Genomic DNA, 136,614 nt, shown 5'->3' with positions numbered 1-136,614 from the left:
CAAATACCTGGATTAGCTACACTGTTTCCCCTAAAATAAGACCTAGCATGATTGTCGGCGTTGGCTGCAATATAAGCCTGACCGCCCCAAATAAGCCCTACCCTGTTTCCCGGAAAAGAAGCCCTACCCTGAAAATAAGACCTACAAGGACTTTAATTAGAGCTTATTTGAGGGGTAGGGCTTATATTGCAGCCATCACCGACAATCACGCTAGGTCTTATTTTAGGGGAAACAGGGTAGGTATATCTGCTCCCCCCTCCCCCCTGAAAGGTGCCAAATGTGATACCGGAGGGGGGGAGGATTCCAAAAAGCAGAAGTTCCATCTTTGGGTGGAACTCCGCTTTAAGTAGTTTTATTTTGTTTTACCCATATATAGAAGGATAGCAACAGATGATGTCATACAGCAAGTTGCAATATCAACAGTGAACAACTCAAAGAAACATAATGAAACACAAGTAAGCTGGTGAGTACCTGCAGAATGTGACCATGACAGTAGTAATGTATTAAATAGGAGGTGTTCTGCACATTATAATGATTAGTTGACAAATAACAAAGAGACAGATTTAGGCAGATAACTTAATGCCGTGCACACACGATCAAACAATCCGGTGGAAAAGTCCGGCGGACTCAAGTCCACCGGACAATCCGCCCGTGTGTAGGCTCCGGCTGACTTTTTTTACCCAAAAGTCTGGCGGACAAAGATTGTAGCTTTGCACATCAATCTGTCTGCCGGACTCGCATTTTGGCGGACAATCCGGCCATGTGTGTGCTAGTCCGGCAGACAATACAGCCATGTGTGTGCTAGTCCGCCGTACTTTTGAAATGAACGGACTTTTCCCGCCTGGAGCGCGGCTCCAGGTAGCCGGGACCAGCGAAGAAGGCGTCGCTGGTCCCGTCACCTGGTATGGACTTAAAGGGGAATCCCTACGCTGGGGGTCCCCCCAGAGTCCATATCAGAACCTTATCCAAGCACGCTACCCGGCCGGTCAGGAAAGGGGGTGGGGATGAGCGAGCGCCCCCCCACCTCCTGAGCCGTACCAGGCCGCGTGCCCTCAACATGGGGGGGTGCCTTGGGGAAGGGGGGGCCACGCGGCCCCCCACCCCAAAGCACCTTGTTCCCATGTTGATGAGGACAAGGGCCAATTCCCGACAACCCTGGCCGTTGGTTGTCGGGGTCTGCAGGCGGGGAGCTTATCGGAATCCATGAGCCCCATTAATAAGGGGGCCCCCGGATCCCAGCCCCCACCCTATGTGAATGAGTATGGGGTACAATGTACCCCTACCCATTCACCTGTGAAAACAATTTAAAAAAACACAACACACAAGGGTTATAATAGTTTATTGCACAGCTCTGGGGGTCTTCTTCCATCTTCAGGGGTCTCCTCGCTCCAGGTAGCCGGGACCAGCGAAGAAGCCTGAGCTCCTGAGCCGTACCAGGCCGCGTGCCCTTAACATGGGGGGTGCCTTGGGGAAGGGGGGGCCGCTCGCTCGTCCCCACCCCCTTTCCCGGCCGGCCGGGTAGCGTGCTCGGATAAGGGTCTGATATGGACTCTGGGGGGGACCCCCACGCCATTTTTTCAGTGTAGGGATTCCCCTTTAAGTCCATACCAGGTGACGGGGCCAGCGACGCCTTCTTCGCTGGTCCCGGCTACCTGGAGCCGCGCTCAGAATGAACGGACTTTCCTCCATGTGGAGTCCGTTCATTTCAAAAGTATGGCAGATAGTCCAGCAATACGGCGGATAGTCCGCCGCAAAAGTGCCGTTTGTGGACAGGTAGCTCATTTGGAAAGTCCGACGGACAGTCCGGCGGTTTGTCCGCCAGACTAATGCCGCGTACACACATAGCCGACTATCCGCCGGACTTTACGAACGGGCTACTTGCCCACACACGGCACTTTTTTAGCGGACTAATACGGCGTACTAAGTCTGCCGGACTATCCGCCGTACTTTTGAAATGAACGGACTCAACCACACACACGGAGGAAAGTCCGCTCATTTTGAGCACTTCTCCAGGTAGGCGGGGCCCGCGAAGGAGACGGCGCGGCCCCCCCTTCCCCAAGGCACCCCCCCATGTTGAGGGCACGCAGCCTGGTACGGCTCGGGGGGGGGGCTCGCTCGTCCCCCCCTTTCCTGGTCGGCTAGGTAGCGTGCTCGGACAAAGGTCTGATGTGGACCTTGGGGGGGACCCCACGCCAATTTTTTCAGCGTTGGGGTTCCCCTTTAAGTCCATACCAGACGGGGCCAGCGAAGGAAGCGTCGCTGGCCCCTTCTACCTGGAGACGCGCTCAAAATGAGAGGACTTTTCTCCGCGCGGGAAAAGTCCGCTCATTTCAAAAGTACGGCGGACTGGCATACCAACGGCCGGATTGTCCGCCGAAATGCAAGTCCGGCGGGAAGATTGGAGTGCAAAACTACTTTCTAAGTCCGCCGTACTTTCGGGTAAAAAAAGTCCGCCGGAGGCTACACACGAGGGGATTGTCCGGCGGACTTGAGTTTGCCAGACTTTTATACCCGATTGTTTGATCGTGTATACGCGGCATAAGTTTGCCGGATAGTCTGATACGTGTGTACGCGGCATAACAGGGATAGATAAATCCAATCTCTAGTCCAATGTCAACCCAGAAGGGAGTGATATAACATCAAAGGGTTATCATGTTAGGACAGGGCTTCTGGGGCCAGGAAAACAAGGGGTTCCATTTAGAATTTAGTTTTCGTCCAAAAAATACATTTATTTAGTTTCTCCCGAAATTTGTTTTTATTTATTTTGTTTCATTAAAGAATACATTCGTCTGAAAATCCGAAATAATTAAGGTGGAATCTGTTATTGAAGGCTTATGGTGTCTGTCGAATGTTCTAAGAAGATTCAACGGAGCAGCTAAACTGTACGACGCTGCAATCATACATTTCCGGTCGAATGTTCCGCCTACAAGCTATAGTAGAATTCTAATGTTGTATGACACTAGTAATAATTATATGTATTAAATATTATTACTAGTTAACCAACATTAGAATTCTTCTATAGCCTATGGGCGGAGCATTTGACCATAAATGTCCGTTTGTGGCAACTGCTTCATCGAATCTTCATGTCGAATCTTTTCTCTCTATGTCGAATAATCTTGGATTAATAGAATTAGGTTAGGCACATTCAACCTTTTTTTGCTATTGTCTCTATAATGTTTAATCTTTTCTCTCTATGTCGAATCTTTTCTCTCTATGTCGAATCTTTTCTCTCTATGTTGAATCTTTTCTCTCTATGTCGAATCTTCCTCTCTATGTGAAATCTTTTCTCTCTATGTCAAATCTTTACTCTCTGTGTCAAATCTTTTCTCTCTATGTCGAATCTTTTCTCTCTATGTCGAATCTTCCTCTCGATGTGAAATCTTTTCTCTGTATGTCGAATCTTCCTCTCGATGTGAAATCTTTTCTCTCTGTGTCAAATCTTTTCTCTCTATGTCAAATCTTTTCTCTCTATGTTGAATCTTTTCTCTCTATGTGAAATCTTTTCTCTCTATGTGAAATCTTTTCTCTCTATGTCGAATCTTTTCTCTCTATGTCGAATCTTTTCTCTCTATGTCGAATCTTTTCTCTCTATGTCGAATCTTCCTCTCTATGTGAAATCTTTTCTCTTTATGTCGAAACTTTTCTCTGTATGTCAAATCTTTTCTCTCTATGTCAAATTTTTCTCTCTATGTCAAATTTTTCTCTCTATGTTGAATCTTTTCTCTTTATGTAGAATCTTTTCTATGTCAAATCTTTTCTATGTCAAATCTTTTCTCTCTATGTTGAATCTTTTCTCTTTATGTCAAATATTTTCTCTCTATGTCAAATATTTTCTCTCTTTGTTGAATAATCTTGGACTAATAGACCTAAGGTTAGGCACATTCGACCACAGGTTCGATGGACACAGATCGTTATTGTCAGCGTCATCTCCTATCTATATCGAACTGTTGTCGCAAAGAAAACAAAAATAAAGCATTTGTTTATGTCGAATCTTTTGGTTTTTGGATTCTGCACGTTCGTTATCGATAACGAAAATATCCGAAATTCGGACGAAAACGAATGCACATGTCTGGTGAACATTGTTTTAGAGATGGGCTTTGGTAAACATCTATTGTAGTAGCAATCTATTGTATAGTAGCAATGGTCATATAGAATATTTATAACTTCAGAAAGTGAGGAAGGAAGTGGGCATTTCCACTTTCTGGCAATGACTAAATGAGTTGCTATGAAGATATGTATTATGACCGTTTGAAGCTGAGGAGGCCATAAAGTGGTTTCCATACCCAGTAGGATTGTCTGAGGACTGGGAGTGAATGGAATATGAGTTATAGAAGTGATGGAGTGACACATGACCAAACATTGGTGAGGCATTCCAACCAGGTAAGGAATAATGTCCCAATGTGTCCACAGTTCCTCCAGCAGACAGGAGAGGAAAGTTGGTTTAGATGTGTTAGCTTGCATCAGGAAAGGTACCAGTTATGGAAAAGAATCTCAATGTAATGTGGGGTGGGATGCTTTTCAGGTAGTATTAAGAGCTGTGATGCCATTGTGAGGAAGTAGAAGAGAGCCGAGTCACTTGTTCCCAGTGGTGTGTCAATGATATTTTGCTGTGAGGTGGAGGCTCAGTTAGAAGCTTGTAAATAAAGGAGATCCCTTTACAATGAGGATTGGAGTGATCACAGAATTTCACCGGAGTAGAGGGATGATCAGAAAGATGTAAGAAAGAGAAGGGCGAAATCGTAGATACATATGCAAATTTCTATATTTCCATCTGAGACGTATATATTGAGATGTTGAAATTAGCTTAAAGTAATTGTAAAGCTTCTTTTTTTTTTTTTATTAAACTAACAAATAGGTTATACTTACCTGCTCTGTGTAGTAGTTTTGCACATAGCAGCCCCGGTCCTCCTGTTCTCAGGTCTCGTTAGTACTCCTGGGTCCCCCCCACCACCAAGTACCTCCATAGCAAGCAGCACAAAGAGTGGGAACTGGCTCTAGCCCTCACTCCTTCATCACTGGCTCTGATTGACAGGAAGCCAATGGATTCCACTGCAATATATGAGCAATGACAGTTTGTTCAGTTTGGAGCCAAGTAGTTTGGTGTGAAGTTTTTCCACCAGAGCTTAGTTTGGTTAAGAATGGTCACTTTTGTAATAGGCTGAGAAGTCAGGAGCTCCCTATCCCGGGAATGATACCAAAGTACATGTACTTGTAATGGCGGTGATCTTTTTATCGTGTCTGCGACATTGTGGCGGACAGATCGGACACATTTGACACTTTTTTGAAACCATTGACATTCAGACAGCGATCAGTGCTATAAATAGCCACTGATTACTGTATAAATGTCACTGGCAGGGAAGGGGTTGACACTAGGGGGCGATCAAAGGGGTTAACTATGTTCCCTCAGTGTGTGTCCTAAATATGGCGGGGATGGGACTGACTAGGGGAGGAGACCAATTTGCGTTCCTATATACTAGGAACACACAATCAGTCTCCTCTCCCCTGACAGGACATGGATCTGTGTGTTTACACACCCAGATCACGTTCCTGCTCTGTCATGAGCGATCGCGTGTGCCCGGCGGACATCGGGCCGCCGGGCACATGGCATCAGCTCCTTGGTGATGCGATGGGCACCCCCTATGCCAGCAGAAAGCCAAGGACGTCATATGACGCCCGCCCCGGATGAGAGAGCCACCTTGCGGACGTCATATGACAATACGCGGGATGGGAAGTGGTTAAGGGAAACCCTGGCAAGACACTCTGGGGTTGATTTACTGAAGGCAAATAGACTTTGCACTTCGCATATAAATGAGGTAAACCATCACTTTGAAAAGAATACCCAATCATGTGCAAAGAAAATTAAGAAAAAAAACAGCATTTTTGCTTGCATGTGATTCTTTGCAATGTGAAGCCAATCCTCATTTGCTAAGCTTTGGAGCAACTGCTCTTGCATGGTGCAACTGCACTTTGCAAAGTGCAAATTCCATTTGCCTTTAGTAAATAAACCCTGATGTTCTTCAGAATAATGTAATAATAAATAAAAAAAATAGGAGCAGAAATTAAGAGTAATGCCGCGTACACACGATTGGAATTTCCGACAACAAATGTTCTATGGGAGCTTGTTGTCGGAAATTCTGACCGTGTGTAGGCTCCATCCGACATTTTCTGTCGGAATTTCCAACAACAAAAATTTGAGAGCTGCATCTCAAATTTTCTGACAACAAAATCTGTTGTCATAAATTCCGAGCGTGTGTAGACAATTCCAACGCACAAAATTCCATGCATGCTCTGAATCAATTACGAGATGGAAGCGTTCGGTCTGGTAAAACTAGCATTTGTAATGGAGATAGGAGTCTATTTAGTAGGGAGCACAATCTGGTCCAGGACTCCGAGAGATCAGGAACAGCAGCAGATGACATATATTTCCCAAGGCTGTGGTCTGACAACAGCCTGCGTCTTTTTCCAGAGCAGACCGAACCCAGGCCATCACTCTCAAGACTTCCTTGCACGCTTCCTTCCACGCTTGCTTCTGGGCTGTGGCTCTGGTGTTGGAGTTGTGGCAGGAGGTGGAAGAGGTGGTGGAGGAGGAGGATGGTCCAACTCACAGAGGTGGATTTTGCTTGTGAGTTCGCCCCTCAACCCTTATTTAGGGCCAGATAGATCACTTCCTCACAAATGAGGCATTGGCCCACCTCCATTTCCGGCATTTTGCTGGCTACTATGCAGGCATAGGCCGCTTGAATATTGGGGGTGGTTCTGAGGGCCACAGAAGCCTCCTGAATCAAAGAAAGTGCTGACTCCTCCACATTTCTCCCATCCCTGGTACTTTGTGTTTGAAGGCAGAGGAGAGGAACCTGCGATTCCATCAGGCTACTGGGCACGGCCACCTCCTGGCTGCACTTACCCCGCCTACTCCTGGCTGAGACTTTCCACGGCCTCCTTCTGGCTGAGACTTTCTGGCGCATGAAAATGAGACATAGTTTTCGTTTTTTGGTCATCAATCACACACAATTTCGAGCTCATGACTGTTGCAAATTGAATGTTAACAAATAAAAAAGACTATCATTCTGACCCCAGCATTTTTCATTCTTGTCCCAATCATCTACTATTGTCAATTGATATGTAAACCACTTTGTTAATTCTGAAATTAGTGATCAATACTAACATCTAGTTAACATCATTAAATTTTTGGACAAGAAATATGTAGAACAATGCTATACCTGGCTTAAGCTGAGCTCCTCCACATCTTCCTGGGTGGAAGGCCCAAGTTGTACGTCGAAAGCCTCATCTGATGTGGAAGGAAGAGTGGAAGGAAGGGTGGAAGGAAGGGTTGAGAGTGATGGCCTGATTTCACTTTGGTCTGACAAAAACCGCAGTCTGTCATAGTACCAGAGCCTGGGGACATAAATGTCATCTGCTGCTGCTCCTGATCTCATGGAATCCTGGACCTTTTTGTACTCCCTATTATATGTGCTCCTCAAACCACCAATTTTGCCCTTCAAATAGGAGATAGTTGCTGTGGGAATCACCGGCTTCATTAATTCCAGCAACTGATCCAGCGCTGCCTTCCTCTTTACTTTATTATTATAAAAAGGGTGTTTCACCTGCCACAGACAGGGCAGCTCCCTATATTTATCAATGAAGTTGGGGAGAAGTCATGATCATTGAATCTATCCATTTTATATGCAAGACACAACACAAGACAAATCCTAATGTCAGGCTAAATTCTCCTAATCTTGTCCCAATAGAGGCCTCAATCTATAAGCAGAATAGGCCACTGGTGCCCCAAGTTAAAATGGTACCTTCGGTAGCACGATCAGCACTTACGCTACTCCATCCCCCGTTCACAGATTGTACGCATGTGTTTTACGCTTTATATACACTGCGCATGTGTGAAACTCCGCCCGCCCCTGACCTTCTTTCTAGTATATCCCCCGCCCCTTCTCTTTCCGAGCAGTGGGAGAGCACATGGCGAAGAAAGAGCACGTGCATGCAGAGGAGAGCAGCAACGAGGAGGACAATGAAAACCCGGAGTCACAAACGTCCCGATCCAGGAGATTTAAGACCTCAAATATGTCCTTTGTGGAGATGGTGGACATCTTGAAGTGGACCGACTATGATGGGAAGCATGGACCTTACCCAAAACCAAATTTGAGAAAGGCCAAGATCATGGCTAAAGTTGCGAAAAGTTGCGAAAAGTTACAGGTTCGTGGGCACAGTAATCGTTCATAGTAAACATTGTTTGTTTGCTCACTAATAAGTTTTTGGCAGATGCAGGTTAACTACATTTGTTCAGGCCTATTTGTCTTAAAAGAAGTTTGTTGTCTAGATGGGTTTATAACTAGAATGAAATGCAAACTTCATTCAATGTAAGGAGAGGACACTCAGCAGCTGTTTACACATCTGGACTCAGAACAAACTTTTTAGGGTGTCCCACACAGGTGCTCCAGTGGATACTAGGGGTGTCTCCATGTGTGAAACTGGCACAAAACAGGTACGTATTCCAGCTTTAGAAGAGAAAAAAATAATGTCTTCAGCTTGGAACTCTACCAAAAAAGAAAATTTTATGACACTTCCAAGCAATGTTTCATATTCCTAATTCTGCCCATAAATATCTGTGTGCTAAGTATACCTATTTTTTAATTCACATAGGGGAGAAAAGACTTGGGACATCAGAGGACACCAGGGACCCCCAACCTCATAAAGAAGTGGAAGTCACCACACCACAACCTCAGGATGTGGAGGAAGGAGAGGTTTATGAATTGGGCGAAAAAGTGACCACAACAGATGAGTGTCTGAGACCAAAGCTTCAGGTAATAGATGGATGCCTGCATATTTATAATACATGGTATGTTTTATTTTTATTTTTAGGTGATGTGGATGTTGTGGAAGAAGCATCTCATTTCACCAGTGCAAGTGCACACATCCTCATTGGGGAGATCATGGTGTGCAATCGTGATTTAGAACTGATAAAGGAAAACATCAATGATGTTAATAATAAAAAAAAAGAACATCACTGATGTTTTAGGCAGAATCTAATACACACAAAAATTGTACTGGTTTGTTGTGTATATTTTTCATTTAAATCAAGTTTTAAAGTATTTTAAAAGCCAAATTTTGAAGATGCACGTGGTGTGTCAACATGTGCTATCTGCCATTACGGGATATCAATGTACGCGTTTTGTGGGTGCAACCCCTTCCTCGCAACTCAAGTAGATAAGAGGAAGGGGTTGCACCCCAAAACACGTCCATTGATCTCCCACGATGGAAGCTAGCACATGTTGACATTAAGGCATTGGGTCAGGAGGGAAGTTTACATTTTGACTTGCAATTTTTGTGCATCTTCAAAATTTGGCTTTAACAGGGGTGACATCACCCCATCTGATGAAGGCAATATCAACACAGTTTGGACATACTAATGTCTGATATTGTCTTCACTTTGTCAAAGTTAAACTTTGTAAGTTCCTGAGCTGTGTATGTTTTATGGTTTTATGGTTTTAAACATGCCTGTTTAACACAAAAAAGGCTATTTGTACTGTCAAACCTAAAAATATTATACAACAAATATGTTGATTTGTTCAAAAACCCTTTTCTAACGCACATGTGAATGTGCATTGAGTAAAATATTTTATACTCAACAATGTGTGGCTTCTTCTTCCAATGCTCAATATCAGGTTTTGGAGTAATTTAGTGTTTACAGTGACAATGGGGGTTATTTACTAAAGGCAAATCCACTTTGCACTACAAGTGCACTTTCAGCGCACTTTCAGTGCACTTGTAGTGCAAAGTGGATTTGCCTTTAGTAAATAATCCTCACAGTGCTCTAACATTTGCCACAATCAGGCCATTTTCGGGATTCAAAACAATGAATAATTCATGGTGTTTTTATTTCATTTATTTTTTTTTTTTTTTTTTTAGCATTAATGCATTACATACACTAAAACAAAAACAAGGTGTAGCAGACCCACAACATAATAGTCACCTCATGTATCAGATAAATTATGTTTGCACTATTGAAGAAAAGGGCCAAAAATAAAAGCCCATTGGTGAATCTAGGAGACAGCTAAACGAAACACAAGCAGTAAATCAAATGAAATATTATTTCAGTTTAAAAAAAAATATTTAAAACATGTTGCTCAAACATTTCCTGGCATATCAATGCCCCCCCAAGCGCAAAGTATTCCAGATATTTTTGATGGACTTCACGGACGCTTTGGGGGGGGGGGCAAGCCAGGACGGCCAGCCTTTAAGTGCCGTCAGCTTTGACTGATCTGGCAATCTGGCCTCAGGCCCAACATAGTTCGAAGCATTTCTCCTTAGAAAGTTGTGCATAATGCAGCATGCAAGTACGATATGGTTTATTTTGTATTCCGCCATGTAAATTGGCATCAGGAATAGGCGGAACCAGCTGGCCTTTATGCCGAAAGCATTCTCCACCACTTTTCTAGCTCTGGCCAGCCAGTAGTTAAAAACCCTGTGGTCCAGGGTGAGCGTCCTCATGGGGAATGGCCGCATCAGTTGTTCACCAAGCCCAAATACTTCATCAATGACAAAGACGAACGGTAGACCACCCACGTTGACTTCTGCAGGTGGCAATCCCAAGCCACCACTCTGGAGCCATCTGTAGAACTCTGTCTGAGCAATGACTCCACCATCTGACATCCGGCCATCCCCACGTCCACATAGAGAAACTCATATGTCGCCGACACCACCACCAACATCACAATACTATTAAACCCTTATAGTTGTAATAGTATGACCCAGAGTTGGGGGGTGGCACCATGTGGACGTGTTTTCCATCAATTGCTCCTCCGCAGTTGGGAAAGTCCCACCGCTGGGAAAAATGGGATGCCACAGCCTGTCATTCCTGTGGCGTTGAAAGAAACTGTGGAGTGAAACAAGAAAAAAATGAATTACCGTATATACTCGAGTATAGGCCGACCCGAATATAAGCCGAGGCCCCCAATTTACCCCAAAAAAACTGGGAAACCTATTGACTCGTGTATAAGCCGAGGGTGAGACATGCCTGTCCATCCCTGTGTGTCTGTCCATCCCTGTGTGTGTGTCCGTCCATCCCTGTGTGTGTATCCGCCCATCCCTGTGTGTGTGTCCATCCATCCATCCCTGTGTGTGTGTCCATCCATCCATCCCTGTGTGTGTGTCCATCCATCCATCCCTGTGTGTGTGTCCATCCATCCATCCCTGTGTGTGTGTCCATCCATCCATCCATCCCTGTGTGTGTGTCCATCCATCCATCCATCCCTGTGTGTGTGTCCATCCATTCATCCATCCCTGTGTGTGTGTCCGTGCAGCCTTGTGTGTCCAGCCTACCTGTGTCCCGAGCCTCCGTCCCGAGCCTCCATCGTCCCGTGCCTCCTCCGTCCCGTGCCTCCGTCGTCCCGTGCTGAGCCTCCGTCCTTCAGCCATGCCAGGATCGCCGCTCTTCGTCGGCGCCGCGGCGGCCATTCCTCTGTTTAAAAGCCGCGCCTCCGTCTGTGATAGGCGGAACACTGAATTTCCCAGCAGTCTGTGTTCCGCCTATCACGGACATCCTCTCATCCTCGTCCGTAGTATGAGGATGAGCGGATGTCCGTGATAGGCGGACCACTGACTGCTGGGAAATTGAGTGTTCCGCCTATCACAGACGGAGGCGCGGCTTTTGAATAGCAGAATGTCTGCCGTCTGTCTGCTCGACACGCTGATCGGGCAGGCAGACGGCGATGACTCGAGTATAAGCCGAGGGGGGCACTTTCAGCCTCAAAAAAGAGGCTGAAAATCTCGGCTTATACTCGAGTATATACGGTAGGGCTTTTGCACATAACATTGCAAGCAGATTAGACACAAACATTCTTGGACAAGATCAGTATAACAATTATTTTAAGGAGTATTTAAAGACAAAAATATAAGGTCCACTTATCAGATTCCTAACCCCCCTCTGATGGCCCATTTAAATTTTTTAGGGGGGGGGGGGGTGTAGATGTTTTGGACAGGTAACTCTCTCCACTTCATTGAGAGCTGAATGCATACATGTGTATTACTTTGGCCAGCTCCTCCTTACTTACACTATTGGCAGCCCACTGAACGGGTAAGAACTAGTGTCATAATACAAAAATATGAATGCACACTGTACAAATTGAAGCACAATTTTACATTCTGCAATTACCTATCAAGATAATAGGAGAACTAAACTTTAAACAGTACCATTTGAAAGTATTGAGGCAGGCCCTTGCACTACATGCTTTGGTGAATTCATCCATAAATCTGACCACAAAAGAGGTAGGTATAGAGAGTACGGGTTTGGCAAAGTCAGCAGATAGAGGATTGGTATCGGTTGACTTAGCGGTTGGGGGGAGGGAGGGTTCTAAATGAGTTTGGGACCCCAAAGAAAAGCCTTTTGCACTCTGAATTTAATGTCTGAATTTAAGGACAACAATAAAATTTGTACACATTTTAGGGGGTGTTTAGGGTAAAGCACTACAATGGAGCTGACAAAATACATTGCTAAGTGACTAGGCTAGGTGTGTATGGGCCCAGGATAGCATGCTGGGGAGGTTAGTAAAGGCAAATACGCATGAAGGACAAAAGGGGAACTTTAAAAACTTCCAGCATGCATGAGAACAAAGAGGACATTCACAGCATATTACAGCATATTACAATCATGGTAATTAGGGAATGTTGAAAGAAATACAATACATTAGCAAACATTAAATACATAGAATGTGATGTTAAAGGATAAATCTTACCTTAATATAGTCCTTCTGCAGGACCTGAATGATGGCAGAACAGGTCTCTAGAATAACTATCCCAGAGAGCCCAGGGGGAGATGCCTGTCGAGAACTTGATGTCCTGCAGACTTCTCCCCGCCGCCAAGTACCGCAAGGTGGCGAAGAGCCTCTGCTCGGGAGTGATGGCTTGCTGCATGCAGGTGTCCTGCTTCGTAATATAAGGGGACAGCAAAGCCAACAAATGGTTAAAAACGGACTCCGTCATCCGGAGATATTTCCTGAAATCATCAGGATTATTCTCCTGGATCTCCCGCAACAAAGGCATGTGCGAGAATTGGTTACGCTGGAGTAACCAATTCTTTGTGCATGAACTCCTCCTCGCCCTGTTCATGGACTGGGCTTGGGTCAAAATAAGAACCCCAACACCAAGCCCCCGCACAGCACGAACGCTATGTCGAGTGTGTACCCGCAACATGGCTATAAAACGATCGGATGGTCAGAACGAACTAACAGAACGCACTGAAAATCAGAAAGGCCTGAGAAGAGTGATCTGAAAATTTAGAAACGAGCGGACAAGAACGCACTGAAAAACAGATACGAACTATAAAAGAACGCACTGAAAAACAGATACGAACTGACTACACGCACTGAAAAACAGATACAAACCCACAAACACAAACTGAAGAGCTGTAACGATCTGAAAAGCACAAGGCTGAAAAGCGCGAATCGTCTCTCACCAAACTTTTACTAACCTGAGATAAACATGAGATTAGCAAAAGGAGCTCAAAGGGTGGCGCACTGGTTATAGAACTTCCTTTTTCTAGTCCCGTCGTACGTGTTGTACATCACCGTGTTCTTGCCGATCAGGATTTCCAAAAACATTTGTGCGATCGTGTGTATGCAAGACAAGTTTCAGCCAACATACGTCGGAAATAAATCCATGGTTTGGTTGTCGGAAATTCCGATTGTCTGTACGTGGCATAAGAAAACAAAAAAATAATGAGAACAGGGCGGCATAGTGGTGTAGTGGGTAGCACTCTCGCCTAGCAATAAAAAGAGGGTCGCTGGTTCAAATCACAACCACGACTCTACCTGCCCGGAGTTTGCATGTTCTCCCTGTGCCTATGTGGGCTTACTCCGGTTTCCTCCCACATTCCAGAGACACGCTGGTAGGTTAATTGGCTTTTGTCTACATCGGCCCTAGTATATGAATGCGAGTTAGATACTGTGACAGACCTAGCCGGCACACATGCTTTTTGAGAGGACTGAATGCGAGCCTTATGCCGATCGATTATGGGCCCTGGATTTTAAGGGGCACAGGGTAAATGAGAACCCCACTATAATCTGTGCTGGTCAGATTCAATGCTGTAGATATGTATATATGATGTGTGTTGTCTCATGCTGTTGGGACACACACTGTCAGATGCTAATGTCATTAACTCCCGCCACCTGTATGTTGTGTAAATGAGTCTAGTCTGGCTTGTAAGGACATTCCAAACGTTGTTGTTTGTGCTAATTAACCCTTTGTTTATATTTATAGTAATGTTTATTGAGCTAGGAGCCGAAAAGTCTTATCCCTTCAGTCAAACTAGTCTGAGTGTTGATTAGATAATTAGCTCATGCTAATTAGGTTAGGTTTTAGTCACTCCGCTGTATATATATTTTGTGTGAGATCTCAAATAAAAGTCATTCCTGATGTCCTCCTAAGCCCTTGTACACACGGTCGGAGAATCCGTCGGAATGTGTCCTATCGGACCGTGTTGTCGGATAATCCGACTGTGTGTGGTATGCATCGGACTGTTCCCGTCGGAATATCCGTCGGACCAAATTTTCCAACTTGCTGGAAATATTTTCCGACAAACTGGTCCGATAGGACATACTCCGATCATGTGTAGAGAATTCCGATCGGACAAAGTGCCACGCATGCTCAGATCAAATTCCTACATCAAACCTATTGGCTACTAGCCTGAACGTAGTCCTGTCGTAACGAAATTACGTCATCACGTTCTGAAAGATCGGATTTTTCGACAACTTTGTCCGACCGTGTGTATACAACAGTTTCCGACGGACAAAATCCGACGGATTTGGTTGTCGGAATCTTCGACCGTGTGTACAAGGGCTAAGACTGGTGTCATTTAGTTATTGGGGGTTCCTATAGCCAGATCCATTGGACTCGTGTTCCAGGACTTAGGAAGCGGTATATAGAGGGAAGCACTCAATCGGAGTGTGGGATCAGTTCCGTCACAGATACCTTAGATTGTAAGCTCCTTGAGAGTATGGACTGATGTGAATGTACAATGTACATGTAAAGTGCTGCATAAATTGACAGTGCTATATAAGTACCATAAATAATAATAATGAGAATGAAAATATATGATTCTAGGTTTAGCTCTGTGAAACACTTTTTGGGAGATAAATTGTTTATTGTACAGTATATACAACATTATAGATCAGATCAAAATGAGGGAAAAATGAGGAGGAAAGAGGGACAAGGGGACTTTGTTCCAAATCAGGGACAGTCCCTCCAAATCAGGGACAGTTGGAAGGTATGCTTATTGCTTTAATTACTTTAATCTTTGTACAGGCAATAAGGAAGAACAGTAAGAAAATTGCTGTAAATACTCTCAGTTGAAAATTAGCAGAATGTTTTTTTGCTCGGCGTTATATAGACAAAAAAAACTAAGAACATTCATTGCAGGCAGAAGAAGGACATAATTGCGGGAGGTAGACATGGACATGGACGAGCTCAAACGTGTCATTAATAATTTTAGCTTTGATAGCTTTAAAAACGGCAACCAGGGCTTCAACCAAATCCTCATCCAGCTGTTCGGGTTGCTGGGCCATGGAAAGTCCTCATTCATTAACACCTGTATATACGTCTGGCAAGATGGCGAATACCAGAACTGGGCAAAGGCAAATGAAGGACATGGAGGCACGACAACAGAGCGAATTCCACATAAAATCACAAGTAACATCACGTTGGTGGATAATCGAGGATTGCCGGTATTGGACGGCTATTGGAGTGGAGAGATCTTTGCTCAGCTCGGTGAGTGCGAATTGATCAAAAAGTAAAAAATTTTTATGCAATTGAAGTGTAACATTGGAACAGAAGATGGGGGCAATTATCTGATCATCGATAGCAGAAGCCAGTTCGCTTTCTGTAAAGTTCTAAAGGGGTTGCTGGTAAAAATGCAGAATGGTTGCTGAGACAAAAAGTATGCTTTAATAAATTACATTTTAATGTATCATATTAATCAGCATTACCTAAACATTTGCTTCAGTTATTAAAAACAACGCTCGGACCTCCTATATTTTGTAAAAAGTTATTCCACATGTAAATCTAATGCCGCGTACACACGACCGGACTTTTCTACATCAAAGGTCCGACGGAACGATTCGGGCGGACCATTCGATCGTGTGTGGGCTGCAGCGGACTTTTGATTTGCAAAAATCCGACAGACTTTAGAAATGGAACATGTTTCAAATTTTTCTGCCGGAACTCCGCCGGACCCAGTTCCTACCGAGAAATCCGCTCGTGTGTATGTTAGTCCGAAGGAAAAAAACCGACGCGAGGGCAGCTATTGGCTACTGGCTATGAACTTCCTTATTTTAGTCCGGTCGTACATCATCACGTTCAAATCCATCTGACTTTGGTGTGATTGTGTGTGGCCATGTCCGTTCATTCGGAAAGTCCATCAGAACTCCGTCAGAACTCCGCCGAAAGTCAGTCGGACTTAGTCCCTCGAAAAGTCCGGTCATGTGTACGCGACATTAGCCCTTGTACACACGATTTTGTCCGAAACTGGTGTTGCATACACACGGTCGGACAAAGTTGTCGGAAAATCCGATCGTTCGTAACGTGATGACGTTATTTCGTTACGACGGGACTACGTTCAGGCTAGTAGCCAATAGCTTTGGTCTAGGAATTTGATCTGAGCATGCGTGGCACTTTGTCCGATCAAAATTCTCTACAAACGATCGGACAAAGTCCGATCGGATTATGTTGTCGGAAAATTTTATAGCCCAGCTCTAAAACTTTGTCGGTCGGATATTCTGACGGAAACAGTCCTATGGAGCCCACACACACGGTCGGGTTATCCGTTAACACGGTCCGATCGGACATTTTCGTGTGTACAAGGGCTAATATAGCTTTAGGTATAACGGATTGTGTGTGCACATTTGGCTTGTGTTTGACGCCCGTTTGAGATTATTCGGAAATTCATTGGTGGGCATTTCAGACTTGCAATATCGGTCCACACAGGTCCTTTTGGTATCTTCTGTTCTACTGCAATACTTTTGGGGATGAGCTCAAAGTTACATCTGAAGGTTTAGCACTTTTTTTTTTTGTGAATGAGCAAGCCTTGCTCATTCTTATATGAGGAAATGGTGTCAGGAAGCCCTCTTGTTGTTAAAGGTAGCTTCCAGATTCCGATAAGCCCCCTGTCCAAGATCCCCGACAGCCAGTAAGCGAGGGTTGTGGGGAAGAGATCCTGGACTTTTAGCTTTCTGTATGTTTGTTATATAATTCACAGTGCAGTGTTGGATTTTATGACATTGTATATATGCTTTTATATGTATTGACAGACACACAAACTCAACCAGCACCTTATTTTTTATTTATTTTTATTTTTTTCCCACCACTGGGGTGATTTCATCACAATAAAAGGGCAGCTGGTTATTTGTTTTTATTCCCTACCCCAAGGCGCCATTTTTTTTGGCTCATATATAAACTAATTGCCATAGACGCACTCCTAAACCTTGTGGACGGCCTTCCCAGAAGAGTTAAAGTTGTTATAGCTGCAAAGGGCGGGCCAACTCAATATTGAACCCTGCAGACGAAGACCGCCATTGTGCCAAATGTGTGTGTAAAGGCAGGCATCCCAATACTTTTGGTAATAAAGTGTATATACAGTATATACACACACATGTGTGCTTGAGTTTTGGGGTGCACATTCTAGAGCAGTGATGGGGAACCTTGGCGCCCCAGATGTTTTGGACCAACATTTTCCATGATGCTCATGCACTGTGCAGTGTAGTTGAGCATCATGGGAAATGTAGTGTCGAGGTTCGCCATCACTGCCCTAATGCAATAGGCTGGGCACACCTTTTACCTCTGCGCTTGTTGTAAACTGTTGGTGTATTACTTCAATACAAGTTTTTATATTGCACCTGACTCATTGTAAATCATTGCCGCCACACCACGCTCCACGCCACCTACACACTCACCACCATCGCGCTGCATCGAGAGCATTCCGGGAAATAAATTGCCACACCTCATATATTACATTTTTTGGTTTAATACTGCTTTAACCACTTGCCGCCCGCCCTATAACAAAAGCACGGCGGCATAGTGGTTTTAATATCCTGACCGGACGTCATATGATTTTAAGCCGCTACGCGCCGATCGTTGTTGCGGGGTGCCAGTCTGACACCCTGCAACTACGATCTCGATGGAGACTCTTTATCACGTGATCAGCCGTGTCCAAACTCGGCTGATCACAGTGTAAATAGGAAGAGCCGGTGATCTTTTCCTCACTCGTGTCTGTCAGACGCGAGTAGAGGAGAGCCGATCGGCTGCTCCTCTGACAGGGGGGGTCTGTGCTGATCGATTATCAGCACAGCCCCCCTGAGGATGCCCACACTGGACTGCCAGGGATGCCACCAGACCACCAGGGGATGCCCAGCACAAGGCATGCCACCCTAGACCACCAGGGATGCCAGCCAGTGCCCATAATGAATGCCAATCAGTGCCCATAATGGATGCCAATCAGTGCCCACAATGGGCAACACTGATTGGCATGCACTATTGTTTGGCACTGATTGGCATCCATCCCTCCAATACTTTAAATTACAATGCCACCTATCGGTGCCCATCCATGCCGCTTATCAGTGCCCATCCTAGCCGCCTATCAGTGCCCATCCATGCCGCCTATCCATGCCCATCTGTGCCGCCTATCCATGCTGCCCATCCATGCCAAACCGTGCCACCTATCCATGACAATCCATGCCACCTATCAGTGTCTACCTGTGTCGCATATCAGAGCCACCTATCAGTGCCGCCTATCAGTGGCACTTCATTGGTGCCACCTCATTGGTGCCACCTTATCAGTGCCCGTCACTGCAGCCCCGTCAGTGCCCATCAGTGAAGGAGAAAACTTACTTATTTACAAAGTTTTATAACTGAAACAAAAAAAAACATGTTTTTTTTCAAGATTTTCGGTATTTTTTTATTTGTTTAGCAGAAAATAAAAATCCCAGAGGCGATCAAATACCACCAAAAGAAAGCTCTATTTGTGGGAACAAAATGATAAAAATTTAGTTTGGGTACAGCGTAGCATGACCGCGTAATTGTCATTCAAAGTGCGACAGCGCTGAAAGCTCAAAATTGGTCTGGGCAGGAAGGTGTATAAGTGCCCCCCGGTATTAAAGTGGTTAATGTCAGTTTGGCTTTCCTTCCAAAATTTAGATTAGATATTTTGAATAGGAGTTGTTCATAAATAAACAAGAAAAAGAAACTGCGCTAAGGTGAGCAACAAATGATGTACTAGTTGGTCGTAAAGGGGACCCAGTTCAGCTGCAGCTTAACTGTATCACATAACTACAGAAAAAAAACACATAGAAAAATAAAAAAGCTGCGCTAAACCATAAATAACACAAAATGTAAAAGGTTAGAACCTGCCGTGCATATACTTTTGCAACAATGGGACAATGTCGGTTAAGCCTATTACACCCTATCCCACGGGAAAAAAATGTGTTTAGTTTTGTTTCGTTTTAATTCATTAATTCATTAATTTCGTTTAGTTATATTCGTTAACTTCCTTAAATTCGTTTTTGGATTTCGTTTAGTTTTCTACCGAATTCAAAAAATCGGCCACATTCGAAAATATTTCAACCAAATTCGAAAATATTTCTACCGGTTTCTAAATTATTTCAACCGCATTCGAAAATATTTTGTGACCCGAGTTTAGGGCCATGTATCTCGGGGTCACTTGGTGCTAGAAACTCCAAATTTGAATATGTTGTAGTGCTAAGACTATTGTGTTTGTATACCAAATTTGGGGTTTCTAGCTATAAGTGACCCCAAGATATGTGGCCCCAAAGTCGGGTCGCAAAATGTCATTCTCTGCTGCAGAAAAGTGCTTGACATTTTGTGACCCGAATTTGGGGCCACATATCTCGGGGTCACTTGGTGCTAGAAACTCCAAATTTGGATATGTTGTAGTGCTAAGACGATTGTGTTTGTATACCAAATTCTCTGCTGCAGAAAAGTACTTGACATATTGCCTATATCTATTGGACTATAAGATTTAATTTGAATTGACCTTTTGTTTCTCTTAAATCTTTAAAGAATTTCCGAATTCATTCAAATTCATTCGTTAGATTTCTTTTGTATTCGTTGGTATTCGTTATTTTTTTATTCGGACATTCGGATGCAAAATTCGGCCGAATTTCGATTAGTTACGAAACGAATTGCACAAGCCTAGTGAAAATAGGAAATTCAAGATGAATCATAAACAGTGATCCAAATGAAACAATAATAACATTATAACAATAACGAGCACCCGGTGTATTAATAAAAATATATAAATCGTGAAAAAATAAAGAAAAAAAGTCCTTTCAAATAAAATGAAGTGTAGACAAATGAAGAAGGTGAGCAACAGATTATGTACTAGTTGGTCGTAAAGGGACCCAGTTCAGCTGCGGCCTAACTGTATCACATAACTACAGAAAAAAAACACATAGAAAAATAAAAAAGCTGCGCTAAACCATAAATATAACACAAAATGTAAAAGGTTAGAACCTGCCGTGCATATACTTTTGCAACAATGTGACAATGTTGGTTAAGCCTATTACACCCTATCCCACGGGAAAAAAATTTGTTTAGTTTTGTTTCGTTTTAATTCATGAATTCATTAATTTTGTTTAGTTATATTCGTTAACTTCCTTAAATTCGTTTTCGGATTTCGTTTAGTTTTCTACCGAATTCAAAAAATCGGCCACATTCGAAAATATTTCAACCAAATTCGAAAATATTTCTACCGGATTCGAAATTATTTCAACCACATTCGAAAATATTTTGTGACCCGAGTTTAGGGCCATGTATCTCGGGGTCACTTGGTGCTAGAAACTCCAAATTTGGATATGTTGTAGTGCTAGTACTATTGTGTTTGCATACCAAATTTGGGGTTTCTAGTTATAAGTGACACCGAGATATGTGGCCCCAAAGTCGGGTCACAAAACGTCATTCTCTGCTGCAGAAAAGTACTTGACATATTGCCTATATCTATTGGACTATAATATTTACTTTGAACTGACCTTTTGTTTCATTAGATCTTTAAAGAATTTCCGAATTCATTCGAATTCATTCGTTAGATTTCTTTTGTATTTGTTGGTATTCGTTATTTTTTTATTCGGACATTCGGATGCAAAATTCGGCTGAATTTCGATTCGTTACGAAACGAATTCCACAAGCCTAGTGAAAATAGGAAATTCAAGATGAATCATAAACAGTGATCCAAATGAAACAATAATAACATTATAACAATAACGAACACCCGGTGTATTAATAAAAATATATAAATCGTGAAAAAATACAGAAAAAAGTCCTTTCAAATAAAATGAAGTGTAGACAAATGAAGAAATGAAATCTTGTGAATAGTGCTTGATCCACCACCATATATCCAGATTCACAAATTCATGACCCCCCCCCCCACTACAGAGGGTCACATAGAGCGTGTAGGTATACAATTGTCCCCCACTTCGAAAAAAGGATCCTGGCTGCTCTCCTCACTCCACTGTTTTCATAAACCAGATTACTGAATACACTTCCTCAAACCATCTCCCGTATACTTAAACATCTCGAAGATATACGCCAATCACATGGAAAAGAGATAAAGCTCCAATAGTATAAAACCCTTTATTAAAGGGATCCAAATATAAAATAAAATGCACTTACAATGTACAAGAAAAGGCTCAGCCTTAAAGAGGAAGTAAACCCTGATGGGTGTTACTTCCTCTTTCATTCCCTGCAAAGGTAAAGCATAATGGACTACTATGCAGCGCATCGCATCGCATCGCATAGTAGTCCATTATGTGTCACTTACCTGACACAGGAGCCAGCGAAGTCACCGCTGTCCCTTGTAGTCCGCCGCATCCATCTTCACGGTGGGGTCTCGCAGCTCCGCCGCTGTCATTCGGCGAAGCCGCGATGACGTCACTCCCGCGCATGCGCACGGGAGCCGAGACGCGCAGCATCTTCGTTATCGAGGATGCTACACTCAGTGCGCCTGCGCGCCGCTGTCTACGGTGCATGTGCCGTAGACAGCGGTACCTGTCTTCGGGCAAATATCTCCTAAACCGCGTAGGTTTGGGAGATATTTCTTGGACCTACAGGTAAGCCTTAATCTAGGCTTACCTGTAGGTCAAAGTGGTTTGTAAGGGTTTACAACCACTTTAAGTCCGCTGCGCCGGCCGGACGCACACGGACAAACCCGTCCTTCCTGGATATACACTCCTTCACACGAGGTGACGTTAGCGCGTCGCTCAGCCCTATGCGTTTCGTAAAAAAAAAAATTACATCATCCAGGGGCACCCTGGTTGTTCATAGTCAGTAATTAAGAATCTTCTTCCTTCCAGGTAATCTGCTTCCACTGGGGAGAAAAGTGGAACTTGACAAGGGCTTCGGACTTGTTGACAGAATTGTTAGGTCAGAGAAATTAGTGAAAACCTCAGATTTCATTGTCCCCGTCTACGTACACAGGTAAGTAAGAGACCCTTCCTTAACTTTTAAAGTTCTGACTTGAATGCAATAAAAATAAGACAATTATTGCACTTCTGAGCCTCTAATGTGGCTGCAAAATTACATTTTACTTCTTGGCTGGACATTAACCACTTTCAGACCGGACCAATTTGCTGGTCGAAGACCAGACCACTTTTTGCGATTCGGCACTGCGTCGCTTTAACTGACAATTGCGCGGTCGTGCGACGTGGCTCCCAAACAAAATTGATGTCGTTTTTTTCCCACAAATAGAGCTTTCTTTTGGTGGTATTTGATCACCTCTGCGTTTTTTATTTTTTGCGCTATAAACAAAAATAGAGCGACAATTATGAAAAAAATGCATTATTTTTTACTTTTTGTTATAATAAATATCCCCCAAAAATATATAAAAAAACATTTTTTTCCCTCAGTTTAGGCCGATACGTATTCTTCTACATATTTTTGGCAAAAAAAAAACGCAATAAGCAATTATTGATTGCTTTGCGCAAAAGTTATAGCGTTTACAAAATAGGGATAGTTTTATGGCATTTTTATTAATAATTTTTTATTATTTTTTTTTTTACTAGTAATGGTGGCGATCAGCGATTTTTATTGTGACTGCGACATTATGGTGAACACATCGGACATTTTTGACACATTTTTGGGACCATTGTCATTTATACAGCAATCACTTCTATATAAATGCAGTGATTCCTGTGTAAATGACACTGGCAGTGAAGGGGTTAACCAGTGGGTGGCAGTGTAGGGGTTAAGTGTTCCTAGGGGTGTGTTACTAACTGTGGGGGGCTGGGCTTTCATTTAGTGAACACTGATCTCTGCTCCAATCACATAGAGCAGAAATCAGTGTCACTAGTTGCTAGGCAGAATGGAGAAATGCTGTTTACACGGCATTTCGTCCATTCAGCCGTCCCGTGAGATGATCGCGGGTATTGCGGCTTCACTGCCTGGTTCCCTACTGCGCATGCGCGAGTCATGCTGCGCATCTTTACTGGTCCCCGTTGTGTCCTGGGAACTGTGTGTTTCCCATCACACAACGGGGGGGTGGGGCATCTGCAGTTAGCTGCGGCTAGCTTGTCCCAGCAAGTGGGTGCAGATACCTGGATTATACAGGTATCTGCACCCCCCTCCCCCCTGAAAGGTGCCAATTGTGATACTGGAGGGGGGAGGGTTGCAATGAGCGGACCTTCCACTTTAGGGTAGATGTCTGCTTTAATACTGATCGAAACCTCCTGTGGATCCCGTGATGTACACAAGAATCTGGGCTGTCCTTGGTCTCTCTCTCTCCTCATTGGCTGAGACAGCAGTGAGCCAATGAGGAGCGAGTGGGGTAGGGTTGCCACCTGTCCAGGATTCACCCGGACAGTTTGGGTTTTGAAACATGTGTCCAGATTTCAGTCCGCCTGAAATCCAGACACATTATTCAGACAAGGCTGTGGCTCCCCAAGTAACCAAGATAGTCATACACAAATCTGTTGCTGCTGCGGGCGGCTGTTTGGGGGCAGGTTGGCATCACTAAAGGGTGGGGTGATGATATCAGCAAGAGCAATTTGGCCACAAACACTGGCACGCTCTGGGCGCTACATTACTACTCCCCTTGGGGCACCCAAATGTGTCCCAGGTCTTTTATGTGGCACTATGTGTCTTATGGATGCACTAAGCAGGGCTTAGGCACAAGTATGCACCAGTGCCGCCATAGCAAGCAGCTTGCTATTGAGGACACTGGTCATGGAGGGGGGGGGCCAGGAGTGCTGGCAGGGGACCCGAGGAGAGGAGGATCAGGTTTGCTCTGTGCAAAAGCACTACACAAGTGCTGTAGATAATTTTAGATTAACATGAGTTTAACTTGAACATTGGCTGTTTGCCCATTTGCCGAACAGCAAACTATTTTGGATGTTCGCGGCAAATTTGTAAGGCGCGGAGCACTCTTTAAAAGTCTATGGGAGAAATCAAAAGTGCTAATTTTGGAGGTTAATATGCATGGTATTGTCATAAAAAGTGTTTGGGGACCCGGGTAATGCCCCAAGGGGACATGTATCAATGTAAAAAAAGTTTTAAAAATGGCAATTTTTTTCGGCAGTGATTTTAATAATGCTTAAAGTGAAACAATAAAAGTGTAATATTCCTTTAAATTTTGTACCTGGGGGGTGTCTATAGTATGCCTGTGAAGGGGCGCATATTTTCCGTGCTTAGAACAGTCTAAGAGCAAAATGACATTTCTAAAGGAAAAAAAGTAATTTAAAAGTACTGTTTTCTAGCGGCTATAAAGAATTGTTGATCCGACAATACATATAAAAGTTCACTGATAAAAACGGCATGGGATTCCCCCACAGGGGAACCCCAAACCAAAATGAAAAAAAAAAAAAATACGTGGGAGTCCCCCCAAGTTCCATACCAGGCCCTTCAGGTCTGGTATGGATATTAAAGATAACCCCGCACCAACATTTTAAAAAAATGGCGTGGGGGTCCCCCTCAAAATCCATACCAGACCCTTCAGGCATCTGGAAGCGTCACACAGCGGAAGACTCCCACTGAGGCGGATCATGTGGAGGACGAAGTGGAGAAGAAGACGGAGGAGGATGCCAGACGAGAAGACCGGAGAAAGAAACAGGGGAAGAAGAAGATGGAGGAAGAAGAAGAACACCGAAGGAAGATCAGAAGAAAGAAGATGGAAGAAGAAGTGGGGAAAGAAGAAAAAAATTAAAAAAAGGAATTAATAAAGGAAAAAGAAAGGTAAAAACCATCTCTTCTCCTGAAGGGCCTGGTATGGATTTTGAGGGGGACCCCCACGCCATTTTTTTTTTTGGTAATTTTGGTCCAGGGTTCCACTGTGGGGAAATCCCATGCCATTTTTATCAACAAACTTTTATGTGTATTGACGGACCGACAATTCTGTATAGCCATTAGCGATAGCACTAGTACTTTTAAATGACTTTTTTTCCTTTAGAAATTTAATTTTGCACTTGGACTGTTCTATATAAAGATGGCCTAGGCTAGAAGAAAAATGGCAAGACCCTGAAACTGAGCTGCAGCACGGTGGCCAAAAGCAGTTAAACAGGACAGGTTTCACTCAGAACAGGCCTCGCCATGGTCGACCAAAGAAGTTGAGGTCACGTGCTCAGCGTCATATCCAGAGGTTGTCTTTGAGAAATAGACGTAGGAGTGCTGCCAGCATTACTGCAGAGGTTGGATGGTTGGGTGGGGTCAGCCTGTCAGTGCTCAGACCATACGCCACACACTGCATCAAACTGGCCTGCATGGCTGTCATCCCAGAATCCCTTCACCTTCTAAAGATTATACATAAGAAAGCCCACAAACAGTTTGCTGAAGACACGCAGACTAAGGACATGGATTACTGGAACCATGTCGTGTGGCCTGACGAGATCAAGATAAACATATTTGGGTCAGATGGTGACAAGCGTGTGTGGGGGCAACCAGGTGAGGATTACAAAGACAAGTGTGTCTTGTCTACAGTCAGGCATGGTGGTGGGAGTGTCATGGTCTGGGGCTGCATGAGTGCTGCCGGCACTGGGGGGCTACAGATCATTGAGGGGACCATGAATGCCAACATGTACTGTGACATACTGAAGCAGAGCATGATCCCCTCCCCTAAAGGTGATGGACTGGCCAAGCATGTCTCCAGACCTAAACCCTATTGATCATCTGTTGGTCATCCTCAAACGAAAGGTGGAGGAGCGCAAGGTCTCCAACATCCACCAGCTCTGTGATGTCATCATGGAGGAGGGGAAGAGGACTCCAGTGGTGACCTGTGAGGCTCTGGTGACCTCCCTGCCCAAGAGGGTTAAGGCAGTTCTGGAAAATAATGGCGGCCACACAAAATATTGACACTTTGGGCCCAATTTGGACATTTTCACTTAGAGGTGTACTGACTTTTGCTGCCAGCGGTTTAGACATTAATGGCTGTGTGTTGAGTTATTTTGAGGGGACGGGAAATTTACACTGTTATACAAGCTGTACACTCACTACTTTACATTGTAGACAAGTGTCATTTCTTCAGTGTTGTCACATGCAAAATCTATGTTTTGGGAGATTTTACATTTTTCCACAAAACAACAATTAATTCAAGTTCGTTTATCCGTGCTATTTTGAAGACAAGTGATCACAACTATATACTAATACATATATATACAATTCTCTTCTTCTTTAATGGGATAATAATGAAGCCGCTTTGCTGGTGATACTGATGGAGTTATTGCAAATGAAGTTTCAAAGACTTTTTTTTCTAGTGATATCAAGAATAATATTATTATGCTTTTTTTAAAAAAAATTTGGGCAAATTACCACAACACCATTATCTCGTAGTTTTTAAGAACAAAGTCCACCCCAATGCACCTTGTCCCCATGTTGATGAGGACAAGGGCCTCTTCCCGACAACCCTGGCCGTTGGTTGTTGGGGCCTGCGGGCGGGGGGGCTTATCAGAATCCAGGATCCCCCTTTAATAAGGGGTCCCCAGATACCAGCCCCCCACCCTTTGTGAATGAGTATGGGGTACAATGTACCCCTACCCATTCACCTGGTGAAAAAAATTTAAATAAAACACAACACAAGGTTTTAAAATAATTTATTGCACAGCTCCGGGGGTCCTCTCGCCAGACTCCCCCGCTATTTTCTGCTAGCTCTTTTACTAGCGGAGGAGCCTGGCTTTCTTCTTCGTCGTCTGGGAGTCTTCTTCCGATGGCCCCCCCTTCCCCAAAGTACCCCCCTATGTTGAGGGCACGTGGACTGGTACAGCTCAGGAGGAGGGGGGCTGTTCGCTCGTCCCCACCCCCTTTTCTGACCGGCCGGGCTGCGTGCTCGGATATGGGTCTGATATGGACTTTGGGGGGACCCCCACACCGTTTTTTTGGCGTAGAGCTTCCCCTTTAAGTCCATACCAGGTGACAGGGTTTAGCCACGTGTCAATCTCGCCCATGGAGGCGGCGACATTGACCTCCTGCGCTAGTCCCGTCTACCTGGAGCCGCGTTCAAAATGAACGGACTTTTCTCCGCGTGAGCAAGCCCGTTCATTTCAAAAGTCCGGCGGACAATTTTTGAGTTAAAACTTCTTTCTAAGTCCGCCAGACTTTTGGGGGAAAAAAATCCGCCCCCACACGGGCGGATTGTCCAGCGGAATCTGGTCCGCCGGATAGTCTGATCGTGTGTACGCAGCATCAGACTTCTCAATAAGGATGGGTCGAACACCCCCCCCCCACACACACACCCCCCCCCCCCCAGTTCGGTTCGCACCAGAACTTGTGAGCAGGCAAAAAATTTGTTTGAACACGCGAACACCGTTAAAGTCTATGGGACACGAACATGAAAAATAAAAAGTGCTAATTTTAAAGGCTAATATGCAAGTTATTGCCATAAAAAGGGTTTGGGGACCCGGGTCCTGCCCCAGGGGACATGGGTCAATACAAAACATATTTTTAAAAATGGCCGTTTTTTTCGGGAGCAGTGATTTTTTTAATCCTTAAAGTGAAACAATAGAACTGAAATATTCCTTTAAATATCGTGCCTGGGGGGTGTCTATAGCGTGCCTGTACAGTGGCACATTTTTCTCGTGTTTAGAACAGTACCACAGCAAAATTAAATTTCTAAACTAAAAATTGTCACTTAAAACTGATCGCGGCTGTAATAAATTGTCAGGTCTCGGCATTGTAGAAAAATAAAGGCCCTTTGGGTCTGGTATGAATATTAAGGGGAACCCCAAACCAAAATTTAAAAAAAAAATTACGTGGAGGGCCCCCTAAAATATATACCAAGCCCTTCAGGTCTGGTATGGATTTTAAGGGGAACCCCGCAGCAAAATTTTTTAAAAAAATAGCGTATTCATACCAGACCCTTATCTGAGCGCACACAACCTGGCAGGCCACAGGAAAAGAGGGGGGGACGAGAGAGTGACCCGCCTGAACCGTGCCAGGCCACATGCCCTCCCAGTATAAAGAGTCCAGTTGGTCTGTAGTGCAAGGGCATGTTGATAGGAGGACAAAACAAAGTGATAGTTATATTAGCTCATCAGCAGTGGCGGCTGGTGCTCCAGCCAGGGTGGTACTTACAGGTTCGGGGCTCTCAATCGGCACCTATTCAGAGTACTGGGCGATCGCTCTGGGATCTTCCTGTACATCCTCCCTCTGCCTGGCCAATACGATCACTTCTCCTCTCAGCCAGTCACACTCCTCTCACTTCCTAATTGGCCGGGAGGAGAATCGGGAAGAACTTCATGCACACTGCCCTGCACCCCGAGCCCTCCCTTTTTTAAGCCAATTAGAGCCTCGAGCTCTAATCACATGTTTCAAAAAATAAATAAAAACAATGGAATCCATGTGTCCGGCACCCTGCATCTTCTCCTTCATTGTCCAATCACTGCCTGGAGGAGGGACAAGACCTATAAATATTAAAGAACAGCATTGAAGAAAAATGAGGCTCCCCGTCTGAAATATTATGTGGTGTGTGGCAGAGCTGTGCAAATCTCTGACTGGGTGGACAGAAATGTAAATCCCTGGTAATACATCTCCCATATATGTATTTTATTAGTGCATTTAGCTGGGTGGCTAGAATTTGCTTTTCAGACTTTATTATAGATTATGGCCCCTTTAACCCCTGTAACCTAATTTTATATCTTGTCTATTCAGCTTTAGAAAATAATATCTTCACCCCTTGTGTTTAGTGTGAAGTATAACATGCCAGCCGAGGAAGCTAAAGAATTGAAGAGAATTCTTCATACAGCCAGAGACCTGACTGGTAAGTTCCGACTTTCTTTCTCTGAAATAAAATTTTTAACAAAATGTTACAAATGTCTTCTAGATAGGTGCTAGGGGTAGGTACATTTAATGTTGGCTCACTGTAGGTAAGTAATGTTTTGCAATGCAATCTTCATTGCAAAACATTAAGTGGAGTCCACTTAATGTCACCATTTCATGGGCACACACAAATTTAAGGTTTGTCATGTTGGGTATCTATTTACTTGGTGCAACCTTGTCTTTTATATTTTACCAAAATGTGAGTAATCTAATGCATTTGTTTGCCCTAAGATTCACTTTAGTGTGTTTTTTACTGATATTTTGAGTTTCCTAGACCTATGCGGTAATATTGTGTGACATAAACAATTGGAACTAGGGGGATGTGGCGACTGCCGACTGGTATGGTTGCATGAGTAAGTAGCTCCTCCGCTCACCCACGGATCCAGTGATCTCCCCCGCGGATCGGCACAGGCCTGACCACCTCTAATACCATCCAGCATGTCGTGCCAGCTGAGAGAAGAACCAAAGCTAAAGAAACTCTCAGGTTTCTTGACGCTGATCCGAAAAGGGCTTCAACAAAATAGTGGCAGGAGTCATTCGCCCGCATTTCAAGGAAGGCCACTGTCACATACCTGCTGTTGGAGCCCAGAATGCAGGGAGCAGCCTCTCGTAAGCCTCTGGCTCGAGAACCCCTGGTAGAGGAGACAGGGACTCAAGAGTTCAGAGGGCACAAGTGCCTGATAGATGGCAGGTGTGGGACTGGTCCGGACCTCTGAAGTAGCAGTAGAGAGGCAGGCAGGAACAGCAAGCTGGAACTGGTGACCGGAACACCGCAGACCACTGGGAGGAGTTCTGTAGTGCAGCAGGAGTGCAGGATCTGCAGGCTGCAGAGAGGTGCACAGAAACTTGGCAGGAACACTGGAACAGCGGAAGTATGGAGATGCCTGAGCTTGGCAGGAACTCTGAAACAGCTGACAGCGAGGAGGTGTCCTGTAGTACGGCTGGAGGCTGGAACAGCAGGTAGCAGGAAGGTACTCAGAGGTAAGGCAGGAACACAGGCAGGGGTCAGACAGGCCGGATCAATACTAGCGGGCAGAGCAGCTACCACACAGAGGCAGAAGGGTAGTCGAGGTACAGGCCGGGTCGGTAACAGACGGGCAGCAATCCATCAAAAGGAAGAGGCAGAAGCGTAGTCAGGCAGGCCGGGGTCGGAGGCAGGCAGCAAACAGACGTCGTCAGGAGCAGGCCGAGTAGACAGGAATCAAGTCAACTGGTAACAGGTAGCAGGATCACAGGAAACGCTGTAGACTGGACAGCAAGGAGGCACAGTGACATATTCCCTTAAATAGCCTTCTGGGCGCCAAAAACAGTCACATGGCGCGTCTGCGTGCACCCACGTGTGTCCGCGTGCACCCGTTCATGTCATAGCACACCCGCGTGCGCTCGTTCGCACCATCGCGCAACCGCGTGCGCCCATTTGCACTAACGCGCAGCCTTGTGTACCAGTTAGCTCTTAGGATAGGGATTCTGCGGGCAGGTCTTCCATATACCGCTGGATTATCGGGACGTCCTTGACAGCCACATTCATTTTCCCTCACATAGCCGCAGATACAGCCAAACCAATGGAAAATGACGGAAAATCGGCTCCTGCATCTCCCAGCAAAAGCATCCCTGTCAACTCCAAGCCACAGAGGGAATTCCAGGCAGAGGAGACTGCTGAACCTTGCATGGAGGTAGGTGACCAGCAGGATAATGCTTGCAAACCTGATCCAATTGACTCTTTCCCCACAATAGGACAGCCAACGTCAGACATCATAATGAAGGACATGCTATTGTCCCTTCTCCCTCCAAGCAGACATGCTTGCCTGCATTCAAACATGAAAGGCTGACATACAAGACCTAGAGGGCAGAGTAAACAACCTGAAAGACTCTATGGGGGCATATATGGAGCCCTATAATGAAATGGTGGACACACACCTCTCAGGACATTGTCTGGCTGAAGTCAAAAGTAGCACACCTGGAGGATTGCTCCAGGCGCAACAATTTAAAATGCAGAGGCATTCCAGAGTTGGTATCACCTGCCAAGCTATTTCAAGCTGTAGCACCATCCCTAACTCCGGGTGACCTTACCATAGACCATATTCACAGGATCCCCAAACCATCCTTCTTCCCCCAAGAAGTACTCAGAGATGTTCTCCTGAGGATGCACTATTATCAGTTGAAGGAATCTATTCTGGCAGTGGTCTGCAAAAAAGACCACCTTCCTGAATGAGCTGCGATCAGTCAAGTCTTGCCATACCTTTCTGCTCACACTCTACAGAGGCGCAAAAATCTACTCTCCATCACCAAAGCCCTGAGGAACCATGAAGTTGGGTATCAATTGATGTACCCCGCCACAATCAAGATCGGTTCAATCTCAATTATTAACACGCTCGATGAAGGGCTCAGTCTACTGCATGACTTTGACATCATCCCAGCTGACCCGCTGAGCGTACAATCCTCACGCTCTGTGTCCAAGTTTTCTACAGAATGGAATCAGTACCTGGATAGACGTATAACAGTAAAAAATGACTGTTGGAACACATCAACCTAAGTGCTATCAACACCGCTTAGGCCGTTTCCTTGGAGAAGTAAGTGTACTCTTACCAGCTTCTTAGCAAGTTCTTCCCCACATACTGCAGTTGACTCTTTTTTTAACCTTTTTTTACTGTTCCTTTTCCTCTCTTTGCCTCTTCCCTTCTCGACCCACTTACACATAGCTCCCTTCGGACTGCTATGGCGGTTGTTCTACGCCAATCTTCTCTCATTCCACATTCCCCAAGGCCCTGCAAATTCACAATTTCTATTTTATATTCATTTGCTATCATCTTTCCTGAGTTTCCAAGAGCCATTGGCCATCCGTTGCAAGGACTGGATGATTTGCATTGATATCAACACTTACTACTATCCCAATGTCCCTGAAACTATTATCCATGAATGCCCACGGGCTAAATCACCCTGTCAAAAGATTCTTGTGACAGACCTAGCCAGGGCAGTGGCTTTTGGAGGGGACTGACTGCCTACCGATCATGGGCCCTGATATTTAGGGGGACTGTGCTCTTTGTGAGCTGTATGCCTGGGGACACTTGAGGTGGTCTTACTTTGGATTCAAGTCCATGTCCCCCCAAGATACACAGACTCTGGGAACCCTGTATATGCCATATTAGAAATCGTGACTGATTCACTACTCACACAGTAGATTAGATTATATATATCAAGTCACTTTGATTGGATTACTGTGGAATTTTTTGACGTTATTTTTTCTTGGACTTTATTTGTGTTTTTATGTTTTTTTTTTTGAATGGTTCTTCAATGGACTTTATTGCATGATGATCATAAAAAAGTTTTACAAACACGTTTTTGCACTAAAAGCATGTAAGCACTTTTGATTGCACATAGCTGTGAAACACAGAGTACCGTATATATTTTTTCAATATTTAGCTAGTCTTTTTCAATATTTTTTCAATATTTTTCTGGTTGTATTTTTCACTTGTAATTTGCAAAGTAATAACCATACAGCAGTTTGGGTAGCACTAGCACTCTAAGAAAGTTATTTATTCTAGCACTGGTATTTTATATGTTATACGCATTGAATTAGCTGTTACAGGAGAGCGCCACAGCTGCATATAAGCAGGAACTGAGATTAATGGTTTTGTTAAATCTCTTTTCTATATCCAACCATAGTGATTCTGTAGAGGGGTTAAACCAATGTTTCAAATGATCCAGGTGGACTGCGATGAGTAGACATGTGCAAAAGGAAAAAATTCGTTTAGTTTCATTTCGTTTATATTCGTTAACTTCCTTAAATTCGTTTTCAGATTTCGTTTAGTTTTCTACCGAATTCGAAAAATCAGCCACATTCGAAAATATTTCAACCAAATTCAAAAATATTTCTACCGGATTCGAAATGATTTCAACATAATTCGACCTTATTTCAACCACATTCGAAAATATTTTGTGACCCGAATTTAGGGCCATGTATCTCGGGGTCACTTGGTGCTAGAAACATCCAAATTTGGATATGTTGTAGTACTAGTACTATTGTGTTTGCATACCAAATTTGGGGTTTCTATCTATAAGGGACCCCGAGATATGTGGCCCCAAAATCGGGTCGCAAAAAGTCATTCTCTGCTCTAATAACTAATAACATTTTGCGACCTGAGTTTGGGGCCACATGTCTCGGGGTCACTTATAGGTAGAAACCCCAAATTTGGTATGAAAACACAATCGTACTAGCACTACAACATATCCAAATTTGGAGTTTCTAGCACCAAGTAACCCCGAGATACATGGCCCTAAAGTCGGGTCATAAAATATTTTCAAATGAGGTTGAAATAATGTTGAAATAATTTCGAATGCGGTTGAAATAATTTCGAATCATGTCGAATTCATTCGAATTCATTCGTTATATTTCTTTCGTATTCGTTGTAATTTGTTATTTTTTTATTCGGATGCATCCGAATGTCCGAAAGATGCAAAATTCGGCCGAATTTCGATTCGTTACGAAACGAATTGCACAAGCCTAGCGATGAGATAGTCTTGTATATCTACCATTCCCATACCGCCTTTTGATATGTGTTTTGTCAAGGACGTATGGGAGAAAAGCACCCTCTTTCCCTTCCAAATAAAGCTTTTTAGTTGCAATGTGAGGGGTTTTTTTGTATAGTTGTTTAACCAGGATATGTATAAGATTTGGGGAAGAATCTGAATTTTATAAGCTGCCAGCCTGCCTACTAATGACAATTCTACTTGGGGCTAGTTCCTTCAGTTGTGCCTCAATATTGGCTATTACTGGTTTGGAGTTAGCTTCCTCTAGGATAGAGTAGGCGACTATGATACCAAGGAATGAAATACTTGATTCGGCCCATGTGTACAGCAGTTCCTCTTTCAATTTAGCTATGATAGGTTTGAGGATACTGAGGTCCATTACTAGAGATTTAGAATGATTGACTTAGTAATAGGATAAATTGCTAAATTGTGTTAGAATTTTGTGAGCTTGTGGGAGTGAGATATGGGGGGTTTGTCAGCATTAAGATGATGTCATCTGCAAAGAGATTAATAACGTGAGGTCTTTCCCTAAAGAGGAAGCCAGTTATAAATGAGTGGGATCAGATTTTCTCTGCCAGTGGTTCTATCATCAAGTTGAAGATCGATGGGGAGAGCAGACACCCCTGTCTTGTACCAGTATCTCCAAGGGGCACTGGCCCCTCCCTCCTGCCCAGTGCCCCCAGAGCAAGCAACTACTGCCTCCCTCATTAAGGTCCCAGCTGTGGAATAGCTGGCAGGGGGGGGGGGGGGGGGCATATTTTTAAACCTTCTGGAGACAAGGATATGGTTTGGAGAATTCACAGGAGAGTACCTGGTGGAAGCTGAAGGGTACATTGCATTGTGAGCATTACCCACTCCCTTTACTGAAGATTGTCCAGTGGGTACTGGAAGGAGGAATCCAGCTATCCTGTGACATTGTGAGTACAGATCTAAGCTTTAGGGCCTAGTGGCTGAGTACTGGTATTCTTTGGGTGAGAATGATAGTGGTGATTCTGGCTGAGGCAACTCTCTCAAGGACCCAGTCTGGCTAACTTTTTTTTTACACGTGGTTTAAAGACTGTTAAGGATTGTGTCCAGTTCTTATGTAGTGTTTCCAGATTATCCCATACTGAGCTGCAGCGGTTATCCAGCGATAAATAAAAAAGCCATCCCCTAGACTGTTTATTGAGCCAGAGTGTATGGACTGTTGCTCCAATGCTCTGTGCCTGGCTGCCTCTGCACTGCTTTGGGAAAGAACCCGTTAAACTACAGCATCCCCTATGGAGGTAACACTACATAGGTAACAAGCAAGTCCAAGTCCATTGACCTCCTTCAAGACCACCATAAACAAAATTAAGAAGATTGTAGCATCTTTCAACGCACTAGGGCAGTGATGGTGAACCTTGGCACCCCAGATGTTTTGGAACTACATTTCTCATGATGCTCAACTACACTGCAGAGTGCATGAGTATCATGGGGAATGTAGTTCCAAAACATCTGGGGTGCCAAGGTTCACCATCACTGCACTAGGGGAATTAAGATATCCTCTTTAACCAGCTGAGCTCTGTTTTCACAGTCTTTCTACATGGGTTACATTTTTGTAGTATGGGGTTAGGACAGATTTGTTTATTTATTTTTTTGTTTCTCCACTAAAGATGAGTCCAACCAAGTGTCCTTAATCACTTTCCAGCTAACTAGTCACTGGTCAAACCTACAGCCTGTGAGACCCGGAACAGCCCAAAGCAATCAACAGCTGCTCTAATGCCGCGTACACATGGTGGAATTGTATGACGTACTTAGTCCGTCATACAATCCGGCGGACAATCCGGCGTACTTTCTACCGAACGGACTTGGCCACACACGGATACACAAACAGTCCGCCGAAAGCTTGCGCGATGACGTACAGCACGTACGACGGGACTAGAAATAGGAAGTCCAAGACACAGCAAAGCCCTGTAAATCCTTTCTGGGCATGCGCCATTCTTAGTCCGTCGGACTAGCATACTGACGACCGTATTGTCCGCTGAAACCAAAGTACGACGGAAAGATTGTTGTGCAAACCGAAATTCTTAGTACTCCGGACTGCACGCTGAAAAAGTCCACTGAAGCCCACACACGAGCGGATTGTCCGTTGAAATGTGTTTCAATGGACTAAGTACGTCATACAATTCGACCGTGTGTACGCGGCATTAGGATTACATAGGGGACAGAAAGAACTAAATTTACCAAACATCTTAGTAGCCTATCTAGGAGGGTTGATCTATCACAACAAACTGCCTATAGTGTTTTGTATGGTTAAAGCGGGAGTCCGCCGTTTTTTTTTTTTTTTTAAAAGCCAGCAGCTGCAGTATTTGTAGCTGCTGGCTTTTAAAAAAAAAAAAAATAATGACACTTACCCGCCCAGTGCGCCCGCGATGTCGGCACCCAAATCCGATCTCTCGATCGTCTCTCGGGTGCTGCCGCCGCCATCTTGGGTATGGGAATCAGGAAGTGGAGCCTTTCGGCTTAATTTCCCGGTTTCCTACTGCGCATGCGCGAGTCGCACTGCGCAATAAGGATGGTCCCCGCTGTCTCTGGGATCCGTGTGTTTCCCAGCAGGCAGCGGGGGACCTTCGGAAAGGGGCATAGATTCTGCGGAAAGGGGCGTACCTTCTGCAGAATCTACGCCAGAAGTGGGTGCAGATACCTGTACTGTACAGGTACCTGCACCCCCCTCCCCCCTGAAAGGTGCCAATTGTGGCGCCGGAGGGGGGGGAGGGTTCCAATGAGCGGAAGGTCCACTTTAGGGTGGACCTCCGCTTTAAAAGGACAAATAGCACACCTCCCAACTTTTTGACATGGGAATTAGGGACACCGATCAGCAAAAGTATTCAGGTATAGGACACACCCCTTGTCATGCCCCCTTAAAGGAGAATTGTACAAAAAAAAAACAAGATTGTTTTTTTTTTACCACTAATTTTCCTTTATATTGGCTTTTGGAATTTAAAATGCAGCAATTTAGAAATCAGATGAAAGGTTTAGTGCTGGAAAACACTTTTTGAAAGGATAAAAAAGTGCATTTTATATACAACTATATGGATCAGACCAACATGAGGGACAAATGAGGAGGATTGAGGGACAGAGGGACATTGATCCAAATCAGGGACAGTCCTTCAAAATTAGGGACAGTTGGGAGCTGTGCAAATAGGTGTCTTGTAGTGATGAGTAAAATTTGGACTTTTATTGATATGTTGGCAAAAAAATCAGTACATTTCAACAACATTTTGCCATTTAGGTAAACTGCATTGAAATCTATGGGGAAGGCTAAAATTAAAGTGATACTAAAGGTTTGATTTTTCTGCTTAAAAATCACAAACATGTTATACTTACCTGCCCTGTGCAGTGGTTTTGCACAGAGCCGCCCAGATCCTTCTCTTTTTCGGGTCCCTCACCGGCTCTCCTAGCCCCTCCCTCCAACCGAGTACCCCCACAGCAAGCAGCTTGCTATGGGGGCACCTGTGTCCATTTTGACATGTAGCCACAGACAAAACTTGCCCCCTCTCTCTCTCCTGATTGGCTCACTTGCTTTGATTGGCAGCAGCAGGAGCTCCCACTGCTGTCTCAGCCAATGAGGATGGAGAGTCCAGGACAGCCGGGCCACTTGTACAATATTGCTAGAAAGAGATAGGACTTAGGTGAGTATTAATGGGGGCTGAGGGGGGAGCTGCACACAGAAGAGTTTTATCTTAATGCATAGAATGTATTATGATAAAACACCTTTTGACTTTACAAGTTACAACCACTTTAACACCCCTTTCACACCAGGGCGTTTTGCAGGCGCTATAGCGTTAGAAATAGCGCCTGCAATCCACCCTAAAGAAGCTGCACCATAGTGCGTAGTGTGAAAGCCCCGAGGGCTTTCACACTACAGCGGTGCGCTGGCAGGACGTCAGAAAAAGTCCTTTTTTGGAGCGGTGAAGGAGCGGTGTGTTTACCGCTCCTCCACCGCTGCTCCCCATTGAAATCAATGGGGCAGCGCTGTAATACTGCCGGTAAAATGACGAGATTGCGGCGTATTGCCGGCGGTTTTAACCCTTTGCGGCTGCTAGTGGGGGGTAAAAGCTCCCCGCTAGCTGCCGAAATGCACCGCAAATCCGCAGCAAATCCGGCGGTAAAACACCACTAAAAATACCAGTGTTTTACCGCCGACGCAATGGGCAGTGTGGTGTGAAAGGGGTCCTAGTGTTTTCATGGGCTTTGAATGGCTCCTCATGGTTAGAGCAGCTCCTCTCAAGTAATTTCTTAGGCAACTTTCACCTAAGCGGTCTGCATGGTGTCATTTGGTCAACCTAAAATGTTACTACAAAATCAATTTCTGTGAAATCACCACTCTCCCTAGTGTATAACAAAGACATGCTGTATATTGGAGTTGCATGGCAAAGTTCTACCATGGAACTCAAAAATGGCAGCGCTCCATTTTCTGAGCGGTAGACTCAGATTCCTAAACTTTCCAGCAAAGCCTTTTTTCAGACAAGTTGCTATTATATTAATGGACTGGGGGACATAGTAGTTAGGATTGCAACCAACCACGAAAACTATTTCTGTTTTGAGAATCCTTGCTTACATCAATATCAGGATGTACAAGAAAATATTTGAACTCTTCTATATTTGAAGTAACTCCTTTCTCTTCTCCTTCCAGGGATCTATCCCATTGTGGTCCTCACCCACAAGACCTATGGGAACCTAACTAGTGTTGAGTCCTCATTCAGGGACATGGGCATAGAAAGAATTTTTGCATTTGAAAATTACACCCAAGAAGACCACTTTAAAACCAGAGGAAGACACGAGGAAGTGCTGAAGTTCCTACAGGAAGTCGTTAAAGATGCTCAGTTCCGTGTAGAACATCAGACACGGAATCCAGTGAAGGAGATGCATGACCGCAAACAGTTTGTCCTCAATTACGTTCACCAGCGAGAGAAGAAGGCGGAGCAAGAAAGTCTGGAGAGAAAGAAAGCCTTTGAAAAAGCAATCAAGGAAAAAGAAATAAAAAGACAAGAGGAAGAGTTAGAAAGAGAGAGACGGAGGAGAAAAGAAGCTGAAGAAGCTGAGCTGAGGAAACGGAGAGAAAAGCTTGAGAGGCAGAGAGCAGCTGACCAAGCCAGATATGAAATGGGTATCCGGGAACAACAGGCAGCCAATGCCAAAAAAGGCAAGAAATTTTTGGGATTATTTGGTAAGAGGAAGTAAAAATCATAAACAGAATTACATACAAACATAGAAAAATGTTTGTGCTATATCTGTAAGCATTAGGGTGAAGTCCTCAAGTACTGAGCAGTACAGTCTGGAGCACTGTTCTCCACCTTCACCAAATCTTCTACACCTCCACAGAATCTTCTTCACCTCCACAGAATCTTCTTCACCTCCACAGAATCTTCTTCACCTCCACAGAATCTTCTTCACCTCCACAGAATCTTCTTCACCTCCACAGAATCTTCTCCACTTCTATGGAACCTTCTACACCTCCACAGAATCTTCTCCACTTCCATGGAATCTTCTTCACCTCCACAGAATCTTCTCCACTTCTATGGAACCTTCTACACCTCCATGGAATCTTCTTCACCTCCACAGAATCTTCTCCACTTCTATGGAACCTTCTACACCTCCACAGAATCTCCTCCACTTCCATGGAATCTTCTTCACCTCCACAGAATCTTCTCCACTTCCATGGAATCTTCTTCACCTCCACAGAATCTTCTCCACTTCTATGGAACCTTCTTCACCTCCACAGAATCTTCTCCACCTCCACAGAATCTTCTCCACTTCCATGGAATCTTCTACACCTCCACAGAATCTTCTCCACTTCTATGGAACCTTCTACACCTCCACAGAATCTTCTCCACTTCCATGGAATCTTCTTCACCTCCACAGAATCTTCTCCACTTCTATGGAACCTTCTACACCTCCACAGAATCTTCTCCACTTCCATGGAATCTGCTTCACCTCCACAGAATCTTCTCCACTTCTATGGAATCTTCTACACCTCAACCACTTCTATGGAACCTTCTACACCTCCACAGAATCTTCTCCACTTCCATGGAATCTTCTTCACCTCCACAGAATCTTCTCCACTTCTATGGAACCTTCTACACCTCCATGGAATCTTCTTCACCTCCACAGAATCTTCTCCACTTCTATGGAACCTTCTTCACCTCCACAGAATCTTCTCCACCTCCACAGAATCTTCTCCACTTCCATGGAATCTTCTACACCTCCACAGAATCTTCTCTACTTCTATGGAACCTTCTACACCTCCACAGAATCTTCTCCACTTCCATGGAATCTTCTTCACCTCCACAGAATCTTCTCCACTTCTATGGAACCTTCTACACCGCCACAGAATCTTCTCCACTTCCATGGAATCTTCTTCACCTCCACAGAATCTTCTCCACTTCTATGGAACCTTCTACACCTCCACAGAATCTTCTCCACTTCTATGGAACCTTCTTCACCTCCACAGAATCTTCTACACCTCCACAGAATCTTCTTCACCTCCAGGGAATCTTCTTCACTTCCATGGATTCTTCTACACCTCCACAGAACCATGAAAATACAGAAAAAAACACTCCTATGGCCACATTCGTATGAAGGTTTAAAAAAGGGGGGACAAAAGTAGCCCACAGGTCGTACTTTAAGGGCACAATGAACAGTGGAGAATGTAACAAAATGATTCAACATTATTTCAATATTTATTCATAAAAGTAAATGGTACAAAAAAAGACTTATAGAATTAAAAAAAATATATATAAATAAAATACATGACAAAAAGGAACATGTATAGTATGCTGAGCCCGTGTGCGTCAATGTGTTTCGATGTCTAGCTTCGTCAGGACACACTTGGGAAATGTTGGAGAGAAAGAGGTCTCACTATCTAGAATGAAACACATAGATAAGAGTTCATGAAGTAATAATACATGTATTAAAAATGGATCATCATCGCATCTGAACGACATGTATGGCACACAAAAGAAGATACCTTGCAAAGAAGGGGGTCCGTGAAAGATAGTCTCACCAAAAACTTCAAAAATTCACATCCACTAGTATTGTAAATATTCTAGATATTCATAGGAGCCTGGTAAAACAATTCGTATAATATCACCAGTCAGTAAAGCCAGAAAGACCTTGTGAGCATCCAAAAATAAAGAATATAGTCTATATATGCTAGAATAAGGAAATACTTACTGGCTCAAAGATGCCATTTAACAAGCTCCATTATTCATATTATTAGCTAAAGAGCCATAGAAGGATGATGCAGAGAATATGGGGAGGAAAGGGAGGGTGGGGGAGGGGGTAGTGGTATGACTTTAAATAATTGATTCAAAGGCCGATACATATTTGAATTTATATTTACACCCCTTCAGTCAGATCCATATACATGACTATTAGAGCAGGGAGAGTCAGGCTGCGATCAAACAAAAAAACAGATGTAATGTCAAATAGGGTTTAAATAAACTAGGGCTGTTACTGATTAACATTTTCATGTTCGATTAATCAATTTTTTTTTTTACTTTCAATAATTTTTATTTAACAGAAGTGCGTGAGATTACACAAGATTACACAAAAAGAAGGTTACATTCGCAAAATATCTGAGCCATTACAGTGTATGTTAACAATGTGGCGGAATGTCAGATAGAATAAGTGAGACATAGTACAATGTTTCTAAAATATATATTCCATCCAATAAAATAGAAAAAGAAGAAGGAGGACATCACCTTACTCCTTGTACCCCAATTGGGAACACGCTGTACACAGGAGCAAGGGAGTACTCCCATGATAAGGGTATTAAAGAAGTCAAACTCTGTTTCATCGTCAATATATTCAAAATAAACTAAGAGTAATGCAAAGTACCGTAATGTTATCTAACATGAAACAGTAACCGTAAAACCTATAGGAAAATGATGGAGAAGAGAAGTCCATAAGATATGGACTAATAGCGATCCGCTAACTATCATATAGATAAAATATTTAGGAAGGGAGGAAGGGGTTAGGGCTGGTGAGAATAAGAAGAAGGAAAAAAAAAAAAAGGAGGGGGGGGGATGAAAGGCGGAACAGGTACATGTAGGCGTGTGTGAAATTCTTCTCATATTAGACGAGATGAATGTTCAAGGAGGCCCGGACATAAAAGATTTGTACCAGTCTAACCAGGGAGTCCAACGGATAATGGATTTAGATATTAGACCTTCCGAAGAGGCATACATACGTTCCTATACGCCATGTAAATGTGTTGTTCGTATAACTTCAGAACGTGAGGGAGGGTCAGGGGATTTCCAATTACGTGTAATGGTCAAACGTGCTGCTAGGCACAAATGTGTAACAATATATTGGAGATGGTGAGGATAGTTGTCAATACCAATATTTAGGAGCGCCAATGCTGGGTTAGGCGGGGAGACAATGTGAGTGAGAGATGATATGATTACAAATATGTCTGTCCAAAACTGGGTTAGTTTTGGGCAAGACCAAAGAGTGTGATATAGGTTGCCAGGGAGGCCACATAGTCTCCAACAGGTAGGGGCAGTTGTTGGACTATATCTATGAATCTGTAATGGAGTGATATACCATCTAAGGTTTATCTTGTATGTGAGGTCCCAGAGATTCGCCGATTTCGTAGCCAGAAATATGGCCCGTAAGGCAGTTTGCCATTGTTGTGAAGAAAATGAGGAACCCAGTTCGGTTTCCCATTTTAGTAGAGGGGGTAATTTCTCAAAAGTATCTTTGCCATCTAGTAATGCATAAAAAAGGGATATCCCCTTGATGGGCGATGAGGAATTAGAGAAATATGTCCATGCCACTTTCGGAATAATACGACGGAGGGAAGGGGTTTGAACTAGACAATGTGATATTCTGATATAAGTATAATATTCTTTGGGTGGGAGCGAGTATTTATTTTGCAGGGAAGTAAAGGAGTATAGGAAGTCACTATCATAGAGATCATCGATATGGGAAATACCTTTGTGTTTCCACAGGGAGAGTTGAATATCTTGGGACAGAAGATTAAGAGTTTCAATGGGGAGTGGAATTGTACATGTGGGAGTTGTAGCAGGAAAATGCGTAGTGAAGTATGAAAATGCTGCTAGTGACGCTTTTATGGTTGGAGATAAGGAATTGTTGGATGAATTAGTATCAGGGCTAGAGATAAGCCAGTTACGTAGATTATTTCTTGGCACCTGAGAGGCTTCCATGGCACACCAATGGATGCTAGGATCTGGAGTGAACCAGGCTTTAAGTTGGGCCAGGATAGCTGCAAAATAATAGTCTTTAACTACGGTATAGCCCAAACCACCCAACTTTCTGTGTTTCATAAGTGTGCGAAGTGATATTCTAGATTTTTTTCCTAGCCATATAAAGTTATGAATTATCGACTGAGTCTGCCTGAAGAAGGAAGTAGGTATAGGGATGGGTAACGCCCTGAACAAGTATAATAACTGAGGGAGCTTGAGCATTTTGAATGCCACAAGTCTGCCAGAGGTGGACAGTGTGAGTTTGGAGATATTCGGTAGGTCAGCTGAAAGTGTGGTAAGGAATGGAGGGAAGTTTGCCTTGTACAAATCTTTGGTGGAGCTCGTCAGGTTAATGCCCAGATACGTGATAGAGTTTGTGGACCATGTATAAGGGTATTGGACGCTCAAGTGTTGTCGTTGTTCAGGAGATATCGCTAAAGGTAGTATGTATGACTTGGATGCATTAACCTTATAGTAAGACACGTAACTAAATTCATCCAATAAAGTTTGTACCGAAGCCAGGGAAGAAGTAGGGTTGGTTAATGAAAAGATCACATCATCGGCAAAGAGACTAATCTTGTGCTCACAATCGCCAAAGGGAACACCTGAGATATTAGGATGGGATCTAACTTTAGTAGCAAGAGGTTCTATTATCAGGTCAAAAATTAAGGGGGAAAGGGGGCAACCCTGGCGAGTACCATTTGATATTTTAAAATCAGTGGATATCATAGAGGAGCAATACACTTGCGCTGAAGGAGAGGAGTATAGGGCCAAGATTGCCTTTAGGATATGACCCTGGAATCCACATTTTTCCAATGTTTGCTGGAGATACTGCCAGTGAACCCTATCGAATGCCTTCTCCGCATCCAAGGAGAGAAGCAGAGAAGGCATCCGATGGGTCGCTGTATGATGGATGATATTTATCATACAATGGGTCGCATCAGACGTTTGGCGCCCTTTGATAAAACCAGATTGGTCAGGGTGTATCAATAATGGCATTAAGTCATTAATCCGATTTGCTATCACCTTGGCGTACAATTTCACATCGTGGTTGAGCAAGGAGATAGGTCTATAATTTTGGGTCAAAGTGGGTTCTTTTCCTGGCTTCGGTATTGTGACAATTAATGCTTTTAACATTTCCTGGGGGAAAGAGGCAGAGGAGGCAGCTGAATTAAACAGTGGGGTGATGTATTTGGTGAGAATATAGTCATATTTTTTATAGTATTCTCCCACAAAGCCATCAGGACCTGGGGCCTTGTTGGCAGGTAACGATTGGATAGCCTTTTTGATTTCTGTCTCTGTGAAAGGAATATTAAGGTCATCTAGTTGTAGGGGGGTTAGACTAGGCAGATTAATGGAGTCTAAAAATGTCTTAATTTGCGCTGTCGAAGGTTGGGGTTGAGTCGGATCGTCTTTTAAATTGTAGAGTGAGCTGTAATATGCACTGAAGGCATTGGCAATATCCTGTGGATTAGTCAATTTAGAATTGGTGTGGGGATGATAGACGTAGGGCGGTCGGGTTTTAATGGAATAGCCTTTGATCCTATGAGATAGTAATTTACCGGGTTTATTATGCTCAGCGTAAAATTTCATTTTAAGTCGCTTTTGGAATTTGTCGTGAGTTTCTAAGAGTAGGGCCCTAAGATCTAGTCTGAGAGCAATGAGTCGTGATTTCAATGCTGGCGTAGGATTTCGTTTATTAAGTATATCAGTGGATTGTATTTCTGCTAATAAATTGTTCATTCGCTGCCTCCTCCGTCTCTTATCCTGAGCACCCAATTGTATAAAGATTCCGCGCATAAAGGCCTTATGCGCAGACCATAAAACAGTCGGATCATCAACTGAGTTCTCGTTACATTCAAAAAAAGAGTTTAGATTGTCTGTTAGAGTTTGGTTGTACAATGGAGATTGCAGGATCGAGGTATTTAACCTCCAAAGGTAAGTCGGAGCATTTCTGGTAGTGTCCTCTATAGTGATGCTTACAGGGGAATGATCGGACCAAGAAGTCATATGAATAGTAGAAGTAGATACTTTTTGCAGAGTCCATTGGTCTGTAAGAAAAAGGTCAATTCGAGAATAAGTATTGTGGCAGGGGGAAAAGAAAGTGAAATCCTTTTCGCCTGCATGTGTGCACCTCCACACATCATAGAGGCCCAGTTCATGGAGTAGAGAATTCAATTCTGGTCGTCCTCTTTTGGAGAGAGATGTAGAGTCCATTTCTGGATCGGGGGTACAATTAAAGTCGCCACACCATATAGTTGCACCTTGTTGCATTGAGTGAACTTTTCTGTGCAGTTTCCGAAGAAATCGAATTTGGTGAGTGTTTGGGACATAGACGTTGACGATGGTGTAGGGTGCGTCGTTAATATGACAGTTCAAGATTAGGAAGCGGCCTCCAGGATCAGAAAGGCATTGATCTTGTTGAAAGGTTAGCGAGTTGCTTATAGCTATAAGGACACCCTTCTTTTTTTGAGGTGCATTAGCGGTGTATATGTTACTAAAGTTTCTATTGGTGCAAGAAGGAGGATTACTGGATAAAAAGTGTGTCTCTTGAGCGCAGATGATATCACATTTAGATTGTTTAGCCAAGGCCCAAAGAGAGGATCTTTTCGCAGGATGATTTAATCCTTTGGTATTAATCGTGACAATTTTGATAGTCATAATGCGTAGTGACGTGTGGCAAAGAAGAATGGGGGTACCTTATAATTACGTAGCAGGTCAGATGCCAACAGGTGTCCGTACGGTTGGATGAGATGCGAGGAAGGTGATGTAGTGTGAAGAAAGGTCTTCAAAAGGTTGCGTGCTGGGACAATAAGAGGTGATGACAGCAGGGTCTGGTAGAAAAGTTTAGCGCAGCTTCGGAGTACCTGAAAAAAAAGAGAAGAGAAAAAAAAAAAAAAAGGAGGGAGGGGGGGGGGGGAGGGGGATAGAGCACTGGTCACAATAGGAAGCTGTGCTGATGGGGGGTTTTGGACCCAAGGGTTGATTGGTGAGGTAAGGATGCTTCCAGGCAGGGAGGTAGATGAACGGTAGAACAACAATAAGACAAAAAAAAGAAAAATATACAACAAAAAATAGAAACCAGCACTAACAGTGCTCAGGGCAGAGACACAACGCAACAGTGTCTAGGAGCCCTGGATGGGGGTAAAAGTCTAGTGAAACAGAGCGTGAGCAGGGATCACAACCACAAAACATAGCCATATAGACGGACCTCAGCCATTCAGGTAGATGGAGTGTGACCATAGTCCCTCTGAGGTAAGGGGTGTGGCGACATGGCTCCCGTGTTGCTTTGATCCATAGGCACCATATCATTGTTGGAAGGGATAACATTCCAGATCTTCAGCATCCGTAAACCTTGCTGTACTGAGGTTACGACATGTTTGGCGCCTGCGTGAGTGACGGAGAGTTTGTCAGGTGCAATCCATTGATACTGGATTTGGTTGTTGCGCAGGGTTTTAGTGATGTTATTAAGTTGCCTACGTTTACTCAGGGTATGCTGGGATAAATCAGCAAAGATCTGTAGTTGAGCATATGGATCAGGGAGTGCTGGTAGCGCTCTTACTTTTTGCATAAACTGTTCTTTAATGTGAAAAAAGTGTACCCTGAGAATAACATCTCTGGGTACAGAGTCCGGCAGAAACGCAGGTTTTGGCAGTCTATGTATCCGATCAATAAGCAATTCCATATTTTTTGCTTCAGGCAGTAGTGCTTTAAGCAGGCCTTTAGCAAAGGCAGGCAGATCAGTATTTTGAATGGACTCGGGCACCCCTCTGATCTTGAAATTATTGCGCCTGGCTCTGTCCTCTAAATTTGCTAATTTGTCGGTCAGCCATTTCGTTTCCTGTGCCTGTGCCTCATGCGAATCAATTAAATCTTTAATGGTGGCAGTCATGGTATCCATGTTAGTTTCCAAGTGAGTGACCCTGGTATCTATTAGGCCCAATTTGTCATCAAAACCTTGCATGAATGAGAGCATATCGGATTGCAGAGAACTACGGAGTGAAATAAGCATCTCTTTCAGGGTGGTATCAATAACAGTTTGTCCCATGGTGGGGAAAGAGGCAATGGCATCTGGCTGTGGGCCTAGTGCAGGTGTAGGAGAGGGGAGCTCTCTTAAATTATTGCCATCTTCACCTATCCCTGAGGCATTCAGCCTCATTTTACTTTTGACTGGGCTTTGGGTAGTAGGAGTCCCGGGGGGGGGGGGGGGGAGTGAATCGCCACCCTGTGAAGCGCTTACCATAGTAGTAGGAGAGTCTCTGGATGCAGTGCTTCCATGCGGGGAGGATACGGCCGCTGCGTATGTGAGGCTTCCTGACGGAACGGCGCCATCTTGGCCTCGCCGCGCCGACGGCTGGTACATAAAAGCCGTCAGCTTACGGGGCGGTCTGGAGTCTTTTCGTTTCAGCGACATTCTCCCGTGATAGAGCAGGAGATTAGGACGGTCACCGTGCGTTCGGTATGGGCTGAGGTAAGCTGGAAGTCGCTCAATGCCGCTATGTATGTGGAGAGCTCAGTTCTCAGGCGGCCATTCCAGTCACGCGCCGGCCACTCTCAATCAATTTTTTTTTTTTAATTGATTAATCGACTCATTTCGATGAATTATTACACACATACAGATCCAACTACTTTTAGCTGATCTCTTTGCATTGCAACTCTGCTTTAGTCAGGGGTAAATGTGGTATATACTATATACAATCGCCCGACACTAGTTAGTTTCCACAATCCATGACTTAACTTCACAGTTCACACAAATACATTTTAAATTTAAACTGTAGCACTGACGTAAGTCATTATTTTTTTTTCCACAGTAGCGTGACAATCCCTCCACCTCTGGTCTAACTAATCACTCTCACCTTATGGCATGGACCCCTGTGCAAACAGGTGGTCATGCAAGCGGGTATCAAAAGGGTTAACACGGCTCATTAACGTTTCTCACTTCTCCTTAGATCTCAGCAAGGACGCTGGGTCATGGGTAGAAAGAAAAGATCTAAGTGCTCACCGCTTAAGTATAAGATTAAATTTTTGTGTTCAAACACAAACTACTCACATAAAGATGATAAAAACACAGCATGTAAAGCCGACAATCGTGTTAGTTCCGTAGGGCAGCAGCAGGTGACGTAATGTGTAGCTCCTCCCCCGTACGCGTTACAGTGCGGTGAAAGAGGGGAAGAAAACGCCAGATCTCAGCCCATCCGTCCCATAGAGCGGGCACACGTCCACGGCACGCAGACGCACACAAAAGCCATATAGAAGTCCACAACTCCGGTGATCATGCCCCGGAAAAGAAAACAAAGGACGAGATCAAAATCAAAGACCAGACAACCAAACAATTAAAGAAAATACCAAAAACAAAAAACAATGAAACTAGAAAGTCTAATCACCACTGTAAATAAAGATCACATTGTGTTAATAAAATCTGCTAGATATACCATGAAGAGACATAAACGATCCATAGAGATAGGAAATTATTGTTTAAGTACCATCATATATAAATGATCAAAAAAATACCTATAAAGGCCACTGTAAAAAAAATAAAAAATAATAATATATATATATATATATATATATATATATATATATATATATATATATAATTCATGAGTATGTTACAAAGATGAATAAGCTAAAGCCCCATACACACTATCAGATTTTCTTCAGATTTTTTCCTTCAGATTTACCAAAACCATGTAGTGAAGGGCCTGTCTGATTGCATACACGTTAAAACTCCTAAGGTTTGACCTCATATTGTATGGTTTTGGTAAATCTGAAGGAAAAAATCAGCAGAAAATCTGATAGTGTGTATGTGGCTTAAGTATTACAAAAATATATTCTCATATATTAATTTTCAAAAAAAAAGGGAAACAATACCCCTAGTCTGAGTTGGTATCTTGACAATTTCACTATAGAGGACAGAAAGGGCAAAACATGAGAAGGCGGTTAAACACTGATCAAAAAACACAAAACAAATCACAAAACATATTTCCTAAAACATATGTGGGAAATACATATAAACCTGCCTATAGAAAGGGCCTGAAACTCAACATATCATTTAGGCCCGGAAAAGATGTAGCATGTTGGTTATATAACCATTGGGTTTCCTTTTGTAAAAATGTTTTGGTCAAAATGATGGCAGATCTGAACACACGAGGGTTATATCTGTGTTTAAAGGCCACATGATAACAGATGGCTGTTTTGAGCAGACCACCTGACAGCCATGATACATGTGGTCTTTCATCCTTTTCCAGAAAGGTCTGATGGTTTTGCCAATGTAGAAGGTTCCACATTGGCAAAGAATAATATAAATAATTCCTTTGGTTTGACAGGTTATGTGATGACGAATTGTGTGAATTCGTCCATTGGGAAATGGGACAGAGGGGCCCTCTATGAACAAGTGGTAATAGTCACATGTCCCACATTGAAAGAGCCCCGGTCTATCACATTGTTTATTTTGAGATTTTTTGTACTGACTCTGCACCAGGTGATCCCCGATTGACCCCGAACGTCTGAAGGCTATCTCCGGATTGACCCCTAGATATTTTGTAAGTATCGGGTCAGCTGATAAAAGGTGCCAATGTTTCTGTATAATTCAACGTATTTGTTTATGTTGGTCTGAATAGGTGGTTATAAATCTAACCATGTTAGAGTCATTTTTCTTATGTTCAGACAACAGAACTGCATCCCTAAACTTACCCTGTGCTTTTTTTAAAGTCTTTTTAAGGCAAAATCTACTGTAGCCCCTGGCCAGTAACCTATTGTAGGGAAGATCCACTTCATGCCTAAAGGTAACTTCACTAGAGCAATTCCTCCTAAGGGGTAGATACTTTGGACTAATTAATGCAGATGTGCACTAGTTGCATGCATAACCACATTCCCTGTTGTAGGCTTACGGTATAGGGACGTACTGATAGTGCCATCATCGTTAATGCTCAGGATAACATCGAGGTATTCAAACCTGTTCTCATTAGATTCCATTGTGAACCTAAGGTTATAATTATTAGTGTCCAACATCAACATAAAATGATGCAGGGCTTCATTTGTTCCTGCCCATAACATAAAAACGTTGTCGATATAACGAAACCAACATAATATGTTAGAGAGAAGATTGAGATGTTCCTCATCAATTTCCATCTTTGCATACCAATTCAAATATCTGGGCATTTCTTACTCAGACCACTCAGGAGATTGAGAGAGTTGCTTTTTTTTAGATCTGCCGATATGAATCTAAGTCATGCCCAAAGGATTGCATAAGACAACCTTAGCAAGAAATCCAGTATAGTGATCAATAGACATGTGCATTCGTTTTCGTCCAAATACATTTTCGTCCGAATTTCGGGTATTTTCTTTATCGTTTTAACAAACGATAATGAACGTGCAGAATCTGAAAACCGAAAGATCCGACATAAACAAATGCTTTATTTTCATTTTTGTTGTGACAACAATTGGATATAGATAGGAGATTCGGCATGCCGCTGACAATAGCGATCTGTGTCCATCGAACCTGTGGCCGAATGTGCCTAACCTTAGCTCTATTAGTCCAAGATTATTCTACATAGGGAGAAAAGATTTGACATAGAGACAAAAAATTTGACATGAAGATTCAACGAAGCAGTCGCCGCGAGCGGACATTTCAAATGCTCCGCCCATAGGCTATAGAAGAATTCTAATGTTGGTTGACTAGTAATAATAATTAATAAATATAATTATTACTAGTGTCATACAACATTAGAATTCTACTATAGCTTGTAGACGGAAAATTCAACCGGAAATGTACGATTGCGACGTCGTACAGTTCAGCTGCTCCATCGAATCTTCTTAGAACATTCGACAGACACCATAAGCCTTCAATGACAGATTCCAGCTTAATTTTTTGGGATTTTCGGACGAATGCATTTTTTAACTAAACAAAATAACTAAAAAGCGAATTTCGGGAGTAACTAAATAAATGTATTTTTCGGACGAATACGAAATTCCGAAACCAAATATTTTAGTGTGCACATTGGTCTAGTGACCAAGCCCTCAGACAAGGGTGGAAATGTGGTAGTCATGGCATCTGTACTGTTATGAATAAATATTGAAACCATTTTGTTGCATTCTCCACTGTTCATTGTGCCCTTAAAGTACGACCTGTGGGCTATTTATGCCCCCCCCCCCCTCCACAGAACCATCTTCTCCTCCACAGAATCCTGAGCACCTCCATAGGATCATCTACACCTCCATGGAATCTTCTAAACTGCCACAGAACCTTATATATGTTCATGGAATCATCTACATCTCCAAAGAACTGTCTGCTCCAGTAATAGGGATTATATGAATGGAGCATGGGGGGGGGTTGAAAAAGGTGGGGATAGTCATCACCTGACGAGTGTCTGCAACAAATTCAACTGCTTATAATACCCCTCACGGCACTGGAAGATCACTGCTGTGGGGGTATTCTGAGGCAAATGCCTGCTGATTTCACCCTAACACACCCGACACCAGCATGATTGTTTTAAAAATATTCACTAAACTTGAGCCTTAATAAAAACATTGATGTCCGCCCCCCCCCAAGCTTGCTGATTGGAGAGTGAAAGAGCAGGACCAGGCTGCTGGAGTCACCTCTCTGCTCACCCTGATCTCTTCTGTTATCAGTGTACTAGTGAACATATTTGTATCCACCACCCTCGATTGGCTTTCAAACCTGCCCCTCTCTCTCTTATCCTGAGTGTTTCTGTACAGGACTTCCGAGAGGCTGATATCAAGTGAATACATTTAACATCATAATAATGAATCCACTGCTGAATTTTTTTTTGTTTTCAACTTTAACCACTTTAGCCCTGGAAGGATTTACCCCCTTAATGACCTGGCCATTTTTTGTGATTCGGCACTGTGTCGCTTTAACTGACAATTGCGCGGTCGTGCGACGTTGTACCCAAACAAAATTGATGTCCTTTTTCTCTCACAAATAGAGCTTTCTTTTGGTGGTATTTGATACCCTCTGCAGTTTTTATTTTTTGCGCTATAAACAAAAAAGAGCGTAAATTTAGAAAAAAATAACTATTTTTTTTAACTTTCTGCTATAATAAGTATCCCCAAAAAATATAAAAAAAAAACAAATGTATTCATCAGTTTAGGCCGATATATATTCTGCTACATATTTTTGGTAACAAAATTTGCAATAAGCTTATAATAATTAGTTTGTGCAAAAGTTATAGCGTCTATAGCGTGGACTTTTTTTTATGTTTTTACTTGTAATGGAGGTGATCTGTGATTTTTGCAACATTGTGGCGGAAAAATCTGTCCCCAAGTGACACTTTTTGGGGACCAGTAAACATTATTACATTGATCAGTACTATAAAAATGCACTGATCAATGTATAAATGGCACTGGCAGGGAAGGGGTTAAAACTAGGGGGCATTCAAAGGGTTAAATGTGTTCTACCAGCGTGTTTTAACTGTGTGGGGGATGGGCTCACTGAGACAACACAGAGATCGCTGTTCCTGATCATCAGGAACAGCAGATCTCCATGTTGTCCCCTGTCAGAATGGGAATCCGCCTCATTTACATAGCCAGATCCCCGTTCTGCTTCTCTGTGGAGCGATCGCAGCTGGCCAGCAGCCGTCGAGTCCGCTGGACCAGTGGGCGCACTCCTGCGGCACGATTCAGTCGCACGCACACGCCCACAGTATCTATTGCATTAAACGATGTACAGGTAGGACATTTTGCACAATAGAGCTCCCCTGTCCCGGTATATGTGCAGTGGGCAGTCTTAAAGTGGTTACATTCTGCTCACAATTTACTATGGATGCAAATATAAAATTAAAATATTTAATATACATTTGAAGCCGTGTATAATGGTGAAATACAATAAAACTATGTTATCTGTAAGAGTTTTACTACTTCTACAACCTCGATGGGTGCATGCAGATCAAATTGGAGAACATGGGGCATTGCTAGAATTGTTAAAGATCTGGGGCACCCCAGAAGAGGGGAATGCCAAGTGTGGATGTGGTCAAATTGTGTCAAAAGTGGGAGGGGCTTAAAGGGATATGGTTTAATAAAATCTGACCTTACATTCTGTATACACTAGTCTGAGCTGCTGGATGGATTTAGTCGTTATTTGGTGGTTTTGTGGGTGGATGGTAGGGATGAGCTGAGTGTTTGAGTCAAACCCATGGGTTCGACTGGAACACCGGCTGTTCGCCCATTCAGCAAAATCAGAACATTATGGGCCGGTCGCGCCAAATTCGAGTGGCGCTCGCGGGCCCATTATTCACTGCGGCATTGCAGTGCATTGCTGGCTGATGATTGGCCAAGGATGCACTATGACATCAGCAAAGAGAGCCATAATTGGCCACAGGCAGGATGCCTGTGGCCAATTAGGGCTCAGGGGGTTTAGTACACGCCCCACACTATATAAGGCCGCCTGTGCAGCGGCCTTGCTTAGTGTTTTGCATTGATAACAGAGAGGGAGAGATAGACGGAGAGAAAGTGTCTGAATTTCCTTTTAAGCTATTGTAATTACAGTCGGAGTATTGTGCCACCTGCACAGTGTACACCTAAAGCTACCCCAATTGCTGGTGTTCTTCTGATCCCATACCACAGGCAGCTGCTGCAGCATTTACAGTCGGTGTATTGTGCCACCTGAACAGTGTACGCTTAAAGCTACCTCAATTGCTGGTGTTCTGCTGATTCTGTCCGCAGGCAGATGAAGCAATTACAGTCGGTGTATCGTGTCATCTGCACAGTTTGCCCCTAAAGCTACCGCAATTGCTGGTGTTGTTCTGGTCCTATACCACAGGCAGCTGTAGCAGTTAAAGTTAGTGTATTGTGCCACCTGCACAGTGTGCACCTAAAGCTACCCCAATTGCTGGTGTTCTGCTGATCCTACACCACCGGCAGGCAGCTGCAGTAATTACAGTCGGTGTATCGTGTCATCTGCACAGTTTGCCCCTAAAGCTACCGCAATTGCTGGTGTTGTTCTGGTCCTATACCACAGGCAGCTGTAGCAGTTAAAGTTAGTGTATTGTGCCACCTGCACAGTGTGCACCTAAAGCTACCCCAATTGCTGGTGTTCTGCTGATCCTATACCACAGGCAGGCAGCTGCAGTAATTACAGTCGGTGTATTCTGTCACCTGCACAGTGTACAGCTAAAGATACCCCGATTGCTGGTGTTCTTCCTATCCTATACCGCAGGCAGCTCCAGTAATTACAGTCGGTGGACTGTGTCATATGCTCAGTGTGCACCTAAAACTACCCCAATTGCTGGTATTCTGCTGATCCTATACCGCAGGCAGCTACAGTAATTACAGTCGGTGTACTGCGTCATCTGCTCAATGTGCACCTGAAGCTACCCCAATTGCTGGTGTTCTCATAGTAATAATACTACAGGCAGTCAGTTGATTCTGCTAGCTGCAGTATAATCAGTATATATATACGTCCCAGCTTTGTGCAGCAACATCTCCCTGCAGGTCATTAGTATGTCTGGAAGGCCAACAAGGAGAGGCAGACATCCACGACCCAATAAAAGAGGGCAAGCAGGCTCTGTGTCTAGAGGCAACAGTGCTGGTCGTGGACGCGGTGCATCATCATCAGCACGTGGCCATGGGAACGCTTGTCCTTATTTTCGGCAGCTGGACATGTTGAGCCGCAACATGCAAAGACTTGGTAGAGTGGATGACCAAGCCCTCCTCATCCTCCTCATCCTCTCTCACCCAGGCTCAGGGTACTAGCAAGGCAGCTGCTAACGCGGCCTCTTCCTTCGTCTCAATGGCATCAGTCACTCCTTCCATAGCCCCACCATGTCCTCCTCCTGAGGAGTCCCCTGAACTGTTTGAGCACAGTGTTGGGTACATGCTCCAGGAGGATGCCCAGTGTTTTGAAGGCTCTGATAATGATACCCAGTTAGAGGAAGGCAGTAATGTGAGCCCAGAGAGAGGGGATGGCCAAGAAGGACAGCAATCTGGCAGTCATGTTCAACCAGCTGCAGCATACTGCCAGGTTTGCTCCAGTGATGAGGAGGGAGGGGATGATGAGGTCACTGACTCCACATGGGTGCCTGATAGGAGAGAGGAGGAGGAGCAGGAGGAGGCACATCTCCAACGAGGTAGGATGCCCACCAGGGGCCAGCTTAAGGGCAGCACACCGACTGAATTACACCACAGAGCTCCGCCTGTGCAGGGCGCTGCCTCTGCGCATTATTCCAAAAGTTCTTTGGTGTGAGTCTTTTTTGAGATGAGTGCATCAGAATGCACCCCTGCTATTGGCAACATATGTCTCAAGCGTATCTCGTGTGGCCAGAACATCAGCCGCTTGGGCACCACATGCTTGACCAGACACATGCTTGACCTGACAAAGCAGACCTCTCCTTGGTCCTCATCAGCTGGGATCTCCAACCCCACTATACCCTCAGTCCTCTCTGAAACCTGCACTGAGAGGAATGAAAGTGTAGAATTAGGTATGTCACAGCCAAGAACTTGCGGGCAATCTGCTAGTGGTACACCGACGTCTGATTGTACCAGGCAAATTTCCCTGCCCCAGCTGCTGGACCGTTGAAAGAAGTACACTCCCAGCCATCCACATGCCCAGCGGTTGAATGCTAGCTTGGCTAAATTTCTAGAACTTCAACTCCTGCCTTTTCAGTTGGTAGACTCGCCCCCCTTCCGTGAGTTTGTGCAGTGTGCGGTTTCTCAGTGGCAGGTTCCCAAACATCACTTTTCTCAAGGAAAGCAATTCCGGCTCTCTACCGGCATGTGGAAGGAAATGTCCATGCCTTACCGCTGACTCAGGTCCAGCAGGCATGGACAGGGATGTTACCTATCTTTCTTGCCACATTGGACGACTCTTCTGGCAGCTGGGAAGGATGCAGGACAAGGTGCAGTAGTGTTGGAGGTTGTTCCATCACTACGCCTCCAAACTGCTACTACTGGTTGTGACACACATCTCTCCTCCACCCTCTCCTCTTCTTCTTCCTCCATGGCCTCTTCCTGTGCTTTGTCCTCGGAACCAGCAGTGCTCTGTAGGCGTTCAAGGGGCTACGCAAGTACGCAGGCAAAAAGATGCCATGCCGTGCTTGCGCTGGTGTGCTTGGGTGACAGGAGCCACACTGGGGCAGATAGATATTCTGCCAGCTCTGCAGGGGCAGGCTGAGAGGTGGTTGACACCACGCCAGCTTAAGCCAGGAATGGTGGTTGGAATGGTGGTGGAATGGTGGTGGCCAGGAAAACAGGGGGTTCCATTTAGTGAACATTGTTTTAGAGATGGGCTTTGTCAAACATCTATTCAAATTAGCAATGGTCATATAGAATATTTATAACTTCAGAAAGTGAGGTAGGAAGGACTAGGAGTGAATGGAATATGAGTTATGGAAGCGATAGAGTGACACATGACCGAATATTGGTGAGGTATTCCAAACAGGTAAGGATTCATTTCCCAATGTGTCCACAGGTCCTCCAGCAGACAGGAGAGTAAAGGTACCAGTTATGGAAAAGTTTCTCAATGTAATGTGGGGGTGGGATGATTTTAAGGTATTAAGAGCTTTGATGCCATTGTGAGGAAATAAAAGAGAGCCGAGTCACTTGTTCCCAGTGGTGTGTCAATGATATTTTGCTGTGAGGTGGAGACTCAGTTAGAAGCTTGTAAATAAGGGAGATTCCTTTAAAATGAGGATTGGAGTGATCACAGAATTTCCCCGGAGTAGAGGGATGATCTATATTCCCATCTGAGACGATGTTGAAATGAGCTTAAAGTGATTGCAAAGCTTCTTTTTTTTATTATTAAACTAACAAACAGGTTATACTTGCCTGCTCTGTGCAATAGTTTAGCACATAGCAGCCCCAATCCTCCTGTTCTCAGGTCTTATTATTACTCCCGAGTCCCCCCACCAAGTGCTTCCATAGCAAGCGGCACACAGAGCGGGAATTGGCTCCACCCCCCACTCCTTCATCATTGGCTCTGATTGACAGCAGTGGGAGCCAATGGCTTCCGTTGTTATATCTGACCAATGAGGAGCCGGTGCACATCACTGGATCAAGATCGGGCTCAGATATGTGTTTGGGGGGTTTCGAGAGGGAGTTGCATGCAGGAGGTTTTTTTACCATACTGCATGGTAAAAACCTTCTGCTTTTACAACCACTTTAAGTGGGCATAGATGAATAGGTCCCCAACTGATTTGATACCCACTTAGATCCAGAGAGTAAATTAGATATTCAGGAAGGATTATGAGCTCCATGGATGAGAGAGGCAAGACTTTCAGCAGCATTTGTGGAATTTCTTTTGCTTTTTGAAATATGGCACGTTCTTACCACGGCGTTAAAAGTTTCCAAGAAAGAGTGGTAGGTTTGCAACTGGAGAAGTAAGGCTCTCAGAAGGAGCTTTAGATTTCTTGCAATGACAGTTTGTTCGGTTTGGAGCCAAGCAGTTTGGTGTGTAGTTCTCCACCATAGCTTAGTTTGGTTAAGAATGGTCACTTTGTAATAGGCTGAGAAGTCAGGAGCTCCCTATCCCGGGAATGATACTGAAGTACACATGAGTTTTTCTGGGGGAATTTCCTATTCCATATGAATGATATTAAGATGGTTTGAAGTTAATAAGGTGAGTTGGTAGAAGTGGAACAGGAATAGTTTGTAAAATGTATAAAATTTGAGGCAATAGGTACATTTTGTGCCCCGCCCAAGATGGTTGTGTAGCTCACCAACCTTGGGAAATACATTGACGTTTTGAGATTAAGTTTGAAAGGTTAATAAGAAATCAAGGCAAGACTAATTGGACCTAGATTTTGTGGAGTGGAGTTAGAGACCCACGAGAAAGGAGTATTGGAGGCAATGCTACTTTTGGTAGTGTTCTCTAGGCAGATATGCAACATGAAGGATTTATTATAATTAATTTTTATAAAGAGAAACATTTCCAAAGAGATAAAGCATAGGTTGAAGCTCAGAGAGGAAGTGGATAGAATCTGTCAGGGAGACGATTACATCACCAGCACAGAGACCAATTTTCTGGGTAGTGTTGGCCGCCATTATACCGTCAATAAGCAGGTTAGAATGTATGACCTGTGCTAGCAGCTCCATTACCAATGCAAAAACCGATTGAGATAGGGAACGGCCTTGACAGGTTCCATTCGCAATACTGAAAGAGTCCAAAAGGATTCTGGAGGCTCATACCCTGGCACTAGCGGCAGAGTAAAAACTCAATATAGATTGTAATATGGTGCCTGAAAATCCAAACTTAAGGAGGACACCTTCCAGGTATTTCCGGTGTACCCAGTTGAATACCTTCTATGCATCCAAAGATAGGAGCAAAGGTGGCTTTTGATGATGTTCAACCTACTGCAGTAACGTACTCCCATTGATGTGTTACAGTCTTTGGATTATTGAGGTTTTTTTCACTCAACCCACTGAAGTAAGTCTATGAACTGTCTGGTACCGTCTACCAGCCACAACACCCACCTGATGCATATGAACTAGGTAGGGGATAGTAGAAGAGAGGTGGGTTGTCAGAAAGTTTGTGAAGAACTTTGTGTCTATATTTAACAAAGAGATGGGTCTGTAATTGGCTTGGTCATTTGCAGTTTACCAAGATAAGTGTGTGTCTCTCAGGTGATAAATCAGAATGAAGTCCTGTGCCCACCACGGTGAGTGCTGGCCAGAAAGGGAGTTCATCTATGGCCTAGGCAATGGTAAAGTGTGATAGGTGTCCCGGAGCTGCACATCAAGTCAAAACCTGCTGTACGATAGTGAATGTCAGTCTACGCCTGGACTCCCACCAGGCCACGCCCCAATGTGTTTCACTCCGCCCACCAGAGATTACTCCTGGGGATTGGAGTCTCCAACTGGAAGGAGGCAATTAAATGCATCATCGGTCACCACTCAGTGAAAGAATGAATATCAGGTGTGCGAAGTGGTTGTGAAGGGCTGGTCATAGAGGTTGTGTGTTTAGGGAAGTGCAAACAGAGCAACCATAGAAGATCTGGTTACAAGGAAGTTTTAAATGGTCAGCCTCTTGCAAGGTGTACACTGTATGTAAAGAGACAACTGTGGGGGCGTGGCTACCGCGCGCTGGTGGATGGCAGCGTAGGAGAAGAACTCCGCACCAGCGACGGGATTTCAGACTCATTGTGGACTCCCTGAGCCGGCGAAAACACACAACTTTACTCCGGAAAGCCCTCTCGCCCTCCGGAGATGTCGCCTAAGCGGAGAGGATCCGGGCAGCCCAAAAAACTGCCGGATTTCTTCCCGCCCGCGGCCCGTGAATCTGGCCAAGATGGCGCCGGCGGCAGCACGTGCTCCTCCCCGGGTCCTTCCTCGGCCTCCTCGGGGAGCCCAGCACCCTTGGATAGACAAGGAAGGCGGTCGCCAGGGACGTCCACGCCGATCAGCAGCAGCCCAGCGAAGTCCAGGCCAAGACTCTCAGGGGAAGCATTGCAGGTGAGCGCTGAGCAAAACTCCTCTGCTGACACTAGAGAACTGCATGACTACATAGCTGAGTTCCCTGCCACCAACCAGCCTGTCTCTGAGTCCACCTTGAGAGACATGTTAGTTGCTCTGCGTGCCTCACTTCATAAGGACTTCATGCAATGTGTCAGTAATTTCAAGGCTGAAGTGGGAGTACTGGGAGGCTGACTAGATCATGTGGAACAGAAAATGGGGGACTTTGCCGTTGCTCATAACACTCTGGTTGATGCACACAACCATCAGTCTGAGGACATTGCGTGGATCAAGTCCAAGATGGCCGACCTGGAAGACAGGTCCAGGCGCAATAACGTTAAAGTCAGAGGGATCCCGGAGACCATCCTCCCCACCCAGTTAGCCCAGTACATTCAGGACCTCATGAGGACCCTGCTGCCCGACCTGTCGGATCAAGATGTGACTATTGACCGTATTCACAGACTGGCCAAGCCCTCTCACCTACCAGACAATATTCCGCGGGACGTTCTCATGCGGATCCACTTCTTCCATGCCAAAGAGCAACTTCTTTCGGCGTTCAGAAGGGAGACCCAGCTTCCAGAGAAATTCTCCCACCTGCAGCTATTCGCTGACCTTTCTCAGTTTACCTTACAGAGACGCAAAGCTCTTCTCCCTGTCACTAAAGCGTTACGGAACCATGGAGTCCCATACCGCTGGGGATATCCTCTGAAGCTTCTTATTACCCATGAAGGTAAATCCTCGGTGGTCTCCACACTACAGGAAGGGCTAGATTTGCTACGCTCCCTCGACATCATCCCTGAGGAGCCAGTGGCGCCGTCGGCCTCTTCTCCTCCTGCCCGGCTGGAGAGTCAGGGAGACTGGCAGGTGGTCCAACGAAGACGCCGGAGGAAAACCAAAACCAGAATCCCGTGAGCACCTGGCTGCAACTTATTACTTGATATTGCTTTCTCGGTCGCTGGAGGACATCCAGCGCTCTTTTTCTTTCTTACCCCCCAAGTAAATGGGCATCCATAGTGCGTTCGGATCTCATTTGAGATCCCTTTTTTTATTGACTTCTGTTTTGTTTTTGTTTTGTTTCATGTTCTACTGTTTTTACTTACTGCACTGCTGCAGTTTTTCCTTGGTCTGTCATGGCCCGAATGTTTTTGCACCGCCTGGCTCTGACCCACAAATGTTCTATCCTGCCTGCTCTTGGAAGCCTGTCCTACAGGGAATCCTGGAGTTCCATTATGTATGTGATTGCCTTTTCCCACATTTGCACTTGTTAGCTGCCGTCAATGCAGCTTAAATTAGTCTCTTTCAATGTTCACGGCCTTAACCATCCAGTTAAGCGGAATTCCCTGTGGAAGGAGGCACAGAAATTGGAGGCTGACGTTCTCTGTGTCCAGGAGACCCACTTTCTTAACAAGGCCACTCCATATTTCCAGCACAAGAATTATCCACATGTTTTCCTGGCCTCTGCCTCCGAGAAGAAAAGAGGGGTAGCTATTGCTATCAGAGACTCAGTAGCTTTCTCCTTTACTGACGTTCTTACGGACCCTGATGGGAGGTACTTGATATTACTAGCTGTACTAAATGATAAGCCTTACACCATAGTCAATCTGTATGCGCCCAATGTACACCAACTGAGATTTCTGCATAGACTGTTTCGTAAAGTGAATAAGTGTCGTAAGGGGTCTCTGGTGGTCTGTGGAGACTTCAACGTAACGGTCGACTACGCACGGGACACCACATCCAGGGCGCGTCGACCTTTGTTGAGGCTCCAACCACTACTTGCTGCTGAGAATATCTTTGATGCCTGGAGATGTCAACATGCGAGTGAAAAAGATTTCACGTTCCATTCTGCTAGACACAACACGTACTCTAGGATCGATTTGATCCTAGTAGACAGGTTGTTGCTACAGGCGGTGTCTTCCTCCACCATCCACGACATTTCTTGGTCGGATCATGCTCCTGTTTCTATAGAGGTGGTGGAGGAACACACTCTGCGCTCAGCCTATATTTGGAGAGCGAACTCTCAACTCTTTCAAAATCCCTCGCATGTTGCCACTGTTTCTAAAAATCTGGCGGAATTTTTTAAATTGAATGCTCACTCTGTAAAGAGTCCCACTACCCTCTGGTGTGCCCATAAGGCTTTTATATGGGGTATATTGCTCCAAATCTCCTCCAGAGATAAAAAGGCTAGAACCCAAAAACTGAATGACATTCTGGCGGATATTCAGTCTCTGGAATCCTCTAACAAATCAACGCCGGACTTCGACACGGCCCACAAGCTTACCCAGCTCCGTGTTGAACTTCGCCGTCTACTGTTGGCCAGGTATGACAAATATGTATATTCATTGAAACTGTCACACTACTCTTCTAGTAACCGTGCTGGAAAATATCTTGCCAATAGAGTGAGGGTTGCTAGGATCAAAGCTAAGATCCCCTTTGTATATCACCCCTTAGACAAACAGAAAAGGATTAACCCGCAAGAAATTGCGGACGCCTTCGCTGCTTACTACTCCTCTCTGTATAATTTGAAGCTTGATCCCGAGACGCCTCAACCCACACCAGAGAGTATACATTCTTTCCTCTCCACAATCAACCTACCCTCCCTTACGGATGATCAATTGGCATCTCTAAATCTACCGATCTCACCTGCGGAAATTATGAAATGCATTAAATCCTTACCTATAGGCAAATCTCCGGGACCAGACGGCCTGACTAATGACTACTTTCGTACATTTGCGGACCTTCTGTCCCCGGTACTCTCGGAGATCTATGAGGAGGCATTCTCCTCTGCCTCATTCCCCCTGGAGATGCTTAGGGCCTACGTGGTTACGATTCCCAAACCAGGTAAAGAACCTAACACCCACTCTAATTTTAGGCCCATATCCCTTTTAAACACCGACATCAAAATTTATGCTAAAATTCTTGCCCAAAGACTCCTCCCCTTAATCCCCCAGCTGATTCATCCGGATCAGTCGGGGTTCACACCCGGTAGGCAAGCCTCAGACGCCACTAGATGTGTTATAGGGGTCCTCCTATTTGCAGAGGCCCGTCGAACGCCTTCTCTGCTCCTTTCCTTGGATGCAGAGAAGGCGTTCAACCGGATCCATTGGGGATACATGGACGGGGTCCTTCGCAAGTTTGGCTTTGGGGGGCCGTTCCTCTCGGCCATTCTTGCCCTATACTCTGCCCCTTCGGCGCAGGTCTACACCTCCAATATGCTGTTATCTCCCTTCTCCATCTCCAATGGCACCAGGCAAGGGTGCCCATTATCCCCTACAATTTTCAACCTCCTTATTGAACCACTGGCAGAAAAAATTCGCTCTCACCCCCTAATCACAGGTATTCCCATGCAGGAAGGACCTCATAAAATCAACCTCTTCGCGGATGATATCATTCTTTTTCTGACTTCCCCAACCTCCTCCCTGCCGCAGGCCCATCAAATACTTCAAGACTTTAGCCTGATCTCCTACTACAAAGTGAATTTTTCCAAGTCAGTAATACTTGATACCGGCCTTAGACCTCCTCTTCGGACACAGCTGATGTCCACGTTTCCATACAAATGGTGTGACTCCACCATCCCGTACCTGGGCATAAACTTAAGCAAATCAGCTTGCCAACTAGTGGAGGCAAACTTCCCCTCTCTTATTGACAAACTCACGGTAGAGGCTAATAGGCTTGCTAAATATGAACTTTCATGGTCAGGACGACTAGCCTCTTTCAAGATGCTATTACTCCCCCAAATCTTGTACACATTTAGAGCATTACCTGTTTCTCCCTCTAGGAAGCATAGGCTGGCTGGGGGTATGGGCTTGGTGGACCTAAGAGACTACTACCTTGCATCCAGGCTGGCTCAGATCTCCCATTGGTTCAACTCGGCCACAGAACCGAAATGGTGCTGCCTCGAACGAGCCCTTACCCCCACCCACGACCTAAAACTTCTTCTTCTCACCGATTCGATTAAGCCCTGGCCTCTCCAGTCCCTCCCTCACACAGTTCGGGCTTCCTTGCAAGCCTGGCGAGATCTTCTTAGGTCCACACCTCAGTCCGATAAACTGGTCCCTCTGCCCATTCCCCTAGTGTCCTTAGAATCTTTCATTCCCGATTTTTCTGTTAAAGACTGGACCAAGAAGGGGCTGCAGTCGTTGCAGGATCTCTTTCAGGGACCCTCCATGATCCCGTACCAATCCCTGAGGACACAATTCCAATTAAAACCTTCCGACATATACAAACACTATCAAATAGCCCATTTGCTCCGAGGTGGTGGAGTCACTAGTGTTTCGGTAGCCGAGCCTCTCTGGCATTTTCTCAACGCTAACCCCCCCTTACCTAAAGGAATTTCCCTATTCTACAACTTCCTACAGCAAAAACAGGTTTTTAGCAAATCTCGTCCCTTCTTGTGCTGGGAGGAGGACTTAGGTTGCGCCTTCTCTGAGGCGCAATGGAGTCAGGCATTCAAGGCTAACTACAAGGCCTCCAGGTGTGTTGGGCACTGGGAACTAGCCCAGAAAATTGCCCTAAGATGGTACCTTACTCCCTTTAGGATTTCTAAATTTGGCCTGGCCGAGTCCTCCCCCCTGTGCTGGAGGAATTGTGGAGAAGTTGGTAATTTACTTCATATGTTCTGGTCCTGCAAACATCTCCGAAGCTTTTGGAATACTATTTTTAGAGCTATCTCTGATATTACAGGTCTCCTCTCTACCCCTGAACCAGGTCTAGCAGTCCTTAACTTAGGTATTGAAAGATACCCGCCTAACTTTAGGATTGTTATCTCCCACATTCTCCTGGTGGCCAGGTCACTGATAGCAAGATTCTGGAAGAATGACCAAGCCCCCAGTGTTTCTGAGGTCTGGTTGACCACCTCCCTACATTACTCCTATGAGCTAGTCCTGGCCCTCAGGATGGGGAAAAAAATTCAGTTTGATAACCATTGGCGAATTTGGAACACTTGGTATAAGAATACTCACCTGTTGTAAAATCTTCTTCTTTTGTTTTTCTTCACCCTAGAGTTTAATCATTCTTGATATACTGTAACACTCCTTACTGCGGTCCACATTCGTATTCATTTAGGTTTTTCCTTTCGGACATGTGACAGACCAACCATTTCCTGTTCCTTATTGTTTTGTTTACTGTTATGTTTCTCTCTGTTTTGCAGTATGTTCATAACCAAGCTTTCTACTTCCCCCTACTGTCTGATTGTATTACGTTATGCAAGATTGAGACAGTTTGGGAGAGTCACTAATGAATGTTTTATCATTGTACTGTGCATTTCTTGTGAAAACCTTTCAATAAAAACTATTTACAAAAAAAAAAAAAAGAGACAACTGTGCAGGAGTTTGATGATAAGGCTAAAATGCAAATATTCTACCCCAACCCCTCCTCTCCCATTAGAAATCTTTAATAATGTATCTCTTAAAAAAACATTGTTTTTTTTTTAGTAGACAATCTACTTAAAAAGTTTTAATGAGAAAAAGGATAACCGTATTGGGCTATTTACTAATGTCTATGCAGAAGTGTGAATAAATGAATTTAATAAATGTAATCCTTTCAGCGCTGTAACATTTTGAATGACAATTGCGCGGTCATGCAACGCTGTACCCAAACACATAGAGCTTTCTTTTGGTGGTATTTGATTATCTCTGCGTTTTTAATTTTTTGTGCTATAAACGAAAAAAGAGCGTAAATTTTGAGAAAAAACACAATGGGGCTGATTTACTAAGATGAATGCGCTGTGCCGGTTCATACCTTCATTTGTGCGCCAGATAAATTATCAAGTGAGCATATGAACCGGCGCACGCATAAGCGCAACACATAATATGCCGGCACAATTCATGATAGCGAGCGCCGTATCATTAACAGTCCATTCACACAGGGGCAACACGACTTCCAGTGTGACTTTGGGAGACAACTTGGACAGGACTTGAGTGTGAATCACAGCGCGACTTTAAGTCGCCCCCAGGCCAGGTGACTTTAATTAAAAAAAAAACTCGCATTGGGTTCCCCTCCAAGAGCATACCAGGCCCTTCAGGTCTGGTATGGATATTAAGGGGAATACAATGCCAAAAAAAAAATGGCGTGGGGGTCCCCCTCAAAATCCATACCAGGTCCTTCAGGTCTGGCATGGATATTAAGGGGAACCCCGCGTCCAAATAAATGGCGTGGGGGTCCCCCTCAAAATCTATACCAGACCCTTATCCAAGCACGCAACCTGGCAGGCCGTAGGAAAAGAGGGGGGACGAGAGAGAGCCCCCCCTCCTGAACCGTACCAGGCCACATGCCCACAACATTGGAAGGATGCTTTGAGATCCCCCCCCAAAGCACCTTGTCCCCATGTTGTTGAGGACAAGGGCCTCATCCCCACAACCCTGGCCAGTGGTTGTGGGGGTCTGCGGGTGGGGGGGCTTATCAGAATCTGGAAGCCCCCTTTAACGAGGGGACCCCAGATCCCGGCCTCCCCCTGTGTGAAATGGTAAAGTACCCCTACCATTTCACCAAAAAATTGACGAAAGTGTTAAAAATGACAGGAGACGGTCTTTGACAATTCCTTTATTTAAGTCTTCTTTCAATTCTTTCTTCTGGTCTTCTTCCTTCTTCCTTTCTTCATCCTTCGGTTTCTTCATCTTTTTCCTCCATCTTCTTCTTCCTCCGATCCGCTTCTTCTTGCTCCGGGGTTTCTCCACGGCGTCTCTTCTTCGTTCTTGAGCAGCTCCGCGGAATGGGAGGCTCTCGCTGTGTGACGCTTCTCTTCTTCTGACAGGTCTTATATAATGGAGGGCGGGGCCACCCGATGACCCCACCCCCTCTGACACACGGTTCCATGTCCTCCGTTATATAAGACCTGTCAGAAGAAGAGAAGCGTCACACAGCGGGAGCCTCCCATTCCGTGGAGCTGCCCGAGAATGAAGAAGAGATGCCGTGGAGGAAGATGCCAGACAAGAACACCGGAGCAAGAAGAAGCGGATCGGAGGAAGAAGAAGATGGAGGAAGAAGATGAAGAAACCGAAGGATGAAGAAAGGAAGAAGACCAGAAGAAAGAAGATGAAAGAAGACTTTAATAAAGGACTTGTCAAAGACCGTCTCCTGTCATTTTTAACACTTTTGTCACTTTTTTGGTGAAATGGTAGGGGTTCTTTTGTACCCCCTTACCGTTTCACATGGGGGGGGCCGGGATCTGGGGTCCCCTTGTTAAAGGGAGTTTCCAGATTCCGATAAGCCCCCCGCCCACAGACCCCCACAACCACCAGCCAGGGTTGTGGGGATGAGGCCCTTGTCCTCATCAACATGGGGACAAGGTGCTTTGGGGGGACCCCAAAGCATCCTCTCAATGTTGAGGGCATGTGGCCTGGTACAGTTCAGGAGGGGGGGCTCTCTCTTGTTCCCCCCTCTTTTCCTGCAGCCTGCCAGGTTGCCTGCTCGCATAAGGGTCTGGTATGGATTTTAAGGGGGACCCCCACACCATTTTTTTTTGGACGCATGGTTCCTCTTAATAGCCATACCAGACCTGAAGGGCCTGGTATGGAATTTCGGGGGAACCCAACGCATATATTTTTTCTTCATTTTTTTTTTTCTTAATGCTAACATTAAAAAAAAAAACATAGAAGTGAACCAGCGCAAAAAAAAAAGTAAAGCGCCTGTTCAATTTATGCAAATTAACCTACATGACTTGACATTTACTAAGATTTTGCCGGCGCAGTGAACCAGAGCACTTGAATGGGCGCAAATGGCGCTTGCGCATGCATAAAAAGATCTCACGTGGTCCCGAGTGCATTTGCAGGCGCAGCAGGCTTGCTCAGAGAAAGTTAATATTCCGTTCTATTTTGGGCATATTTGTAACCAGGACAGTCATATCTATACTTCCTCACATCCCCCTCATAATATTGGCACTTCCAGCTTCTTTTAATTCTGAGTTGAAGATGCCGTGCGCCAGGTCTATATCGGCGCACAGATCGCGGCCGCCCCTGCGCCGGCATGCTCATAGTAAATGGGTTACAGGAGCAAATGCTTTGTGAATACAAAAACGGCCGTTGCGCGTCAGCGTGCGCCACTACTCATAGCGCAAATGCTTTGTAAATCAGCCCCAATATTTTTTTACTTTTTGCTTTAATAAATATCCTAACTTTATTAAAAAAACAAAAAAAAAACAAATGTATTCATCAGTTTAGGCCAATATATATTCTTCTACATATGTTTGGTAAAAAAAAAAATCCCAATAAGCGATTATTGTTTGGTTTGTGCAAAAGTTATAGCTCTACAAAATAGGTTCTATTATTAAATGAGGGTTAATACGCTGGCCCAAGCCACTTTTTACTGCACATTCAGTTGAACTGTTTTTAGAGAATATTCATTCATTTGGATGTTGGATGCTTTTACTTTAATAAATTCCATCATTTGGATTTACGCTATCTGGAGATTTTTTCTCCCTCTTATGCCTTGAAATTATTACCACTATCTGGAGGAAACGTAGCCGGTGAGTCATGCCCTCAATCTCTTGGTCTCTTGGTGGTCAGCACATGGGAAGATGGAGTCCCCCACCCCAGGAGGCTTATCCATTTCCATGATAATTTCACGTTTTGGATTCCCTACTAACCTGTAGTGGAAGGAACCGAATGCTTTTGGCACTGGCAAGGAAGGAGTTGACACTAGGGTGATCAAGGGGTTAACTGTGTTCCTTCAGTGTGTTTTCAAACTGTGGGGAGGGGGTGGGACTGACTAGGGGAGGAGACCGATCGGTGTTCCTATATACTAGGAACACATAATCTGTCTCCTCTCCCCTGACAGGACATGGACTCAAATCCACGCTCCTGGTCTGTCACCAGCGATCGTGTGTGCCAGGCAGACATCACGGCCACCGGTCACGTGCATTAGCTCCTCGGTGATGCAGTGGGCACACCCTATGCCAGCGGAAAGCCAAGGACATCATATAATGCCCGCCCGGGATGAGAGAGCCCCCGTACGGACGTCATATGACCATACGTGGGATGGGAAGTGGTTAAAGGGGATGTAAAGGTTATTTTTTTTAAAATAACAAACATATCATACTTACCTCCAACGTGTAGTTCGTTTTGCACAGAGTGGCCCTGATCCTCCTCTTCTGGGGTCCCTCGGCGGCTGTCTCGGCTCCTCCCCACAAGAGCTAACCCCCCTCTGGGAAGTGCTCTCCCAAGGGGGGTAGCTTGTAGGCGTGCTCCCGTGTGATTCTATTGCTTTGGCCGCGACTGTTTCACTCAGCCCCAACCCCCGGTGCGCCGCATCATTGATATGATTGACAGCATCGGGAGCCAATGGCTGCGCTGCTATCAATCATCCAATGAAGAGCCCACAAGAGCAACATGGGATCATGCCCATGGAGATTCGGGGCTCGGGTAAGTAAAACGGGGGCTCAGGGGGGCCGGAGAGTGCAAGGTGTTTTCTTACCTTAATGCATAGCATGCATTAAGGTGAAAAAACACAAAGCTTTACAACCCCTTTAAGGGAAACTCTGGCAAGACCCTCTGTTGTTGATTTACTAAAGGCAAATAGACTGTGCACTTCGCATATAAATGAGGTAAACCTTCACTTTGAAAAGAACGCCCAATCAAGTGCAAGGAAAATTTAAAAGACAGCATTTTTGCTTGCATGTGATTGGGTATTCTTTGCAATGTGATGCCTTACTTCATCTACTAAGCTCTGGAGCAACTGCTCGTGCATGGTGCAACTTCACTTTGCAAAGTGCAAAGTCCATTTGCCTTTAGTAAATCAACCCCAATGTTCTTCAGAATAATGTAATAATGAATAATCAAAAAAAAAAAAAAAAATAGGAGCAGAAATTAAGAGCAAGAAAACAAAAAAATAATGAGAACAGGGTGGCACAGTGGTGTAGTTGGCAGCATGATGGTGTAGTGGGTGGCAAAGTGGTGAAGTGGGGGGCACGGTGGTGAAGTGGGCGGCACAGTGGTGAAGTGGGCGGCACGATGGTGAAGTGGGTAGCACGGTGGTGAAGTGGGCGGCACAGTGGTGAAGTGGGCGGCACGGTGGTGAAGTGGGCGGCACGGTGGTGTAGGGGGTAGCACTCTTACACTAGCGGTAAAAAGAGGGTCAAATCCCAACCACGACTCTACCTGCCTGGAGTTTGCATGTTCTCCCTGTGCTCGTGTGGGTTTCCTCCATGTGCTCTGGTTTCCTCCCACACTCCAAAAAGTCATGTAGGTAGGTTAATTGGCTTCTGTCCAAAATTGGACCAAGTATATGAATGGGGACCTTGGATTGTGGGCTCCTTGAGGGTAGGGACTGATGTGAGTGTGCAATGCACAGGGGTAGGGACAATTATAGACACTCACTCAGGTTGAACTGGATGGACTGGTGTCTTTATTCAAGGTTAATTGGCTTCTGTCTAAATCGGCCCTAGTATATGCATGTGAGTTAGGGACTTTAGATTGTAAGCTCCTTGAGGCTAGGGACCGATGTGAATGTACATGTAAAGCGAAAGCTCTATATAAGTACCATAAATAATAATAATGAGAATAAAAATATATGATTAAAGGTTTAGCTCTGTGAAACACTTTTTGGGAGATAAATTGTTTATTTTACAGTATATACAAATTTATAGATCAGATCAAAATGAGGGACAAATGAGGAGGAAGGAGGGACAAGGGGACTTTGTTCCAAATCAGGGACAGTCCCTCCAAATCCGAGACAGATTATTGCTGTAAATTTAATGACTGTAATCTTTGTACTTTTGACATCAGGCAATAAGGAAGAACCATAAGATAATTGCTGTAAATACTCTCTTAGTTGAAAATTAGCAGAATGTTTTTTGCTTGGCATATAAAGACAAAAGACTAAGAACATCGAGATTTCCATTCATTGCAGGCAGAAGAAGGACATAATTGCGGGAGGTAGACATGGACATGGACGAGCTCAAACGTGTCATTAATAATTTTAGCTTTGATAGACTTAAAAACGGCAACCAGGGCTTCAACCAAATCCTCATCCAGCTGTTCGGGATGCTGGGACATGGAAAGTCCTCATTCATTAACACCTGTATATACGTCTGGCAAGATGGTGAATACCAGAACTGGGCAAAGGCAAATGAAGGTGATGGAGGACATACAATACATAGAATTCCACATAAAATCACAAGTAACATCATGGTGGTGGATAATCGAGGATTGCCGACATTAAATGCATATGGGAGTGGAGAGATCTTTGCTCAGCTCGGTGAGTGCGAATAGATTAAACAGTTCATTTTTATTTTTTATGGGATTGAAGTATAGCCTGGGAACTTATAAAAACTGAAGATGGGGGCAATTATCTGATCATCGATAGCAGCCAGTTTGTTTTCTGTGAAGTTCTAAAAGGGTTGGTAGAAAAATGCTGTGGTAAAAAGTATGAGTATGCATCATATCAATCAGCATTTCCCAAACTTTTGTCTCAGTTATTAAAAACAACGCTCAGGCCTCCCATATCTTGTAAAAAGTTGTCTAACATGTAAATCTAATAGATAACTATAAGTATAAGGGATTGTGTGGGTAAATATAGTACACTTTCAAGTTCATTCGGCTTGTGTTTGACATCAGTTTGAGATGATTTGGAATTCATTGGCAGGTGTATCCGACTTACAGAAGACCTCCTTCTGACCTGCTTATCACCTTCTTCAAACTGTTTTTGCATTCCCATAGATTTCAATTGGCAAAGAAGCAGTTTTAATGGTAACAATATCGGTCCACACAGGCCCATTTTGGAATTTTCTATTGCACTGCAATACTTTGGGATACTGCACTGCAATACTTTGGGGGATGAGCTCAAAAGTACATCTGAATGTTTAGCACAGTTTTTGTGAATGAAAAAGGGGTACCACGTACCCCTTACTCATTCTTATAGGAGAAAATGGTGTCAGGAAGCCCTCTCGTTGTTAAATGGAGCTTCCAGATTACCGATAAGCCCCCTACCCATGAGCCGTCACATCCACCAGGCCAGGGTTTTGGGGAAGAGGCCCTGGCCTTCATCAACATGGGGATAAAGTGCTTTGCTAAGGGGGGGACCTCCCTGGCAAGGTAACACTCTGGTTTGGTTTAGAAGGGGGGTGGGGTTGATCCATGCTTCTCCAAACTCTTTTTATGCCCAGCTAGTCTGCAGGCTCAGGCAAGAGTCTGACATGGAGTTTAGTTGGGACCCCATGCTTTTTTTTCTCATTTTTTGGGGTAGGATTCCCCCTTAACTCCCTCTTGATTTGTCTGGTGTTGGAGATGACCTCTTGTTGCAGATTCTCAATAGAATTTATGTCTGGACTGTGACTGGGTCATTCAAACACTTGAATATGCTTTGATTTAACCATTCTCTTGTAGCTCTGGCTGTTTGTTTCGGATCGTTGTCCTGCTGGAAGGTGAGACTCCGCCCCGGTCTCAAGTCTTTTGCAGGTTTTATTTCTAAGATTGCCCTATATTTGGCTCCATCCATCTTCCCATCAACTCTGACCAGCTTCTCTGTCCCTGCTGAAGAAAACCATCCCCACCACATGATGCTGCCACCACCATGTTTCACGGTGGGATGTGTAATAGTTTGTCCTGTGGATAGATTCTCCCACCTGAGCTGTGGATCTCTGCAGCTCCTCCAGAGTTACCATGGACCTCTTGGCTCTTCTCTGATGAATGCTCTCCTTGCCCGGCCATCAGTTTAGGTGGACGGCCATGTCTTGGTAGGTTTGCAGTTGTGCCATACTCTTTCCATTTTCCGATGATGGATTGAACAGAGCTTCGTGAGATAATCAAAGCTTGGGAGATGTTTTATAACCAAACCCTACTTTAAACTTCTCCACAATTTTATTCCTGACCTGTCTGGTGTGTTAAGAACAGCTGTATTTATACTGAGATTAAATTATACACAGGTGGACTCTATTTACTAATTTAGGAAAGAGAAAGGCGCCTCTAAGTGAAGTGGTTAAAAGATGAATTACATCACAATGGGATTAAAAATGCTTACAAGACAGTAATGCCGTGTACACACACGATCAGACTATCCGGCGCCTCTTATTCCGACTTCGGGGGTCTTGTCCCCCTCTTCGGTTCTTCTTGCCAGGCCTCCGCACCTTCTTCCAGCTCTTTTATAAGTGGTGGCCCGGTCTTCTATCGGAGGAGTCTTGCAAGAAGACCCCCCAAGATGGAAGAAGACCCCCGGAGCTGTGCAATATATTATTTTAAACCCTTGTGTGGTGTTTTTTTTATTTTTTTACCAGGTGAATGGGTAGGGGTACAATGTACCCCATACTCATTCACATAGGGTGGGGAGCCGGTATCTGGGGCCCCCTTATCAAAGGGGGCTCCCAGATTCCGATAAGCCCCCCTCCCACAGAACCCGACAACCAACGGCCAGGGTGTGGGGGGGGCTGCACGGCCCCCTTCCTCAAAGCACCCCCTCATGTTGAGTGCACAAGGCCTGGTATGGCTCAGGGAGGGGGGCGCTCGCTCATCCCCACCCCCTTTCCTGACCGGCCAAGCTGTGTGCTCAGATAAGGGTCTAATATGGACCTGGGGGGGACCCCCACGCAGTTTTTTCGGCGTAGGGCTTCCCCTTTAAGTCCATACCAGGTGACGGGGCCTGCTACGTGTCAATCTTGCCACCGAAGGCGGCAACATTGACTTGCTTCGCTAGTCCCGGCTACCCGGAGCCACGTTCAAAATGAACGGACTTTCCTCCGTTCATTTTGAAAGTACGGTGGACTCCCGCCATAGTCCGGCGGACCTAGTACACCGGAAAAGTCCGGTCGTTAGTGGGCAGGTCCGTTCATTCGGAAAGTTCCCCAGACTAAGTCCGCCGGATAGTCTGATCATGTGTACGCGGCATAAGAGGTCATAGACATATAATAATTTGTCCTAATGCTAATTTGTCCTAAAGCTAATTGCTGTAATCCTGTAAGGTAAAGATACGATGAGGTGGCCCGGGTTCTAGAACCAAGCTGGAATGCACACGGTCGATTTGACATCAGGTGAAGGTGGTGATCGGTAACGCATTTCGGAGCATGCACAGCTCAGGAGCTGTGCATGCTCCGAAATGTGTTACCGCCCACCACCTTCCCATTACATATTTATTTGTAAAACAATTTGAAAACCATTGATCATTTTCCTTCCACTTTGTTTTGATCTATCACATAAAATCATAATAAAATACATTTTTGTTTTTGATTGCAACACGACAAAATAAGGAAAATTTCAAGGGGTATGAATACTTTTTCAAGGCACTGTATATACAGTATATATATATATATACACACACACACACGCATGAGTTTTGGAGAGCACACCCTAATACAATAAGCTGTGCACACCTTTGCCCCCATGAACTGTTGCTATATTACTTAAATAGAAGTTTTACATTGCACCCGACTGTGTGAATGATTGCCGCCGCACCATCCCCCCGCCCTACAGACTCACCACTATAGTGCTACGCCACGAGCATTCCGGGAATTAAATTGCCATAGCTCATATAATACATTTTTGGGTTTAATAACGCTTTAATCTCAAGGTCAGGTTGGCTTTCCTTCCAATATTTAGATTAGCCACTTGCTTACTGGGCACTTAAACCCCCCTTCTGCCCAGACCAATTTTCAGCTTTCAGCGCTGATGCACTTTGAATGACAATTGCGCGGGCATACAACACTGTACCCAAATGACATTTTTATCATTTTTTTCCCACAAATAGAGCTTTCTTTTGCTGGTATTTAATTACAACTGGGAGTTTTATTTTTTGCTAAACAAACAAAAAAATGTGCAAAAAAAAAAAAATCATGTTTAATAGTTTGTTATAAAATTTTGCAAACAGGTAATTTTTCTCCTTCATTGAAATGCGCTGATGAGGCAATGCTGGTGGGCACTGATAGGCGGCGCAGGTGGGCACTGATAGGCACAGTTAAGGCGGCACTAATAGGCACAGATAAGGTGGCACAGATAGGCACAAATAAGGCAGTACTGATGGGCACAGATAAAGCGGCACTGATGGGCAAAGATGGGCACAGATAAGATGGCACGGATGGGTGGCACGGATGGGCACTGATAGGTACCACTGATAGATGGGACTGATGGGCACTGATAGGTGGCACTGATAGGTGGCTCTGATAGGTGGCACTGATGTGCGTCACTGATGGGCACTGGTACATGGCACTGATGGGCACGGATATGTGGCATTGAGGTGCAGCACTTTGTGTGCGAGGCAGATTGAGGGCACTGATAGGTGGCACTGTGGGCATTGATGGGTGGCACTATGGGCACTGATGGGTTGCACTTTTTGCTATATTTTATGTGGCACTGGCAGGGGGCAGGTGGGCACTGATGAGCTATCCCCAGCTCGCCGTGATCGGCTTTTTTTTTTTCTCCTCGCGCTGACAGCGCAAGGAGGAAAAATAGCCGATTATCGGCTCTGTTGTGATCACATGATCAGCTGTCATTGGCTGACAGCTGATCACGTGGTAAGGGGTCGGGATCGACCCTTTGCTCCGATCTGTGATCAGCCCAGTCTCATAGACTCGCTGATCACAGAGCGCGCCGTGCGCGCCCCTCGGGGGCTCGCAGGCCGCTCGTGCACGGGACAACATCAATAGACGTCGTCCCAGCAAAGCAGGTCCGCGCTGTAGCCGCCATTCGGCTATAGCGTGGATCTCAAGAAGTTAGACATCTTGATTAAGAGTTGTTCATAGTCAGTAATTAAGAGTCTTTCCCTTTCCAGGTAATCTGCTTCCACTGGAGGGAAAAGTGGATTTTTCTAAGGGATTCACACTTGCTGAAACAATTGTTAAGGCAGAGAAATTTGTAAAAACTTCAGATTTCATTGTCCCTGTCTTTGTACACAGGTAAGAGACTCCTCCTTATCTTTTAAAGCTCTGACTTATAATAAAAAATAAGATCATTGTTGCACATCTGTGCCTCTAATGTGGATACAAAATTACATTTTACTTCTTGGCTAGACATTAACCACTTGAAGACCAGGTCTTTTTTTGACATTAGTTGCTTACAAGTTAAAATCAGTATTTTTTGCAAGAAAATTGCTTAGGACCCCCAAACATTATATATACGAGTGTACGTAATTTTAAAGTGTAACATGCAAGATATATCTTCACTCGGTGTAACATCATCTTTCATGTTATGCAAAAAAATTGGACCAACTTTATTGTTTTTTTTTTTTATACATTGAAGTGTATTTTTTCCAAAAAAACATGCGTTTGAAAGACCGCTATATCTATATCTATCTGTCTATATATATAGGCACTCTTTATGTACTCATTGGGGGTCCATTAGGCCCTGATGTCTCCCCCTGCCCTCCAATGCAACTATTCAAGTACAGATCGTATTTGAATAACTGCATCATTGGCTAAACTAGCTGGGGAATCAATGTGTTTTCACCGTTTGTGAAAGACATTGGGGGTGTGGCCTGGTGGGGGTCCAGGCTGAGACTGCCAATTATCACACAGCAGGCTTTGACTTGATGTGCGGCTCCCAGGACACCTCTACCAGACCCTTATCCAAGCATGGTAGCTGGTTACGTCACATTGGAGTGGGGCCGCATGGTGACGCCACCAGGTAGCACCGCCTCTTAGTTTATTTAGCGGTGGGAGGCAGCAGGACTTCAGATAGCAGGAGCCAGAATTGGTAGCGAAGATTATTTTTATTTTTTCGAGGCACCGGCGGCGGCAGGCATCGTGTTCGAAGAAGGATCTACACAGAGAGGCATTTTTTTATCTTAGTTTTTTTTAAATAAATAACTTATCCAAAACTGTCTACTGTCTTTTTTTGGTGAATGAGCAGGGGTACTATGTACCCCTACTCATTCACTTGGGGGGCAGGAACTGGGGGACCCCTTGTTTCCAGATTACGATAAGCCAAAGGGGGAAGCAGGAATAGTGGTGACTAGTGTTGGGCGAACGGTTCAGCCCAAGCATGAGTTCAGGCCCAAACATTGGCTGTTTGCCCAGTTTGGTAAACACCCAAATTCGCAGGGTGTTCGGCAGGTGTTCGCCACCTCGCTGTGATGTCACCGACTTGGGATGCACCGGTTGGTGATGTCACAACGGGAGGTCTTACCTATATAAGAACTGTCAAACAGCAAGCCCCCTCATTAAAGAGAGTTTCCAGATTACGATAAGATCCCTGCCCGAAGACACCAACAACCACTGGGAAGAACCCCTTGCTCCCCCGTGTGTTGAGGACATGTGGCCTGGTATGGTTCAAAAGGGGGGGCACTACATGCTCAAATAAAGGTCTGTTATGGATTTTGGGGGCACCACACCATTAGAAAAAATAAATTGGCGTGGGGGTTCCCGTCAAAATCCATGCAAGATCCAAGGGGCCTGGTATGGATTTGGAGGGATCCCATGCCATTTTTTTCTTAATTTTTCATTGCCGGAAACTCTCTTTTTTACATTCACCTGGAAACCCGCTGACAGCTGATGACTTATCGCATGATAAGGACATGGTGGCCACCCACTCCTTAACAGTCAGCTATTTACAATGCTTGCAGACCTTCACTACTAAAATACTGCATGGCTTCATAGTATTTTAGTAACAGTTTTTAGTGAATGCCAAAAAACGTTTTGGAGTATCCAAAGGTGAGCCCACTATTTTTACATTCCTTAAATACTTCATGCTTGGACCACTGCTTATTTAACTGTAGCAAGGTCCCGGACCACCAGAGGTCTAATGGTGACCTCCAAAGCCAGGGATAGCTGACATTCTTCTTGCTAGATGGAATGATGGGCACCAGTCACTTTTTGAATGTGAACAAGAGATGCATTACAGTCGCAGTCATTTGCACAATCTCTTAACAGAACTGTGGGAGAGTGGGTTAGGACCAGGACACCAATGAGTAGATGTAATGGTAAGTAGCGGACTCTGAGGTACTATAGGTAGACAGCTATCCATGTTCCTGCTTTGTAGGAACACAGGCGGTGGTCTCAGCGGGGGGCATTGATAGTTTCAAAAAACCATTAGATAAGCACCTGAACGACCACAACATACAGGGATATACAATGTAATACTGACATATAATCACACACATAGGTTGGACTTGATGGACTTGTGTCTTTTTTCAACCTCACCTACTATGTAACTATATGTAACTATACCGTATGGCCCCTTTGCTCTATAAAATAATTGTATATACTGTCTATTCAGCTTTAGCAATGAATGTCTTCATCCCTTTTGTTTAGTGTGAAGCATATAATTCCCCCCGAGGAAATGAATGAATTGAAGAGCGTTCTTCATACAGCCAGAGATCTGACTGGTAGGTTGTGACTTTTTTTTTTCTGAAATAAAATTGTGGGCAAGAATTATTTATCAAATTTTAATAAATGTGTAGCACCCTTCTAGATAGGTGATGGGGTTATTTCCCCCCGGGCTTTCTATACTGTATGTCTGTTTCTTATCCATCCATTTACGGATGAAAAACGGACACCAATGTATTTTTATGGGCAAGCTGATGTAGGAGGATGATCATCCATTGACATTCGCTTAAAAAAAAAAACGGAAATCAAAAATGGCAGCGCTCCATTTTCTGAGCAGAAGACTCAGATTCCTAAACTTTCCAGCAAAGTTGCACAAGTTGCCATCATATTAATAGACTGGAGGACAGTAGTTGGTTGGGGGGGGGGTAGTTAGGATTGCAACCAACCAAGAAAAACATTACTGTTTTGAGAATCCTTGCTTACATCTGATCAATATCAGGATGGGCAAGACAATATTTGATCTCTTCTATATTTAAAAGTAATTCCTTTCACTTCTCCTTCCAGGGATCTATCCCATTGTGGTCCTCACCCACAAGAACTATGGGAACTTAACTAGCGTTGAGTCCTCATTCAGGGACATGGGCATAGAAAGGATTTTTGCATTTGAAAATTACACCCAAGAAGACCACTTTAAAACCAGAGGAAGACACGAGGAAGTGCTGAAGTTCCTACAGGAAGTCATTAAAGATGCTCAGTTCCGGGTAGAACATCAGACACGGAATCCAGTGAAGGAGATGCATAACCGCAAACAGTTTGTCCTAAATTATGTTCACCAACGAGAGAAGAAGATGGAGCAAGAAAATCTGGAGAAAAGGAAAGCCTTTGAAAAAGCAATGAAGGAAAAACAATTAAAAAGACAAGAGGAAGAGTTAGAAAGAGAGAGAGAGAGGAGAAAAGAAGCTGGTGAAGCTGAGCTGAGGAAACGAAGAGAAGAGCTTGAGAGGCAGAGATCAGCTGACCAAGCCAGATATGAAGTGGATATCCAGGCACAACAAGCAGCAAATGCCAAAAAAGGCAAGAAATTTTTGGGATTATTTGGTAAGAAGAAGTAAAAATCATGAACAGAATTACATACAAACATAGAAAAATGTTTGTGCTGTATCTGTAAGCATTAGGGTGAAGTCCTCAAGTACTGAGCAGTACAGTCTGGAGCACTGTTCTCCACCTTCACCAAATCTTCTACACCTCCACAGAATCTTCTTCACCTCCACAGAATCTTCTTCACCTCCACAGAATCTTCTCCACTTCTATTAAATCTTCTACACCTCCACAGAATCTTCTTCACTTCCACGGAATCTTCTTCACCTCCACAGAATCTTCTTCACCTCCACAGAATCTTCTTCACTTCCATGGAATCGTCTACACCTCCACAGAACCATGAAAATACAGAAAAAAAAAAACACTCCTATGGCCACGTTCATATGAAGGTTTGGTATAAAAGAAAAAAAGGGGGGCAAAAGTAGTCCACAGATTGGACTTTAAGGACACAATGAACAGTGCAAAAATGTAACAAAAGTATTTCAATATTTATTCATAACAGTACATGGTACAAAAAAGACTTAAAGAATTAAAAATGCATATAAATAAAATACATGACAGAAAGGAACATGTATAGTATAGTGAGCCTGCGTGTGTCAACGCGTTTCGCTGTCTAGCTTCGTCAGAGAAACAGGTTGGAAAGAAACAGGTCTCATTATATAGAATAAAACACATATACAACTTCATAAAATAATAACACTGTTATCCACCACCCTCCATTGGCTTTCAATCCTGCCCCTCCCTCTCTTATCCTGAGTGTTTCTGTACAGGACTTCCCGAGAGGCTGATATCAAGTGACATACAGGTACATTCATTTTATATTAAAAAAAATACATTTAACATCATAATAATGAACCCACTGCTGAATTAATTCGTGTTTTCAACTTCACCCACTTTAGCCCCGGAAGGATTTACCCCCTCAATGACCTGATCATTTTTTTGTGATACGGCACTGCGTCGTTTTAACTGACAGTTGTCCTGTCGTGCGATGTTTTACCCAAACAAAATTGATGTCCTTTTTTTCCTCACAAATAGAGCTTTCTTTTGATGGTATCTGATCATCTCTGCAGTTTTTATTTTTTGCACTATAAACAAAAAAACAGCATCAATTTTGAAAAAAAATAACTTTTTTTTTTTTTACTTTCTGCTATAATAAATATCCCCCAAAAATATAAAGAAAAACAAATGTATTTGTCAGTTTAGGCCGATATATATTCTGCTACATATTTTTGGTAAAAAGAATTGCAATAAGCGTATATTGATTGGTTTGTGCAAAAGTTATATGGTCTATAGTGTGGACTTTTATTTTTTTTATGTTTTTTACTTGTAATGGAGGTGATCTGCGATTTTTAGCGGGACTACAACATTGTGGCGGACAAATTTGGCCCCAAGTGACACTTTTTGGGGACCAGTAAACATTATGACATTGATGATCAGTACTATAAAAATGCACTGATCATTGTATAAATGGCACTGGCAGGGAAGGGGTTAAAACTAGGGGGCATTCAAAGGGTTAAATGTGTTCCACCAGCGTTCAAAGGGTTAAATGTGTTCCACCAGCGTGTTCTAACTGTGTGGGGGATGGGCTCACTGAGACAACACAGAGATCGCTGTTCCTGATCATCAGGAACAGCAGATCTCCATGTTGTCCCCTGTCAGAATGGGAATCCGCCTCATTTACATAGCCAGATCCCCGTTCTGCCTCTCTGTGGAGCAATCACAGCTGGCCAGCAGCCGTCGAGTCCGCTGGACCAGTGGGCGCACTCCTGCGGCACGATTCAGTCGCACGCACACGCCCACAGTATCTATTGCATTAAACGATGTACAGGTAGGACATTTTGCACAATAGAGCTGCCCTGTCCCGGTATATGTGCGGTGGGCAGTCTTAAACTGGTTACATTCTGCTCACAATTTACTATAGATGCAAATATGAAATTAAAATATTTAATATACATTTGAAGCCGTGTATAATGGTGAAATACAATAAAACTATGTTATCTGTAAGAGTTTTACTTCTTCTACAACCTCGATGGGTGCACGCAGATCAAATTGGAGAACATGGGCATTGCTAGGATTGTTAAAGATCTGGGGCACCCCAGAAGAGGGGAATGCCAAGTGGTGGATGTGGTCAAATTGTGTCAAAAGTGGGAGGGGCTTAAATGGATATGGTTTAATAAAATATGACCTTACATTCTGTATACACTAGTCTGAGCTGCTGGACGGATTCAGTAGTTATTTGGTGGTTTCGCGGCCTCTTCCCTCGTCTCAATGGCATCAGTCACTCCTTCCCTAGCCCCAATATGTCCTCCTCCTGAGGAGTCCCCTGAACTGTTGGAGCACAGTGTTGGATACATGCTCCAGGAGGATGCCCAGCGTTTTGAAGGCTCTGATGATGATACCCAGCTAGAGGAAGACAGTAACGTGAGCCCAGAGAGAGGGGATGGCCAAGAAGGACATCAATCTGGCAGTCATGTTCCACCAGCTGCAGCATACTGCCAGGTTTGCTCCAGTGATGAGGAGGGAGAGGATGATGAGGGCACTGACTCCACATGGGTGCCTGGTAGGATAGAAGAGGAGGAGGAGGAGGAAGCACATCTCCAACGAGGCAGGATGCCCTCCAGGGGCCAGGTTAAGGGCAGCACACCGACTGAATTACACCACAGAGCTCCGCCTGCGCATTATTCCAAAAGTTCTTTGGTGTGGGCCTTTTTTGAGACGAGTACATCAGATCACACCGCTGCTATTTGCAACATATGTCTCAAGCGTATCTCGCGTGGCCAAAACATCAGCCGCTTGGGCACCACATGCTTGACCAGACATATGTCGACCTGCCATGCAGTTCATTGGCAAGCTTACCTAAAAGACCCACACCAAAGAACAAAGCGGACCTCTCCTTGCTCCTCATCAGCTGGGATTTCCAACCTCACTATATCTTCAGTCCTCTCTGAAACCTGCACTGAGAGGAATGAAGGTGTAGAATTAGGTCTGTCACAGCCAATAACTTGCGGGCAATCTGCTAGTGGTACACCAACGTCCGATTGTACCATGCAAATTTCCTTTCCCCAGCTGCTGGACCATCGAAAGAAGTTCACTTCCAGCCATCCACATGCCCAGCGGTTGAATGCTAGCTTGGCTAAATTGATAGCACTTCAACTGCTGCCTTTTCAGTTGGTAGACTCGGCCCCCTTCCATGAGTTTGTGCAGTGTGCGGTTCCTCAGTGGCAGGTTCCCAAACACCACTTTTTCTCATGGAAGGCAATTTCGGCTCTCTACCGGCACATGGAAGGCAATGTACATGCCTCGCTGGACAGGGCGGTCAGCGGTAAGGTGCATATTACCGCTGACTCATGGTCCAGCAGGCATGGACAGGGATGTTACCTATCTTTCTTGGCACATTGGGTGACTCTTCTGGCAGCTGTAAAGGATGCAGGACAAGGTGCAGTAGTGTTGGAGGTTGTTCCGCCACCACGCCTCCAAAATTCTACTACTGGTTGTGACACACATCTCTCCTCCACCCTCTCCTCTTCTTCTTCCTCCATGGCCTCTTCCTGTGCTTTGTCCTCGGAACCAGCAGTGCTCTGTAGGCATTCAAGGGGCTACGCAAGTATGCAGGCAAAAAGATGCCATGCCGTGCTTGCGCTGGTGTGCTTGGGTGACAGGAGCCACACTGGGGCAGATAGATATTCTGCCAGCTCTGCAGGGGCAGGCTGAGAGGTGGTTGACGCCACACCAGCTTAAGCCAGGAATGGTGGTTGGTATGGTGGTGGAATGGTGGTGGCCAGGAAAACAGGGGGTTCCATTTAGTGAACATTGTTTTAGAGATGGGCTTTGTTAAACATCTATTCAAATTAGCAATGGTCATATAGAATATTTATAACTTCAGAAAGTGGGGTGGGATGATTTTAAGGTATTAAGAGCTTTGATGTCATTGTGAGGAAGTAAAAGAGAGCCGAGTCACTTGTTCCCAGTGGTGTGTCAATGATATTTTGCTGTGAGGTGGAGACTCAGTTAGAAGCTTGTAAATAAGGGAGATTCCTTTACAATGGGGATTGGAGTGATCACAGAATTTCCCCGGAGTAGAGGGATGATCTATATCCCCATCTGAGACAATGTTGAAATGAGCTTAAAGTGATTGCAAAGCTTATTTTTTTATTATTAAACTAACAAACAGGTTATACTTGCCTGCTCTGTGCAATAGTTTTGCACATAGCAGCCCCAATCCTCCTGTTCTCAGGTCTCATTATTACTCCTGGGTCCCCCCACCAAGTGCCTCCATAGCAAGTGACACACAGAGCGAGAATTGGCTCCACCCCTCACTCCTTCATCATTGGCTCTGATTGACAGCAGTGGGAGCCAATGGCTTGTTATATCTGACCAATGAGGAGCCGGTGCACATCACTGGATCAAGATCGGGCTCAGGTATGTGTTTGGGGGGTTTCGAGAGGGAGTTGCATGCTGGAGGTTTTTTACCAGTGCTTTTACAACCACTTTAAGTGAGCATAGATGAATAAGTTCCCAACTGATTTGATACCCACTTAGATCCACAGAGTAAATTAGATATTCAGGAAAGATTATGAGCTCCATGGATGAGAGAGGCAAGACTTTCAGCAGCATTTGTGGAATTTCTTTTGCTTTTTGAAATATGGCACGTTCTTACATGTGCAAAAGTAAAAAATTTGTTTAGTTTTGTTTCGTTTTAATTCGTTAATTCATTCATTTTGTTTAGTTATATTCGTTAACTTCCTTAAATTCGTTTTCGGATTTCGTTTCGTTTTCTACCGAATTCGAAAAATCGGCCACATTCAAAAAAATTTCAACCAAATTCAAAAATATTTCTACCGGATTCAAAATGATTTCAACATGATTCGATATTATTTCAACCGCATTCGAAATGATTTCAACATGATTTGACATTATTTCAACCGCATTCGAAAATATTTTGTGACCCGACTTTAGGGCCATGTATCTCGGGGTCACTTGGTGCTAGAAACTCCAAATTTGGATATGTTGTAGTGCTAGTAATATTGTGTTTGCATACCAAATTGCAATCGCAAAATGTCATTCTCTGCTGCAGAAAAGTGCTTGACATTTTATGACCCGAATTTGGGGCCACGTATCTCGGGATCCCTTAGTACTAGAAACTCTAAATTTGGTATGCAAACACAATAGTACTAGCACTTCAACATATCCAAATTTGTTTCTAGCACTAAGTGACCCCGAGATACATGGCCCTAAAGTCGGGTCACAAAATATTTTCGAATGCGGTTGAAATAATTTCGAATCATGTTGAAATCATTTCGAATGCGGTTGAAATAATTTCGAATCATGTTGAAATCATTTAGTACTTCGGCTCAAATACAATACAACACCCTTCTAATTCAGTTCTCAGGAAGGCACTGCCAGTAATCCATCCTCCAGCAAAAAATTAATTAGCTGATTGGACTATAAGATTTACTTTGAGCTGACCTTTTGTTTCATTAGATCTTTAAAGAATTACCGAATCATGTTGAATTCATTTGTTATATTTCTTTCGTATTCATTGTAATTCGTTTGTTATAATATGCAAAATTCGGCCGAATTTTGATTCGTTACGAAACGAATTGCGCAAGCCTAGTTCTTACCATGGCGTTAAAAGTTTCCAAGAAAGAGTGGTAGGTTTGCAACTGGAGAAGTAAGGCTCTCAGATGGAGCTTTGGATTTCTTGCAATGACAGTTTGGTTTGGAGCCAAGCAGTTTGGTGTGTAGTTCTCCACCATAGCTTAGTTTGGTTAAGAATGGTCATTTTGTAATAGGCTGAGAAGTCAGGAGCTCCCAATCCTGGGAATGATACTGAAGTACACATGAGTTATTCTGGGGGAATTTCCTATTCCATATGAATGAGATTAAGATGGTTTGAAGTTAATAGGGTGAGTTGGTAGAAGTGGAACAGGAATAGTTCGTAAAATGTATAAAATTTGAGGCAATAGGTACATTTTTTCAGGGCTATGTGCCCTGCCCAAGATGGTTGTGTAGCTCACCAACCTTGGGAAATACATTGAAGTTTTGAGATTAAGTTTGAAAGGTTAATAAGAAATGAAGGCAAGACTAATTGGACCTAGATTTTGTAGAGTGGAGTTAGAGACCCACGAGAAAGGAGTATTGGAGGCAATGCTACTTTTGGTAGTGTTCTCTAGGCAGATATGCAACATGAAGGATTTATTATAATTAATTTTTATAAAGAGCAACATTTCCAAAGAGATAAAGCATAGGTTGAAGCTCAGAGAGGAAGTGGATAGAATCTGTCATTGAGACGATTACATCACCAGCACAGAGACCAATTTCGTGGGTAGTGTTGGCCGCCGTTACACCGTCAATAAGCAGGTTAGAATGTATGACCTGTGCTAGCAGCTCTGTTACCAATGCAAAGACCAATGGAGATAAGGGACAACCTTGACGGGTTCCATTTGTAATACTGAAAGGGTCCAAAAGGATTCTGGAGGCCCATACCCTGGCACTAGCGGCAGAGTATAAACTCAATATAGATTGTAATATGGTGCCTGAAAATCCAAACTTAAGGAGGACACCTTCCAGGTATTTCCGGTGTACCCAGTTGAATACCTTCTATGCATCCAAAGATAGGAGCAAAGGTGGCTTTTGATGATGTTCAACCTACTGCAGTAACGTACTCCCATTGATGTGTTACAGTCTTTGGATTATTGAGGTTTTTTTCCCTCAACCCACTGCAGTAAGTCTATGAGCTGTCTGGTACAGTCTACCAGCTACAACACCCACCTGATACATATGAACTAGGTAGGGGATAGTAGAAGAGAGGTGGGTTGTCAGAAAGTTTGTGAAGAACTTTGTGTCTATATTTAACAAAGAGATGGGTCTGTAATTGGCTTGGTCATTTGCAGTTTACCAAGATATGTGTGTGAGTCTCTCAGGCGCTAAATCGGAATGAAGTCCTGTGCCCACCACGGTGAGTGCTGGCCAGAAAGGGAGTTCATCTATGCCCTAGGCAATGGTAAAGTGTGATAGGTGTCCCGGAGCTGCACATCAAGTCAAAACCTGCTGTACGATAGTGAATGTCAGTCTACGCCTGGACTCCCGCCAGGCCACGCCCCAATGTGTTTCACTCCGCCCACCAGAGATTACTCCTGGGGAGTCTCCAAGTGGAAGGAGGCAGTTAAATGCATCATTGGTCACCACTCAGTGAAAGAATGAATATCAGGTGTGCGAAGTGGTTGTGAAGGGCTGGTCATAGAGGTTGTGTGTTTAGGGAAGTGCAAACACAGAGCAACCATAGAAGATCTGGTTGCAAGGAAGTTTTAAATGGTCAGCCTCTTGCAAGGTGTACACTGTATGTAAAGAAACAACTGTGCAGGAGTTTGATGATAAGGTTAAAATGCAAATATTCTACCCCACCCCCTCCTCTCCCATTAGAAATCTTTAATAATGTATCTCTTAAAAAAACATTGTTTTTTTTTTAGTAGACAATCTACTTAAAAAGTTTTAGTCTATGCAGAAGTGTGAATAAATGAATTTAATAAATGTAATCCTTTCAGCGCTGTAACATTTTGAATGACAATTGCGCGGTCATGCAACGCTGTACCCAAACACATAGAGCTTTCTTTTGGTGGTATTTGATCATCTCTGCGGTTTTTATTTTTTGTGCTATAAATGAAAAAAAAGCGACAATTTTGAGAAAAAATACAATGGGGCTGATTTACTAAGATGAATGCGCTGCGCTGGTTCATACCTTCATTTGTGCGCCAGATAAATTATCAAGTGAGCATATGAACCGGCGCACGCATAAGCGCAACACATAATATGCCGACACAATTGATAATAGCGAAAATATCATTAACAGTCCATTCACACAGGGGCAACACAACTTCCAGCGCAACTTTGGGAGACAACTTGGACAGGACTTGAGTGTGAATCACAGCGTGACTTGGGGCAACTTACAACACAACTTTAAGTTGCCTCCAGGCCAGGCGACTTTAATTTAAAAAAAATTCACATTGAGTTCCCCTCCAAGAGCATACCAGGCCCTTCAGGTCTGGTATGGATATTAAGGGGAATCCAATGCCAAAAAAAAAAAATGGCGTGGTGGTCCCCCTCAAAATCCATACCAGACCCTTCAGGTCTGGCATGGATATTAAGGGGACCCCGCGTCAAAAAAAAATGGCGTGGGGGTCCCCCTCAAAATCTATACCAGACCCTTATCCAAGCACGCAACCTGGCAGGCCGTAGGAAAAGAGGGGAAACAAGAGAGAGCCCCCCCTCCTGAACCGTACCAGGCCACATGCCCACAACATTGGAAGGATGCTTTGAGACCCCCCCCAAAGCCCCTTGTCCCCATGTTGTTGAGGACAAGGGCCTCATCCCCACAACCCTGGCCAGTGGTTGTGGGGGTCTGCGGGTGGGGGGCTTTTCGGAATCTGGAAGCCCCCTTTAACGAGGGGACCCCCAGATCCCGGCCTCCCCCTGTGTGAAATGGTAAAGTACCCCTACCATTTCACCAAAAAATTGACGAAAGTGTTAAAAATGACAATAGACGGTCTTTGACAATTCCTTTATTTAAGTCTTCTTTCATCTTCTTTCTTCTGGTCTTCTTCCTTCTTCCTTTCTTCATGCTTCAGTTTCTTCATCTTCTTCCTCCATCTTCTTCTTCCTCTGATCCGCTTCTTCTTGCTCCGGGGTTCCTCCACGGCGTCTCTTCTTCATTCTTGAGCAGCTCCGCGGAATGGGAGGCTCTCGCTGTGTGACGCTTCTCTTCTTCTGACCGGACCCAATGACCCCACCCCCTCTGACACACGGTTCCATATCCTCCGTTATATAAGACCTGTCAGAAGAAGAGAAGCGTCACGCAGCGGGAGCCTCCCATTCCGCGGAGCTGCCCGAGAATGAAGAAGAGATGCCGTGGAGGAAGATGCCGGACAAGAACACCGGAGCAAGAAGAAGCGGATCGGAGGAAGAAGAAGATGGAGGAAGAAGATGAAGAAACCGAAGGATGAAAAAAGGAAGAAGACAAAGGAGAAAATGGACGATAACACCCCAATATGGGGTCAGAGGGCGCTGATCACCCCTGGTATATTGAAAAACAAAAAAAGAAAAAGATATCCCCGAATGGGGTTTTTTGCCAGCGTATATTACCTGTAAAGGCTTAATGGGTATGTATGTGTAAATAATGACGTATGACAATTTATTGAAAGTAACAAATGTTTATTAATAAAAAATGAGGATTAAACAGGTGACACAGTGGTCAGGGACTGAGCTCAACTATGTGAATAAAAATATAAAGCATATTGCATATGTGGACAAAAATACACTTATAATACTTAAACTATAATATAGCTCAAGGTACAATAAAAATAGATAATGTGGACCCTTTACGCGTTTCGACCCGCTCGGGGGTCTTCTTCAGAAGGTTTTTATCTATTATAGAGAAGGGGGAGACAAATATAAATATATATATATATACCTATACATGATGCACTGTACTAGACTAGAAACAATCTGCTGTAGGCAGAATGTACATCAAACATTGCATGGCTACATAATTGGCAATCAAATAGTATATATTATACAATAAATACCTATATCATTCACATAGGAAATCCTCTTTAAAAGACAGAACTGAAATCCGCCATTTCTCCCGTATCCTTCACAGATGCGCCAGACTTGTGTAGTTGGAAAAAGGTCGCTGGCTCCACCCAAAAGGGAGAGCAAGGAAACTAGGTCCGAGGGGTGAATGGCTTACAGGGGATCACATCATATTACTACCTCCAATCAAAGATAATGGAGGAGAATATGGGTATAAGTAGCCACAGGTGAGAGGGGGGATTTGACCTACAATAAAAAGGAAAAAGAAATATAAAATATATATGTGTATAAAAAACCCCCATGTGGGAACTATCGCCTCTGTATGGGGAGATAGGGAGTATACCCATATACGATATCCAGAGTACATGGGTATAAAGATAGTACCCTATATCAAATAATAGGATCTATACAAAATTAAAGTGTAGATAAGTGCTGGGAAATAAGGGTTAAAAGTACCCAGAAAGAAACCAGCAAATAAGAAACACCAAGTGGGGGAGAGAGTGAACTGATAGAAGTGAAAAGAAAGATGTAAACGCACCGTGTGCGGGATCAAACGTAATACAACGTGACTGTGGTAAGGAGAGAAAAAGAATAATAATGTGAAAATGCACGTGAAGTGCTACACAGTGTAATGTGCCACAACTAAACATGAGTGATACTGAGATTAGGCTGTATGTATATACTAGACATGTGCATTCGTTTTCGTCCGAATGCATTTTCGTCCGAATTTCAGCTATTTTCGTTTTCGTTTTGACAAACGATAACGAAAGCACAAAATCCGAAAAAACGAAAGATCCGACATAAATAAATGCTTTATTTTCATTTTCATTGTTACAACAGTTCGATATAGAATAGGAGATTCGACATGACTCTGACAACAATCTGTGTCTATAGAACCTGTGGTCGAATGTGCCTAACCTTACCTCTATTAGTCCAAGATTATATAGAGAAAATATTCGACAGAGAAAAGATTTGACGGAGAGAAAAGATTCTGCAAGTTACTGTCCTAAAAAGTGTTTGGGGACCCGGGTCCTGCCCCAGGGGACATGGATCAATGCAAAAAAAAGTTTTAAAAACGTCCGTTTTTTCGGGAGCAGTGATTTTAATAATGATTAAAGTGAAACAATAAAAGTGTAATATTCCTTTAAATTTCGTAGAGGGGGGTTGTCTATAGTATGCCTGTGAAGGGGCGCATGTTTTTGGGGCTTAGAACTGTCGCTGCACAAAGTGTCATTTATGCAGGAAAAAAAGTCCTTTAAAATCACTCGCAGCTATTATGAATTGTCGGCTCCCGTAATACAGAGAACACTCATTGAAAGTCATTGATAAAAAAATAAATAAATAAATAAATAAAAAAGCGTGGGGGTCCCCCAAATTCAATTACCAGGCCCTTCAGGTCTGGTATGGATATTAAGGGGAACCCTGCCTCAAATTTAAGAAAAAATTTGACGTGGGGTTCCCCCTAAATATCCATAACCAGACCCTTCAGGTCTGGTATGGATATTAAGGGGAACCCCGCGTCAAATTTAAAAAAAAATTGACGTGGGGTTCCCCCTAAAAATCCATACCAGACCCTTTATCCGAGCACGCAACCTGGCAGGCCGCAGGAAAAGAGGGGGGGACGAGAGAGCGGCCCCCCTCCCTCCTGAACCGTACCAGGCCACATGCCCTCAACATTGGGAGGATGCTTTGGGGGTCTGTGACCCCTCAAAGCACCTTGTCCCCATGTTGATGAGGACAAGGGCCTCATCTCCACAACCCTGGCCGGTGGTTGTGGAGGTCTGCGGGCGGGGGGCTTATCAGAATCTGGAAGCCCCCTTTAACAAGGGGACCCCCAGATCCCGGCCCCCCCCTGTTTGAAACGGTAAGGGGGTACAAAAGTACCCCTACCATTTCACAAAGAAAGTGTAAAAAAATGGTTAAATAAAACAAACACACTTTTGAAAAATTCCTTTATTAAAAATAAAAAAATAAAAAAAAGATTCCAGCGGCGGTAATCCACTCTTGCTATCCAGCGACGGACGGTCATCTCTCCAGCGATGTCTCATCTCTCCAGCGCAGCGAATCCTTAGTTCTTCTGTCTCCGCAGAGGAGACAATGCAAGGATTCCGGCTGCCTGACGTTTCTTATATACGGTGGGCGGGGCCACCCGTCACCTGACCCCGCCCCCCTCTGACGCAAGGGGAAACCCGGGGTTCCCCGTGACGTATGGGTGACCCCGCCCCCCTCTGATGTAACACAGGCAGGTTTCCGTTACATCAGAGGGGGGCGGGGTCACCCATACGTCACGGGGAACCCCGGGTTTCCCCTTGCGTCAGAGGGGGGCGGGGTCAGGTGACGGGTGGCCCCGCCCACCGTATATAAGAAACGTCAGGCAGCCGGAATCCTTGCATTGTCTCCTCTGCGGAGACAGAAGAACGAAGGATTCGCTGCGCTGGAGAGATGAGACATCACTGGAGAGATGACCGTCCGTCGCTGGATAGCAAGAGTGGATTACCGCCGCTGGAATCTTTTTTTTATTTTTTTATTTTTTTTAAAGGAATTTTTCAAAAGTGTGTTTGTTTTATTTAAACATTTTTTACACTTTCTTTGTGAAATGGTAGGGGTACTTTTGTACCCCCTTACCGTTTCAAACAGGGGGGGGGCCGGGATCTGGGGGTCCCCTTGTTAAAGGGGGCTTCCAGATTCTGATAAGCCCCCCGCCCACAGACCTCCACAACCACCGGCCAGGGTTGTGGAGATGAGGCCCTTGTCCTCATCAACATGGGGACAAGGTGCTTTGAGGGGTCACAGACCCCCAAAGCATCCTCCCAATGTTGAGGGCATGTGGCCTGGTACGGTTCAGGAGGGAGGGGGGGCCGCTTTCTCGTCCCCCCCTCTTTTCCTGCGGCCTGCCAGGTTGCGTGCTCGGATAAAGGGTCTGGTATGGATTTTTAGGGGGACCACCACGTCAATTTTTTTTTAAATTTGACGCGGGGTTCCCCTTAATATCCATACCAGACCTGAAGGGTCTGGTTATGGATATTTAGGGGGAACCCCACGTCAAATTTTTTCTTAAATTTGAGGCAGGGTTCCCCTTAATATCCATACCAGACCTGAAGGGCCTGGTAATTGAATTTGGGGGACCCCCACGCTTTTTTATTTATTTATTTATTTATTTTTTTATCAATGACTTTCAATGAGTGTTCTCTGTATTACGGAGCCGACAATTCATAATAGCTGCGAGTGATTTTAAAGGACTTTTTTTCCTGCATAAATGACACTTTGTGCAGGGACAGTTCTAAGCCCCAGAAACATGCGCCCCTTCACATGCATACTATAGACAACCCCCCCTACGAAATTTAAAGGAATATTACACTTTTATTGTTTCACTTTAATCATTATTAAAATCACTGCTCCCGAAAAAACGGCCGTTTTTAAAACTTTTTTTTGCATTGATACATGTCCCCTGGGGCAGGACCCGGGTCCCCAAACACTTTTTAGGACAGTAACTTGCAAATTAGCCTTTAAAATTAGCACTTTAGATTTTGAACGTTGGAGTCCCTTAGACTTTAATAGGGTTCTAAAGTATGCTATATAGTATATATACTAGCTCCGTCGAATCTTCTTTATACATTCGACAGACACCATAAGCCTTCAAAGACAGATTCGACCGTAATTCATGTGGATTTTCGGACGAATTCAATTTTTGAACGAAAAACGAAATAAATAGAAACAAATTTCGGGAGTAACTAAATAAATTAAGTTTTCGGACGAAAACGAAATTCCGAAACAAAATATTTTACTCTGCACATGTCTAGTATATGCCTGTACGTAATTTCAAGTGGGTACACGTTAAAATCACGAAGCCCAGGAGGGGCAAAAACATTTCATAAAGAATATATATATATAAATATATGCTTTACATATATTTATGATGTGTCTGATCAATGTCTGACCTCTGAGATGTCTGATCAATTTCTTTATACTTATACTTGTTCCGTGCTTGAGGGATATGCGCGTGCACATGTGTGACATGATTAACGGAATATAGAGTATATATTGTACTATTCTATATTTGGTCTGCCATGTTCTATGTAATAACCAGTGAATTTCCTCTTCTCATGTATACCCGAATTACCTGTAAAGCATATATTTATATATATATATTCTTTATGAAATGTTTTTGCTGCCTTTTTGCTTAATGGTATCTATTCTTTATTTGTGATATGCGGTATTTGTTCCATATATTTTATGACGGAAAGTCCGGGTGCATTCTCATTTTCCTACACTAGATGGCGCCATTTGTTGTCACTTGCGGTTTATGTCGCTGAACATAGGGCGGACCCTTCGGGCATGGCTTCACGACCAGAAGAGGGGGGCAGCATTGGTGCGCACATGCCTCCCCCCGTTCTATCCCGGGATATGTGCGGGTAGGTACCACCCGTTACCCCGGGACAACACATCTGGTCGGCGGCGTTCCGGAACGGTACCGGACTCGGGACCTCGCTGCGCACGCGCGTCATACGCGTGCGACGCGACGTGCTGACGTCACGCCGGTGCGACGTTACCGTGCACCTCCCGCCATGTTGGGAAGGTCATTTCCGGAACGCCGAGGGGACCACATCCGGTCGGCCAATATGGCGACCAATAAGGTCATGGCGCGATAGGTGAAGATTGTTAAGGGGGATTGACCTCATTTAAGGAGCTAAACTACACATGGGGTATTTATACCCCACCCTCCCACACTGCCACTTCACTTTCTTTATTGCAAGACAGCACCTGCACGGTTTTTATACGCTAGGGTAAGTTACTGAACCATCTCACTTATGCTTTACTATAATTGCTTCATTGCTTTACATATAACTCTGTTTGTAGCAGTTTAATATTATTATTTTTCACTCACTTGCAGATACAAAACCCCTTCTGTCCTATGGTAACATAGGAATGTAAGGGGCTCCACTGCTAAGCTCACCGTTTTTTATTATCCTTTCACCATTGTCATCATACTGCCCCTCCTGGGCTTCGTGATTTTAACGTGTACCCACTTGAAATTACGTACAGGTATATACATACAGCCTAATCTCAGTATCACTCATGTTTAGTTGTGGCACATTACACTGTGTAGCACTTCACGTGCATTTTCACATTATTATTCTTTTTCTCTCCTTACCACAGTCACGTTGTATTACGTTTGATCCCGCACACGGTGCGTTTACATCTTTCTTTTCACTTCTATCAGTTCACTCTCTCCCCCACTTGGTGTTTCTTGTTTGCTGGTTTCTTTCTGGGTACTTTTAACCCTTATTTCCCAGCACTTATCTACACTTTAATTTTGTATAGTACCCTATATCAAATAATAGGATCTATCTTTATACCCATGTACTCTGGATATCGTATATGGGTATACTCCCTATCTCCCCATACAGAGGCGATAGTTCCCACATGGGGGTTTTTTATACACATATATATTTTATATTTCTTTTTCCTTTTTATTGTAGGTCAAATCCCCCCTCTCACCTGTGGCTACTTATACCCATATTCTCCTCCATTATCTTTGATTGGAGGTAGTAATATGATGTGATCCCCTGTAAGCCATTCACCCCTCGGACCTAGTTTCCTTGCTCTCCCTTTTGGGTGGAGCCAGCGACCTTTTTCCAACTACACAAGTCTGGCGCATCTGTGAAGGATACGGGAGAAATGGCGGATTTCAGTTCTGTCTTTTAAAGAGGATTTCCTATGTGAATGATATAGGTATTTATTGTATAATATATACTATTTGATTGCCAATTATGTAGCCATGCAATGTTTGATGTACATTCTGCCTACAGCAGATTGTTTCTAGTCTAGTACAGTGCATCATGTATAGGTATATATATATATTTATATTTGTCTCCCCCTTCTCTATAATAGATAAAAACCTTCTGAAGAAGACCCCCGAGCGGGTCAAAACGCGTAAAGGGTCCACATTATCTATTTTTATTGTACCTTGAGCTATATTATAGTTTAAGTATTATAAGTGTATTTTTGTCCACATATGCAATATGCTATATATTTTTATTCACATAGTTGAGCTCAGTCCCTGACCACTGTGTCACCTGTTTAATCCTCATTTTTTATTAATAAACATTTGTTACTTTCAATAAATTGTCATACGTCATTATTTACACATACATACCCATTAAGCCTTTACAGGTAATATACGCTGGCAAAAAACCCCATTCGGGGATATCTTTTTCTTTTTTTGTTTTTGAAGAAAGGAAGAAGACCAGAAGAAAGAAGATGAAAGAAGACTTTAATAAAGGACTTGTCAAAGACCGTCTCCTGTCATTTTTAACAATTTTGTCACTTTTTTGGTGAAATGGTAGGGGTTCTTTTGTACCCCCTTACCGTTTCACACGGGGGGAGGCTGGGATCTGGGGGTCCCCTTGTTAAAGGGAGTTTCCAGATTCCGATAAGCCCCCCGCCCGCAGACCCCCACAACCACCAGCCAGGGTTGTGGGGATGAGGCCCTTGTCCTCATCAACATGGGGACAAGGTGCTTTGGGGGGGACCCCAAAGCATCCTCCCAGTGTTGAGGGCATGTGGCCTGGTACGGTTCAGGAGGGGGGCGCTCTCTTGTTCCCCCCTCTTTTCCTGCGGCCTGCCAGGTTGCGTGCTCAGATAAGGGTCTGGTATGGATATTGAGGGGGACCCCCACACCATTTTTTTTTTTTTGGAGTGGGGTTCCTCATAATAGCCATACCAGACCTGAAGGGCCTGGTATGGAATTTCGGGGGAACCACCACGCATTTTTTTTTCTTCATTTTTTTTTTCTTAATGCTAACATAAAAAAAAACCCCATAGAAGTGATCCAACGCAAAAAAAAAAAAAGTAAAGTTGAGAGGTGCGCCTGATAAAGTTATGCAAATTAACCTACGTAACTTGACATTTACTAAGATTTTGCCGGCGCAGTGAACCAGAGCACTTGAACGGGCGCAAATGCCGCTTGCACATGCATAAAATTATCTCACGCGGTCCCGAGTGTATTTGCAGGCGCAGCAGGCTTGCTCAGAGAAAGTTAATATTCCGTTCCATTTTGGACATATTTGTAACCAGGACAGTCATAACTATACTTCCTCACATCCCCCTCATAATATTGGCACTTCCAGCTTCTTTTAATTCTGAGTTGAAGATGCCGTGCGCCAGGTCTATAGCGGCGCACAGATCGCGGCCCCCCCTGCGCCGGCATGCTCATAGTAAATCAGGAATTGCGCTGTGTTACAGGAGCAAATTTGTGAATACAAAAATGGCGGTTGCGCGACAGCGTACGCCACTACTCATAGCGCAAATGCTTTGTAAATCAGCCCCAATATTTTTTACTTTTTGCTTTAATAAATATCCTAACTTTATTTAAAAAAACAAACAAACAAATGTATTCATCAGTTTAGGCCGATATGTATTCTTCTACATATTTTTGGTAAAAAAAAATCCCAATAAGCGATTATTATTTGGTTTGTGCAAAAGTTATAGCTCTACAAAATAGGTTCAATTATTAAATCAGGGTTAATACGCTGGCCCAAGCCACTTTTTACTGCACATTCAGTTGAACTGTTTTTAGAGAATATTCATTCATTTGGATGTTGGATGCTTTTACTTTAATAAATTCCATCATTTGGATTTATGCTATGTGGAGGTTTTTTCTCCCTCTTATGCCTTGAAATTATTACCACTATCTGGAGGAAACGTAGCCGGTGAGTCGTGCCCTCAATCTCTTGGTCTCTTGGTGGTCAGCACATGGGAAGATGGAGTGCCCCGCCCCAGGAGGCTTATCCATTTCCATGATAATTTCACGTTTTGGATTCCTCACTAACCTGTAGAGGAAGGAACCGAATGCTTCTGGCACTGGCAGGGAAGGAGTTGACACTAGGGCGATCAAGGGGTTAACTGTGTTCCTTCAGTGTGTTTTCAAACTGTGGGGAGGGGGTGGGACTGACTAGGGGAGGAGACCGATGGGTGTTCCTATATACTAGGAACACATAATCTGTCTCCTCTCCCCTGACAGGACATAGACTCAAATCCACGTTGCTGCTCTGTCACCAGCGATCGCGTGTGCCAGGAAGACATCACGGCCACCGGGCACACGCATCAGCTCCTCTGTGATGCAGTGGGCACCCCCTATGCCAGCGGAAAGCCAAGGACATCATATAATGCCCGCCCGGGATGAGAGAGCCCCTGTACGGACGTCATATGACAATACGTGGGATGGGAAGTGGTTAAAGGGGATGTAAAGGTTATTTTTTTTAAATAACAAACATATCATACTTACCTCCAACGTGTAGTTCGTTTTGCACAGAGTGGCCCTGATCCTCCTCTTCTGGGGTCCCTCTGTGGCTGTCTCGGCTCCTCCCCACAAGAGCTAAGCCCCCTCTGGGAAGCGTTCTCCCAAGGGGGGTAGCTTGCGTGTGTGCTCCCGTGTGATACTATGGCTATGTATGGCCCCACCCCCAGCGTGCCGCATCATTGATTTGATTGACAGCAGCGGGAGCCAATGGCTGCGCTGCTATCAATCATCCAATGAAGAGCCCACAAGATCAACGTGGGATCGCACCCACAGAGATTCGGGGCTCGGGTTAGTAAAACGGGGGCTCAGGGGGCCGGAGAGTGCAAGGTGTTTTTTCACCTTAGTGCATAGCATGCATTAAGGTGAAAAAACACAAAGTTTTACAACCCCTTTAAGGGAAACTCTGGCAAGACACTCTGGGGTTGATTTACTAAAGGAAAATAGACTGTGCACTTCGCATATAAATGAGGTAAACCTTCACTTTGAAAAGAACACCCAATCAAGTGCAAGGAAAATTTAAAAGACAGCATTTTTGCTTGCATGCGATTGGGTATTCTTTGCAATGTGATGCCTTACTTCATCTAGTAAGCTCTGGAGCAACTGCTCGTGCATGGTGCAACTGCACTTTGCAAAGTGCAAAGTCCATTTGCCTTTAGTAAATCAACCCCAATGTTCTTCAGAATAATGTAATAATGAATAAACAAAAAAAATAAAAAATAGGAACAGAAATTAAGAGTCAAGCCCCATACACACTATCAGCTTATCTGCTGACTTTTTCCTTCAGATTTACCAAAACCATATAATATGAGGACAAACCTTAGAAGTTTCAATGTGTATGCAATCAGGCAGGCCCTTCTACTACATGGTTTTGGTAAATCTGAAGGAAAAACTCAGCAGATAATCTGATAGTGTGTATGGGGCTTAAGAAAACAAAAAATAATGAAAACAGGGTGGCACAGTGGTGTAGTTGGCAGCATGATGGTGTAGTGGGTGGCACAGTGGTGAAGTGGACAGCACGGTGGTGTAGTGAGTAGCACGGTGGTGAAGTGGGCGGCACGGTGGTGAAGTGGGCGACACTGTGGTGTAGGGGGTAGCACTCTTACACTAGCGGTAAAAAGAGGGTCAAATCCCAACCACGACTCTACCTGCCTGGAGTTTGCATGTTCTCCCTGTGCCCGTGTGGGTTTCCTCCACGTGCTCTGGTTTCCTCCCACACTCCAAAAAGTCATGTAGGTAGTTTAATTGGCTTCTGTCCAAAATTGGACCTAGTATATGAATGGGGACCTTGGATTGTGGGCTCCTTGAGGGTAGGGACTGATGACTGGTGAGTGTGCGATGTACAGGGATAGGGACAATTGTAGACACTCACTCAGGTTGAACTGGATGGACTAGTGTCTTTATTCAAGGTTAATTGGCTTCTGTCTAAATCGGCCCTAGTATATGCATGTGAGTTAGGGACTTTAGATTGTAAGCTCCTTGAGGCTAGGGACCGATGTGAATGTACATGTAAAGCGAAAGCTCTATATAAGTACCATAAATAATAATAATGAGAATAAAAATATATGATTAAAGGTTTAGCACTGTGAAACACTTTTTGGGAGATAAATTGTTTATTTTACAGTATATACAAATTTATAGATCAGATCAAAATGAGGGACAAATGAGGAGGAAGGAGGGACAAGGGGACTTTGTTCCAAATCAGGTACAGTCCCTCCAAATCCGAGACAGATTATTGCTGTAACTTTAATGACTGTAATCTTTGTACTTTTGACATCAGGCAATAAGGAAGAACCATAAGATAATTGCTGTAAATACTCTCTTAGTTGAAAATTAGCAGAATGTGTTTTGCTCGGCATATAAAGACAAAAAACTAAGAACATCGAGATTTCCATTCATTGCAGGCAGAAGAAGGACATAATTGCGGGAGGTAGACATGGACATGGACGAGCTCAGACATGTCATTAATAATTTTAGCTTTGATAGACTTAAAAGCGGCAACCAGGGCTTCAACCGGATCCTCATCCAGCTGTTCGGGTTGCTGGGCCATGGAAAGTCCTCATTCATCAACACCTGTATATACGTCTGGCAAGATGGTGAATACAAGAACTGGGCAAAGGCAAATGAAGGTGATGGAGGACATACAATACATAGAATTCCACATAAAATCACAAGTAACATCATGGTGGTGGATAATCGAGGATTGCCGACATTGAATGCATATGGGGGCGGAGAGATCTTTGCTCAGCTCGGTGAGTGCCAATAGATCAAACAGTTCATTTTTTTTTTTCATGGGATTGAAGTATAGCCTGGAAACTTATAAAAACTGAAGATGGGGGCAATTATCTGATCATCGATAGCAGCCAGTTTGTTTTCTGTGAAGTTCTAAAAGGTTTGGTAGAAAAATGCCGTGGTAAAAAGTATGAGTATGTATCATATCAATCAGCATTTCCCAAACTTTTGTCTCAGTTATTAAAAACAAAGCTCAGACCTCCCATATTTTGTAAAAAGTTGTCTAACATGTAAATCTAATAGATAACTATAAGTATTAGGCCGCGTACACACGCGGGGACTGTTCGCCCAACTTTGTCCGTCAAACAGTTTCGGCAAACAGTCCGCTCAAAATTAGCATGGACGGACATGGCCACACACGACGAACGAACAGTTTGCTGAAACCGTGCGCGATGACGTGAATGGCACGTACGACGGGACGAAAAATACGACGTCCTATACACTGCATTATAACTTTCGGCGTGTTAAGCCTTCCTGAGCATGCGCGGAACTTAGTTTGTCGAACAAGCCTACACACGGGCGGACTGTTCGCTCAAACAAAGTTTCAGCGGACAGTTTTTCGGAATTTCCGAAAAACTTTGTTCGTCAAACTGTCCGCTGAAACTGTCCGCTGAACGCCCACACACGAGCGGACTGTCCGCTGAAACACTGTTCAGCGGACAAAGTTGGGCGAACAGTCCGCGCGTGTGTACGCGGCCTAAGGGATTGTGTGGGCAAATATAGTACACTTTGAAGTTCATTCGGCTTGTGTTTGACATCAGTTGATTTGGAATTCATTGGCAGGTGTATCCGACTTACAGAAGACCTCCTTCTGACCTGCTTATCACCTTCTTCACAACTGTTTTTGCATTCCCATAGATTTCAATTGGCAAAGAAGCAGTTTTAATGGGAACAATGGGATTGTCTATAAAAGAGAGAAATGGTTAGGCAGTAAGGTAGAGGGAAAGAGGAAGGGGGAGGAGGGGTGAAACAGAGAAGGGGGGTTAAGGGAGAGGGGAGGGGGAACGGAGGCTTGCATGACAACACCTGGGAAATAAATACATTGGGTATATGAACCCGTACAACGAAATAACACGTTTATAGCTCAGATGGAATGGTTCCTATAAAAAAGATGTTAGCATTGCAAGTTCAGGGGGGTGGTAGCAACATCAGGGTCTTTAACTCAGTGGTTTTAAATTCCATCCATGAGATCCAAGTTATATGATGTCTTTGAGCGGTAGACCTGTTGTGGTGAGTATTGTCCTCCACGAGATACACTTCCACTACCTTTTGTAGCCAGCTTTTGATTGTCTGAACCCCAGGTTGTCCCCAACGAGCTGGTATCAGTGCCTTTGCTGTGTTCAGCAAGTGAGGCATAATCGAGCGTTTGTATGCGCCAACCGATGCCGTGGTGGTGTGGAAAAGAATGGTCCAAGGATCATTCTGAAGGCTGGTGCCAGTGATCCGGTGTATAAGTTGGGTAATGGTGGCCCAAAATGGTTGAATGATGGGGCATGACCACCAGATATGTGCATGCGTCGCTTTAAGACCACAATTCCTCCAACAGGACAGGGAATTGTCAGGGAACATCTGGTGCAACTTTGACGGGGTGTAGTGCCATCTGGTGAGCAGTTTATAGTTCACTTCCGCCATTTTAGAAGCAAGGGATGAGACGTGGGTTAACTGTAGGATTTTATCCTTACAATGTTTTGTGATTGGTGAGTTTAGATCCGCTTCCCATTTGGTTAGGAAAGCCGGGTGTGCCTTGCCGAGGAGGGAAATAAGAGCTTTGTAGGAAATCGAGATGCAGTGTAAGGGCGGGTGTTCTGGATGGAACACCTCCTCGATAGCATTTAGGTCTTCTAGCCCTCTTAGCGGCTGGGAGAGGGTTCTAACAAAGCACTGAAGCTGTGTGAACCTCCAATTATCCAGGGATGTAGCAGATCTGGTGCCAATAATTTCAGACAAGGGCTTGATAGCCTTAGCTCGGAGGACATGGTGTAGCAGTAAGGGTTGATCTGGGGACCATGTCTTAAAGCCTGGGTCAAGCAAGCCAGGCAAAAAACAGTTATGATTAAGAAGTGGTAATAAGGGAGAGTCATATGACCAAGAGAATTTCCTGTGTAAAGCGTCCCAGGCATCTAAGGTAGAAGTGGTGAGTGAAGAAGTTGTGCAGCTGAGGTCTCTATGCAGGCGGGGTATCCAGGGGCTCACCAAGAGGTCAGTGCCGCTGAGTACATTTTCCAGGCCAACCCACAATTTGGAGTGGGCAGCATATCTCCAATCTGCTATTCTCGACAATACTACAGCGTAATAATAAGCTCTAAAGTTCGGGAGGGCCAGTCCCCCCGAGACCCTGGAGCGGTACAAAACTTCCCTTGAGACTCTGGGGTGACTGTTCCTCCAAATATAGCGGGAGATCATGATCTTCAGTGTTGTAAAGAACCCCATGGGCACACCCAGTGGAATCATTTGAAAAAGAAAAAGCAGCCGAGGTAATATGTTCATTTTAACAACATTTACCCTGCCTAGCCAGGAATGTGCCAAGCTATTCCAATTCCTTAGGTCCTTTTTCACTTTATTCAATAAAGGGATATAATTGTGCTTGAAAAGTGAATGAATATTAGATGAAAGGTATATACCCAAGTACTTCATGGTACATTGAACCCATCTAAGCCCCTGTATACAAGGTCGGAGATTTCCACAACCAAATCCGTCGGATTTTGTCCGTCAGATTTAGTCTGACGGATTGTGTCCGAAATTGTTGCAGCATACACACGGTCGGACTAAGTTGTCGAAAAATCCGATCTTTCAGAACGTGATGACGTAATTTCTTTATGATGGGACTAGATTAAGGCTAGTAGCCAATAGCTTTGATGTAGGAATTTGATCTGAGCATGCGTGGCACTTGGTCCGATCAAAATTCTCTACACTTGATCGGATTACGTCCAACCGGCCCAGTTGGTCGGGAAATATTTCCAACATGTTGGAAAATTGGGTCCGACGGAGATTCGGACGGAATCAGTCCGATGCATACCACACACAGTCGGATTATCTGACGACATGGTCCGATAAGACGCATTCCGACGGATTCTCCGACCGTGTGTACGCGGCATAAAAGGGAAGAGGGGACGCAGTAATGTCTCTTCTCGTCTAGGGAGGTTGATGTTTAAGATCTCTGACTTGGTAAGGTTAATTTTGAAGTTGGAGAATGATTGGAAGGTGGAGAAAGCAGACATAAGGTTAGGTAGTGATATGCGAGGCTGTTGTACAAAAAACAAGATATCATCAGCATATTCCACATATTTGTGAGTTGTAGAGCCTACTTGAATACCATGTATAGCAGAGTTCCATTTAACCGTGGACAGAAAGGGCTCTAGGGTGAGTGCGAACAGGAGAGGGGAAAGGGGGCAGCCCTGCCTAGTCCCATTAAAGAGTGTGAATGAATAGGGGCGTGGCCTGGACGGCGATGGTGTAGGTCGCAAGTGAGCTGAGCTCCGCTCCCGGCCTATCCTGCCCAGACATCCTGTTCTCTACACTCGACTGGGAATCATTTGTGCATACCCGGAGGACTCGTGGACGCACCGGCCAGAGATCCTGTGATGTCTCCGCCGAAGAAAGGCAGTAATTCAGCTGCTTCTTCCCTCGAGAAATTCCGGAGAGCAGACAGGGAGGGGGACCAAGATGGCGCTTCCACACAGCGTGCGGACCAGCAGCCTGCAAGTGACACCGCAAAGGTGCTTGATGCTATTTCCGCGTGCCAAACGTCCTTAACCTCCAAGATCGAGGAAATCAGGGTGGACATCTCCCTGATTCGGCAGGACATGACCAAATTAAGGGACCGTGTCAAGGAAGCGGAGGACCGGATTAGCACCGCAGAGGATGCGCTGCATCCACTCCAACATTCCCACGCGGAGGTACAGCGCCAATTGCAGCTCCTCGCCATGAAGCATGACGATCTGGAGAACAGGGCCCGCCGATCGAACCTCCGCTTCGTGGGCCTTCCGGAGGGTGCTGAGGGTCCGGATCCCCCCTCTTTCCTAGAGAACCTCCTGATCTCAACGTATGGCAGGGAGGCCTTCTCCACGTCGTTTGTGGTGGAGAGGGCGCATCGCATGCCAGCCAAGAGGCCTCCGGATGGTGCGCCTCCCCGCACATTCATAGCCAAGCTGCTTAATTTTCGAGACCGCGATGCTATTCTACGTTTGAGCAGGGAGAAGGGTAACATACCCTTTCAGGCTGGCCGGCTGATGGTATTCCCGGATTTTTCGGCGGAGGTGCAGAAGCAGAGGGCTCGTTTTGTGGAGGTGAAGCGTCGGCTGAGGACCCATCATCTGAAGTACGCGATGATGTACCCTGCAAGGCTTCGTATTGTTGGGGAGGATCGTGCACATTTTTTCGATGATGCTGCGCAGGCGGCGGACTGGCTGGACAGACGGGAGGCTGCTAGGAACCGCCCGGCCTGAGTAGCGGCGGCCTGTTTGGGGAGGTGAGCCTACTTTTTGACTGTTTTTCCCCTCCGGGTTTCTCCGTACTGCCACTTGCTGTTGTCGCCCGCACTAGTGCGGGTTTATTGCACCCATGACTGCTCCTTCTCTGTTTGTTTATTTAGCCCATAAGTTTTTCTGTTTTTTCCCCTTTTTGCATCTATTTTTTCTTCACCATTGGTGCCTATGGGCCTTAAGCCTCCTGCTACCTGTTCCGTGACGGCAAGTGGACTATCGACGGCTCCCGCTTTTCGTGAAGCACCAGGACTTTTGCAAGAAGTGAGGGGACTTTGCTTTCTCTGGATGGGGGAGGGGGGGGGGAGTGGCAGTATGCCTTGATCCTCTGTTCTCTTTTCTTATTTTATTATTGCTCTGTTGTTGCTGGTTCTAACTGCTATGGTACACATTTTTGTGATGGCGGTTTGTATGGTTCCCGGTCAGCGCACAATGACTCTGGACTCCTGTATGTTTTTTCCCCCTTTTTTTTTTCTTTCTGTCTTCCTTTTGTTGATATCCTTATTTTTACACCTTTTTTTTTAACGGGCTGGGGGTGGGGGTGGTTGGCTCTATTGCTCCTATGGGCTTCTAGTGTGGCCACAGTCGCCGCCTCAGCGAGTGGTCGTCCTCTGTTAGGGTGGATACCGCCTGGGCCGTGTGCGCAGGGGATTGTGTGGGCTGACCGGCCTCGGCTGCTCGGCTGCCCTTGGGCGCATGTCCGGGGGTCGGGTATCTACTAGGTTGGGGATAAATGCTCCGGCTATGTTGGGGAAGCTGAGGGCTGGGTGGGGGTGGGAGGGGGGGAATTTGGTTGTAGTTCTGTTTAAAGTTGTGTTTTTGGTGGTACAGGTGGTTATCCCTGTAGCCTGGGATTACTTATATGTTTTTTGTTTTTCTATGTTCTTTCTGCAATGTCATACTAGGGGAGGGGGGGTGGGATTGATATGGTGGTTAAATTGTATACCCTGGTCCATGGCTGTAATTCTGTGTGTATATGTCGGCTGTTAAATTCTTGACGTGGAATGTCCGCGGGATCAGAGATAAACTCAAGCGTACTGCTGTCTTTGGTTGCCTGAAGGCATACAGGGCTGACATTATTGTGCTGACTGAGACGCATGTGACCGGCCAGCTTCGGCTCGCGCTTCGGCGGCCCTGGGTTGGCTGGTCGTACCACGCGACTCATTCTCCCTACTCTCGGGGCGTCTCGGTCCTTGTGGCTAAGACGTTGCACTTTGGTCTGATCTCCCTGCGGACAGATCCACTGGGCCGCTATATTTTTATGCACTGTAATATCTATGGCAAACCGTGTCTGATTATAGCCCTATATATACCACCCCCGTACTCTGCATGCTTGGTCAATGAGGGTCTGCTGTATATGGCCCAATACCCGGGAACCCCGGCCATTTGGCTCGGGGACTTCAACATGACTCTGAACCCCCAAAGGGATAGGTTACGCAGTGACACGGATCCGACTACTCCGACGGAAACTAGACTGTCCCGCACTCTTGGTGAGTTCTCCTTGACTGAGGTATGGCGGCATAGGAACCCTGAAGCCACTGCTTATTCTTGTTTCTCAGCCTCGCATACCACTATGTCCAGGATTGACTATATCCTGGTGTCTGATGTCCTTCTCTCACGGGTGGAGGACGCGGGATACCATGCTAGATCTCTTTCAGACCATGCCCCTTGTTGGGCAACTATATGCCTGGCTCCTCAGGTGGGACCCCGTTCTTGGCGCCTCAACCCCTTTTGGCTGACGGCGTTGGGGGAGGAGGGTGAGGGCCTGGCGGGGGAGTGGCGGTATTTTTTTGAGATTAATAGGGGCACAGCCGCGGTGGGGACGGTGTGGGAGGCGTTCAAGCTACATGCTCGTGCGGTTTTAATTAGCCGGATAAATAGACTAAAGCGGGCATCCCAGGAGACCTTGCGACAGGCGCTAGCACAGCTAGAATCGACGACTGATGCGTTTGTGTCTCTTCCCACACACGCCAACGCCTCGGCGCTTAAACTTCAAACGCGTGTGGTGGAGCAACTACACTTTGAGCGGGCTCGGCGTAAACATTTTTTCTCGAGACAGCGCATTTTCGAACAGGGCGAAAGGGCTGGGAAACTGCTGGCCTACTTGGCCCATCAGGATGCCAGGCCTCCGGTGGTGGTCTCGCTAATGGATCGTAATGCTGCCCTGACATTTGACCCACTGGCTGTGGCAGACCTGTTTCGCCGTTACTATGCTGACCTATATACGTCCAGGGCGTCGGCCACGGCGCAGGAGACCCGGGCCTTTTTGCAGACTGTCCCATTTGCGCAACTGTCTGCGGCTCAGACCGCTGAGCTGGAACTCCCCTTCACTAAGGAGGAGGTGGAGGCTGCGATTATGTCTCTGGCGGCCTCTAAGGCCCCTGGGCAGGACGGTCTACCGTTGGACTTTTACGTGGCATATATAGAGGTGCTCGCCCCTGAACTTCTCCGTCTATACAATTCCCTGTTTGACACCGGATCCCTTCCCGAATCCCTTCGGCAGGCGACGATTGTGGTTCTTCCGAAACCGGGGAAGGATCCCGCCCTCCCTGATTCATACAGGCCAATTTCCCTGCTCCAGGTTGACACCAAGATCATGGCAAAAATTTTGGCGTCCCGGCTGAACCCGCATATTCTCTCTCTGATTCATCCGGACCAGACCGGGTTTATGCCGGGTAAAAACACGGCCATGAATGTCCGCAGATTACACATGAATCTCCAGGCATGTCATGAGGGGACGGGTGCCCGGGTTGTGGTGGCATTGGATGCGGCCAAGGCATTCGATTCAGTGGAATGGGACTATTTGTGGGAATGCCTTGGTCGGTTTGGGTTTGGCCCTAACTTTGTCCAGTGGGTTAGGGTGTTATACTCCTCCCCGGAGGCCAGGGTGGCGGTGAACGGGCAGATGTCGGAGCCCTTGGTCTTGGGCCGGGGGACTAGGCAGGGCTGCCCGTTGTCTCCACTCCTTTATGCTCTGGCGGTGGAGCCGCTTGCGGCTTCTCTCCGCGCTAGTGATCATGTCCAGGGGCTTCGGTCGGGCCCCATTACCGAGAAGGTAAGCTTGTACGCAGACGACATGCTCCTTTATCTGGCTGATGAGGGGGTGTCACTGCGGGCTGCCCTTCAGATAATTGAGGACTTTGGGGCTCACTCGGGCCTACGGGTTAATTGGACAAAATCCCAGATCCTACCCATAGACCTGTCTCCCCCCGCCTGCGACGCGGCCTCCCTCCCTCTTAGTCGTGTATCGTCCATTCAATATTTGGGAGTCCAGATTACTAGGGACCCTCTTGATTATGTGAATCATAATATCTTACCGCTACTCCCATATATCAAGGCAAAGACACAAACATGGGCCAGATTACCTTTGGGGGTAATGGGCAGAATCAACCTTATAAAAATGATCATCTTACCCAAGGTCCTATATAAAATGTGGCATTCGCCCACTTTTATACCCCTTAAAATTTTCAAAACAATAGACACCATCCTTAACACTTTCGTCTGGGGTTCAGGCCGTCATAAACTGGCGTGGAACACACTTAAAAATCCCACGGACTTAGGGGGGGCGGCGCTCCCTGACCTGCGTTCGTATTATATTGCTGCCCAGCTGTCCCATTTCCACCACCTGCACAAGTCGGATGGCCCCAGGTATCATGCGCTGATATGTGGAAAAGTTCTTGACCCTACACATGCTCCCATACAGGTGCTGTTTCGTGGACGTGCGCGGGGTGGGAGGGGGAAGGGCGGCACACCCCTGCTGGATCAGCACCGGCGCGTCTGGGAGGTTGCTCAGGAGATGGTTGGGGCTGACGGGGTGCATTCACATACGCCACTGTGGCATAACCCCCAGTTGGGGGAGCTCAGGTCGTTACCAGGAGTGCGGCAATGGGCCTCTAGGGGGGTGCTATATTTACATCAGGTGGTCTCCCCGCTGGGAGTCCGCAGTTTTTCAGTATTACAAGCGGAATTTAGACTCCCCTCGCATATGGCTTTTTGTTATGCACAACTCTCGCACGCCCTCCGAGCCCAGTTTGCGGACGGGTTCCCTAGTACTCAAGAAATGCCTCTGGTGGGGGTTGTAGTTGGGGAGGACCCCGCCAAGCTTATTTCAAATATATACACCTTACTTAGATCGCGCACGGTAACTGGGATTGCGGAGGTAGCTAAACATAGGTGGGAGGTGGATGTGGGCCCATTAGACACTGAAGACTGGGAGGACATCCTCACCAATGTTGGACTGGTTTCCCCTAGGCTGTCTGACCGGCTAACCCAACTTTACATTGTACACAAGGCTTACCTCACCCCACTAAGACTGAGCAAGTTCCGCACGGCATATGACCCGGGGTGTCCGCGTTGTGGGGTTCACCCGTGCACATTTTATCATTTACTATGGGCCTGCCCGGACGTTCAAGCCTTTTGGTTGCATGTCATCCGTTTTCTACACGATCACATGGGTTATCCGTTACAGGCTGATCCCAAACTTTGCCTACTAGGCCTTCTTCCTGACGCTCAGACCAACCGCTGTCATGCTGCCTTTTTGCACGAGACCCTGTTCAGTGCTAGAAAGCTGATCGCTAAGCTGTGGTTACGCACAGTACCACTTACAGTTAGAGCGTGGATGCTTGAGGTGAATCTGTCATTGCCTTTGAAGAAGGTCATATATGTGCATAGGGGCTGCCCCAATAAATATAATAAGATATGGGATAGGTGGCTTGCCAATCCGGACACTTGTGTGGAGTCTGATTAAAGTTGTACGGTAGGCACTTTGCTTACAATTGAAATCTAGCAATTATGTGTGCTCTAAGTTCCCAGTCTATTGGCGGAACTGGCCGGTGGGTGGTGGGTGGGTTGTTGGGGTGATTTTGAAGCTGGTTTGACCACCGTAGCTGTAATGTTTATCGTTGCCCTGTGTGACATCTGTCTATGTATTCTGAAAGCCTTGTTATTCTCACATGTTTTGTATGCTGTATGACTTGCTGATCTTGTCCACCAATAAACTTGTTGTTTTTGAAAAAAAAAAAAAAAAAAAAAAAGAGTGTGAATGAATCACTCAACATGCCGTTAATGCAAATTTGTGCCTTGGGGTTGGAGTACTGGGAGGAGATGCAATGGAACATTCTTGGGCCCAAACCAAAGTGCCACAGGATTGCTCGGAGGTATTCCCAGTTCACCCTATCAAACGCCTTTTTGGCATCAGTATAAATAAGTAGGATGTGCTGGGAACGCCTATGGACGAGTTGGATTAGGGATATTGCTCGGAGGGAATTATCTTTGGCTTCCCTGCTGGGTATGAAACCCGTTTGATCTTTTGAAATCCAGCTGGGTATAAGGGGGAGAAGACGGTTAGCTATTACCTTGGAGTATAATTTAACATCCACATTCAGCAGGGATATTGGTCTATAGCTGATCCTTTCCTGGCGTGGGGATAACAGTAATGTGTGCTGCTAGAGATTCAGGACGTAAGCCCGATGTTTGTGTAATCGAGTTGGCGTATGCTGTGAGATGTGGAAGAAGAAGGTCGCTGAATGTCTTAAGCCCCGTACACACGGGCGGACTTTTCGAGGGAAAAAGTCTGACAGACTTCCGACGGAGTTCTGTCGGAGTTCCGACAGAGTTCTGGCGGACTTTTCGACCGAACGGACTTGGCCACACACACAATCACACCAAACTCCGACGGAGTCGAACGTGATGATGTACGACTGGATTCGAATAAGGAAGTTCATAGCCAGTAGCCAATAGCTGCCCTAGCGTCGATTTTAGTCCGTCGGAATAGCATACACACGAGCAAATTTTTCGAAGGGCCCGCGTCCGGCGGAGTTCCGTCGGGAAAATTTGAAGCATGTTCCATATTCTAAAGTCCTTCGGACTTTGGCGAGTCAAAAGTCCGCTGCAGCCCACACACGATCGAATAGTCTGACGGACTCAGTCCGTCGGAGTTTGGATGTTGAAAAGTCCGCTCGTGTGTACGCGGCATTATAGTAAAAGATAGAAAAACCGTCGGGGCCGGGAGCCTTCCCTATAGGGGAGGACTTCAGGGCCATTTGGAACTCCTCCACGGAAAAGTCCGCTTCCAGGTCTTTAAGAGGCGGAAAGTTTAGGCAGCTTGGCTTCCCTTAGGTAGGAGGATATGCGATTATGCCTCTCCTGAGGGGACAGAGAAGATGCTTCGCTGGTCACATTGTATAGATCAGCATAATAATTCCTAAACCCCTTCACAATGTGTGGGGTTGCGTGCACCATGTCACCATTGGGAAGTTTAATCTTAGGAATAAAGGAGGCAGTTTGCCTTGCTTTAAGGGATCTCGCCAATAGCCTGCCCGGTTTATTCCCCCACTCGTAAATTTTCTGCGCATAGCGGTGGAATTTCCATTTGGTGTCCAAGTCAAGGAGGTTTTTCAATTCTTCTGGCTTTAGCGTAAGGGCCTTAAGGTGATTTGGGTGTAACGTGAGTTTATGTTGCCTGTCAAAATCCGCTATCTGATGTAGCACCTCTGCAATTTGGTGACCATGCTCCCTCTTTTTTCTAGCTCCCAATTCCATAAGGCGGCCTCTCACAGTGGCCTTATGTGCTTCCCATACAATCGCAGAGGAAGACACTGGAGGTTTGTTATCCTGGAAGTATTGCTTTAAGTGAGATGATAACTCAGAGACCTCCGCTTGATTAGAAAGGAGCGAGTCGTTCAATTTCCAATTAAAGGAGCGGTGAGCTAAGGTGGGCATGGTCACGGTCATCGACACCTGTGCATGATCCGATATGGTGGTGGAACCAATACTTGCGGACCTCTGGAGCTGGAGGGGATGGTGATCTAGGAAAATATTGTCTATACGTGAGCAGGATTGGTGAGTCTTGGAGAAGTGGGAAAAGTATTTGTCTTTAGGATGGAGTATCCGCCAGACATCAACCAGTTAGAGGTCCATGAGTCTACGTTTAACATAAGAAAAACGCTTAAAGGAAATACTAGAGCGACCATGTGAGGTCTAGAATGGGGTCTAAAGGCATATTAATGTCTCCTGCAAGAATAGTTATACTTTTGCTGAATTGTGACAATTTCGAAAGAGTTTGGGCGAGAAATGCAGTTTGGTTGTGGTTCGGACAGTAAACATTGGCTAGCGTACACTGGGTGGTGCCCAAGAACCCCCTTAAAAATAAGAAGCGACCATAATCATCCGTTAACATAGTTTTGAGGCGAAAGGGTATGCTGCTGCTGAAGCCAAGGCCTTTGGCTTTGTTGTGTCAGAGAAACTATAGAACCATTGGCGAAATTGTGGGGATGCCAATTTGAACCGACGTAGTGTGGGTCAAATGTGTTTCCTGGAGAAAGGCAATAGAACAAGCAGATTTTTTCAGTTCCCTGAGAACTTGATGCCATTTAGCGGCAACATTCAGCCCCCTAACATTGTATGTAGAAATTGTTAGCGTGGCCATTCCATCAGCAGAGTCCAGCCTCTTGGCTCATATAGCAATGCAAGCCATCCGGGGAGGGGAGGGTGGGAGTAGGAGAGGGCAGAGAAAGATAGAGGGGAAGAAAACAGTAAAGATGAGTGAATATAGAGAACAGACACATCAGTTGAGATATCCATGGGGAACTGCATTATGTCACATAGAAATCTGCGGTGATCCCTGTGGGGAGGGTGAGAGCCGATGGCGATCATAATCATCAACGGGACATCAGGAGTTACAGCACGAAAGCCATCCGCTCCCGCCAACCCCAAAAGGAAGGGGGGTAGGGTGGGTACCCTGCAAAAGGTACATGGGAGCAATATGCTCCATCAGCATTCAGCATAGGTAAAGTAAATACACAAAAAAGCTCTATAAAAACATAGTAATACTCAAGATCAACATGACTGTAACAAATAAGTCCCAGTGAACAGGACAATGAAACTCACAGGCTCGGTCAACCGAACTAAAAAGGGTCCATAGGCAGGGGGCGTGCACAAGTCGGTCAGTCTTTGGAGGCCAGAGTACAATCGGGGATCAGACCGACAGCCACCTGAGTGGGAAGCACCCCTTGCCAATCCGTGGCTCCGAACACTCGTATAAAAACACAAGAGAAAAGAGAGAGAGAGACAAAACAAAAAAAAAACAAAAAGAAAAAGTCAAAGAAAAAAGCATAAACAGCAGGAAACTCCTCTTAGGAATTCTTTTACGTGGATCCTGGATTTGAAGTGCGCCTCTTCTTAGAGGGGGTTCTACGCCATTGTGGTTCTGGTGCGGGTGAGAATCTAGGCACTTGGTCCTGCCAACCCGGGAGGTCAATTTGAGGTAGGTTAAGCTCCTTTATAAACAACTGTAAGTCCTCGGGGTACCGTAGAGTATCGAAGCGGCCATTTTTTGTGGCGATAAGGCATGCCAGAAAGCCCCATCTGTAAGTGATCCCCTCGGTATGGAGATGCTCCAGAAGGGGTTTAAGGGCCCTACAACGATCCAGAGTCTCATTGGCCAGGTCCAGAAAGATGCTGATGATGGCACCATCAAAGTCTATGGAAGGGGTGCTCCGCATTTTGACCATGATGGCATTTTTATCTGTAAAATAGTGTAGGTGGCAGATGACGTCCCTAGGTTGATCTGAAGAGAAGTTACGGGAGCAAATCGCCTGATGTATGCAGTCAAATCTCAGCCGTTTGGTAACAGGGTTGCCCAAGATAGTGTTAAAGATGCCGCGAATCGACGGTTCAAGATCATTATCTTTTTGTTGTTCCTACAGTTTCTGTTCTCGAGGTCTTCGAGTTTATAAGAGGAGGCCTGTTGTGCAGTCTCCTGAAGTTCTCTTATGGCTGTAGCCTGTGAGTCCTGTCTGAGCTCCGTTTCTTCCACCCTGTCTAGGATATGCACCATGTCAGCCCTAACTCCGGTGATCTCTTTCTTTATGGATTTTTCAAGTCCATGGAACATTCCAGCAAGTTCCTTTTTGAGCCCGCTCACCAGGGTTGACATGTCGGAGCCCACAGGGGAGCCGGGGTCCTCCATGAGATCTGAACAACAGGACAATGCGGGCGAATTCTCCCATGCAGACGCTGCAGGTGAGGAAGGAGAGGCACCGCGCTTGGGGGTCCTGACCTGGACGCTGCGTGATCCAGAGTCTGATCTGCCAGCAGCTAGGTATTGTCGTATGGGACCTGTGACGGCAAGAGAAGGCGCTGTACCCTTCCCGGGTCTCTTGTTAGTTGTGGAGCGGGATTTAGGTGTTTTCGGTGGCATAATTAGAGCTATATAGCTGAACGCTAAGCGGGGATCATCTTACTCACAATTGTTCAGCGACATGAGTAGGTTGTTAGACAAGCAGCTATGTAAAGATATGAGGGTGTGTAGGGCGCTTCTTGGGGTCAGGGCAGAGAGTCCAGATGAGAGGGAAGGCTGTAATGTGCCAAGGAAAAGTGCACAAGAATTAGCAGCAGACTGGGGCAGCAGTGTTGCATCAGGGAGCTGAGTGGAGCTGTGGGTGTAGTAAGATGGCCGCCCAGTACAGAAGGTAGGCCGCAGCCTCAGATTAGAGTAATAGGCCGCAATTTGGGCAAGGTCCAGGGCCTCTCACAGGATCCCCCCCTTGTGCTCAGCTGCAGGGAGGGTGGCAACCAAGGTAGCAGCTTAGGTTGTTACACAGGCCCCCGGTCTCCCCAGACACTCGCCGGCACGTGGAGCAGCCGAGGCCTGCAGGTGCAACGATCGTCCGTCTCTCTCCGCAGCCCCCGTATCAGGTATGCCTGGCGAGGTGACGATCGGTGGCCTCCGAGGTCCCAGGAGGCCCACTGCAGATGAGGAAGATGCCACTCTGCCTCCGGGGCTGTGTGGAACGGCACGGCGAGGTGTAGGCCGCAAGATGGTGCCGGCATAAAATTCCCAGCTGACGGTGGGGCAAACACACAAATTTCTGCACAAGCAGATGTCCGGGAGTGACCCCTCTCCACTGGGCCCCGAAAAAGCTCCTTTTAGTGTGCCTGCGAGGTGGATGGAAGCAGATTGTGCTTGGGCGGTGAGGAGCTCAGACTCCACACGTCTGTACGCTCTCGCTGACGGACACGCCCCCCGCCCTCTCGTTGTTAAATGGAGCTTCCAGATTCCGATAAGCCCCCTGCCCATAAGCCCCCGCAACCATCAGGCCAGGATTGTGGGGAAGAGGCCCTGGCTTTCATCAACATGGGGACAAGGTGCTTTGCTAAGGGGGGGGGGGGACCTCCCTGGCAAGGTAACACTCTGGTTTGGTTTAGAAGGGGGTGGGGTTGATCCATGCTTCTCCAAACCCTTTTTATGCCCAGCCAGTCTGCATGCTCAGGCAAGAGTCTGGCATGGAGTTTAGGTGGGACCTGATTCCCCCTTAATTCCCTCTTGATTGGTCTGGTATTGGAGATGACCTCTTGCCACAGATTCTCAATAGAATTTACATCTGGACTGTGGCTGGGTCATTCTAACACATGAATATGCTTTGATCTAAACCATTCCCTTGTAGCTCTGGCTGGATGTTTCGGGCCGTTGTCCTGCTGGAAGGTGAGACTCCGCCCCGGTCTCAAGTCTTTTGCAGGTTTTATTTCTAAGATTTCCCTGTATTTGGCTCCATCCATCTTCCCATCAACTCTGACCGGCTTCTCTGTCCCTGCTGAAGAAAAGCATTCCCACAACAGGATGCTGTCACCACCATGTTTCACGGTGGGGTGGGGTGTGTAATAGTTGTCCTGTGGATAGATTCTCCCACCTGAGCTGTGGATCTCTGCAGCTCCTCCAGAGTTACCTTGGACCTCTTGGCTGCTTCTCTGATGAATTCTCTCCTTGCCCGGCAGGTCAGTTTAGGTGGACGGCCATGTCTTGGTAGGTTTGCAGTTGTGCCATACAGGGCCAGATTAAGAACCTCATGGGCCTGGTGCTGAGGATTTTGATGCGGCCTTTTATAAACAATAAATAAATAAAAATGCAAACTATTTTTTGTTATAACAATTTAAATTAAAGAGAGAGAGGGAGGAAGAGAGAGAGAGAAAGGGGATGAAAGAGGTGTGAGGGGTAAGGGAGGGAGGATGAGAGAGAAAGGGGGGGGTGGGATATTTTAAGGACGCTTTTTTTACAAGTGCTATATTTAGAGTAGCTGACATCCCCCGTGTTCCTCTATACATCACAATAGTAATTACAAAATAAAATAAGTACTAATAATGGGGCAGAACAAATATGAGGACTGTGAGATTTCCTTTAGTTGAACTGACAAAAGTGCCCATTCTAGAGCTGGTAACATTGAGGAACATATAATTTTAACATATAATTTTAACATATAATTTTAAAGAACAGTTTTTGTGGGTAAGAGGCATAGGGGAGGAGTGTGGATGGTATAAAAGTGTGAAGTATGTGCAGGTGAGGGAGAGGAATGTGGAGGGTCTAACAGTGGGCACTATGTACATGAGAGGAGTGCAGAGGGTATGGCAGAAGGCACTATGTACAGGAGAGGAGTGTGAAGGGTAAGACAGTGGGCAGTATGCACAGCAGAGGAGTGTAGAGGGTATGAAATTGGGCACTATGTATGAGAGAAGAGTGTGGAGGGTATGACAGTGGGCACTATGTACAGGAGAGTAGAACAGTAAGCAGTAATTACAGGAGAGGAGTGTGGAGGGAGGGTAAGACGGTGGGCACTATGTATAGGAGAGGAGTATGGAGGGTATGAAAGTTAGTAGTATGTACAGGAGTGGAGGGTATGACAGTGGGCAGTATGTATAGGAGAGAAGTGTTGGAGGTATGGCAGTGGGCACTATGTATAGGAGAGAAGTGTTGGAGGTATGACAGTGGGCACTATGTATAGGAGAGGAGTGTGGAGGGTATGACAGTGAGTAGTATGTACAGGAGAGGAGTATGGAGGGTATAGCGGTGGGCACTATGTATAGGAGAGGAGTATGGAGGGTATGGCGGTGGGCACTATGTATAGGAGAGGAGTATGGAGGGTATGTCGGTGGGCACTGTATAGGAGAGGAGTGTGAAGGGTACGACAGTGGACACTATGTACAGGAGAGAAGTGTATGACAGCGGGCACTATGTACAGGTGAGGAGAGTGTAGGATATGACAGCGGGCGTTATGTATAGGAGAGAAGTGTGGAGGGTATGACAGTGAGCAGTATGTACAGGAGAGAAGTGTGGAGAGTATGACAGTGGGCACTATGTATAGGAGAGAAGTGTGGAAAGTATGACAGTGGGCACTATGTATAGGAGAGAAGTGTGGAGAGTATGACAGTGTGCACTATATATAGGAGAGGAGGATGAAGTAATCTGGGAAGGAAAAATGTAAAGGTTTGTGGAAGGATGTTTAGGGACTGCGTAGTGGTTAAGCGGGCCATGCATGGATTGAAATTACACCAATTAAGCAGAGACCAGCCATAGTCGATCTATGTATGGGCTAGCTGGTTTTACACAAGTCAACCTATTAAGCACTTGAGTGCAACCAGCCTGTCAGGTTTTCCCCAAAACAATCAGTGCTGCCAGCTATAGTTAGCAACACTAATCATTGTATTCACTGGCAGAACACAATAACACTGCGGGAGTGATCGCCCCATTCACAGGTCAGCAGGTGAGAGGGTGTGTGGGGACAGGCTGGGGAGAGATACTAGTCAGTCCCTGGGTAGGCACTGGTTAGAACCAGAGCCAGATACACACAGGTTACATATGCCACTATCATTAGAGCGAGAGCAATAATTCTACCACTAGACCTCCTCTGTAACTCTAAACATGTAACCTGTAAAAGAATGTAAAGCATGGCTTAATACACAACAAAAAATCGTGATAACTTTAGTGGTTTTTTTTTATGAATGAAACAGTTTCTTTCCAACATAAAAAGTTGCAAATACCACCATTTTATTCCATAGGGTGTCGGCTAAAACAATATATAATGCTTGAGGGTTCTGAGTAATTTTCTAGCATAAAAAAATGATGATTTTTACATGTAGGAGAGAAGTCTCAGAATGGGCCTGGGTGGCAAGGGGTTAATTATCATAAGTAATATACAAATAATTATTATAAGCACTGTGAGGTCATCCTCTCTGTCTGCAGCAGTGTTCCAGCTTGTATATATACTGCCGCTCTGTATGTAACTTCTGACAGGCTGCGCAAGGAGACCCATATCTCCGGAACCATATATAATAGCAACCCCATATTTTAACCAGTGCTGGGGTGGGTATTTAGCTACCTACCCACCAAATATGGGGTCTCTGTGACTCCTGATCGCCGAGCTACAATCCTCGAAGTCGATTTTTTTTTTTTTTTTTTTTTATTTTTTTTTTTTTTTTGGGCAAATGGGCCTATTTTGAGAAAGGGGCCTGGAGCTGCAGCTCCAATAGCCCCTATGTTAATCCGGCCCTGGTGCCATACTCTTTCCATTTTCCGATGATGGATTGAACAAAGCTCCATGAGATGTTCAAAGCTTGGGAGATGTTTTATACCCAAACCCTGCTTTATACTTCTCCACAATTTTATTCCTGACCTGTCTGGTGTGTTAGAAACAGCTGTATTTATACTGAGATTAAATTATACACAGGTGGACTATATTTACTAATTTAGGAAAGAGAAAGGCGCCTCTAAGTGAAGTGGTTAAAAGATTTATTACATCACAATGGGATTAAAAATGCTTACAAGACAGTAATGCCGCGTACACATGATCAAACTATCCGGCGGTCTTCTGTCGCCGCCACCGCCTCTTATTCCGACTTCAGGGGTCTTGTCCCCCTCTTCAGTTCTTCTTGCTGGGCCTCCGCTCCTTCTTCCAGCTCTTTTACAAGCAGTGGCCCGGTCTTCTATCAGAGGAGTCCGGCGAGAAGACCCCCCAAGACGGAAGAAGACCCCCGGAGATGTGCAATAAATTATTTTAAACCCTTGTGTGGTGTTTTAGTTTTAATATTTTTTACCAGGTGAATGGGTAGGGGTACATTGTACCCCATACTCATTCATATAGGGTGGGGGCCAGTATCTGGGGGCCCCCTTATTAAAGGGGGCTCCCGGATTTTGATAAGCCCCTCTCCCACAGACCCCGACAACCAACGGCCAGGGTTGTCGGGAAGAGGCCCTTGTCCTCCTCAACATGGGGACGAGGTGCTTTGGGGCCCCCCTTCCCCAAAGCAACCCCCCATGTTGAGGGCACGAGGCCTGGTATGGCTTGGGGGGTGCTCGCTCGTCCCCACTCCCTTTCCTGACTGGCCGGGCTGCGTGCTCGGATAAGGGTCTTATATGGACCTAGGGGGGACCCTCACGCTGTTTTTCGGCATAGGGCTTCCCCTTTAAGTCCATACCAGGTGACGGGGCCAGCGACGTGTCAATCTCGACACCGAAGGCGGCAACATTGACTTCCTTCGCTGGTCCCGTCTACCTGGAGCCGCGTTCAAAATGAACGGTCTTTCCTTCGTGTGTGGGCAAGTCCGTTCATTTCAAAAGTATGGCAGACTCCCGCAATAGTCCAGCGGACCTAGTCCGCCGGAAAAGTCCGGTCATGTGTGGGCAGGTCCGCTCGTTCGGAAAGTCCGGCGGACTTTCCGGTGGTTTGTCCGCCAGACTAAGTCCGCCGGATAGTCTGATTGTGTGTACACGGCATAAGAGGACATATAATAATTTGTCCTAATGCGGCTCTCTGTAATCCTGTAAGGAAAAGATACGATGGGGTTCTAGAACCAAGCTGCAATGCACACAGTCGATGTGACATCAGGAGAAGGTGGTGATCGGTAATGCGTTTCTGAGCATGCACAGCTCCTGACAAAGGAGCTGTGCATGCTCTGAAACGTGTTATCGCCCACCCCCTTCCCATTACATATTTATTTGTAAAACAATTTGAAAACCATTTATCATTTTCCTTCCACTTCACAATTATGAGTAGTGATGGACGAACTTCCGACGGGACGTTTCGCGAACGCGGACTGCGAACGCGGCCGATAGTTTGCGAAACCGAACGTTCGCGGCGGGCCCCATTGACTTCAATGGGAGGCGAACTTCGCAAACCTACAGCTCAAATTTGCAGCCACAAAATAATTAATAGCTGTGCAAACATAGTCCCACCACATGGCCAATGACATAACACATGTATGAGGTGAATCTGGGATCGACAACTACAAGCATTCTTTTTTTATATGGGAAAATGTTGTGACAATTCAGGACTGTGGAGCGCATGAAGGCAATGGAGGAGAGGGAAGGTCTGGGACCAGGGTAGGCAAAGAAGAGGGTGCAGGAGATGATCACCAGCAGCGTGACATACAGCAATGACACCTGCACCGTGATAGAGTCATCTGACAACAGCACCGTGATAGAGAGCACTGACATCAGCAGCGTGACATACAGCAATGGCACCTGCACCGTGATATACAGCACTGACAGCAGCACCGTGATAGAGAGCACTGACATCAGCAACGTGACATAAAGGACTCACACCAGCACCGTGATATACAGCACTGACAGCAACACCGTGATATACAGCACTGACAGCAGCACCGTTATGGAGAGCACTGACATCAGCAGCGTGACATAAATCACTCACACCAGCACCGTGATATACAGCACTGACAGCAGCACCGTGATAGAGAACACTGACATCAGCACCGTGATATACAGCACTAACACCTGCACCTTAAGCAGCCCCAGGAGGAAGTCAGCATAGCACAGGGATGGTGGGGGCCCCTCATAATGAGCATAGCACAGGGATGGTGGAAGCACCTCAAAATATGCACAGCAGAGATACAGCCCCAGGAGGAAGTCAGCATAGCACAGGGATGGTGGGAGCCCCTCATAATAAGCAGCCCCAGTAGAAATATGACACCGCTCAACCTCTTCAAAGAGGAGGGTGCGGGCATATAGTACGGTGTGCTTTTTTTGGACAAGGAAGTGAGCCAAATGAAGAAAGAAGGTCTGTGTGCTCAATTAAAAAAAATGTTTCTAGACATATACATGGTCTACTGGTCACATGTGTTGAATTCCTCTGAGATCCATGCCTCATTCATTTTTAGAAATGTGAGGTAGTTAACACTGTCGTGAGCTAGGCGAGTACGCTTATCGGTCACGATCCCCCCTGCTGCGCTGAACGTCCTTTCGGACAGGACACTGGATGAGGGGCAAGCCAACAGTTCCATTGCAAATTGGGCAAGCTCTGGCCAGAGGTCAAGCCTGCCCACCCAATAGTCCAGGGGTTCATCACTCCTCAGAGCGTCCACATCGGCCGTTAACCCGATGTAGTCGGACACCTGGCGGTCTAGGCGTTCCCTGATGCTGGATCCGGATGACACATGTCGATGGGTCAGCTGAAAGAATGACCTCATATCCGAAGTCACCAGCACATCTTCAAACCGGCCTCTTCTTGCAGGCGCTGTTGGATTGGTACCCGCAACTCCTTCTCTGGGAGTGGGAATTGCTCCTCTGCCAGCGCACACAAAAGCAGAATGCAGCATTTCTCTAAGCAAGGCCTGGAAGTGCTGCATTCTGACAGCCCTCTGTGACGGCGGTAACATTTCTGCCATTTTGTGTTTGTACCGGGGGTCTAAGTACGTTGCCACCCAGTACTGGTCCTTGACCCTTATGCTTTTTATACGGGGGTCCCTATTAAAAAACTGGAGCATGAAGGCCCCCATTTGCACTAAAGTGGAAGCGGTGTGGTGGCCTGGCTCCTGCTCATCATCCAGGATAATGTCGTCCTCTTCATTCTCCTCTCCCCATCCACGCACAACAGGGATCCCAGAAAGGTTTAAAGCATGCTCTTCTTGCTCCTCCTCATCCGCCCCGGCACCATCCTCCTCTGAGTCCTCTTCAGACTCCTGTTGTTGACTTGTCTCAGATAGAGTAGCCCCCCCCTGGGAATTCATCCAGCATTGCGACTTCCTCATCTTCCCGCTCCTGCTCCTCCACAGCTTGATCAATGACGCGACGCAATGCACGCTCCATAAAGAAGGCATAAGGTACCATGTCACTGATGGTGCCATGGCTGCGACTGACCAGTTTGGTGGTCTCCTCAATTGGGCGCAGAAGCCTGCATGCGTCGCGCATGAGCAGCCACTGGCGCGGTCAAAAAAACCCCAGCTCCCCAGAACCGGTTCTTCCGCAGAGTTCATACAGGTAGACGTTAACTGCACGTTTCTGCTGGAGCAGCCTATCAAGCATATAGAAGGTTGAGTTCCATCGCGTCGGGCAATCGCAAATAAGACGTCTGACCGGCAGATTGTGTTGCCGCTGAATGTCAGCAAGGCGAGCCATGGCCGTGTAAGATCTTCTGAAATGGGCCAAGATTTTCCTTGCCTGCCGCAAGATGTCCTGGACCCCAGGGTATTTGACAACGAATCGCTGCACGACCAAGTTTAAGACGTGTGCCATGCATGGCACATGCGTGATTTTGCCCTGTTTGAATGCGCTAAGCAGATTGGCACCGTTGTCACACACCACTTTACCAACTGTCAAATTGAGCGGTGTTAGCCACTGATCTGCCTGTGAACGCAAAGCTGAAAGGAGTTCCGGGCCAGTATGGTTCTTGGCTTCCAGGCACAACAGATGCAGCACGGCATGGCAACGTCTCACCTGGCATGTCGAATAGGTTCTGGGGAGCTTGGGCGGCGCAGCGGAAGAGACGCTAGCAGCGGAAAAGGAGGAGTCAGCCGAGGAGGAGAGGGAGGAGGATGGAGTAGGAGGAGGAGAAGAAGAGTCAGGCCTGCATGCAATCCGTGGCGGTAAAACCAAATCTACACGGGTGCCACGGGTTAAATGCTTGACGGCCGTCAGAAGGTTCACCCAGTGGGCAGTAAAAGTGATACACCTTCCCTGCCCGTGTTTGCTAGACCACGTGTCTGTGGTCAGATGTATCTTGGCACCGACACTGTGTGCCAGAGATACATTCACTTGCCGCTGAATATGGCCATATAGCTCTGGGATGCCCTTCTCTGAGAAATACTTCCTTCCTGGGACTTTCCATTGTGGTGTTCCAATGGCCACAAATTTGCGAAAGGCCTCTAAGTCCACCAGTTTATATGGCAGTAGTTGGCGGGCTATGAGTTCTGACAAGCCAGCCGTCAACCGTTGGGCATTGGGGTTATCCGGCGTCATCATTTTTTTACGCTCAAACATTAGGCCCACGGAAGCCTGCCTTTTTGCAGAAAAACGTGAGCTTGGCATGATGGAAGGTGGAGTGGAGGACAATTGTGAGGAGAGAGGAGAAGGAGAAGTAGAAGACGAGGCTGGACGGTGAGAGCCTGCAGTGTGGCTTTGTGTGTTCCGTTGCTCCCACTGGGCTCGGTGATGGCTGCTGATGTGCCTTCTTAAGGCGGTCGTCCCTAGGTGAGTGTTGGGCTTACCGCGACGAATGCGTTGACTGCAAAGATTGCAGATGGCAACGCTATTGTCAGCAGCAGACACGTTAAAAAAAGCCCACACTGCTGAGCAGTGTGCCGGTGTCCTGGGAGCGCCAGATGTGACCGTACATGGTCGATGACTCGCTCCTGATACATTTGCAGTCTGCTTTGTCCCTCCTGTGCAATGTAAGTTATTCCTGCTTCTCCTCCCTATCTGCTGGTCCATATCTCCCTCTGAACTCCCCTCCTCTTCCTCTCTTGTGGGCACCCACGTGACATCACTAGACACGTCATCTTCAACGTCACCTTCCCCACCGCTATAAGTAGAGATCTCGGAGTAGGCAGCAACACCGGGGACCAACCTCCTCCTTGGGCTGATCTGGGTACTGTCGTCAGACTGCTGAGTAGCGGTTGTTGCTACCTCCTCTTCCTGATCCAATGCCAAGAGTGGCTGCGCATCAGAAATGTCCTCTTGATATGGATCGGAAAATAATTACTGTGACTCAAGCGGAAGGTTTGTGGTGGTGGTGGTGGTGTTGTTGGTGGTAGTGTCTTTGGGGGTGCACATAGCAGAGAGTGAAGAAGAGGGTGCAGATCGAGAGGATGAGGAGGGTGCAGAAGAGTAAGGCTGAGCGAGCCACTCAACCAAGTCTGGTGCGTCCTTTAAAGTAATTGAACGCACCTTCTGCAACTTCCCACTTTGGCTCAAACCTGTTGCTCCTGCCCTACCCCTACCACCCCTGCGGAAGGGCCTGCCTCTTCCTCTGCCTGTCATTTTTTAAATGACCCTGTGACAAAACTCTCAGTCCCTATACCGATGAAGGACTGCTGCAGTATAGGGCAGCGGTCAGTCAGCATTAGTGCACCTCAACCCTATGTATTGTGGACCTATACCAATCCTTATAGAGTAGCAGACTGTACCTCACTCAACCCTATGTACTGTAGCACCCTATACCTTACCAGTTCTTATAAGAACTTTTGTGGACCAAGTATGTTGTGTGTGAGTGATTAGCAGACTGTACCTTAGTCCCTATACCGATGAAGGACTGCTGCAGTATAGGGCAGCGGTCAGTCAGCAGTAGTGCACCTCAACCCTATGTATTGTGGACCTATACCAGTCTTTATAGAGTAGCAGACTGTACCTCACTCAACCCTATGTACTGTAGTACCCTATACCTTACCAGTCCTTATAAGGACTTTTGTGGACCAAGTAGGTTGTGTGTGAGTGATTAGCAGACTGTACGTCAGTCCCTATACCAATGAAGGACTGCTGCAGTATAGGGCAGCGGTCAGCAGTAGTGCACCTCAACCCTATGTATTGTGGACCGATACCAGTCCTTATAGAATAGCAGACTGTACCTCACTCAACCCTATGTACTGTAGCACCCTAGACCAAGTTACCAGTCCTCATGAGGACTTTTGTGGACCAAGTAGGTTGTGTGTGAGTGATTAGCAGACTATACGTCAGTCCCTATACCGATGAAGGACTGCTGCAGTATAGGGCAGCGGTCAGTTAGCAGTAGTGCACCTCAACCCTATGTATTGTGGACCTATACCAGTCCTTATAGAGTAGCAGAATGTACCTCACTCAACCCTATGTACTGTTGTACCCTATACCTTACTAGTCCTTATAAGGACTTTTGTGGACCAAGTAGGTTGTGTGTGAGTGATTAGCAGACTGTACGTCAGTCCCTATACCAATGAAGGACTGCTGCAGTATAGGGCAGCGGTCAGCAGTAGTGCACCTCAACCCTATGTATTGTGGACCTATACCAGTCCTTATAGAGTAGCAGACTGTACCTCACTCAACCCTATGTACTGTAGCACCCTATACCTTACCAGGCCTTATAAGAACTTTTGTGGACCAAGTAGGTTGTGTGTGAGTGATTAGCAGACTGTACGTCAGTCCCTATACCGATGAAGGACTGCTGCAGTATAGGGCAGTGGTCAGCAGTAGTGCACCTCAACCCTATGTACTGTGGACCGATACCAGTCCTTCTACAAAGGCAGACTGTACCTTACTCAACCCTATGTACTGTAGCACCCTAGACAGACCAAGTTACCAGTCCTTATTTATAAGGAGCTTTGTGGAACAAGTGGGTTGTGAATGATTAGCAGACTGCAGCAGAGGGGCAGCAGTCAAGTATAATATTCTTTCTATATTTGGAAGAAAGAATATTATACGTGTACAAGCCTATTACCATACCAGTTCTGAAAAGAACCCTTTGTGGAATTAATAGTAACAGCTACTGTTTAAACTGACCCTCACTGCCTGACACACTGCTTCCTGCCTGTCCCTATATAAAATGGCAAAACAGAGGCTACTGGAACAAAAACTGGAATAGCACTTTTGTGGACCTGATAGTAACAGCTAATGATGATTACTAACTGACTCTCCCTGCAGCACACAGCGTCCCGTCCCTTTCTCTAAACTGACAAAAGACACTCAGGCTGCTGCAACAAACAGTAGCACAGCAAACCTGTATACACCTAACACCTATACCAGTCCTGAAAAGAACTTTTGTGTACCAAATAGCTAGCGATTTGGGTCACTGTAATCTCTCCCTGCTCCACACAGCAACCTCTCCCTATAGTGACAGAAGAAAGAATGTAAAATGGCCGCCGGATCGGGTGTATTTATAGGTTAGGGGGAATGTCCAAGTGTCCATGTGCTGTAATGTCTCAATTGGCTGTCCTGTACCCCATGATGGATGTGTCATCATAGGTGAAAGTTCTTTTACACATTAAACACGAAAGTCCGCCGGGCGAACGGCGCCAATAGTCCGCCGAACGGGCGTACGGCGAACAGCCGAAATTCGCCACAAAACGACCGCCGGGCCAACCGTTCGGCCATCACTAATTATGAGCCACTTTGTGTTGGTCTATCACATAAAATCCCAATAAAATACATTTTCGTTTTTGATTGTAACACGACAAATTAAGGAAAATTTCAAGGGGTATGAATACTTTTTCAAGGCACTGTATATACAGTATATATATATATACACACACACGCATGTGTGTTTGAGTTTTGGGGTGCACACCCTAATACAGTAAGCTGTGCATAACTTTTCCCACCGGGTTTGTTGTGAACTGTTGCTATATTACTTCAATATAAGTTTTATATTGCACCCGACTGTGTGAATCATCGCCGCCGCACCATCCCCCCACCCTACAGACTCACCACTACAGTGCTACTCCACGAGCATTCCGGGAATTAAATTGCCATGGCTCATATAATACATTTTTTGGGTTTAATACCACTTTAAACTCAAGGTCAGGTTGGCTTTCCTTCCAGTATTTAGATTAGATATCTTCATTAAGAGTTGTTCATTGTCAGTAATTAAGAGTCTTTCCCTTTCCAGGTAATCTGCTTCCACTGGGGACAGAAGTGGGTTTTTCCAAGGGATTCACACTTGTTGATACAATCGTTAAGTCAGAGAAATTTGTAAAAACTTCAGATTTCATTGTCCCTGTATTTGTACACAGGTAAGAGACCCCTCCTTATCTTTTAAAGCTCTGACTTATAATAAAAAAATAAGATCATTGTTGCACATCTGTGCCTCTAATGTGGCTACAAAATTATTATTTTTTGACATTTGTTGCTTACAAGTTAAAATCAGTATTTTTTTTGCTGGAAAATTACTTAGAACCCCCACAAATTATATATATATACACACACGAGTGTAAACAATTATGCAATTTTAAAGTGTAACATGCAAGGTATATCTTCACTCGGTGTAACATCATCTTTCACGTTATACAAAAAAATTGGACCAACTTTACTGCTTTTTTTTTTTTAATACATTGAAGTGTAGTTTTTCCCCAAAAAATGTGTTTGCAAATACAGCGTAACATAAAATATTGCAACAACCACCATTTTATTCTCTAGGGTCTTTGCTAAACATATATAAATATATATATATATATTGTATAATGTTTGGGGTTCTAAGTCATTTTCTAGCAAAAAGTACTGATTTTAACTTGTAAGCAACAGATGTCAGGTCTTTAAAGGGGTTGTAAAGTCAGAAGGTTTTTTTTAATATTTTAATGCCTTCTATGCATTAAGATAAAAAGCCTTCTGTGTGCAGCACAGTGGTTAACGTCTAGCCAAGAAGTAAAATTTTATTTTGTAACCATATTTTTTTTAAATTAATTGAAGTGTATATTTTCCTAAAAAATTGCGTTTGAAAGACAGCTGTGCAAATACAGCGTGACATAAAATATTGCAACAACTGCCATTTTATTCTCTGGGGTCTCTGCTAAAATATCTATATATATCTACACACACACATATATATATATATATAAATATAGAAATATATATATATATATATATATATATGTATATATGTATATATATATATATATATATATATATATATATATATATATATATATATATATATATATATATATATATATCTATAGATATATATATATATACATATATCTATAGATATATATATATATATATATGTATAGGCACTCTTTATGTACTCATTAGGGGTCCATTAGGCCCCTGATGTCTCCCCCCGCCCTCCAATGCAACTATTCAAGCACAGATCGTATTTGAATAACTGCATCATTGGCTAAACTAGCTGGGGAATCAATGCGTTTTCACCATTTGTGAAAGACATTGGGGGTGTGGCCTGGACCCATGAGACTGCCAATTATCACACAGCAGGCCTGACTTGATGTGTGGCACCCAGGACACCTATCACTCTCTACCAGACCCTTATCCAAAGCATGGTAGCTCCCAAGTTGGTGACGTCAGATTGCAGTGACGCCACCAGGTAGCACCGCCTCTTAGTTTATTTAGCGGTGGGAGGCAGCAGGGCTTCAGATAGCGGGAATCCAGAATTGGTAGCGAAGATTATTTTTATTTTTTCGAGGCACCGGCGGCGGCAGGCATCGTGCTCGACGAAGGATCTACAAAGAGAGGCATTTTTTTATCTTAGTTTTTTTAATAAAGGACTTATCCAAAACTGTCTACTGTCTTTCTTTGGTGAATGAGTAGGGGTACTATGTACCCCTACTCATTCACTTGGGGTGCAGGAACTGGGGGACCCCTTGTTTCCAGATTACGATAAGCCACAGGGGGAAGCAGGAATAGTGGTGACTAGTGTTGGGCGAACGGTTCAGCCACACATGAGATCAGGCCCAAACATTGGCTGTTTGCCCAGTTTGGTAAATACCCAAATTCGCAGGGCGTTCGGCAGGTGTTCGCCACCTCGCTGTGATGTCACTGACTCGGGATGCAGCGGTTGGTGATGTCACAACGGGAGGTCTTACCTATATAAGAACTGTCGAACAGCAAGTCAGTCATTCGACGGTTTGCCTTTTCGGGTCGGGATGGACAATGGTTTTACATCGAGGGACATTGTTTTTTTATTTTTTTTTAAATGAATTGTCAAAAACTGTCTCCACGTTGTTATTACTTTTTGACACTTTTTTGGTGAAGGGGTAGGGGTACAATGTACCCTATATTCATTCACATGGGGGGGGTTGGATCTGGGGGCCCCCTCATTAATGAGAGTTTCCAGATTCCGACACCAACACCACCAACCACTGGGAAGAGCCCCTTGCCCCCTATGCGTTGAGGACATGTGGCCTGGTATGGTTCAAAAGGGGGGGGGCTACATGATCAAATAAAGGTCTGGTATGGATTTTAGGGGCCCCACGCCATTAGGAAAAATAAATTGATGTGGGAGTTCCCGTCAAAATCCATGCAAGATCCAAGGGGCCTGGTATGGATTTGGAGGGATCCCATGCCATTTTTTTCTTAATTTTTAATCGCCGGAAACTCTCTTTTTTACATTCACCTGGAAACCCGCTGACAGCTGATGACTTATTGGTTGATAAGGACATGGTGGCCACCCACTCCTTAACAGTCAGCTATTTACAATGCTTGCAGACCTTCACTACTAAAATACTGCATGGCTTTAGTAGAAACAGTTTTTAGTGAATGCCAAAAAACGTATTGGAGTATCCAAAGGTGAGCCCACTATTTTTACATTCCTTAAATACTTCATGCTTGGACCACTACTTATTTAACTGTAGCAAGGTCCCGGACCACCAGAGGTCTAATGGTGACCTCCAAAGCCAGGGATAGCTGACATTCTTCTTTGTAAAGTGGGTTACCAGGCATGGTGGGTGTAATGCAAGATAGAATGATGGGCACCAGTCACTTTTTGAATATGAACAAGAGATGTTTTACAGTCACAGTCATTTACACAGTCTCTTAACAGAACTGTGGGACCAGGACACCAATGAGTAGATGCAATGATAATTAGCGGACTCTGAGGCACTATAGGTAGACAGCTATCCATGTTCCTGCTTTGTAGGAACACAGGCAGTGGTCTCAGCGGGGGTCATTGATAGTTTAAAAAAACTATTAGATAAGCACCTGAACGACCTCAACATACAGGGATATACAATGTAATACTGACATATAATCACACACATAGGTTGAGCTCGATGGACTTGTGTCTTTTTTCAACCTCACCTACTATGTAACTATATGTAACTATAACGTATGGGCCCTTTGCTCTAAAATAATTGTATATACTGTCTATTCAGCTTTAGAAATGAATGTCTTCATCCCTTTTGTTTAGTGTGAAGCATATAATTCCCTCCGAGGAAATTAATGAATTGAAGAGTGTTCTTCATACAGCCAGAGAGCTGACTGGTAGGTTGTGACGTTTTTTTTTCTGAAATAAAATTGTGGGCAAGAATTATTCATCAAATTGTAATAAATATGTTGCACCCTTCTAGATAGGTGATGGGATTATTTCCCCCCGGGCTTTCTATACTGTATGTCTGTTTCTTAATCGTCCATTTACGGATGAAAAACGGCCACCAATGTATTTTTATGGGCAAGCTGATGTAGGAGGATGATCATCCGTTGACATTCGCTTAAAAAAAAAAACGGAACTCAAAAATGGCAGCGCTCCATTTTCTGAGCAGAAAACTCAGATTCCTAAACTTTCCAGCAAAACCTTTTTTGGCACAACAAGTTTCCATCATATTAATAGACTGGGGGACAGTAGTTGGGGGGGGGGGGGGGGTAGTTAGGATTGCAACCAACCAAGAAAAACATTTCTGTTTTGAGAATCCTTGCTTACATCTGATCAATATCAGGATGGACAAGAAAATATTTGAACTCTTCTATATTTGAATGTAACTCCTTTCTCTTCTCCTTCCAGGGATCTATCCCATTGTGGTCCTCACCCACAAGAACTATGGGAACTTAACTAGCGTTGAGTCCTCATTCAGGGACATGGGCATAGAAAGGATTTTTGCATTTGAAAATTACACCCAAGAAGACCACTTTAAAACCAGAGGAAGACACGAGGAAGTGCTGAAGTTCCTACAGGAAGTCATTAAAGATGCTCAGTTCCGTGTAGAACATCAGACACGGAATCCAGTGAAGGAGATGCATGACCGCAAACAGTTTGTCCTAAATTACGTTCACCAGCGAGAGAAGAAGATGGAGCAAGAAAGTCTGGAGAGAAAGAAAGCTTTTGAAAAAGCAATGAAGGAAAAAGAATTAAAAAGACAAGAGGAAGAGTTAGAAAGAGAGAGAGAGAGGAGAAAAGAAGCTGGTGAAGCTGAGCTGAGGAAACGAAGAGAAGAGCTTGAGAGGCAGAGATCAGCTGATCAAGCCAGATATGAAGAGGAAATTCAGGCACAACAGGAAGCCAAAGCCAAAAAAGGCAAGAAATTTTTGGGATTATTTGGTAAGAAGAAGTAAATATCATGAACAGAATTACATACAAACATAGAAAAATGTTTGTGCTATATCTGTAAGCATTAGGGTGAAGTCCTGAAGTACTGAGCAGTACAGTCTGGAGCACTGTTCTCCACCTTCACCAAATCTTCTACACCTCCACAGAATCTTCTTCACCTCCACAGAAGCTTCTTCACCTCCACAGAATCTTCTACACCTCCACAGAATCATCTACACCTCCACAGAATCTTCTACACTTCCATGGAATCATCTAAACCTCCACAGAATCTTCTTCACCTCCACAGAAGCTTCTTCACCTCCACAGAATCTTCTTCACCTCCACGGAATCATCTACACCTCCACAGAATCTTCTACACTTCCATGGAATCATCTAAACCTCCACAGAATCTTCTTCACCATCACAGAATCTTCTTCACTTCCATGGAATCGTCTTCACCTCCACAGAATCTTCTTCACCTCCACAGAATCTTCTTCACTTCCATGGAATCGTCTACACCTCCACAGAATCTTCTTCACTTCCATGGAATCGTCTACACCTCCACAGAATCTTCTTCACTTCCATGGAATCGTCTACACCTCCACAGAATCTTCTTCACTTCCATGGAATCGTCTTCACCTCCACAGAATCTTCTTCACCTCCACAGAATCTTCTCCACTTCCATGGAATTGTCTACACCTCCACAGAATCTTCTACACCTTCACAGAATCTTCTTCACCTCCACAGAATCTTCTTCACTTCCATGGAATCGTCTACACCTCCACAGAACCATGAAAATACAGAAAAAAAAAAACACTCCTATGGCCACATTCATATGAAGGTTTGGTATAAAAGAAAAAAAAGGGGGCAAAAGTAGTCCACAGACTGGACTTTAAGGACACAATGAACAGTGTAAAATGTAACAAAAGTATTTCAATATTTATTCATAACAGTACATGGTACAAAAAAGACTTAAAGAATAAAAAATGCATATAAATAAAATACATAACAGAAAGGAACATGTATAGTATAGTGAGCCTGCGTGCGTCAACGCGTTTCGCTGTATAGTTTCGTCAGAGAAACAGGTTGGAAAGAAACAGGTCTCATTATATAGAATAAAACACATATACAACTTCATAAAATAATAACACATGTACTAAAAATGGATCATCATTACATCTGAATGACATGTATGGCACACAAAAGCAGATAGCTTGCAAATAAAGGGGTCCGTGAAAGATAGTCTCAACCATAAAACTTCAAAAATCCACTAGTATTATAAATATTCTAATATTCTAAAACAATTAGTATAATATCACCAGTCAGTAAAGCCAGAAAGACCATGTGAGCATCCAAAAACAAAGAATATAGTCTATATATGCTAGAATAAGGAAATACTTACTGGCTCAAAGATGCCATTTAACAAGCTCCATTATTCATATTATTAGCTAAAGAGCCATAGAAGGATGATGCAGAGAATATGGGGAGGATAGGGAGGAGGGCGGGGTAGTGGTATGACTTTAAATAATTGATTCAAAGGCCGATACATATTTGAGTTTATATTTACATCCCTTCGGTCAGATCCATATACATGACTATTACACTATTACACCTGTACACACGGGTCGGACATTCTGACAACCAAATCCGTTGGATTTTGTCCGACGGATTTTGTCCGAAACTGTTGCATACACAGTCGGACAAATTTGTCGGAAAATCTGATTGTACATAACGTGATGACGTTATTTCATTATGACGGGACTACGTTCAGGTTAGTAGCCAATAGCTTGGGTCTAGGAATTTGATCTGAGCATGCGTGGCACTTTGTCCGATCGGAATTCTCTACACATGATCGGAGTATGTCCGATCGGAGCATTTTACGGACAAGTTGGAAAACTTGGTCCATCGGATACTCCGATGGAAACAGTCCGATGGAGACCACACACAGTCGGATTATCCTACAAAATGGTCCGATAGGACACATTCCGTCGGAATCTCCGACCGTGTGTACAAGGGCTTAGAGCAGGGAGAGTCAGGCTGCAATCAAGTAAAAAAACAGATGTAAAGTTCAATTGGGTTTAAATAAACCCTTAAGGCCATTTAATAAAGAGGAGAAAGGAAAAATAGCATAATATAAATGAATATATTATAGATATCAACTATGTAGGCAGAGGGGGAAATGGTATTATCTGTACTTACTGTGACTAACAAGTTCGTGCAACTTACCCCCCCCCCAGAAAGAGACGGATGCTCACCACGTCTGAGTAGGGAAAAGGAGAGTTATTTATAGCCCTAATGGCGCGTTGAGGGCCGCGCCAAATGCTGATGCACGTGTTTTGCACGGGTCCTGCACCGAACAACGGCCCTGCCGAGTGACGTCAGTTAATGACGCAGCGGCAAAACACCCGTCTGACGTAAGGACCATGATCGGCAACAGCCAAGGCCCTCCATCGGGGGGCATTAGACGGATACAGTTCGGTGAAAGAGGGGAAGAAAATGGCGGATTCCAGCCCGTCCGTCCCATAGAGCGGGCACGCGTCCACGGCACGCAGACGCACACAAAAGTCATATAGAAAGTCCACAACTCCAGCGATCATGCCTCGAAACAGAAAACAAAGGACAAGATCAAAATCAAAGACCAGACAACCAAACAATTCAATAAATACCAAAAACGAAACAATGAAAATAGAAAGTCTAATCACCACTGTAAATAAAGATCACGTTGTGTTAATAAAGTCTGCCAGATATATCATAAAGAGACATATAAATGATCCATAGAGATAGGAAATTATTGTTTAAGTACCATCATATATAAATGATCAAAAAAATACCTAAAAAGGGCACTGTTCAAAATATATATATATAATTCATGAGTATGTTACAAAGATTAGTAAGCTAAATTCTTAGATATTAATTTTCATAAAACGGAAACAATACCCCTAGTCTGAGTTTGTATCTTGACAATTTCACTATAGTGGACAGAAAGGGAAAAACATGAGAAGGCGGTTAAACAATGATCAAAAAACATAAAACGAATCACAAAACATATTTCCTAAAACATATGTGGGAAATACGTATAAACCTGCTTATAGAAAGGGCCTGAAACTCAACATATTATTTAGACCCGGAAAAGATGTAACCTGTAGGTTATATAACCATTGAGTTTCCTTTTGTAAAAAATGTTTTGGTCAAAATGACCCCCTTGTGGGTCTTCATAGACCAGACCAAGGGCGGCAGATGTGAACACATGAGGGTTATATCTGTGTTTAAAGGCCACATAATAACTGAAGGAAGTTTTGAGCAGACCACCTGACCACCATGATACATGTGGTCTTCCATCCTTTTCCAGAAGGGTCTGATGGTTTTGCCAATGTAGAATGTTCCACATCGGCAAAGAATAATATAAATAATTCCTTTGGTTTGACAGGTTATGTGATGACGAATTGTGTGAATTTGTCCAATGGGAAGTGGGACAGAGGGGCCTTCAATGAGCAAATGGTAATAGTCACATGTTCTACATTGAAAGAGCCCCGATCTATCACATTGTTTATTTTGAGACTTTTTGTACTGTCTCCGCACCGGACGATCCCCGATCGACCCCGAGCATCTGAAGGTTATCTCCGGATTGTCCCCTAGATATTTTGTAAGTATCGGGTCAGCTGATAAAAGGTGCCAATGTTTCTGCATAATTCGACATATTTGTTCATGTTGGTCTGAATAGGTGGTTATAAATCTAACCATGTTAGAGTCATTTTTCGTAGGTTCAGAGAACAGAACTGCATCTCTAGACTTACCCTGTGCTTTTTTGAAAGCCTTTTTAAGGCAAGATCTACTGTAGCCCCATGGCCAGTAACTTATTATAGAGAAGATCCGCCTCATGCCTAAAGGTAACTTCACTGGAACAATTCCTCCTAAGGCGTAGGTACTGGCTAAAGGGGATACTTTGGACTAATTAATGCGGATGTGCACTAGTTGCATGCATAACCCTATTCCCTGCTGTAGGCTTATGTTATAGGGACGTACTGATAGTGCCATCATCTTTAATGCTCAGGATAACATCAAGGTATGCAATCCTGTTCTCATTAGATTCCATTGTGAACCTAAGGTTATAATTATTAGTGTCCAACATCAACATAAAGTGATGGAGGGCTTCATTGGATCATGCCCATAACATAAAAAACGTTGTCGATATAACGAAACCAACATAATATGTTAGAGAGAAGATCAAGATGTTCCTCGTCAATTTCCATCTTTGCATACCAATTCAAATATCTGGGCATTTCTTACTCAGACCATTCAGGAGATCGAAATAGTTGCTTTCTCTAGATTTGCCAATGTGAATTGAAGTCATGCCCAAAGGATTGCATTAGACAACCTTAGCAAGAACTCCAGTATAGTGATCAAGCCCTCAGACAAGGGCGTCAATGTGGTAGTCATGACATCTGAACTGTTATGAAAAAATATTGAAACAATTTTGTTATCTCCATTGTTCATTGTAACCTTAAAGTCCGACCTGTGAGCTACTTTTGCCCCTCCCCCTTTTTTCTTTTACCTCCACAGAACCATCTTTTCCGCAGAATTCTGAACACCTCCATAGGATCTTCTACACCTCAATGGAATCTTTCACATCACTATGGAAGCTTATACACCTCCTTGGAATCTTTTAAACTGCCACAGAACCTTATATATGTTCATGGAATCGTCTACATCTCCAAAGAACTGTCTGCTCCAATAGTAGGGATTCTATGAATGGAGCGCGGGGGGTTGAAAAGGGTGGGATAGTCATCTCCTGAGGGATGTCTGTCACAAATTCAACTGCTCATAATACCCCTCACGGCACTGGAAGATCACTGCTGTGGGGGTATTCTGAGGCAAATACCTGCTAATTTCACCCTAACACACCGGACACCAGCATGATTGTTTTAAAAATATTCACTAAACTTGAGCCTTAATAAAAACATTGATGTTCGCCCCCCCCCCCCCAGCTTGCTGATTGGAGAGTGAAAGAGCAGGACCAGGCTGCTGAAGTCCTCTCTCTGCTCACTCTGATCTCTCCTGTTATCAGTGTACTAGTGAACATATTTGTATCCACCACCCTTGATTGGCTTTCAATCCTGCCCCTCCCTCTCTTAGCTCTTGTACACACGGTCGGAGATTCCAACGGAATGTGTCAGATCGGACCATTTGGTCAGATAATCCGACTGTGTGTGGTCTCCATCGGACTGTTTTCATCGGAGTATCCGACGGACCAAGTTTTCCAACTTGTCGGTAAAATTTTCCGACAACATGGTCCGATCGGACTTTGTTCGATCATGTGTAGAGAATTCCGATCGGACAAAGCGTCACGCATGCTCAGATCAAATTCCTACACCAAAGCTATTGGCTACTAGCCTGAACGTAGTCCCGTCATAACGAAATAACGTCATCACGTTCTGAACGATCAGATTTTCCGACAACTTTGTCCGACCGTGTGTATGCAACAGTTTCGGGACAAAATCCGTCCCGAGTGACACTTTTTGGGGGCCAGTGAACATTACTACATTGATCAGTGCTAATAAAAATGCACTGATCAATGTATAGATGACACTGGCAGGGATGGGGTTAACACTAGGGGGCGTTCAAAGGGTTAACTGTGTTCCCTCAGCGTGTTCTAACTGTGTGGGGGATGGGCTCACTGAGACAACACAGAGATCGCTGTTCCTGATCATCAGGAACAGCAGTTCTCCATGTTGTCCCCTGTCAGAATGGAAATCTGCCTCGTTTACATAGCCAGATGCCCATTCTGCCTCTCTGTGGAGCGATTGTAGTTGGCCGGTGGATATCGAATCGGCTGGACCCGTACGAATATGCTGCCGTGGCATGAATCAGTGGCACACGCACGCCCACAGTATCTATTGCATTTAACGACGTACAGGTAGGACATTTTGCACAATAGCGCTGCCCTGTCCCAGTATACCGTATATACTCGAGTATAAGCCGAGATTTTCAGCCTCTTTTTTGAGGCTGAAAGTGCCCCCTCGGCTTATACTCGAGTCACCGCTGTCTGACTGCTCGATCAGCGTATCGAGCAGACAGACGGCGGACATTAAAATTCAAAAGCCGCGCCTCCTTCTCCGCCTCCGCCTGTGATAGGCGGAACACTGAATTTCCCAGCAGTCAGTGTTCCGCCTATCACGGACATCCGTTCATTCTCATACTACGGACGAGTATGAGAGGATGTCCGTGATAGGCGGAACACAGGCTGCTGGGAAATTGAGTGTTCCGCCTATCACAGGCGGAGGACGGAGGCGCGGCTTTTGAATTGTAGAATGGCCGCCGAGAAGAGCGGCGATCCTGGAGCGGCGATCCATCGGCACGACACGGGACAGAGGAGGCACGGGACGGAGGAGGCACGGGACAGAGGAGGCACGGGACGGAGGAGGCACAGGACAGAGGAGGCACGGGACAGAGGAGGCACGGGACAGAGGAGGCACAGGACAGAGGAGGCTCGGGACGACGGCGGCTCGGGACGGAGGCTTGGGACACAGGTAGGCTGGACACACACACAAGGCTGCACGGACACACACACACACACACACACACACACACACACACACACACACACACACACACACACAGGGATGGATGGATGGATGGATGGATACACACACACACACACACACACACAGGGATGGATGGATGGATGAATACACACACACACACACACACACACACACACACACACACAGGGATGGATGGATGGATGGATACACACACAGGGATGGATGGACGGACACACACACAGGGATGGATGGATGGATGGATGGATGGACACACACACAGGGATGGATGGACGGACACACACACAGGGATGGACGGACACACAGGGATGGACAGCCATGTCTCACTCTCGGCTTATACACGAGTCAATAAGTTTTCCAGTTTTTTGGGGGTAAATTGGGGGCCTCGGCTTATATTCGGGTCGGCCTATACTCGAGTATATACGGTATGTGCGGTGGGCGGTCTTAAAGTGGTTAATTCTGCTCACAATTTACTGTAGATGCAAATATGAAATGAAAATATTTAGTATACATTTGAAGCCATGTATAATGGTGAAATTATATGGAATAAAATAAAACTATGTTATCTGTAAGAGTTTTACTTCTTCTACAACCTCGATGAGTGCACGCAGATCAAATTGGAGAACATGGGGCATTGCTAGGATTGTTAAAGATCTTGG

The 136,614-nt window shown here is 45.0% G+C and overlaps 4 protein-coding genes across 10 annotated transcripts; all 4 read left to right on the top strand.

The window, feature by feature from the left end:
• Positions 1–15,362: 15,362 nt before the first annotated feature.
• LOC144000383 (uncharacterized) lies at positions 15,363–39,038 on the top strand. The gene is made up of 4 exons (XM_077494189.1): positions 15,363–15,771; positions 22,362–22,485; positions 29,172–29,245; positions 38,489–39,038. Exons 1-4 carry the CDS (start codon positions 15,456–15,458, stop codon positions 39,034–39,036), a joined length of 1,062 nt encoding a protein of 353 aa, XP_077350315.1. The 5' UTR covers positions 15,363–15,455; the 3' UTR covers positions 39,037–39,038.
• Positions 39,039–39,285: 247 nt separating this feature from the next.
• CUNH13orf46 (chromosome unknown C13orf46 homolog) lies at positions 39,286–130,414 on the top strand. Of its 6 annotated transcripts, XM_077494183.1 has the most exons (5): positions 39,286–40,338; positions 78,889–78,928; positions 78,969–79,068; positions 129,555–130,054; positions 130,155–130,414. In XM_077494183.1, exons 1-5 carry the CDS (start codon positions 39,294–39,296, stop codon positions 130,270–130,272), a joined length of 1,803 nt encoding a protein of 600 aa, XP_077350309.1. In that variant the 5' UTR covers positions 39,286–39,293; the 3' UTR covers positions 130,273–130,414. The 6 variants fall into 6 exon arrangements, with proteins under 6 accessions (XP_077350309.1, XP_077350308.1, XP_077350312.1 ...); XM_077494182.1 differs by having other exon boundaries at positions 129,555–130,414; XM_077494186.1 differs by having other exon boundaries at positions 78,889–79,068; positions 129,875–130,054.
• On the top strand, positions 70,302–78,889 carry LOC144000382 (uncharacterized). The gene is made up of 4 exons (XM_077494188.1): positions 70,302–70,655; positions 75,153–75,276; positions 77,629–77,702; positions 78,208–78,889. Exons 1-4 carry the CDS (start codon positions 70,340–70,342, stop codon positions 78,753–78,755), a joined length of 1,062 nt encoding a protein of 353 aa, XP_077350314.1. The 5' UTR covers positions 70,302–70,339; the 3' UTR covers positions 78,756–78,889.
• Positions 98,550–129,590, top strand: LOC144000384 (uncharacterized). Of its 2 annotated transcripts, XM_077494190.1 has the most exons (4): positions 98,550–98,880; positions 125,031–125,154; positions 128,283–128,356; positions 128,874–129,590. In XM_077494190.1, the coding sequence occupies exons 1-4, from the start codon at positions 98,565–98,567 to the stop codon at positions 129,419–129,421; spliced, it is 1,062 nt and encodes a 353-aa protein (XP_077350316.1). In that variant the 5' UTR covers positions 98,550–98,564; the 3' UTR covers positions 129,422–129,590. The 2 variants fall into 2 exon arrangements, with proteins under 2 accessions (XP_077350316.1, XP_077350317.1); XM_077494191.1 differs by lacking the exons at positions 125,031–125,154; positions 128,283–128,356 and having other exon boundaries at positions 128,874–129,589.
• Positions 130,415–136,614: the final 6,200 nt, after the last annotated feature.

This window comes from Lithobates pipiens, unplaced genomic scaffold, assembly GCF_037356315.1.
Source record: "Lithobates pipiens isolate NorthernLeopardFrog02 unplaced genomic scaffold, aLitPip1_a1.2 Scaffold_22, whole genome shotgun sequence".
In the NCBI taxonomy this organism is placed as follows: Eukaryota; Metazoa; Chordata; class Amphibia; order Anura; family Ranidae; genus Lithobates; species Lithobates pipiens.
This window is presented reverse-complemented; position numbering and strand designations above follow the sequence as displayed.

Excerpts from the sequence above, each read along its gene's own strand:
- LOC144000382 (XM_077494188.1), top strand. The coding sequence starts at position 70,340 with ATGGACATGGACGAGCTCAAACGTGTCATTAATAATTTTAGCTTTGAT. Across the intron at positions 70,656-75,152 it reads AGAGATCTTTGCTCAGCTCG|GTAATCTGCTTCCACTGGAG; the intron begins GTGAGTGCGAAT and ends TTCCCTTTCCAG. Across the intron at positions 75,277-77,628 it reads GTCCCTGTCTTTGTACACAG|TGTGAAGCATATAATTCCCC; the intron begins GTAAGAGACTCC and ends CCTTTTGTTTAG.
- CUNH13orf46 (XM_077494181.1), top strand. The coding sequence starts at position 39,294 with ATGGAACCTTCTACACCTCCACAGAATCTTCTCCACTTCCATGGAATC. Across the intron at positions 40,339-78,888 it reads CTCCACAGAATCTTCTTCAC|CTCCACAGAATCTTCTTCAC; the intron begins CTCCAGGGAATC and ends AATCTTCTACAC. Across the intron at positions 79,069-129,554 it reads TTCCATGGAATCGTCTACAC|CTCCACAGAATCTTCTTCAC; the intron begins CTCCACAGAACC and ends AATCTTCTACAC.
- LOC144000383 (XM_077494189.1), top strand. The coding sequence starts at position 15,456 with ATGGACATGGACGAGCTCAAACGTGTCATTAATAATTTTAGCTTTGAT. Across the intron at positions 15,772-22,361 it reads AGAGATCTTTGCTCAGCTCG|GTAATCTGCTTCCACTGGGG; the intron begins GTGAGTGCGAAT and ends TCTTCCTTCCAG. Across the intron at positions 29,246-38,488 it reads TACAGCCAGAGACCTGACTG|GGATCTATCCCATTGTGGTC; the intron begins GTAAGTTCCGAC and ends TTCTCCTTCCAG.
- LOC144000384 (XM_077494190.1), top strand. The coding sequence starts at position 98,565 with ATGGACATGGACGAGCTCAGACATGTCATTAATAATTTTAGCTTTGAT. Across the intron at positions 98,881-125,030 it reads AGAGATCTTTGCTCAGCTCG|GTAATCTGCTTCCACTGGGG; the intron begins GTGAGTGCCAAT and ends TTCCCTTTCCAG. Across the intron at positions 125,155-128,282 it reads GTCCCTGTATTTGTACACAG|TGTGAAGCATATAATTCCCT; the intron begins GTAAGAGACCCC and ends CCTTTTGTTTAG.